Genomic DNA, 144,179 nt, shown 5'->3' with positions numbered 1-144,179 from the left:
AACTTATCAAAAAAGTGCTATTGGAGGATCAGGCCTCAAGGAATACAGCTCATTTCAGTACAATATAAGGATAACATGTAGGCTAACATATAATTGCTTAATAAAACACAGACAAACAGAGGAACACTGCTTTTGCCAAACAATGAATATAGGCTCCCATACAAAGGCTGGTAAAACTTTAAACAGTGATGTTTAAATGTACTAAATTATATTTAGATAACCATGTTTAAGTCTTCACTAATGTTATGTTGTAGTTTAGGTTGCTGTTTGTAATAAAACTGTAGATAGCATAGGAATAGCCTAGCACTGTAATCATAGCAAAGCTTACCTTGTCATTGCTGGTGTGATATGGATTTTACTGGCAACATTTGTAAAAGTCTCTTTACTTCTGAGGTTCAAGCAGCACAGGAGACCGATAGAAACGTTCTGTTGCTTTTACTTAGTGCTCTTATTCGCAAAATTATGCGTGTGCGGCGCTACCGGACCTGATTGCGACCACTTTAGTCAATGCTTACGGCCGCGGACTTCCACGTCTATATTTGACGCGCACCGCGTCCAAATCGCATTTCAAATACAAAGTTAAAGTAAAAATTAACATGTTGCATACAGCACGTGGAAACAGACATACGCTGCGTCTCAAACCGCCTACTTCCATACTATATAGTAGGCAAAGAGTACGAGAAGTAGTGATTTTCGCCCACTATATAGTATAGAAGTATGCTGTTTGGGACGCAGCCATAACTATTACACGCAGCTTTTTCATGTGTGGATGCTGGTCGCGCGCATTGGTCAAAAAAAAAAAAATAATAACACAGTCTAATTTTGAAATGCATTGTTGTAACGCGTTCGTTACTAAGACTGTAAAGAGTAAAATATTACCAAAATTTTATGCGTTATATTACTGCGTTACAGCAAAAACTAATATATTACTGTAATATATTATATTTTGTAATGCGTTACTCCCAACACTGCCTATACATACGGGTAAACACGGCTATTCAGTCTTTTCACGTTTAATGAATGATATTTACTTGTATAAAAACAGTATAAACACCTATAAATACGGGTAATCACTGCAATTATTATGCTTTTTATATGTTTAATAACGGATATTAGTCAAATTACTTTTAAATATGATTAAATACTGCGTAACTTTGAAAGTGCATAAAAGTCATTATTTGTTGGGTTTTATAATGTAATTGACTGACAAAACCTTGCATTGTAATTGGTATTTAATGTAATAAAACATGTTATATTTTAAATTTACTGTTGTTTAAATTCTAAAATGATTAAAGAAATAGCTTATACTTTTACATGATACCAGCTCTTACAAACAGAATACAGTACTTCCTGTTTTAACAGAACAGAACAAAAAACAGTACCTCTTACAACATAATTTACCACACTTTACACTGTATGCCAAATCTACCAATGTAGCTTTTACAGAATCATAATACATAAACATAAAAAAAAAAAAAAAATAGTTTACACTTGTGAAGACATTAAAATCAGCAATAAAAACAAAGGTTACATTTCATGTTAATTTCAAATTTTACAAAGTTGTCAATTAAATTACATAAATGTAACAATTGCTAAACCAATAAAGACCAAGTGTTTTTGCAGTCTCTTAGGGCAGTCAAGTTGCCCTTGAGCAAGGCACTTGTCCCTCAATACTCCATGGGTGCTGCAGGGACGGGTATGTGTTCACGACTTGCAGTGCATGTGTTTACTACTCAATGGATGGGTAAATTGCAGAGGTCACTATGTATGGGATTACCATAAATTTGTCATAACTTCACCATCACTTCATATTTCTATGCAACACTGACATGAATCTTTGTGCATGTGAATGCCAAGCTGACACAGGGAGACCAAGCAGTCCACACAGAAAGACCCCCTATCCCGGCCGAGGTTCAAGCCTTGGAATGTGGATCTTCTTGCTGTGAGGCAATCAACAAATCTGTTGACATTTTAAATAAGACATCTGCAAACAAAAAGTGTATTGATGTGTACTGTGTCAGTGTTAACTGTAAAACTTTACCATTCTGTTTGCTGCAATGAACAGAGTGGGTGTGTCTGCATTTACCTGATTAAACGCACTCCTTCCACCAATCAGAGTCACATTTTTAGGCAGATCTGTGGCACGGAGACAAACAATGCTAGTGCAAGGATTCAAGGTATAAATTTGTCACATACTCAGTTATATAGAGAATATATAACCAGTAGTGAAATGAAAGTCAAGTCAGCTCCATGGACAGAGTAAAAAATATATATGTCAAGTGTTGTTGCACCGTGACAGATCTTATTTATTACTCACATTCCTTGAGACGTTATTTTTAATTTAATAAAGAAATACATTAACATTTATTAGCCAATCTATCATAGGGTTCAACACTTACTGTAAGTTTTTGGTTGATGAAATGTCATGATTGATGAACACTACACATGACAATTGTTTAATGCAAATCCTTTGTTAAACCTAGGTGAATGAAGTTGTGTTTTTTTGTATTTAGTGTTTATTAATTGCATTGCAGTGGCAGCAAGTTTGTGGGTTCAATTCTCAGGAAATGTATAAATTGAACGCACTGCTGTGAATGAAAGCATCTGTCAAATGCATAAATATAAATGTAACATCTTTATTGTTATGTAGTACAATACAATTTTTATTTTATTTCTCCCAACGATCGAAAGAGAAACAAACCTTTAATTACAAAGATTATAAAACATTAAAGAGTATACAATACATGACAAACTAAAGAACATAGATATGAACAGCAATAGTAAAAGGTCAGTTACAGTATTAAAGAACCCATATGCAATCAAAACAATCTGTTTTAAAAAGAGTAGGTAAAAAGTAACAGTGTCAAGTGGTTGTAACATATCAGATGTTAAGATTGCATTCACAAGTGACACCTTAAACTAAAGCCCCGCTATTGCCCACAAAATATTTGAAGGCCACCCCAATCACAATTTCTACCAAATAAAATATCGTCGCTGTCCGATGAAACTCACGTATGTTCATTTTGCCGATTTTGAGATTTTTCGACAGATTGAATGTCCAGGTTCATTTCCATATACAGTATGCGTCACATACCTAAATAGCCAATGAAAACTTGTGAAATCATGTCATCTGATTTTCACGTACCCGTTTGGTGTCAAAGCTGTCAATCACGCCGCATATCTTCCGCCTGTGAAGCATCTCGCCGGTCTCGTAAAGTTTCATCGAAGCTCAGCACTGGATATAGCCGAATAAACATGACAAAGACTTTCCTTCGAGGTAAACGTTTCCCCCGGACGCCAGACTAAGGGCCAATCCCATTTCTCTGTCTTACCCCTTCCCCTTACCCCTACCCCTTAGTTTTGCACGTTCACGCATCTATGAGTCACTTAATTACGGTAGGACTGTGCAAACAAAGTATCTGTCTAGCATTGGTGTTATACGCTGGGGATTTCCCCACCACTTTGTGAAAGCATTTGGTTAAAATGTTCTGAAAAATAAAGCGATGCTTAAGACTGGTTTTGTGGTCCAGGGTCACATATGTTGCGTTGTATGCTGATGGTGTGTTTTCTTGTACATATGTAATGAAATTCATTGTAATCATTTATTAAACGCGCTGCTGTTTTCTACGTTGTGGTGCTTTGGCATTGTTCGGTTGAGCTGGTGTTGCAGGGACTTTGTCAGTGTATTGATTCATTGTCCCATCATAGCTTGCAAGAGACATTTAATACACTTATAATTAATATTAAATAAAGTAAGCGTATTTAACTAAGACGTAGGCTATTTAATAAACTGAGCGTATTCATCTGTCAATACGAAACGTGACTTGACCATTCTAATTAATGATCGGAAGAACACTTATCGATCACAGTTACTGTAAAATATGCACGCATGTCCATTTAAACTCAATTTTGGTAAAATGTGGATTATATCATGACACTGGCAAGAATATGGTTACATGTAAATATGCCGTACCAAGTATGACAACGCTACATTCAACTGCTTTTGATATACGGTGTTTTTTTCACTTCCTGAAAAGTAACCGTTTTGGACATCCGTGAGTTTCATCGGGCAGCGACGATATACAGATGTAAATGTGTTACAAAAATATCCAAACAATAAATATTTCTCAATTTTTGGTTGTCTTAGCATATTTTAATCTTTGTTTTGTCTTATATTTAATAATTGTAAATCATCTTCAGGCCCCTTGGAAATCTGTTGAGGCCCCCTATAAGCTCTGGCCCCTGGTTAAAAAACAGTGATTAAAAACATAAGTAAAACCTTTCAACATTTTCATTGGAAGCTTATAACTATAAGAGTTTTCAGAAGGTTCCCATTCCACCTTTAAATTGTCATAGCAAAAGTGTTACTTAAAAACTTAACCTAAAATAAAAACCCTAAGAAATCTAAGATATTTAATTATGTCAAAGCATCTCTTCTCAGATTTCTTTGGAGGTGCTTTGGCCTTGTGTCTGGTATGGATGGTGTAGGAACATTCAATTGTTTTGTGTTTGTCTTGTAATCCTCTGTTTTCCAGTGACATCATCATCATCATCATAGTCATTAATATCTTCATACATTAGAAGTTCAAAGCAACTGCTCGGCTCTTCTACAGATTGATTCATGCATTTGTCGCTCAGTGTTTAGTTGGAAGCTCTGTTCATGAGACCGGTACTGATTTTCCTGACATCATCTTCATCCAACAAACTCAGAACAGCATCTCTCAACTGTTCGAATAGCTTCCCGGCTTTGGAGCACTTCGCCAGCAGAGACTCTGGTGTGATGCCTCTCTTAAACACCCGGACAGCCTGATGAACTAGCGTTCCACGGTACAACCTAAATATCAGAGATGAAATGCTCTGTTATACGACAACATTTAGAAGTAGTATAAACTGGTTGATCGAATATACCTTATAACAAAACACCATACTGCCGTATGAAAGGTTTATCGTTTCGTAATGCATGTATACTGTGCAGTGTGGTATATGGTAGTATTTTATTGTCAGGCATTTACAATGCAAGTCAAGGCTTATCAGTATTTATAATGAAATGTTGCTGTACCGTGCACACTCTGGTTCAGGAAGTGGCAGATGCAGTAAGCGATTGAGACAGAGACTCCACCACAGACAGGACTGCCATTGGCTGTACAGATGAGCCACCTCATGACCCAAATCGATCTTTCCTTGACTATTTAGTTTCAACTCCGTCTCTAAACCCCCAAATCAAAAACATTTAGATATAAACAATACATGTAAAAAATAATACAGCGTCTGATCTTTTGAGAAGCTCTTCTGAAGCGGCTTTGTATTCAATCTTTAATTTGATGTACATGAACTAGTGTATTTAACTGTTGACAGGTCTAAATCTTTAGATAGCAAGATATTGATGTATTATGACATCAGTACCTATTTGTGTCCTGGCTGGGGTGTTTAGCCGTCCGTAGACCATCCCGAGTAGGAGACCCCAAAGATGCAGCAGGTTCGGCTGAGGCTTTGCATTTACCAGCCAGTAGCGCGTCACAAACACCTGGAACTGCAAGTCAAGAGGGATATCACTGACAGATGACACATCTAAAGTTTCCAGGAGGATCTGAAGACGCAAAGTGTGTGGTTCCTATAGAGACATTAGAAAAACGAATTAAGACTCGAATTCATAAATCCAAATGTAGATTTTTGTAAAGAAAAGATAACATCAAGCTTGTGTAAACACAATTAGTACCTCTGCTAATGTTTCCAGTCGAAGTCCTTCTTTTACTTTAGTCTCCATAGCTTCAACTTTTGAACTGGTTAAAGTTAATCCCTCTCTGTCATACTCTGTTACATAGCACTTGTCTGTAGCAGATGATGTTTTGGCAGCTGCCACAAGTTTGTCATCCGTTGGTTGTTCCCCCAACAACACTAAACCGTAAAGCACTTGTCGTATGGGGCAAGAAATTTCACTGCTGCTGGGTTGCTGAAAATCTTCAACCTGAGGGTTCATCATGAGCGTTTTTAGTAACAGTATGTTGATAATGAATGAGCCCATCTTTCCTTCATGCAGGTGCATCAGAATCCACGTAGGCAGGGCTTGCAGTGGACCTGTACAAGCTATCGGTGTCTTTGAGTTGAAGAATTGGGCCAGAGAACTTTTGGTGAGGTTGTACTGTTTGATGCCTTTAAACAGAGCTTCACGGAAAGTAACTTTCTCCTCATCGTCTGTAATTAGGTTGAGAACACCATCTATGGCTGCTTCTGGACCTTCAAACTCGGATAAACAGTGTAGCAAACCATCAATAGAGGCAAATTTTGGACCATGCACTGAGTATTCCTTCTTCCAGAGATGCTTGATGTTTTGCAATTTCCCATAATCATTGCCTAGAATGCATGCCATGACTGGGAGAAGATCCCTGTTCATGTGGTGGAAAGATGCACATAATCTTTCCACCGTAAAATGTTTGGTTAGGATGTATTTTTTCTTTGTGGCTCTGTTCACCTTGACGTTTGTCCACAAAAAATTTTCAGCAGGCAAGAGACCTGCCTTGAGGTTGAATATATAGAAATCACTGTCATCGGACAGAACTGAACAATTCCACTGGTTAGCCAAAGCAGCAATCTCCCCATCAGCCTCTTCAAAACACTGAACAAATGGCACCTTGAGTTTATGAAGGGTCTGGGCGAACACATATTTAGTAAGAAGTGGCAGGCACCTCCCCTTCTGTCCTATAGACAGCTTATTGGCCATTCTTATTTTACCCTCATATCGTGACTTGAGAGTCTCAAGTTTTTTGTCAGTGTAGTCACCACCACCATCAATTACAACGTATGGCTGAATATCACAGTCTTTTAGGTTGGTGAAAAACTGTGTGATCCGATCTTCAAAGGCATCATATTCTCCTCCATGTATCTGATCCAGTTCAGAGTTGAAGTAGAGGTTGAAGTACAAGTTACATCCATCGATTATTAGTTTACTTTCTCTAAAAGACCAATCCATTAAAATGTGTTGTTTCTTTTCAATGTAGGTCTTTAGTCCTTGGACTCCCATGCTGAATATGCTGTAAGTATTGTAGGTTGTAAATAATGTAAAATAATGTGAAAGTATTTGCTGTAACTTCAGTATTTACATTTTTAAAAGTACCTTGGGGTGTTTGTTAGCACAACTTAATTTTATGCATTGTCACAATGCAAGTTAAAGATTCTAATTTACTGATTTAGTAAAGCATTTTAAGTTTTGTGTACATCATAATGTCGACAATATTCAGCCTTGACTTATTCAAAGTTACAGCATTAGCCTCAAGTGGCCCTTTTTGCTTACCATACAAATATTAAAGTAAAAATATGTATCAATGCAACATTTAATGAAGAAAAATGTTCCTTCCACTGGAAAAAATTGTCCCAGACTGTGAACAACAACAGAATGTTATAACACATATGCTTACATTGATAAAGGGGTTGTGGAGTGATACACATAATCGTTGTGTGCATAATAAACAGTTGTCCAAAAGACGACCATTGACACTTTGCACAAGGAGGGCAAGACACAAAAGGTCATTGTAAAAGAGGCTGGCTGATCACAGAGCTCTGTGCCAAAGCACAGAGAGGCGAAGGGAAGGAAAAAAAGTGGTAGAAAAAAGTGTACAAGCAATAGGGATAACCACACCCTGGAGAGGATTGTGAAACAAAACCCATTAAAAAATGTGGGGGAGATTCACACAGAGTGGATTGCAGCTGGAGAACCACTATGCACAGACGTATGCAAGACATGGGTTTCAGCTGCCGCATTCCTTGTGTCAAAGTCACTCTTGAACAACATACAGCGTCAGAAGCATCTCGCTTCTGGACTGCTGCTGTGTGGTCCAAAGTAATGTTCTCTGATGAAAGTAAATTTTGCATTTCCTTTGGAAATCAGGATCCCAGAGTCTGTAGAAAGAGAGGAGGGGCACACAATCCACGCTGCTTGAGGTCCAGTTTAAAGTTTCCAAAGTCAGTGATGGTTTGGGGTGCCATGTCATCATCTGGTGTTGGTCCATTGTGTTTTCTGAGGTCCAAGGTCAATGCAGCCATATACCAGGACGTTTTAGAGCACTTTATGCTTTCTGCTGCTGACCAAGTTTATGGAGATGCAGATTTAATTTTCCAAAAGGACAAGGCACCTGCACACAGTGCCAAAGCTACCAGTACCTGCTTTAAGGACCATAGTATCCATGTTCTTAATTGGCCAGCAAACTCACCTAAGTATGGGGTATTGTGAAGAGGAAGATGCAATATGCCAGACCCAACAATGCAGAAGAGCTAAAGGCCACTATCAGAGCAACCTGGGATCTCATAACACCTGAGCAGTTTCACAGACTGATCGACTCCATGCCACGCCGCATTGCTGCAGTAATTCAGGCAAAAGGAGCTCAATACTCAAAAGTATTGAGTGCTGTACATGCTCATACTTTTCATGTCCATACTTTTCAGTTGGCCAAGATTTCTGAAAATTCTTTCTTTGTATTGGTCTCAAGTAATCTTCTAATTATCTATAAATTTGTGATTTTCCTTAGTTGTTATAATCATCAAAATTCAAAGGAATAAACATTTGAAATATAAAAGTCTGTGTGTAATGAATGAATATAATATACAAGTTTTACTTTTCTGAAAGGAATTAGTGAATATAATTAGATAATTATATGACCAGCACCTGTACTTTGTTTTATGTCATTAAAAGTCACTTGAGTTTGGATCCGCCGTCTCTGCCTTGCTTTGTCCACCTCTTACAATTGCCACCAACTATTAGTACATACTAACAATACAACCTGATCTTGTTGCACAATACTATACCAACTTGTTTTTAACACATCCTGATTTTCAGCTGCCTGCGATCTCGAGCTCGTCCAACTTCCATCGCGTGCAATAAAAACTCATGCTTGCGGAGTCAGTTATGATGAGATAAAAACAGAAGTTTGTTCTCATACTCGTTTGACACAGCCATGCTGAAATACTCTTGTTTGAGGATTTTGCTTTATTGCACCCTATATGATTCTGTGTATCACTGCATGTATTTACTTCATGAAAGGGTTGAAACAAGAATATTAAAGAAAAAGTAGGATTTCGATATAAGCCAAGAGGACATTAAGTTAACCCTAAACTCTGAAAATGGCTGGGTTATTTTTGACCCTCATGCTGGGTTAAAAATGACCCTATGCTGGGTCCACAGATCTTATGCATTCTATACACATAATGGTCACTAACGGAAGCTAGTTATTATTATTTATAAAGTTTTAAATATGGATATTTTCTTTAAAAGAATCACATTGATAACCATCAAAGGGCCTTTATTAACCCCCTGGGGGCGGTTTCCCGGACAGGGATTAGCTTAATCCAGGACTAGGCCTTAGTTTAATTAGGAAATATAACTAGTTTTTACAAACATGCCTTACTTAAAACATTACCTGTGTGCATTTTGAGGTAAAACAAAGGGCACTGATGTATTTTAAGATATGTAAGTGCAAGTTGTTTTCAGTTTGGAGAGCTCTTAAAAGTGTTTAAGTCTAGGACTAGGACTTCCCTGTCCGGGAAACCGCCCCCTGGAGCCATGTGGATTACTTTTTTGAAGTATGGATGAAAGAGCCAGCACATTCACTTAAATAACTTTAAATTGTGTTCATCCAAAAGATGATATTTTTATGCTTTGCTTCACCCAGTGCTTAAATGGATAGTTCACCAAAAAATGAAAATTAATTTACTCATGTTCATGTTGTTCCATGCCTCCAAGTTTCTTTGTTTTATTTAATAACACAAAAGAAGATATTTTGATAAAATTGTGGGTAAAGCACACAGTTGACGGTACAAGAAATATTTTGGAAGTCAGTGGGTACCATCGTCTGTGTGGTTATCATTTATCAAAAGATTTTCTTTTGTGTTCAACAGTAGAAAGAAACTTTAGAGCAAACATGAGGAGGAGTTGACAGAATTTTCATTTTTGGGTAAACTATCTCTTTTAAGACATTAAAGCCTAATGCAAAGGTCATGGGTTGGAATCCAATACCAATAAAAATGTGATAAAAAAATCTAAAAAAATAAAAACATCTCAAATTTACATAAATCTAAAAGTATCTTAAAATAATTAAAATCACAGCAACTTTTAAAGAATATTAAAATAACTTACCAAAATGTAAAAGAATAAAGTAAAGCCGAGGTGCCTGTGAGTGTCCTGTATTTGCATCGATATGTGATGTGATTCATCAAGTCGCTGGTATTTATTATAATAAACCGATAATGAAACCTGCATTCTTTTGTGCCCAATGCTTCAGCATAATCGAAACATAGACTTAAAATAACATACCTTTGAATTCTAAGATTTGTAATGATGAATGCAAATGTATTATTTTTAAATTAAATATGTTTCCTATATAGTTTGTTGTTGTAATTATTTCTAATTATTTTGTCTTTATATTATTATTTATATTTATTTATTATTATATTATATTGCCTTACATTGTAAGCATCCTTAAATCACAGCTAGTTTTAATAGTCAGAAATGTCTTCAGTGTCTTTTAGTTTCATATTAAAAACAAATATGACATATGGAGGTGGAAAAATAATGGTTTTTGTTCTATCACCATTTTACAAAATATTAAGATTCATAATGTATACAATAGTGTCCAAAAGTGTCCGAAGAGACATATTTGCACAATATTTGCATAATATGTCATCAGGTTTCCCCCTGATTAAACCATTGAAATTTGATTTTTTTTTTCGCACAAAATGGAGAAAACACAAAACTTGGATAGGATAGGCTAATTATTTGGCAAAAAAGTAAGCTACAGTGTATCACTGAATATTGCTTTAATTCTAAAATACAAAAAAAAAACAATACATCAAATAGCCTACATTTTATACATATCAAACCTTTTTTATATTTGTGCTGTAATTTGCTATCTAAACTGTGAACTCTTTAAACACATTGTGAAGTTTAAATGTTAAATTAACCAGTTGTAAACTAATTGTTCTTTCAGTTTTATTATCATAGAAAAGGCTCTGCCCTTTATTAACAACTTGTGGAAACAATGGATAAGACAAATGGTAGAATGTTTTCTTAAGGTATAACAAAGATGCTTGGCTATTTAAAGATCATGAGGCAGATCCGATGTGGTTTACTGAGAAAGAAGGACTGCGGTTACATGTTAGATAAGAATGCTATTATTATACATGAATTTAGTAAAGATGCACAACTGATAAAAACTGACATACATTATTTAATACGTGTGACAGTGATTGATTTATATAAATAAGATTGAAGTGAATAATATATTTTATAATACAATACAATTAACATCTTAAAGACTATAATTTCAAAAAGATATAAAAGGATTTAAAAGATTATAATTAAAAGATTTAGACGTATGAAAACATTTTGTAGTGTTAAAAAATGGCTAGGCCGAAAGGATTATTAGGAACCCCTGTTCAATTTCTCATTAATGCAATTATTTAATCAACCAATCACATGGCAGTTGCTTCAATGCATTTAGGGGTGTGGTCCTGGTCAAGACAATCTCCTGAACTCCAAACTGAATGTCAGAATGGGAAAGAAAGGTGATTTAAGCAATTTTGAGTGTGGCATGGTTGTTGCCGGTCTGAGTATTTCACAATCTGCTCAGTTACTGGGATTTTTACACACAACCATTTCTAGGGTTTACTAAAAATGGTGTGAAAAGGGAAAAACATCCAGTATGCGGCAGTCCTGTGTGCGAAAAATGTCTTGTTAATGCTAGAGGTCAGAGGAGAATGGACGACTGATTCAAGCTGATAGAAGAGCAACTTTGACTGAAATAACAACCGAGATATGCAGCAAAGCATTGTGAAGCCACAACACACACAACTTTGAGGCGGATGGGCTACAACAGCAGAAGACCCCACCGGGTACCACTCATCTTCACTACAAATAGGAAAAAGAGGCTACAATTTGCATGAGCTCACCAAAATTGGACGGTTGAAGACTGGAAAAATATTGCCTGGTCTGATGAGTCTCGATTTCTGTTGAGACATTCAGATAATAGAGTCAGAATTTGGCGTAAACAGAATGAGAACATGGATCCATCATGCCTTGTTACCACTGTGCAGGCTGCAGGTGGTGGTGTAATGGTGTGGGGGATGTTTTCTTGGCACACTTTAGGCCCGGTGCCAATTGGGCATTGTTTAAATGCCACGGCCTACCTGAGCATTGTTCCTAACCATGTCCATCCCTTTATGACCACCATGTACCCATCCTCTGATGGCTACTTCCAGCAGAATAATGCACCATGTCACAAATCTCGAATCATTTCAAATTGGTTTCTTGAACATGACATTGAGTTCACTGTACTAAAATGGCCCCCACAGTCACCAGATCTCAACCCAATAGAGCATCTTTGGGATGTGGTGGAACGGGAGCTTCGTGCCCTGAATGTGCATCCCACAAATCTCCATTAGCTGCAAGATGCTATCCTATCAATATGAGCCAACATTTCTAAAGAATGCTTTCAGCACCTTGTTGAATCATTAATTTAGGCAGTTCTGAAGGCGAAAGGGTGTCAAACAAAGTATAATTATGGTGTTCCTAATAATCCTTTAGGTGAGTGTATGTCAATAACTGTAAGGTTTTGAGTCAAAGGTTGCACAAAGTTGTTGATTCATCTTAAAACCCTCTTATTTTTTGTGAAAAAAATCCTAGTACTGTACTGTATGTGTATGTGTATGTGTTGGGTAAACATATGAGAACAATAAAAAACATTGGCATATGCAAAGACTGTCAGCTATGAACAATGAATGGAGATTTTGACTGAATTGAGTATTTTTACAATAAAAAAGTAAGATAACAAAGATTTAATTAAAATTTAAATACAATATTTGTAGGACAGAATAATAATTTTGTATGCTAGCTTTTACTTTTTTTTGTCCCGTTCAAATTATGTTTTAACCATTTACATCTGAATCCTCAAACAAATTTTTTATAGCAAATTCGATTGTAGCAATTCATTCCATGGTGAATATATTAAAGGTGCCCCAGCTAAAGAAAATGTTTGTGATTTACAGTTACATAAAAAATCATCATTTTCTACATTATGTAAAGAACATTTTGTTAAAATATAACCTTGATATCTTTTAAAGCATAAAGCCATGTCAAAGAATTCACTTTTGAAATCACTGTAGTAAAAGGTGTAACTGGGGTGGTACCTTTACAAAAAGTACACTTTTGTACCTAAAAGGTGCATATTGGTATCTCAAAGATACACTATAAAGGCACAAATCTAAATGCTCCATTGGTATTAGTGCAGATGGAAAATGCATATTTTTTTATAAAATCCATTCTTTTAAATTAAGTCAAAACACTGGAGGGTCACATCTGTTTGTCTTGTTTTTTTTCCAACATATTACTAGCTTCACTGGTCATATGATGTCATAAAGGATTGGAGCAATGCTTACTCTTCTGATCATGGCAATGTTTGGCCAAGGTAAGCATGTCATGTCACAGAATTTATATGAAGAGTTTGGTTCCAAAACCCGATAACATGTTTATTATTATGTTATCATGTTTTTATTGTGTTTTATTGTGCTACTTAGCTGTATTTTTTACCAACTGCAGTTTGATTGATATTAACTGGAATGCACACAAAAAAACAAGATTTTTGAAAAATAAACTCTTCATATATAGATTCAGAAATCTGACCCCCAATTTTATTTCAAATGAGAAAAGCACAGAATAAAAGTGTTTTTTTTTTGTACGGGGTCAAAATCCTAACAGCATTTCCAGAGAACGTTGCCTCCTTCTATCCATATGTTTTGAAAAAATCTCTCAACATTACAGCTCTCTATGACACAGAAGTTATTGTCTACTTCGAAGGCAGCTTTATATACAACGGTATACTGCTTCAAGGAGAGACCCAGAATTTAACTCTGCCTTTGGATGTTGAGGAATCTAAACTCAACAAATCTCTGAAGACTGTCAGAGTTGTCATCTCCAGAAATATTGTTGTAGTGTCAATAAGTGTGAAAGGAGATAATGTGCAGACTAATGTACTTTGGCCTTATACAAATCTTAAATGGTTTTATTCTATCCCCATTCTAGAGTGTAATGCTTTTTATGTTCTATCAAGATCCACAATATGTCAGCGAGAGATACAAATTCTTCAGGCTGCTTGTTATCACTGCGGTGGGTAACACAAATAATATCACAATTACATGGAAAACACTTCAAACCAAGACGGTTGAACTCCAACCCTGGGCCTTTCTCCAGCTTTAGCTCAAGGTTCAGAAATCGCAGAAATAAAGTGGCTGTGATACTGGCCCACCCGTGTATGCCATTGCAACATGGTGGTGAACCAACTTAGTCCTGACGATTGGTGGGGTAACAATTTTGTTGTGCCCTACATAAACAGCATGACATGGGTGCATGTGACTGAAAACCCTGTTTGGTATATAAGTACGCAAGCAGGCGGTACGCTGGATCAGGAGGCAAACAAATCACCACAATTTTTCCATTCTCTCTCAAGATTATCAGCCCAGGCATCATCATCATAGAAGTCATTCCATTAGTCAATTAAAGCAGGCGCAATGATATACGTAGCAGCCGAAAATGGTCCCCTTAACTTTCAATAGCACGATTCTCCTGCAGCCATGTTACAGCAATACAGTCCATTTGCTACAGATTAAATCCATTTTTATATTATTTGGCACATTTTTTTTGCAGTAGTTATGCACGCTGTAAAAAGAATCTGTAGAATTTACAGTATTACTGGGTATTACTGGCAACTAGCTGCCAGTAACTTTTTGTAGATTTTACATTTATGTTATTTACTGGCAACAGTTAAATGAACATTAAACATTAATAAGTCTTTATCTTTACAGAATAAAACTATAAAATAACAGCCTCATGCAAAGCATTCTGGGAAACAGAAATCCTCATCAACCCATTTCGGTTTTTTTTCTTCAGATTTTGGTTCCCAGAATGCTTTGCATTCAACAATTCAACAGTTGACAGGTGACATTGTGTTGATAGCTGATAAAGACCACAAGAACGATCTACATAAAGACAATGACCTTAATGACTGGACAGACATAAAATTAAAACTTTCAAGATGCATGGAGGGGAGTGGTTGTCAAATGTATTTATTTATTTTCTTTGCTGGAAGAAAGGCGGAGTTCAGATGAAAAAGCCGTTAAACACTATCTAAAAAAATTAGATATGCTTATTTAATATTATATTAAAATGTCTATTAACAAGAAAAACATGTCAGATGCACTCAGAGGGTTTTTTCTGAGCTTTTCGTATAGTCCTTAAAGAGAGTTGCTATACAGCATATAAACAGTAAATTGAATAGCCTCATACAGTAATATAACTCAAAAAATACTTTGCTGCCTTAAAATTTTTGTTAAATCAACTCAAATGTCAACAGAGATGATTTGTCACAACTTATAAAATATAGTTGAGAAAAGTCAACTTAATTTTATAAGTTACAACAACTCACCTGTAGTTACAACAACTCATCTCTAGTCAAGATAAATAATAGTAAGTTGAAATGACTTGTAAATCTGAGTTGATTCAACAAAAAATTTTAAGGCAGCAAAGTATTTTTTACAGTGCATTATGTACTTTTTATGGAAGTAACACAGTTAAACCATTGTGTTTGTGTTGTTGACTTTGCAAGAATACTTCTGAGAATGTGTTCATGTGTTTGTGTTTACATAGATTGAGTCTCATCAGTACTGCCTGAATGAAACAGACCAGCTAGTCACACCCAACAGTCTAAATGCCAGTACAGAGATGCTCGAATGGATGAGAAAGGAATATACATGTAGACACTGTGATTTCTGGATTGGACTGAGGCGCAGTTTGTTCACATTAGACTGGTACTGGCAGGCGGGAAATGAGAGCTTTCAAAATGTGAGTTACACCTCGTGGGCTAATGGACATCCATATGAGCCTTGAAAGCCTTGTGTGCTTCTGGACACCTTGATCCCAACAAGAATTTCTCCTGGAAGAGTGTGCCCTGTTGTCATAAAATGAAACCTGTCTGCTACAAAAAGCCCTTCTTGGAAACTTTGAAACCCTACACTCTAAAAAAACAAACGGTGCTATATAGAACCAAAACTGTTCATTTGAATCGTAACCATAGAAGAACCGTTTTTAGTGCCATATAGCACCAGTGAAGCACCGGTGAAGCACCTGTGTAGAACCATATAGGTGCCATAAAGCACCACTATAGCACCACATTTGGTTCTACATAGCACTATATGGTTACACAGGTGCTTCACTGGTGCTTCACTGGTGCTATATGGCACTAAAAATGGTTCTTCTATGATTACGAGCAAAGAACCACTTTTGGTGCTATATAGCACCGTTTGTTTTTAGAGTATGATTTTCCTAGATGTAAAATTTTGACCTATTTGTTCTTGAAGCTGTTGGAATTGTATTTCAAACTGAAACATTGAATACATTTATTCCAGATGAAACACATTTTAACACATATGGATCTTTGGATCCTTAATCAATTTATTTGCTATCTCAAATAGCTTTGCTTTCTAAGTGCAGCATGGCTTTAAATATTAACTTTTTTTAAATGAATACATGCATCCTGTAAGACATACTTTTAGAAAATGCTCTTTTCCATCAAACATATGGAAATTATGGGTCAGTCTTGACACAATGTGTAAAATATACCTGGTTACATATTTCTCTTACTTATGAAGAGTTTTCTAGTTTTGTAAAATTTAGTAAAATAGTAATAATAAAGAATAATCTCTCTGCTGTGCTATCACACATTACAATGATTAAAGAATTTGATCAAGAAAAAGTAAAAATATTATAGACAAGGTAAAAAAAGAATTATGAAAAAGACTTGTGGGTAATTTGTTACAAAGTAAACATAAAAGAATCAGAAATATTATATAGAATGTGCTTTATTGGTAATTTAACCAATACACAAAGAAATTGTTGCAAAATTGTTTTTAAAAGCAAGTGAGCAAATTTGATGAATGTACATTATTATTTATTGGTAATATCATTTAAAGGGATCATATCATGAAAATATGACTTTTTTCATGTTTAAGTGCTATCTTGGGTCCCCAGTGCTTCTACCAATCTAGAAAATGTGAAAATGATTAACCCAGTAACTTAGTTTTAGTAAACCATTCTCTGCAAGCAAGTCAAAAAATAGAGGTCATTAAAATTTAGCTCTGTAGTACAGCTGGTATATAATCAACTTTAAGTTTATTTATGAAGAGACACTATAAAACAATTAAACCTCAGGTGGTGTTGCTAACCCAAATTTGACTCTTAGGTGGAGCTGGTTACAGACATGAAACTCTTGGTGCTCCTAATCTCTTCATCACAAAGGCTTTTGCACCGTTAGCCTTAAGGCTCATATCACTGAGTTTCTGCTGAAATATATGATGTATATAAATTATGTGGTTCTAAGATTGTAATTTTATATGAAGTTTATTTAACTAAGTTCGGGAGGAGCATGGTCATGTGATCCAACCAATCAGTGCAAAGAGGTGCCTATAAAGGGCAGTCCCTCACCTCTGTCCCGTGACTGATTTTTTGCAGCATTTGGCCCCGCCCATATGTCGTCACGTCCGGTTTCGAGCGTTGTTGTGCGACGACATGCTTTCTCGGCCCGCCACTACTTACTCAGCAAGGATTCATTTCTTTCTACCTGAAAATTTGGGGATATTAACCGACACTTTCCACTTCACACCAGGACGCCGAATCCTACTCTCGCCCCTGCCAGCGAGACGTCCGCCATTTTTTCGCCTCGGTTCCTATCCGGCCCAATCGAGCCGAATCATTAAACAGGGACTGATAGAAGCCTCGAAACGATCACTATTGAACTATATCTTTCGCGCAGATTTAACGCTATGACTAAATGTCTCCTTTCAGACTACTAACCATTTCCCATTGAGCCTCTCGTACTCATCTAGCAAGCAAGGCCACCGGGCCCAAATTTCGCGCCCTCCAACTTCCACCGTACTCCGCCGAGTACCGGGTTTTTTCCTAATGCCTCTCACCACCGGTGGCAGGCGCTCGGCAGGTCCGGGCCGCGTCCTAGAGCGCCGGTTTCAATCAGTTCCCTCGCCCGCATAACAGTGACTCCCGCTTCCATTTCACCAAATATTTCTGTTATATTCGCCAGCGTCGCAATCCGTTTTCCTCATCTGTATTTTTGTCCATAGGGTGTTAACTTCAGGTGCTTCATAGCGTGAGGCTGCCTCCGCTAGCGGCTCAAGCACTGACGCTATTATCTCTCATTCCTCTGTTTTTAGTTCAACCTGTTCTAAATATCACCAAATATAACGGGAGATTGCCTCCGCAGACCACCGATCCTTATTCATTCAGTACCTCCCCATGCAATCGTTTTGAAACGCATGGATTATTAACACAGGGACCCAAAATAGTCATTGGTTTTTAATCGATATAATATATGCTTCCCTTTTTTATCGATATTTTCCTCCGCAACTCGGACTTCTCGATCTCAATGTAGACCCTGTTGATTTTTCTTTCCACGTTACTCTTAAAGTATTGTACTTACATCCTTCGTTTTGTATTGATTTAGCTACTGTACAGAAATAATTTGCTCTGCTTTTCCCTCTAGTTGCAAACCTAATAAGCAACCGCTCACGCTTTCATCACAACGGCAGACTTTTGCGCTATCACCACTGGCCCGAATCATACTTTTAAATCAAATCTGTCAGTCAGTTCTGTAGTTTTTCAAGTCGTGCGATCTCACATTTGCCATTATGTATGTTATCTAGAAGCAGCGTCTCCAGCTGCTGGTGATACGCTACCAGGCGGACCTAACTCGCTTATTACACACTATTTTAGAATATATTGCGTTTTCTCGTCACAGACCCCCAATACGAACTTACTTAAATGGTTTTTCCTGCTATTAAGACGATCATTTACTGCCGACACCGTGCCTCTATCGTGCCCGGCGTTAAAGTGTCGGCTCGTATGTCCTTCTACAGGACTGTGTTTTGTTCCCTAAGAAGTGCACTAACTAGCTCCATCCTTGCCGCCGACGTTAAAAGCTGTTCCTTGTTCGCGTCATACCCTGATGGATTTACAGCTTACCAGGGTTTTTCAGCACCCGCAGCAGCGCGCTCCGCATGTTTCCTTCACGTTAGGGGGTTATTTATTTCAAAATCTAACTCTATATTCGTCACCTGCCAGTCGATTCGTTCTTTTGTAGTCGATGGTGGAGCTATGACGCTGATTTTACCATTTAAATGATGTCTGACATTCAGAGGTGGAAAAAGTAATAAAATATTGTACTCAAGTAAAAGTAAAGTTACTTTAATAATATTTTACTTAAGTAAAAGTAAAGTTACTTGTCTAAAAATCTACTCAAGTAAAAGTAAAAAGTAACTCATTTTAACTTTACTCAGAGTAAAAGTTACTTTTTTTTACAGCAGGGAGAGGTGGAGATTTCTAGTATAGTTCAAAAACGACAAGGAAATATAAATCTCAAACTAGTTGTTTTTAATTGTAGGAACATCTTTACAATTAAAGTGCAATAACAAAAAGTTAATAAAATAAAAAGCTTTTTTAAAGTAAGAAACATTTATGGAAATGTTTAATGATTTTTATATGTGAGTTATGCACTTTTGAAGATGGTCAGCAGCTAGTAAATAAAATCACTATAGTAAGGTTGTAATTGATGTTGCTGGTAACACATTATTTTATTAAACTATATATAGTTTAAATGAGCATATAATGAGATGAGTGCCATGTCTATATACATTTGACACGTTTATTGTCTTCTAGCTGGGTACCTGATGTCAGACCTTTATTCTTCTCTCTCTCTCTCTCTCTCTCTCTCTCTCTCTCTCTCTTTCTCTCTCTCTCTCTCTCTCTCATGACCTGCGCATTCTTGAGGACGTTCTTAAGTTGTGTTTGACTTGACGCGAAGCTGCTAGACTGTGGAGGATAATGCGCATTGTATTAAAAACGCGTCGTGCAAATGAGCGATAAAAACCCGCTCAGCAAAAAGAGCATGAGTCCTACTTTTCATAGAAATGAAACACTCGCTTCGCGTCAGTGGTCGCTTAAATATGACCAGGGGTTTCTTTCATAAGATTTGAACTGAGGCGGGGCTGCATTAGCGCACGCCTGTCTCGTCCGTCTCCATGGTTCTTTTTGCGCGTTCCCCCGCCCATCAATCATCCGTTGCGCGTCTTTATCATCTTGCTTTTTAAATATTTTTTTACTCAGTAACGGATATGATTTAAAATGTAGCGAAGAACAATACTTTAAATAAAACATACTTAAGTAAAAGTAAAAGTACAGATTTTAAAAACTACTCAAAAAAGTAAAAGTACACAAAAAAACTACTCAATTACAGTAACGTGAGTAAATGTAATTCGTTACTTTCCACCTCTGCTGACATTAATCATTGCTTAATTCTGTCCCAGGATCCCTGCATACTCGAAATATATTATTCCAATCTGCCTCTGCAGATCCCGAGCTGTTTAAATCATATGCCGCACAAGGTAATCTCTTAATCTTCCTTTAAGCGTTTTTCCTATTTTTAACCAGCCCGTAAAATAAAAACCTGCAAGTATAGACCATGGGAAGTTGACGTTAGTCTAATACCCTGATTCGCAGCATTCATCTAACGCCCGCTGGCGTAATATAGGCTACCGCATTCAATTCCGCATCACGGTTTATTTAACTTGTGGGGAAATCAGTCGCAAGAAAGTTGGGTTTTCGGTTTTATTTAATGTAACTATGCAATTCCCATATTTGCTGAAAAATCTCAATCTAACCACCCGATGCTTTTCCAGCAGATCTCCCTCACAGTTCAAAAAGTTTAAAGATCCTGGCATTTTGGCATCGCTGAGTGCAAATCATGGACCCATCCACCTCCTTCGGGTTTCTGGGTTTTAAAGTGTATGTTGCAGGTTAACCACCACTGTCGATTAATGGGTACATAAATCACTCAAGATATGTGTATAATTTTTAAAATGTCTCAAAAATGGTCTTAAAGACCACTTTTTTTACGTTTTTGGTACTAACGGTTTTTTAACGCAATTCTGTGATGACGTCACGTTGGGGAGAAGTGAAGAAAGACTCAGCCAGAGCCATAGAGATAGATGAGACATTTATTGCTGTTTAATACTTACGTATATAATTTGGAAATCATATATACATCGTAGGAAATATATAATGTGTTATACTGCAAAGTTACCTTGCTAATTATTATTTATGATATATGTGGAGATAAATAAAACTTCGCAAATCTGCTGATTTGATCCATTCATGTCCTGACCACCAGGCTAGAGATTTTTAAACATCCTTAATCCACACTTACTAGTCTATCAAATAATATCTCAAATATATTGTTTTGTGAAATAAAAGGATGCTTTGTTATATTGTTTATGCGATTATAACGAATCACACGATCATTTTATACGCAGCAGCAGTCAGCAGCTGCAGCACACTCGGATCCGACCGCATACATACTGTAATAAACAGGCGTTCGGCGGCTTTTTACATCACGACAGGCTAAGCCATTTGAGGAGGAACCGCTCATTGATCACCGTATTTTTATAAATCCTGTACATGTTTGGACCTGCCGAACAGGTTGAGCACTTTTATATACTTTATTGAGCAGAGAGGCTGCCTGCACAGTTTGACCAGCGGGCTGCGGGAACCGGCCGCACATCACGCCGCCAGACGGTGTTGCTAATATAACTCGAAATGTATAACTATTATCAGATCGGCCCGGGAAAGTCCCGACTCTCTCGATTGCCATTCCGTTACTGGCTGTAAGAAAGTGAGTGCGTTTGGGTCGCTGGTCCCCGCGAACAGACGTGACGTGCTTCACTCACCTTCCAGGATTAGAGACATGCTGCCAAAACCGTTTGTGCTGAAGATCGCATAAAGTTACACCCATTTCAGGCAGGATCATGGACGCCCTCAAGCCAGCATGCACGAGTATGTTAATTGTTTGTTTACTTTCTACACGAAGATATGCTAACCTTATGCTATCTGGCTGTCTGCCTATCTCTCTATACTAGCCTATCCATCTGTCTGTCTGTCTATCTATCTGTCTATCTATCTTATCTATCTATCTATGTATCTATGTATGTATGTATGTATGTATGTATGTATGTATGTATGTATGTATGTATGTATTTATCTATTATCTGCGCTATCAGAACTGTACTTCACTCGTCTTTCTATAGTCATTCTCAATGCTCTCAAGGCGGCTTTGGTCAATTCTCTCCCCAGCGTGACGTCATACAGTGCGTTGTGAGGGAAAGGAGAATCATTGCAAATTGCTGTACTTTTTCATACTTTTTCGGGTTTTGTGATACCCAACAACATAAAATACAATGGATAACAGTTTAAATGTTTATTATCAACAAGCAAATTGCACAAATCCGTTGAAAAATTTTACCTGCAAAACGCCCTTTAAGCTATATTTCGGTCATATAGCGTTGTCGTATTTAATCTCCTTAGCCAGTTTTGTTTTAAATGTAAACTCCTCTCATCTAAAATTTTGTTCTGTCCTACATGCTGCTCTGGTAGCATTCTAAATAAAATTGAAAACGCTCAAATTTTCTAAATTTGTCAACGAAACACCGCGCCCCCTCGCTATGCTTTTACGATGGTCTTCGGAATCAAATTTAACTGCCACGCATGTGCCAGGGAGCAAAATCGTATTAATTTTTTTTTCCATCACCGGTAGTTAGCCTGCCGGCATCAGAACTGGATGCAAGTCCATCCCTAGTAAGTCATCATACAAAACCGTTTTTACAAAGTCACCAGGTAAAATCTTGATACCTCGATTTATATTCAGAGACATTTACCCTATCCTCCAAAGGTATTATTCAACGGTAAATCATTTAACCATGAACTCTTTTTTTTTTCTACACTGTAAAAATCAAATTGTTGGCCCAATTAATTATTTTTTACTAACTAAGAAAATTGGTTTAACATGTATATATATATATATATATTTTTTTTTTTTGCCCGTCCAACATTTCATTAATTGGATTTTTACAGTGTAAGGAAACCACACCTGGAACTAATTAATTTGCTCGTTTCCAACACCTGAGCATTCCCGCTGTTACCAATCACATTCGCGTGTTCACATGTCAATTCAATCGTGTTTTTTCTAATTGCTCAGCGCTTGCATATCAGCTCTTATTTCACGTAAATTTCTATCAGCATTTGCTGCTTGTCTAAACCTCATTATATTGTCATTAAATCACAATAGTTTTCTTTTTAAGCTCTGCTATTTGCATTACTGCACATTTCCCCCAATCAGAAACTATGCAAAGTTTCTTTCTTCTGTTTATTCGTCTTGCCCCTTCAAAGTGCTGGGTGAGCCCCATTTGACCGCAGGTGGGACCTACCCGTCTGGTGCTGTGAGCATTCCAGCTAAAGCTCCCGCAGACGCTGCGAGGGTCCTCCCTGTCAAACACTTAAATTCGATGCCCAGTTTTGCTCCAAAAAAATTCACGCCTTTTAATATATGCACTCTTGTTTCGACTGCATATGGGGTCTACCTCTCCGATGCCATGGGCATTTCAGGTCAGTTTCCGGATTTTTCTTTGTTGGGCATCTCATTTATTCAACAGTTAAGTCATTCAGGCTAATCAAGTGGCATTAATTTTTATAATCTAATCTTTGGCAAACCTTCATCAGCTATAAACAACTCTAAAACTCTCACCCGCCATCAAAACTATATTTAGAAATAAGCCCATTCGCCCAAACTCCATGCCGCCCATTACAATTGACTTAATGTCTAGGTACCTTTCCGCCTTTCGGCTCGGTCACCACTCTCTCTACCACTCCATCCATACTGCCCGCACGCTGGACGCAGTGTTCATTTTGTGTTTTTTGCTTTTTAAACTGTTCAGGATTTGCAGTCATCTAAAATTTCAGTCCAGTCATCTACCCTACAACTTCTGATTAAAAAGTTCTAAAACCTTGATACAATCTCGTTTTTCTTCAAACAAAGGAAGACTTTCAAATTTAAGAAGGGGCACTTTCTATTTTCAGTTTACCGAACCCCATCCAATTATATAATTCGCTACTAAATTACCTGCAGTACAGACGATCCTGGTCGAAACTTGTTTTGATCCTCTTTTTATCGACAACCGAATTTAATTGGCTACGAGATTTTGGTAAAATTTGTTTTAATCCAGTCTGATATCCAAGCAATTAAATTTTCATTCAGCTAATTCATTCAGCATCAGTGCCCCAACCACTCCCGCTCCAAACGGCCTCTCTAATCAACAAACTTAGGCCCTCAGTTGCCGGATGTCAGAATCATTCAAATTCTACATTAGATTCAACCACTTGCATATCAGAAAATCTTGTGTACGCCTAGTTTGTTTTGTTTGCTTCACCTGCACATTCATTAAAATGAATAAATAATTATATGTATATTTATCTGCGTGCGTTTATACTTGTGAGAATACACTGTATGTACAGTATTCGTATATATTTTTTCCCAGCATTTTTTTTCACACACAGTTGCACTCTACCGTGCACGTCGTTGTATGGGCTCCCCGTTTGTAGGCAGTGCGGGATTTTCTTCCACCAATTTAAGTTTCGCCCCTTCAAATCGCTGGTCGGGCCCCATCACTCATCACTCATAATTTTCTTACCTTTGTATTTTCATGTTGAATTTGCAACAGGACCTACCCATCCAATGCTGTGAGCATCTCCGCAAAAGCTCCCTTTGGATGCTGCGAGGGTCCTCCTGGTCGGACACCAAATTTTTTGCCTTTTTAACCCTATTCTAGAGCCTTCCAGTTTGACTGCAGGCGGGACCTACCCGTTCGATGCTGTGAGTATCTCCGTTAAAGCTCCCTTCGGATGCTGCGAGGGTTCTCCCGGTCGAACACCAACATTTTTGCTGTTTAAACCTTATATCAAGCATTTCCTTTTTACTACAGGCGGAACCTACCCATCCGATGCAGCGAGCATCTTCGCTCAAGCTCCCTTCGGATGCAGCGAGGGTCCTCCCGGTTGGACGCTTAATTTTGCTTATTTAAAAAATCTATCGTCAAGCATTCCCGTTTGACTGCTGGCAGGAACTTCCCGTCTGATGCCGTGAGCACCTCAGCCAAAGCCCCCGTCAGATGCTGCGAGGGTCTTCCCGGTCAAACGCCTAATTCGAATTTTGCTTGTCTCGCTTATTAGATTTCTCTCCGTCCTCACCAGCATTTCCCCTCTGCATGTGGAGACGTCTCGTTCGATGCTGCTAGCATCTCAACCAAAGCTCTCGTTGGACACTGCAGCGGCCTTCCAGTGAATTGGCCTTAACTCGATTAATTCCGCACCTTGTTCTAGTTCGCAAATGTGCTCCCCGTTTGACTGCTGGTGGGGCTTTCCCGTCCGATGCTGCGAGCATCTCAGACAATGCCCCCGTCGGATGCTGCGAGAGCCCTCCCAGTCAAACCACTAGTTTTCCCACCGCTTTCTATAGGTCTTTACGCTTACACTTTTTGGGGGGCTGTTTTTTCTGGCTGCTGTCTGTCATTTACGTGGCATTTTTGGGGAGTACTCTGGGTTCGGGCTAAAATTCCGAGCTCGGAGCCCTCTCCTCGGACAGCACGCCAAATATGCTTTCTCATTCCCTATCGATTACATGTTAATGCGAACTCGTGAAATGAAGTTTATTTAACTAAGTTCGGGAGGAGCATGGTCATGTGATCCAACCAATCAGTGCCAAGAGGTGCCTATAAAGGGCAGTCCCTCAGCTCTGTTCCGTGACAGATTTTTTGCAGCATCCCTCCTCCACCCCATCACCTCACTCTCATTTAGATTCATTGATAACAGTTAACGGGGGGGGGTACTCTGGGTTCGGGCAAAAATTCCGAGCTCGGAGCCCTCTCCTCGGACAGCACGCCAAATATGCTTTCTCATTCCCTATCGATTACATGTTAATGCGAACTCGTGAAATTCATGTTTGGTTTTATTTTAAAGGTCATGGTGCGATGAGTAAAAAGGTCTCATTTCTAGATCAGATGGATTAAGGTTTTAGAACTTTGGATAGAAGATGCATTTCTTGTAGAGGTGGGGTTTTGCCATGATATTTCTGGCTAGTTTGACCAGTTGCCAAGATACTCCTGGCTAGTTTGACCAGGTGCTCTCCAGTATCACTTGGCACAGGTCAAACTAGACCTTGGTAGTTTTCTCAAGCTGTGTATAAAAGGTGGCCTGGCAAAATGTTCTGGGAGCCATTCTGTACTCAGAAGCTCCCACACGTTGTGTGAATTCAAACCTTATGGAGGCATCCCGTAACCAGAATCTCCCACACTTTGTGTGTATTCAAAACATCATGGAAGAAACCTTTAACAAGAATCTTCCTACACCATTTTTGGGTGTATTATGATAGAAGTACTCTGTAGCCAGAGTGTCTATTGCCAGGTATGACTTTGTAACGTTTGCAACTGTTGATCATTTTAATTGGAATTGAATCATATTCTGTATTATATTATATTCTTTAAGCTGGAACCTGCCTGGTATAATAAATTGTTATAATTGATTCATTTTAATTCTTCAGAAATTATTATGACTAGTATATTACCGCAAGATTATCCTGTCAGGATATGTTCACACTGGGGTTTTGATGGTAGAATGGAGCATGGGGCACATTCATTAAAACTCTCAGATTTATGTCTATCACCTGCCTTAGCAAGTTGCATGAGAGCTAAACTAAAGTAACTATTTTTATGATCGGAGCAAGCATGGAGCGGCCAGACATAGAAATATTAGTTTTCCCGGCAACCTCTGACTAAGATCAGACTGACAATTTTGTGTCCGTGAGATATACGCAACGGCCGGCGTATACTCTGTGCGATATCGGGTCCCTAATGAACGAATAACTAAGACTATGGGAATTTATAAATAATCAATATCTAAATTATGATCAACAGATAATTGGAATAATACACTACATTATTACTATATTAAATTGGAGTCAGATTATAATTTAACCACAGAGGTCAAAGAAATAAATTAAATAAATGGAATTATTCTTCTAGAAGCGCTACGGAAGGAAAGAACACGTGATACCTTCACCACGCCATTGGACTTCGACGTTGGGCCAATTGGGTGACGTCTTACAGCTCCCCTTGTGAAGTCAGTACAGGATAATATTGCCCCTTATTACACGGCTCTCTGGAATGCTTGATTCTGATTGGTCAGTTGAGACATTTGCAGGTTGGTTCTTTTCAAATAATAACCGCTCCAAAGTAATAACGCATAGCCGGTACTACTTGTATGTTTTAAATCCCTCCGCGCCAACAAAGATTACTGTTTGGCGCCATCTTGTGACAAACACTGGACAACCACAATAGGGCTTGGGCGTCGTGACGTCATTACTTGTCGTGGCGGCCATGTTGGTTGCCTCCTTTACTGCTGCGCTCCATGCTGCGCTCTGTTTATAGACATACTTTCTCTCAATCGTGTGTCTTAATTTGATTAATTTGTCGTTATTTTTTCAACCATGGTAAACCGTTGCTGTATTAATAATAAAGTAACACATTAAAAGTAATTTACATTAAAAATGACAGATAAGAACAAGACTTCATTATGTTTTATTCAATATCGGAAACCAAACATTAACCTCAACCCCTCAGTAATGTGTATACATGACATATAAATGACATTTATATATACGACAGTGAAGTATAACATCTGAATATTAATTTATATAGCTTAAGTCAACATTGAACATAAGGGAAATGTCCCGGTTTACTCGCCCAAAATACGGGAACATTTCAACATTCATCTTTCTGTTGCTATCCCTCTGCTGACAGCAAAAACTGCTGCATTAACTAAGCTAGTTGTGAAGCTAGGTCATACGTGACTTTGCTTACAGATTGGCGTGAAATCGTGCTCTTACAACAACCACGCTGTTATCTTAAATGACTATTTTTTTCATATGGATCCCAACCGTTAATAGTTCCGATTTTGTCCACATACCGGTCCCTGCTTCCCTGTTTAACGTATCCCAGTAAATTACACATACTTTTCCGGATTTTAACATCTTTTTTCTTTCTTTTAATTCTCCCAACTCTGCCGCTTCTCCTCGTTCAACTTGCTGTATGATTACATTCGCGAGGCCACCAACATGGCCGCCACGTCCCAGAATGCAACGCGGCGCCCAAGCCCTATTAAGAATGGAAAAAGTTTGACATTCATTTTAACATGTACGGAAAAAACAAAACATTTAAACGGTGGATAGAAGAACGAACAACGACAAGACACAGAGAGCTTACTGAGACTGAACTTGACAAAATAGAGCATGACAGCTACGAAGCCAACACTCAAAAAAATACAGAATGGGCATTAAAACTTCTCAAAGACTGGCTTAAAGAGAAAAAAATGGAGACAGACAAGTATGAAGCAGAGGATCTTCGCTTCGCGTCGGGTCCTGATCACACTGTCGGGGCTTATTTCCCGATAACTACCGGCTGCCTCTACATTATCCCTTACTTAATCTGCACTATCCAAACACGACACTGACATTTAGTGCAGAGATCAGCTCATAGGCATTTTAAAGGACATACCCAAAAACGACACATTTTTGCTCACACATACAAAGTGACAGTTTTAACATGTTTTAATAAATTATCTATATGGTATTTTTGAGCAAATGTACTCTGTGGACACCAAAGATTTATTTGACATCTTAAAAAAGTCTTATATCCCCTTAAATAGTGGCATGTTTCAACAAGGGTTTAATGCATGCACTCTGGTTTCTTCCCGGAGTCCACAGACATGAAGGTTAAACAAATTGGAGAGGTCAAATGTCCTTTCCCATCTTGTGGGTAGATCAACTTTTGTATAGATCAACTTGTGTGTACAGTAGGTTAACCAGTTCTCGCTATAACTTTAGACTTTAGATGCTGAAATGGTGTTAAGAAAACAATAAATAAATAAACGAAACAAGAATTGTTACTGTAGTGGAAAGACACTTGTTTATATGATCAAAGTCATTGTGCTAAATGAGGCATGCACTGGAGTATTTTGTGTAACATAGATGTTATGCAAACCTGAGAAAGAATTTTGAAAGTCAAATCTGTCTGAAACTTAAATAAAAATTCCAGCAGTTGATTTTAGAGTGAAGAAGAGCATTGACAGGTAAGATATTTGACTTTGGCTGATGATTGTTGATGTTATTTCCTTTTATAGGTTGAGAAGTGTCTTGTTTTGCTTTCATTTAAAGTACAGAACAGTAATATTCACAGTTAAAATGCTAAAACAAGTTATTTCTGAAATCATTTTCTTAAATAAACATCAGTACTTAGCTTATACTAAAGATAAAGAAAATGACAGCAAGACCAAATACTTCCTAATAAAATAAAGTCTATTCTAAAGGGAGATGGGAGTATTGTAGCACCTTTTGTTTTGCACTGCTATATTATTTTATACAATACACTATATATAGTATATACTATTGACCTTTGTAAACCTTTAGATGATATTTGTTCATTAGCTTTTAATCCAGTCTGACCCTTTTGGTTTTCTTTTTCTTGAAGCTGATAAAATTGTATTACTATCACTGTAAAAAAATTCAGTAGAAATTTGCAGCTGGGTTGCCGGTAATTTGCCGTGGATTTGAATTTGTGTTATTTGCTGGCAAGATTTTGTTTAAAGTTGAATGGACATTAAACATTTGCAGGTCTTTGTCTTTACAGAATAAACTAGAAAAACGGCATCAAGCAGAACATTCTGGGAAACAAAATCTGAAGCAAAAAAATCATCAAAGTTTGATGATGATTTCTGGTTCCCAGAATGCTTTGCATGAGGCTGTTGTTGTATAGTTTTGTTCTGTGAAGATAAAGACTTGTTGATGTTTGAAATTTATTCAACTTTGAACAGACTCTTGCCAGTGTATAACATGAATTTGAATCTACGGTAATTTACCGGCAACCCAGCTGCAATAACATTGTAATTTCTACTGATTTTTTTTACAGTGATAGATTGATCATTTTTAATCAGAATTTTTTTATTTATTTAATAAATTCTATATATATATATATATATATATATATATATATATATATATATATATATATATATATATATTAATAATATAACATATACAGGCAATTTCCATATCTACTTTATCACCTTTATTGTCATTACAGTTACATTTTAATTAACAACTAACCCTGCTGTGTACTTTTTTCAAGTTAGTTGCTAGGAGTTGCATATAACTATCTATAAAATTGTGCTATGTTTTATTCACCATGGCAGTGATAATATGTAACCCCGGACTGTAAAACCAGTCATGAATTCAACAAGTAAATTTTTTGAATTTGAGATTTATACATAATCAAATCTATAATCTAAGTGTGCAAATAAATGTTATGCCTTTAATTTTGTCCGAACGAAGTCCTTAGCAACTGCATCCACTCGCAAAATTAAATATATAAATAAGATTATTATCCATATTTCTATATTATTATGGAAAAATTTATAATATTGACCCATGCAATGTTTTGTTCCCTATTGGGTTACACTTTATTTCGATAGTCCACTCCAGACATTCTACCAACCACAAATAACTTTGCAACTACATGTCAACTAACTTTCAATAATTTGCAACTATACATCAACTATATGTCATTAGAGTTTTAGTAGACTGTAAGGGTTAGGGTTAGGGAAAATGTTGGGGTTAGTGGAATAAGTTGACATGCACCTGCAAAGATACTTATAGACAGTTGAATGTCTGTTGAGATATCAACCCAATAATGTGTTAGTAGATATTAAGCAGACAGTTTACTAAATCTCTAAAGATTGGTAGTTGATAAGTAGTTGCAAAGTTACTTATAGTTAGTCAAATGTCTAAAGTGGACTATCGAAATAAAGTGTTACCGACAATTGCTACAAATATGCACTTGCGAATTAAGATTTTGTGGTCCAGAGTCATATATAAGGCAGGCCCGGTACTAGGCTTGGGGGACTGGGTGGGCAGCCATTTCTCGACAATAATGATTCATACACCAAAACGATGGATGTTTCCATCCAATTTTATTTTGCATCTGTCTTATAATATGTCTTTTTGTACGTTAAAATTTTAAATGTAGATGCACCGCAAATGCGATTAGATTCATAATGATTTATAATGTTAAAATTATTACACTTAATGTAGTTTTACACATTAAGTCACAGTTAATGAACTCAGGCAAGCAAGTGATATGAATGCAAAGCTGAACATATAGCTATATTTTATTAATGTGTAGACTGCATTTAATATATTATTTCACTGATAGATAAATAAAAGTCATCCCTATCGACCCCTAACCTACTCAATATATACCTTTATTCTAAATAAATACTTTTTAGGCACTTTATTTCCAAGTCAATTACCGTCATAGAGAATAGTAGTACTTTTCCTGTGAGTTAAATACTGCTGAAGAAACCCCTTACTTTGAGTAAGCTAACTAAACAATAGTGGGCGGGAGCTGTGAATACTAGTGTTTGCCAAAATAAGCTTTTTTGTTTAAGGACACTCCTGCTGCGTCCGAAAGTGAAATCGCCTACTACCATACCATATAGTATGCAAAAAGCACTACTTTGCCTACTATATATGGAAGTAGGCAGTTTCGGACGCAGCTTCCGTTTTTTACTGGTTGGCTGGACAGTTTTTTTGGGGGGGGATCTTGGGGGCCAATGCCCCCCAGCCCTCATATAAGGTCAGATTTAGTCAACTACACACCTAACTTAGAAATCAAAAGAAACAATTAAGAAATGTATTTTCATGCCTCCAAAACACTCTTTAGTCTTGTCATGTATTCAACAAAACAACAAAAACACGTAAAAACATAACTTTGCAGGAGATAGCTTCTGACAGTACAAGAAAAACAAAATCACAAATTGCTCAGCCCTGTAAATGATCTGTGTTACAATTAATATTAGGTACACTGAAAAAACGAACTTTTAGGTGTAGTAATATTTATAAGATTAACTCTACATAATTTCTACATAATAATATTAACATTTATTGAGAACTAGATTTTCCTAAGTAAAATGATGATAAATACACAATTAATTCATGTAAAAAATGAACGGTGTGGGAATAGTAAGTCTTATTAGATATTTTCTTGTATTATTAAACTGTTATATAGTCACTGCACATAGACCTAAAATAAATAAGTAAATTTTAATGAAAAACTTTAGCAGATTCAAGTAAAAAATCTTAGTTCATTTTAATTAAAAATATAAAATCCATTAAACTAAAAAATCTAAGTAAAATTTACTTACATTTATTTGCACATGTTGTAATGAATACCCACAATTCTTTGCGACTGAATATTTTTATTTTTTAAGCTTTATCACAGAATAAGAACTGATAAGAACTTTAACTACTTAAATATTTGTTAGCAAAATGTCATAAAGGTTTAAGCTCTTATATTATTGATGTTGTTTTGTTGTAAATAATAATTTTGTGAAGTCACCGTTCAGGTGATCAGTGTTTCTTTACATGAACCCTGTTCAGAACATTGTATTGTAATTCTCTCCACAGTGCTGATAATGCATGTCAGAAACACAGTTTGTGTACGTTTCTGTTCCGAATCAAGTTTATTCAATGACTGATTTGTTGTCAGTCATGAATTTTGTGTTATAATGCCATTTATAACACTAAAAATAACTAGGGCCATAGGAATATGTTAAAGAAAATAACAAACAGAAAATACGATTTATTTAATATTATTAGGACAGCAATGCTTCAATTTTCAAAAAAAAACTAATAGACTTTACCTAAACGATTAAAATAAATCTAACTTCTAAATAAAATAATTATGTAACATTTAATTAATTATTTAACATATGTTTTATCATGCAATTTTAAGTAAATTTTATTTGATTTTAGTAGGTAAGTTTTACTTATAAAAAAGCAGTAAATTTTACTTAAAAAAAGTTTGTGCAAATTGTTACGAGGATTTTTTTAAAGTAAATTTTACAAGTTTTTTTCAGTGTACAATTAATGTTAGTTTTTGTCACGCTGAACCTTACAACTGGTCAATTTGATATTATTATGAATATAACGCTCTCATAATTCATCCTATCAATAATTTTTTTTGTATAATATAGCATATAATATGTAAAAAGTGAAAAGTTGGATCAATTTTAATTGACTTTAATTGGCAACACCTTACATATTTTCAAAGTTACCAACTGATGTAATTTTTTAAGTTGATGCATCTTTTAACTTTTTACAGTGTACTCCAGTGGCTAGACCAGAAATTTTCAAATGAGTTGACGTCTGTGAGGCTGGACCTTAATGCCCCTTAAATTACATAATTTTACATATTGTGGTTAAACGGATTACTTTACGTTTTTTTGAGTCATGGGTCGAATAATTTTCGGATAAGCAAAAAAAAAGGAAATAAGTAAAATAAAATAAGAACAAATCAAGAAAGTATAAACATATGGAAATAGAAAAGAACAAAGTTACAAATAAAGTATAACACTAGTATTTAGGTACAGAAATAGAATAAAATAAATAATAACACTGTCTTCTTCATTCTATAAATTAAATATTATTAATTGGTGTAAATTTACAGAAGTGATCTTTTTGTCTTCTGTTGTTTAATTAATATAATGACACAAACATAAGCAGATTGATTATGGATACCGCCACTTTAAGACCAGATAAACATGGATCCTTGTAACGATTCACATCTGATTTATTTCTGAACTGTTTGATCATGGATTACCGCTATTTAATAGGAGGTTTTGCAGCCGATCTTTAGTAAAGCTTGTATATATTATATAGTGCACATTTTACACAGTAATGTTAGCTCAGTGTAATTTTTGATATGCTTTAGCTATGCAATATGAACTAAGATAATCTATTTGTTGTTTATTTAGCTTATTATATGAACTAAACTACTCTAAAATGACTTCCCTGTTGAAAAAAATCAATAAAACCATTATTACAATAAATCAAATTTTAATGGTTTTATTGGGAATTTTATTGGTTCTAATGGAATATGGCCCAAACACACTACAGTGTAGTGGTTTTAATGGTAAAAGCTAATGGTTCCTTTTGGTATTTTAATGGAAACTATTAAAAGTTTCTGTAATGGTTTTATTGTTTTTTGTCAGCATGGTTTGTTGTTATTGATTCTTTGCAGAGTTTACCGGAGGTTACATTTGTTCCACAAAAGCCGTTTGTTTATGTTGTTACTGCTGAAACCGTCTATAGATGTAGTGTGTGAGGTGAAGTTTTTAAAATAAAGCAGGAACAGAATAGATGGCGTGTCTTCAATGAAACGAGCTGTTCGCTAAGAAATATGGCATGTTAAGATGACTACTTTTCACCAGTAAAGAGAAAGTTAAATAACACACCTATAAAAATTTAATCATTAAAAGAATTCACACTGTAATAACTCATACTGAATAGAAATGTGATGTTTGATGACCATGGGACATTACTTCTGTTGCTACTGTAAATTTTACTTTTAGTCTTTGTCTTTTCTTTATACACAGCATCCAAATTTCAAGACGGAGATACAGTCATGTTTGCAATTCTTCTGATTGTGTCAATGTTTAGCCAAGGTAAGAAAAAAAAACATCCTCGGAGTTTTGGGATGCAGTATTGCTGTGTTTGGATTGATGTGTTATCCCATGATCAATTACATGTTTAATGCTCTTTTGAATTTCAAGGTCTCACAATAGTGAGCTACGGTAACAGTTTCATCACAGCAATTCCAGAAAGCATAGGTTACTTTTATCCAAACACTTCAAGCAGACTGAGAGTCACCGCCCTCCTTGATGGCACTTCTGTCGACGTCTTCTACAACGGCGACAAAACACCAACGAAGAAGATATCAAACATGCAGAAGGGCCAAACCTCAGTTGTTGCGCTTCAAAAATCTGCTGAAGTATATCAACTCAACTACTCCACTAAATCTATCCGAATTAACAGTAACAAATACATTGTAGTACATTCTGTCACTAACACAGATAGCACAGTTAATGAAAAAAGTTACCAGAGCAACGTTGTTCAACCTAATGAAAATCTCGACACACATTATTTGATCCCCTCTCTGAACTACACAAACCTTGTCACAACATTCGGCATATCTCAGTCAGCCTTTTGGTCTAAAAGATACGGCTCATTCAAACTGATCATCATCAATGCAGAGGACACAGAAAACAGTATCACGATAGTCAAGAACATATCAGGGAGCATTCAATTAGTAAAATTCACGATCCCATCATACCAGCTCATCCAATTGCAGGCCAATGCTTCACTGATGATGGTTAACTCGAGTCATAAAATAGCTGTGCTGCTGACTCACCCGTGTCTAGATAAACCAGACTGTACATGCAGCATGATAGTCAATCAGATTCTTCCTGTTAGATTTCAGGGTCAAAACTTTGTTGTGCCCTCAATTTCAGGTATAACCCAGAGACAGTTATTTATGACATCAAATAACAAGACAAGCTCACTATCTCAAAACAACGCTCAATTAACTCCTAGTTCATCAGGGTTCCTGTCACTTTCAGATCTGGAAAACCAGTATGTAACCGCGTCGAGTAACGTGTCCCTCAGACTGATCATTTCAGGAAATGTTATAGAATTGATCCCAGAAAACATGTTTGCCGCCTGCTACATGCTGCAGCTTTATTCAACCACCCGGAAAGCACTTGTGATAGCTAAAACTAACGAAATAGATGATGTGCGTGAAGGTCCAAACCCACTTCAAAACCCTGACTGGACTGCAATTCCGGGCTCAGTATACTCTTCAACTGAAGTGACTTTCTTAGCCAAAACAACCACTATCTGGCATCGAAGCTCAAAGATTGCTGTTTACATACTAGATGCTTTCTGGACAGGCCCAGCTATACCAATAAACGAAAACCCAGGTACAAAAACAAACAAGTATTTATTTGTTTTAGTAAGCAATACTTTTTTTAAACTATTCAAGCACATGATTGTGATAGGCAATCTTTTTTTTATTTGTGGACTCAGATTCATCTGGCTGTATGACTCCTGGAGAGTTTGAAGTCGGAGATCAACCTTTTAAATGGACCGAGTCCCTGGCTTATTGCACAAACTCTGGAAGAGAATTTGCCTGTCCTACAAAGGAAAGCCTCCAGATGGAGTTGTCCCAGCAGGTCACCACAACAAATGAGGAGGGTTGGATCGGTCTACGCCGTAGTCTAATGACTACAGAGTGGTACTGGCAAATGAACACAACGCCAACATATTATATAGATAACGTTGACTGGGCCAACTGGTATCCACAGAACAACATGATGGGATTTTGTGCTTCAATGTCACTGGATGGTAAAGATGATTTCAAATGGAAAAGTGCAAGCTGCTGTGAGAAAAAACTTCCTGTCTGCTACAAACGCCCAATAACATTTGCTCCTTTATCTAGGGACAATGGTGGAGACATGAGTTACAGTCAAGTGAAGATTTAATGCAGCAAAAATAAATCACAGTGTATTCTTAACAAAATACATTGGTAATGCATGTACTAAGATATGGGTTGTCTGTAAGCTTCAAGTAATGTCTGAATTAGCATTAAGACATAAAACATACAGTAGATTAGTAGTTTGAAATGTAAGCAAATTTTTGAGCTGTATTCAAAATTATTTCCAAATTGTACATTTCTAAAACAATTTGCCTAGTCAATGTCTAAGGCCTGGGCCGGGTTTCCCGATAACGATTGAACTATAAGAGCGCTTTCTACGAGCTACTTAACGAACATTCGTTGTTCATTTACGTGCGTTTCCCAAAGATGCACGTGAAACGATCGCTCGCAGCTGGGTTTTAAGTGCTACTTACGAGTCGCTATCCATTTGTCAAGTGCTGAAATGTCACCAATAGAATGACTCGAATTTGTAGCAGAAGCTTGTTTAGGCTAATGATCTTCAGCCGATGGGCAATAATATTTTTAATAATATATTTTCATTATTGTTCAATGACTTTTTAAATGTTTTAATAATTTATAAAATATTATTTTCCGTATTTAGTTAGGACTCGTCCCACTGCGAAATGCCTTCTGCGTTTCTATTATAGTTTAGATTATTATTATTATTTGTTGTTTATTATCTATGTTTATTTATTATTATGGATTATTGCATTGTGCCGTAAATATGTATTTGGTTTCTTTAAATAGATGCCATTTCCCTTCAAAACAATGTTTAGATGAATTATAGCAGCAATCGGTATGAACCATTTATCAATTTGCTATACCAACTTTTACCAAAATACAAAAAACTTTTACCAACTTGTACAATATACGTTTTCCTTCTTTATTAATTTATGTTTAGTCATTTAAATTTGATTTCTCATTTGATTTTTAAATATATTATATTATATATTTAATATAAAATAAACAAAGAAGAACCCAATAAATAAATAAACATTTAAAACATTACATTATCGTCATTGCAGGAGTGGAATTTGCTGGTTGTCCTGCAGGTGACCTTGTAACTCTGTTGTCTTACGATGCACTTATGAATGAACGATTACTTCAGACCACTCGTAGATCTACGATGATTTTCAAGTGCTACTTAAGTTACAAAAGCTTTTGGGAAACAGCCCGTAATTCTAAGATGATTCGTACGATCGTTTTTACGATCAACTTAGCCTTACGATGCTTTTGGGAAACCCGGCCCTGATCTGGGCTGAATCTGTATAAATGGTATAAAATGTTAACCCTTATGTGTTGTTGGGGATGTTTTCATCCACAAGAGTTTTTTTACTCTTAATTTGGCCACAACTTTCTCTCTGTTTTAGCAAATTGAATGATTTTTGGTGACAAATCTTACATATATTTTACCCTTTACTACCCTTTCGTGTTGTTAGTGGATGAAAACAACCATGATCAAAGTACCAAATCTTTACAAAAACTCCATGATTTTAACTCTTTAATTGCAAAGTTCATAAGTGATGTCAATGATTTTGGGAAAAACACACACAAAATAACAGTTTTTCAATATAAAAAGTGATTGTAAACTGGATTTTTGTTTAACTTTTTCACAGTCTTGAGCATGTCAAAGATTGGTAAAAACATTGGCTTTGAAGCATTTTTAGTTTTTGTGTAGCATCAGTTTTATTTTTTTCTCCCCCATTTATTGTTAGTGGCTGTTTTTGCACCATTGACTTCCATTATAACCACATTTTTTTGATTGCAGAGCTATGACACCTTTTTGAATGTTTGTGTTTTTTCCTTTTGCAAAGAGGTCAAATTTGTAATTTTTTACTGTTGACTGGTGCAGTTTAATACTTACAAATATTCTGAGCTACACCTTCACATATGTACTCTAGGGACACCAAAGATTTATTTGACATCTTAAAAAAGTCTTGTGAAATATCCAGTGTCCTGTTTCAACAAGGGTTTAATCCAGGTACTCTGGTTTCATCCCACAGTCCACAGACATGAAGGTTAGGCAAATTGGAGAGGTCAAATGCCCTTTCCCATCTTGTAGGTAGATCAACTTTTGTATAGATCAACTTGTGTGTATACAGTTCTCGCCATAACTTTAGACTTAGATGCTGAGATGGTGTTAAGAAAACAATAAATAAATAAATAAATAAATAAATAAATACATTGATAGTGGAAAAAAACTTGTTTCTATTATCAAAGTCACTGGGCCAAATGAGGCATGCAGTGGAGTATATTGTATAGCCAGGATGTTATGCAAACCCAAGAAAGAATTTTGAAAGTCAAATCTGTCTGAAACTTACCTGTAAATAAAAATTCCAGCACAAAGTTGATTTTAGAGAGAAGAAGAGCACTGATACCAGGTAAGATATTTGACTTCAGCTGAGTTGATTATCTTGTACAGGTAAAAGAGTTCCTTGCTTTTATTTATTTTACTGTGTAGATTAGAACAGAAATGAATATTTTAAGATAAAATGCTAAAACAAGTTATTTCTGAAACCATTCTTTCAATTTAAATGCATTAGTACTTAGAAAGACTTTAAGAAGATTTTGAAAGATTTTTAGACAAAATACTTCTTAATGAAATCATGGCTATCCTGAGATATAGGGGGATGGGGAGTGTTGTAAAACCTTTTGCTATATCATATATTATTTTATACACTATACTGTATGATATAGTATAATTTTATCTTTTGAAAGCCTACACTGTAAAAATTCTTAGCTGTCCTAATTTTCTTTGTTGAATCAACTCAGATTTACAAGTCATTTCAACTTACTATTATTTATCTTGACTAGAGATGAAATGTTATAACTACAGATTGGTTGTTATAAACTAATTTATAAAATATAGTTGAAAAAAGTCAACTTAATTTGATTAAGTTGTAGCAACTCATCTCTTGTCAAGATAAATATAGTAAGTTGACACGACTTATAAATCTGAGTTGATTCAACAAAAAAACAAAAGGCAGCAAAGATCTTTTACAGGGTATAGATAATATTTGCTCATTCACATTTACTCCAATCTGATCCATTTTTTTTGTCTTTTGGTTTTTCTATTTCTTGAAGCTGATAAAATTGTATTATCCGATTAATCATTTTTAATCATGATTTTTTTTATTTAATGGCACTATAAAATTTACGTCTGATTACAACCATACAATTATCCTTACAATTAACATTGCTTATATATAGGGGGAGAGCGGGCACACCCTAATGCATTTTGGTTATGGCTTGCTTAGTCATTCAAACTATTGATTTAGACTAATAATATTTTTACACAAACAACACCCCCATGCCCCATTTCTGTGAACACTGTCATACAATTACACAAAAAGTGATAGAAGTGCAAATGTTACTTACCCCATTCACTGAAAAAAAATTATTCATATAATTAACTCAATATTTTAATATTGACTGCGACAACTTAAAAAAAATTAGTAAATTGAATTACAGTTTTTTACAATCACTTTGCTACTATTTTCAGAACATTGATGTCATTTTTCACAACTCTAGACACAAAACTCAAACCAAAGATCAAAATGCACATTTTTCAAAACTCTTAACTCTTTTCTCAATTGCTTGGATACAATACACATAAAACTTGGATCATTTGTTCATTCAACCAAAATCACATGTTCAATATGACACAACTTAACATCAAAGTACTACTGTTTCAAAAGGCTATTCACACATCACATTTCAAATAAGTGTCTATTCATTTTCTTACAATGATCTAACTATCAATCAATACAACTGCCCAAAATGATAAGTAACTGTTGCATTATTCGTAATAGTTGTATGGAAACAGACAAAGAATCTTCCATGTTTACTGAAAATCATGAAAGTTTCAAGATAATGAGGTTCATTGAAACCAATAAGCATGGAGCATGAACCAATTATCACTGTACTGTATAGATGCAGGCCCTTGTAGTTGCTTGTCCAATTCTGCCAACTTGTTACTGATGATTGAGTGCAGATTGTGAAATGATGTGACCTATGTTGTGATTGTACTGTAGTGTTTTCATCAATACATTACAAACTTTGTTCAATGATTCCAATGTGTCTGTCGTATTCTCTCTACTACTGCAGAACTTTTACAGATATGTATTTGCTCTACATGTACCATAATGAAATCTGTATTGTTCTACAATATTTAATGATTGTACAAACAATGACTTAGTGAAACTATCAGTTGCTTGTGTGTGGGTGATCTATAGTTATGTTTCCATGGTATTTCACAGTAAATTTGTGTTTTGAAACAATGATTGTGCAAGTGCAAGATGTCTTTAAAGATGTGAATGCACAATGCAATGTTTTGAACACTAGACAGCCTGTGTTACAAGTGATTACCGTTTTGAGTTTTGTATCTAGAGTTGTGAAAAATGACATCAAGGTTCTGAAAATAGTAGCAAAGTGATTGTAAAAAACTGTAATACTTTTTTTCAGTGTTGGTGGGGTTAATTGTTACAGAAAGAAGGTTTGCTGTAACACTTGCTAGAACAGTCTATTAAAACATAAATAATTCAATAATATTCTGTCTGTGTGTTAGATGTGGATTTTGTTTGTACACTGAAAAAAATTATTCTTACAATTTACTAAAAAATTTTAAGGTAAGTGGTTGCAATACATTTATTTAAGCTAAACAAAAGTTTTTAATTTTATTTTACTAACTGTTTGGTTTAAATGTAGCTTAAATAAATCGATTGCAACCGCTTACCTTAAAAAACGAGTAAATTGAATGAATAATTTTTTTTAGTGTACATCTGTATATAACATAGATATAGTCAGATCTATTCATATTATCCCGCATCTATCCTTTTATTATAGATTGAAATGGATAGATATATTGACAATAATTGTCAGTTAATATCCTTTATATTGTGAATAGTTATATTGTACAGTTAAATATTAATTACAGCTTTGTAAAAAATTGTTTTTAAGTCAAGCTAACAGTTGCTAGTTGTGACATCTTTTAAAATGGTGCTATGTTTTAGACCACACGGCAGTGATTAAGATAATATATGACCCTGGAGCTCAAAAACCAGTCAATAGGGTCAGTTGTTTGAAATTGAGATTTATACATCATCTAAATAAGCTTTCTATTGGTGTATGGGTTGTAGGACAATATCTGGTTAAGAGACAAGTATTTCAAAAGGTAGAAAATATCTTCATGGAACATGATCTTTACATTATTTTTATACATCAAACCCTCTTTCTGTTACAATAATGTACACAATTCATTGTTGGCTATACCAAAAAAATACCCCAACTCTAACCCCAACTCCAGGTGAGAAAAGTTTTAAAAGCAGAAGAAAAACATGTAGAAACCAATACAAGTACATCCTAACCCAAATCTAATCCCAATCCCAAACAACATAGAAATTTGTTCCGAGTGACATCAATAAGACATTCGTGCGCAAGACACGAAAATGCTAAATTTCGTGCCATGGACACGAATAAATTAATCAAATTTTTCGTGCCTATAACGTAACTTTCCGTGAGATCATGTTGCAGACAACAGTGTTGTAGACAGGCAATTTCCATACATTTCACTGTATCTATTTTATCACCTTGCAAAGAATTTTTGTTTTGTATTTTTTATGTTTATAGTTTATCCTAATCATTTTTACTAGCAGCATATTTTATTTTAGTTTAAATTTGGTATTATGTGACAGTATTCTGTGTTTAACGCATTTTACACTGTAATATGTTGGATCAATTTAAAAAATGTTACACTGTTTCACTTAAACATAGTTCACTTAAACAATTAATTTTTTTTTTTTGATGTTACCACCTTTTTTAAGTTGATGAAACTTTTTTGACTTTTTACAGTATAGTCATAACAAATGCATGGGAAATTAACAGAAATTTTACCTATACCTGTATATGCATTCTGATGTAAGCTAGTGAAAGCATGGATACAAGATCTGTTGCCCAAATCATAATTACTTACTATAAGCCATTCGATATACAAAAGTGCCGCATGTGAAAAAACTCAGGGTGGGTTGGGTGGAGATAGATAGAAAAAGTTATAAAATGTACAGTAATACTTGATAAAGTGCGTTTTGTCTAAAAAGTTACATTTAACCTCCTAAGACCTGGTTTGCACCATAATACTTAATTCTGTGAAACTGGAACCTGTTGTACACAAACGTGGACACTGCTTCATGTTCAAAGAAAAATATTTGGTTATTATATTTATTGGTTATTCTTAACCTCAAATAGCTGGAAAAAATCTAAAATGCAAGCCAATCCAAAGCTCCGGTATTAGGAGGTTAATGTTACATGAACAACTCTTTTGATTGTATGATATTGTGTGAATTGTACGAATTTAGAGATAAGTTACATTTCAAATAACATCAGCAAGGTTGAGCTATAAAATTGCAGCCAGCACACTTCCCAGCAAGCAATTTTGGCTAAAAAAAACTAAATTTGGGCTGTCAGTGAAAGTCTTATAGACGTCTACCATAGCCCTAGCCTGGTTAAAACCAGACCATTCTCATTAGTAAGTTAACTGGCATGTATTCAATGAAATTAGCTGTTTGTGAACAAATACGACATGTTAAGATAATGACATTTTCACCAATCAAGACAAAATTAGGAGCAACTTTAATCAGCTTAAGAAATGTGATGTTTGATGACCATATAGGACACTACTGCTGTTGCTACTGTAAATGCAGTATAAGTGCCTATTTATTTTAGAGACTTTTCACCTTGTGGTTCTTAGTCTTTGTCTTTTCTTCACTAATACACAGCATCCAATTTGAGCTCAAGACAGAGATACAGTCATGTTTGCAATTCTTCTGATTGTGTCAATGTTTAGCCAAGGTAAGAAAATAAAACGTTACCATCCTCTGTGATTTTTTGGATGCTGGATTGATGGCTTTGTTATTGAGCAATTCGATTTTTTAATGCTCTTTTTCATTTAAAGGTCTTACAATAGTGAGCTACGGCAACAATTTCATCACAGCATTTCCAGAGAACATAGCATACTTTTACCCAAACACTTCAAGTAGTCTGAGAGTCACCGCCCTCCTTGATGGCACTTCTGTCGACATCTTCTACAACGGCGACAAAACACCAACGAAGACGATATCAAACATGCAGAAAGGCCAAACCGCAGTTGTGGTGTTTCCAAAATCTGCTGAAGTATATCAACTCGACTACTCCACTAAATCTATCCGAATCACCAGCAACAAATACATTGCAGTACATTCTCTCACTAATACAATTAGCACACTTAACGAAAAAAGTTACCAGACCAATGTTGTTCAACCTAATGAAAATCTCGACACGCATTATTTGATCCCATCACTGAACTACACAAACCTTGTCACAACATTCGGTTTATCCCAGTCAGCTTTCTGGTCTAAAAGATACGGCTTATTCAAACTGGTGATCATCAATGCTGAGGACACAGAAAACAGTATCACGATAGTCAAGAACATATTAGGCAGCATTCAATTAGTAAAGTTCACAATCCCATCATACCAACTCATCCAATTGCAGGCCGATGATTCAATGATGATGGTTAACTCGAGTCATAAAATAGCTGTGCTGCTGACTCACCCGTGTCTAGATAATACAGACTGTACATGCAGCATGATAGTCAATCAGATTCTTCCTGTTAGATTTCAGGGTCAGAACTTTGTGGTGCCCTCAATTCCAGATATAAACCAGAGACAGTTAGTTATGACATCAAATGACAAGACAAGCTCGCTATCTCAAAACAGTAATCAATTGACTCCTAGTTCATCAGGGTTCCTGTCACTTTCAGATCTGAACAACCAGTTTGTAACCGCGTCGAGTAGCGTTTCCCTCAAACTAATAATTTCAGGAAATTTCATTGAATTGATTCCAGAAAACATGTTTTCTGCCTGCTACCTGCTGCAGCATTATTCAACCTCCCGGAAAGCACTTGTGATAGCTAAAACTAACGAAAAAGCTCAGGTGCAAGCAGGTTCAAACCCAATTACAGGCACTGGCTGGACTTTGATTCCTAACTCAGTATACTCTTCAACTGAAGTGACTTTAACAGACCAAACAACCATTATCTGGCATCCAAGCTCAAAGATTGCCGTTTACATACTAGATGCTTTCTGGACAGGCCCAGCTATACCAATAAATGATAACCCAGGTAAAAAAAAACGAATAAATATTTATTTGTTTTAGTAAGCAATCATTACAGTTGCAGATTTTAACTATTCAGTTGTTATAAACCACATAATTGTGATTTTTATTTATGAATTTGTGCACTCAGATCCAAATGGCTGTACGACTCCTGGAGATTTTGTAGTTGGAAATCAACCTCTTAAATGGACTGAGTCCCTGGATTACTGCACAAACCATTACAATGAATTTGCCTGTCCTACAGATGAAGACCTCCAGATGGATTTAGCCAATAGCGTTGATACAACAGATGCGGAGGGTTGGATCGGTCTACGTCGTAGTCTAATGACTACAGCCTGGTACTGGCAGACGAGTACAACATCAGCATCATCACCACCTGTGAATTACGTCTACTGGGCCAATGGGCAACCACAGAACAACACGATGGGATTTTGTGCTTCATTGTCACTGGATGGTAAAGATGATTTCAAATGGAAAAGTGCAAGCTGCTGTGAGAAAAAGCTTCCTGTTTGCTACAAACGGCCAATAATATTTGTTCCTATATTTCCTCTAATGGAGACATAAATTACTATACAGTGTATATTTAAAGCACCACAAATATATCACAGTGTATTTTTAACAACCACCTGTTGTCTCTACTGGTACCAGTCATTGTAGTTTTTCGATGGGAGATCAAGAAAAGTACATTTGTAATGCATGTACTAAGACATGTAATGTCTGTGGGCTTCAAATTATGTTTAAATTAGCACCAAGACATAAAACATTAGTATGAGATGTAAGCAGGTTTTTGAAATGTACTCAAATCCATTTCGAAGTTGTAGAGTACCTTTTCAAAACAATTTGCCTAAAAGTAAATATCTAAGGCCTGATCTGGACTCATATTTATTCAAACTAAATAGCATTAATACTGTAAGTTGTGTAATATGATCACACCATAGCATAAGTGATCGTCCCACTGAAGGCTTTAATTATGTTAAAGCACAATTCTGTAAAGCTGCCTTAAAAGAGTAAGCTGTATACTGTAAAAAGCGATATGCAAATAAAATGATTTCATCTTATCATGTTGTACAGCCCAACTTTTCTCTTTAAAATACTTGTAGTTCAGGACAGGTTTCTTGTTACCAATTAGCATTTACAAGATAACATTCAAATCTTAAGGTTGTTCAGATTTAAACCGATTAAATAAGAAAAAAATCCTAATGTTGTATCGTAAATTACAGGGCATTAATAATGCTGTTGTACTGTTTACTTTGCTGGTTTACTATGGTAAGTTCAATTCATTTCAATTCAATTTTATTTATATAGCGCTTTTCACAAGTGTTAATTGTTGCAAAGGAGCTTTACATGAGAAGATGTAGAGGAGAACACAGAAAATCAATAGATAATATAAGAAGTAGATATAGCGGCTAAGGTTAAACCGTACAAGCGTGCTTTTTTATAATGTCACGTATACAGTAAAGTGCTAAGTTAAACCAAAGTTGGCTGACTCTACCTGGGATGAAAATATATAGATATATAGATATAGATATAGATACGGTAGGGATAGGAGGCGAGTAAGCAGAGTAAGCAGATTAAACTGGTTTAGCCGGTGGTCATTGGTCAGGCATCGGCTGGTCATCACGTTGAAGGACAGCCAGTATAGATCAGTGGTGCGATGACCTTCACAGCAACAGGAACTTGGTCTGTTTGTCTCATTGTCCTCTGGGCCGAGGCCGAGACAGGGAGACAAAAACAGAGTTATATTAGCGTAGGGGCTGTTCGCATGTAATGCAAAGTGTCATACATCATAGTGGTTTAAGTCAGCTCGGTTCCAGACAGGCTAACTATTGCGGCAATAGTATATTACCCATATGAGGTATGTGAGTGCTTTGCTTTAGACAAAATAACTACTGCGAGAAAAGTACATTTACTGGACATTTTATGTGAATGCTTTGTTAAAGAAGAATGTCTTAAGTTTAGATTTAAATTGATCGACTGTGTCTGACACTCGAACACTACTTGGCAAACCACTCCAGAGCCCAGGGGCCAAGCAGGAAAAGGATCCACCACCTCCAGACACTTTTGAAATTCTAGGGATAATTAAGTGACCAGAATTTTGTGAGCGCAGTTTACATGATGGATTGTATTCTGATAGTAGTTCTTTACAGTGGCGGTTCTACACGGAGGCCAAGGGTGGCCCGTGCCTCTGTAGACAAGTCCCTGGCCACCCCTGTGGCCACCCAGTGCTGACCAAATAAAAAAGTATACATTTATTTTGATTTTACACGCGAGCACCAAAAGCGGAACTAATCCGATGCATAACGTTCTAAACGGGCAAATTAGAGCGGCGCACCCAACCACTGTAGCTGGCTGCGGGTGCTGGGTGCTGCTCAGCGAGTGTCTCAATTTGTTCCCAATATTCCGATGTTGAGAATGTGGATGCAGGTTTGGGCACTGGTAAGGACTCTAGCTCACTTGACATTGGGACACTGTTCACTTGTTCTCCTGTGACGTGGCTGCTTAAGCGCGGTGATCATTCACAGCTGTTACTCATCAACAACCGGCAAAACCAACATCTCGCTAACTTTTTAAAGTTTACACATTGTAAAAAGCGCTGTAATTATGCTCTTACATATACATGCATAAATTGGAGGAATATAATTAAATGTGTCAAATAAAAATGTTTACAATTTAAAATAAATATTATTTAAAATGCTGATTAGATTGTGGTCCCTAACTGTCTAGCAATGTGTGTTTATATGTAAACTAAAACAAACGTTTGTCTTTATAAAAATTAGCATTTCATAAAGTGTATTGAGTAGGCTCGCATGATTTTCGGTTGGGGGGCTTTAGAAAAGAGCCAAGCTCCCCTTTTGCACCTGCACTCACTCTTGTATTAAATAAAGATTTATATGATTGTAAAGTAAGATAAAGTTTATGGGGCAGTTTCCCGGAAAGTGATTAGACTAGTCCTAGACTAAAATAAATGTAAGAGCTGTCCAAACTGAAAACAACTTGCAATGCCATATTTTAAAATACACCAGTGCCCTTTGTTTTGCTTCAAAATGCACACAAGTAATGTATTTAGTAAGGCATGTTTGTTAAAACTAGTTATATTTCCTAATTAAACTAAGGCCTAGTCCTCCCTGCTGAAAAAACCAGCAAGACCAGCATATGTTGTGTTTTGGTGCTGGTTTGCTAGTGAACACCAGCTAAACCAGCATCAAACCAGCATCAGCACCAGCTAAACCAGCAACAAACCAGCATTAGCACCAGCTAAACCAGCATTAGCACCAGCATCCCATGCTGGTCATACCAGCATATGTTGTGTTTTGGATCTGGTATGCTGTGACCACCAGCTAAACCAGCATAGACCAGCATAATTCCCATGCTGGTCCATGCTGGTTTGATGCTGGTTTTTTCAGCAGGGCTGTCTTAAACTAATTCCTGTAACCGCCCCTATAATCTTTAAATATAATTTCTTGACGTTTTTTATGTGCCCCTCTGGTAAAACACTGGCCCCTCCTTGGCCCCCCTAGTGAAATTTGTCTAGAACCGCCACTGGTTCTTTAATATACGAAGGCGCTAGGCCATTTAAGGCTTTGTAGGTGATTAGTAATATTTTAAATGGTATGCAATATTTAACTGGTAGCCAATGTAAAGATGCCAGAATTGGACTAATGTGGTCATACTTTTTAGATCGAGTAAGCACTCTTGCGGCGACGTTTTGAACCAACTGTAGCTTGTTTACCTGATTTGCGTGGCATCCCCCGAGTAACGAGTTACAATAGTCTATTCTAGAGGTCATAAAAGCATGGATAAGCTTTTCTGCATCTGATGCAGACAGCCTATGGCGTATTTTTGAGATATTTCTAAGATGGAAGAATGCTGTGCAGCAGACGTTGGAGATATGACTATCGAAAGATAGATTGCTGTCTCTAGATGTAAGTCATCTCTCTTACATTTATTAGTAGATTTTGTCTGATCAAACCAGGTAGTTATTAAAGTTGATAAAAATGACTGTTTTACATTAACAGAGTCCACACTGGAGAACAACTTCTCAGCATGCAAAAAGATTTCCAATGATCATCAATAGCCTACTGGTTGAAAAAACATACCAGCTGGAGCTGTCAGTCTGAGTGTCTAGACCCCAGGTTCTCGAAGTGGGGTTCGGTGACCCCTGATGATCCCGATCCATCCGCTTGTTAAGTCGTGACGTATAGGGAATACCGTTTCTGAGTCCAAGCCCTCATTCATTTCAAGTAAGAATACCATATCATAAGCTGTGATTAAAAAGTTTATTTCATCACATGTTCTTAAAATACATGTAGAAACATTAGCATTGTGTTGTTTATCTTGCAGTATTCAAGATCTGAAAATATTGCATATTTTTGTTTGTTTTCTGCAAATCGATGCAAATAAAAATTGTGCTGTAATTTACTTATGGGGGCCATCTAATGGTTGTGACATATCACAACAAATTGTCATTAATCACTCACATCTCTTCAAAAAACCCTCTCTTTACTCAGAGCCTTTGAATGGCGAGCATGGAGAAATCTTTCAATTTTACAAGCTAAGCCTAAACTGTCAAAATTGAGAAAAGGCTACTTGCTCTTAAACGGGAAATGCACAAATCAGACTGTTTCAGTCAGAAGATAAAAAAAAACATAGGGGAATGGTCATTTGTATGTTTTTGGTCAAAAAACCTACACCTCAGGGAACAAAATAAAATAATAATAATAAAAACACAGTTCATGACCCCTTTAATAGGTCACGTTCTTTCTGATCCCATTTTTAAACCCAAGTTAGTGTGTAATGTTGCTATAATCACATAAATAATACCTGTAAAATGATGAAGCTCAAAGTTCATAGCAAGGCGATATATTTTCTTCAACAGAATTCGCCTTTCAAAGCCTACAGCGAACGGCCGGTTTGCACTATACAGCCATGACATCAGTAAAACAGTTTAAACTCCGCCCACAGAAATACGTCAGTCGGCAGCTAAGCTAACGGCAAGCTAAGCTGCTATCGAATCACAACACACTAAACAAACTACACAATCAGAACTCCACACGTATTTCTGAAGGAGGGACTTCACAGAACCAGGAAGACATCAGCCTGTTTTGAGGACAGTGAAAACCGTGCTATACAGATAAGTCAATTGTTTGAAAAAATACCGCGTTTTTTACACATGAATCATGAACACATTAGAAACACAGAAAGAACGGGACCTTAAAGTGAGACCTGTCTGCTACAAGAAGACCTCCTACTACTTTGATTATTTGACCTTTAAAGCCCTAGATGACATTGTTTGTTAAATGGTATATGAGATGTATAGTAATATTTGAACCATAAACCAGATCACCTACTTGCTATCTCCAATATTTTCACTTTGTTAGTTAACCATGGCTTTAATTTAATAACTGCTACTTTTTTAGAAAATGCTATTTTTTTTATAAACATATGGAGCACAGGCAGATCCACCGAGGTGGCAATGGCCACCCTAAGCAAAAGCATTGCCATCCCATATGCCACCCCAGGGCCTATATACCTATAAATGAAAAAATCAAACAGGTTAAAACTTTTCTTTAAATCGAAAAGCAAGATAGGCCTACTTAAATAAATTAAAACACATTATTGTTAAGGCTAATATGTTTATTTATTTATGGCCTCAGATTCATCTGGCTCTATGAATCCTGGAGAGTTTGAAGTTAGAGATCAGCCTTGTAATTGGACGAGTCCCTGGCTTATTGCACAAACCTTGAAAGAGAATTTGCCTGTACTACAGAGAAAAACCACCAGATGGCGTTTGGAAAGTTTGAATCAGTCTGTACTCTAATGGCAACAAAGTGGTACTGGCAGAAGCAAATATCACATTAGCACCTGTGACTTCCGTTTACTGGGCCAACGGGCAACCACAGGACAAACTGAAGGGGATATAACAGGATTTCTTTCTACTTTCTACTTACATCTAACATCATCCTTTTTGTCAGAAGCGCACATAAACACACGTGAAGTTTGTTCATGCAGTCACCAGGCATAAAAGATGAGTGTACTGTAAATAAAAGGCATGTGGGTTTTACCTCTCTATTATCATACCATGGCTAGGTGGTGTCAACTCACTAAAAGTTTTATTTATATTGATGCAGGATTATGTAAAGCTGCTTTGAAGCATTACATACTATATAAAGTGCAAATAAATTTAATTTAATCTTAAAGAGGACAGAGAATGAAAAACCATTTTTACCTTGTCTTTGTTGAATAATGGTAGTCTACCCACATTCACAAACATGCAAAAAGTGCTAAACATGCTAAAAATCTCAGTCTCATTGAAATTCCTCTTTTAGAAATGTCAGACAGAAAACAGCCCAATCTGAAAAACTGATGCTTATGACATCACAGGCATCTAACTGCCCTTCCACTTTAAAATAATTGGCTACATTTTTTGAGTGGCAGCAAAGTCAGCCAATCAGTAATGAGATTACAAGTTAAACCAGTAGGGGGAGCCAAATAGGTGCGGAACCACTTGTTTAAAATCCCCCACCCTAATAGAGCTATCTGAGAGAGGTTTTTAGGAAGCTTCTAAGGCATTACAGACCCAAACAAAAAAAAAAATTGTCTACATGTCACATCACAGAACAAGGATAAATACTCCGTTCAATCATTCTATGTTTAACTCTGCCTAAGCTTTTCTAACACTATTCAAAAAAATATTTAAAATAAAAATTTAAATCATTATGATAGTTACGAACTCAAATGACTGTTTTACATTAAGAGTTTACAGTGGAGAATGACGTATTAACTTTACCTCAGCATGTAAAACTGTATTTAAAATTCTTAAAACAGACAAGCTGGTCACAACCCACAATCCGAAAGTTCCCAGACCAGGGATTCTCAAGTGGTGTCCGGTGACCCCTGGTGGTTCTCAAAACATAGCCAAGGGGTGGCAAAATTATTTGCTGTAAAATATTAAATATGGGAAACATATCATGATTATTATGTATCAAAGGATTACTATTCGTTCTATTTTTTAAGAGAATTAGACCAATAAACAATATAGACATTGTATAAAGCTACTGCAAGTTTTCACAAAAAAAATTCAAAATGGGAACAACCTGTAACAAAGTATACATAAGCAACCAGAAACATTATATAAAATGTACTCTATTGGCACTTTTTAAGCAGTTTGCGAAAGTGTAGATAGACAAAATATTTTTGGTATAAATTAAAAAGATCATAATTTTTAAAGACATGGGAGTCAATTTGGTAAATGTCTCATATGATAATTTATAATTAAAATTTTTAAAGCAGGAAGAAATTTGTTTACATTTTAAAGACCATTCTGTCACATGAAGAATTCAATAAAGCATCATGTGAAACGAAGAGTTATGTAAATCTTAAAACGCATTTTGAAAGTCAAATCTCTTAAGTTATGATTTGCAGCACAGATTGGCTTTTAGAGAGACAAAGAACATTGACCAAGACATCAGGTAAGATTTTTGGCTTTAGCCGAGATATTATCTTGAACAACTAAACTGTATGAAGAGAAGTGTCTTGTTGTTTCATTTAGAACAGAACTGGAAATAAATGTTAAGATATTAAAATGAGTAACTTCTGAAATCAATCTTTAAAAAAATGTAAGACAAAGGAATTGAAGATGGGGAGTGTTGCAACAAATATTATTTGCCCAGCTATACTAAATACTATTTTACAGCTATATGTTAAGTATTGATCATTACAATCCTAACTCATATTCGTTTGTAAATTTTGACCAATTCTGACCTAACACCTTACACCTACCAGTGTAATTGGGATTTTATTTTATCTGGCTTAATAGTGCTATAAAATTAACAATCTAATTACAATCCTACAGACTATCTTACTGCTAAATCCTAAAGAAAAAATGTTTTTGGCTTATTTGCAGTTAAGACTGCTAATTTACTTTGTAATATCATCATTTAATCCTATCTATTTAATTTTTCACATCATATAACAGTGCTGCACATACAGACGTGCAATTCCATATTCTTCTTTTTCATCTCACAATTTATTCTTGTCTTTAAAATTATTTATCTTTATACCCTTTGCTAGTTGCTTTTCTGCATTTTTTTTCTTTAATTTATAGTAAGTGACAGTGTTTCATTTAACTTAAAACATTTTAGTCATTACAAATGCATGGCAAAATGACATAAGAACAGAAATTTTCTATTTTGATGTAAGCAAATGAAAGCATGCAAGATATGTTCTGATGTTGGTGGAACACTGAAAAAATTATTAATTGAATATAATACATTTTTTTGGGGTAATTGGTTGCAATCAATTTATTTAAGCTACATTTAAACAAAAAAGATTAGTAAAGTAAAATAAAATATACAATTTTTGTTTAAATGTAGCTTAAATAAACTGATTGCAACCACTTACCTTAAAAAATGATTAAATTCAATGAATCCTTTTTTCAGTGAATGTACTTAATGTAAGCCAGTAGTACTCGATGGCAAGCTCACACACAAAAATGTGTGAGGAGTTGGGGAGGAATATAGGAACAGTTCAGAATATATACATTTCAAAATATAATCCCTGATAAAGTGCTTTCTGCTGAATATTTACATTTAAAGGGGACATATCATGAAAATCTGTCTTTCCATATTAAAGTCCTATAAAAACAAAAAACAAGTCTTTGAAATTTGGCTCCCCTTGTGATGTCAGAAGGCGATAATACCGCGCCTTAGTCTGTACTGTCCAACCACGGCACTGCCATTTAGTGCAGAGATTAACTCATTTGCATGTAAAAGGACACACCCAAAAACGGCACATTTACTTTCGTCAACCTCTAAGAAGGCAAATTTCAGGATGTTTTTGAGCACTGAATAACTAGATGACCAGTGTAACAATTGAAACTAGAAAAACAATGAGAAAAAAATGACCACTTCAGGAATTTACTTATCATGGTTAAAAACAGCTTTATGGACCTACACGCGCCTAGCGGTGACGAAATAACGTGATATTTGTCAGCTCTGTCAAGGGTTGCGTGCTAAACATGATATCATAGTTTGTAATGCAAATGTAGTCAGGGCTCTGACAAAATCACTTTGTTACTTTCGTCCCGTGTTACTTTTGCCACGGTTCTCCTCTCTTTTGAGCTAGAACTTCACATATAAACTCTGGAGACACCAAAGATTTATTTGACATCTTAAAAAAAGGTCTTGTGAAATGTCCCCTTAAATGTTATATGAGAAAAGCTTTATTTTTGTGATCTTGCATGAATTCTCTAGCCTGACGTTGTCATACTCAATTCTAGTCAGAATTTGAGTCTGATACCGCTCCATTGAGCTAAAATTATGAGGCATGTCTCAACCGAAAAATGCCTCTGCACTCAATTGGATAGACCTACGACCAATAAGCAATAAGCAACGGAGTGTGTGACGTATGTTGAAATGTCGTCTTTTGCAGCCTGACCGAACTGCTAGTTATTTTGCTACAATGACACTAATATCATTGTGATTATACTAAGTCTGTGTTAGCGAACGTACATCAACACCTACTATGTTTACAACATTTCATTTATATCACAACATTAAGTACTAAGTCATAGAGTAAGACTATCTCTTACCATTTGTACGTTAGGTGAACTTCATCCACGACGATAGCTACCCATTACGTTGGCTTGAAAAATATCGGAGCCTAGCATGTCACTCCACTTATTCAGCAGTCACGATTCCGAGCTTCCGAAAAGAAGCTGGCAACGACCGCTAATTATATCCATCTCGTCGACCGAGTTGCATCGCAATGACACTCATTTCAGTTGCTTCTTTAACTTTGTCCTCCATAAGTGCGACCAACTTTTGCAGAATCCCGTAGGAAGGACGGCAAAAACATAAACAGATTCAACACACGCGCTCTTTGGTGACGTGGTTGATACGTTACGGTTGATCATCTGTCCATCATCGTATAAAGCCCGCCCTCACAATTTGATTCGTCGACCAGCTTTGGGACTCGCATAGTAGCTCCTCAACGGAAAAACGCCAGACCGAACCTTCCGTTTTTTCAAAATGTGGTGGGCGGGGCTAAGATCGTCTGGCACCCAGGCTATGAATTCTCAGCAATTAAAGTAATAAGAAGTTCATTTTCAATTACCACCATAAAGTTAATCTGGCTGTGAAATTGCATTTATCACACTTATAAATCATAACGAAAGGATTTAAATATTATTGCATTTGTAATAGATTATAGATGTACACTAGTGCATGAGATGTTAATGTTTTCAAAAAGTTTTCAAATAAAGCACAAACTGAGCAGAAAGCATGTGTGCAATGAAATAAGCTGTTTGCCAGCAAGAAAAGGCATAACAAGTCCCTTTAAAGGTGCAGTGTGTAAATTTTAGTGGCATCTAGGGGTGAGGTTGTGAATTGCAATCAACGGCTCCGTCCACTGCTCACGTCTTGCTTTTGAAACGCATAGAGAAGCTACGGTAGCCGCCACCGGACAAACATGTCATCGTTGGAGACAAGTTAGTAAAAGGTTTGTCTGTTAAGGGCTTCTGTAGAAACATGGCTGCACAAAATGGCGGCTTCCATGTAAGGGGGCCCTCTGTGTATGTAGATAAAACGTCTCATTCTAAGGTAATAAACACATAACGGTTCAATATGAAAGGTCTTTATACACCCCTGATAATTTAGTTTTGTATATTATTTTGCATTTCTGTCAAGAGATCCTTCTTAATATTACACACTGCACCTTTAAAGCGATTGTTGAAAATTGTTTCTAAACCCATTATAAATCTTACAAATGTATTGAGGTAGGTAGATTACTTATGAATTGTAATCCGTTACTGATTACGAATTACATGACAAAATTAGTAATCTCTTAAAATTCACATCGTTGGTAACATTATTAGACTACTTTTGGATTACATTTAGATAACTTTTGACAAATCTTATTTGATTTCAAATATATTATAATATAAAATATCAACACTGTATTAACACTGTAATAACTTTAATGTGATGTTTAATAACTATGGCAGACTATCATCAATAGGTTTTCACTTGGTCAGTTTTCCTTGTGGTTCTTAGTCTTTATCTTTTTTTCACTGCATCCAATTTTAGCACAAGAGCAAGAGATACAGTCATGTTTACAATTCTTCTGATTGTGTCGATGTTTAGCCAAGGTAAGAATATAAAACTTTACTATCTCCTCAATGGGTTTTTTTTTTTTTTTTTGGAAGGAGCATTGCAGTGTTTGGATTGATGTTTGTGTGACTCTAAGATTGATAAAATTTGTAACACTTTTTTTCTTATATCCAAGGTCTTACAATAGTGAGCTATGGAAAAATGTTCATCACAGCATTTCCAGAGAACATAGCTTACTTCTACCCAAACACTTCCCGTACACTGAGAGTCACCGCCCTCCATGACGACACTTCTGTCGACATCTTCTACAACAGCAGCAGCACACCAACACAGACGATATCAATCATGCAGAAAGGCCAAACCGCAGTTGTAGTGTTTCCAAAATCTGCTGAAGTATATCAACTCAACTACTCCACTAAATCTATCCGAATTAACAGTAGCAAAATCATTGCAGTACATTCTCTCAGTAATACAAATTTTCTTAATCAAGAAAATTACCAGAGCAATGTTGTTCAACCCAATGAAAATCTTGACAGATATTATTTGATCCCTTCTCTGAACTACACAAACCTTCTTAAAGCATTTGGCATAACCCAGTCAGCTTTCTGGTCTGGACAAAACAGCTCGTTCAGACTGATCATCATCAATGCAGAGAACCGAGAAAACAATATCACGATAGTCAAGAACATACCAGCCACAATTCAATTAGTAGTTAACTTCACGATTCCACCATACCAACTTATCCAGTTGCAGGCCAATGCTTCACTGATGATGGTTAACTCGAGTCGTAAAATAGCTGTGCTGCTGACTCACCCGTGTCTAGATAAACCAGACTGTACATGCAGCATGATAGTCAATCAGATTCTTCCTGTGAGACTTCAGGGTCAGAACTTTGTTGTGCCATACATTCCAGATATAACCCAGACATGGCTACTTAACACATCAATTGACAAGACAAACTTGCTTAAAAAAAATAATTTTCCATTGACTCCTAGTTCATCAGGGTTCCTGTCGATCTCGAATCTAATTACCCAGTATGTAACCGCATCGAGTAACATGTTCCTCAGACAGATCAGTACAGGACTTTTCATGGAATTAATCCCAGAAAACATGTTTGCTGCCTGCTACCTTCTGCAACTTTATACAGGGAATAGCAGAGCATTTGTGATAGCTAATCGTAATAACAAAGATGATACACGCCTTGATACGAACCAGATTACAGGTACAAGCTGGATTGATATTCCTGACTCAGACTATGCTTCAGCTTTAGTAACTTTAACAGACACACCGCATGTTATTTGGCATCCAAGCTCAAAGATTGCCGTCTATATTTTGGAAAAAACTAGCAACATTGTTTATGGAGGCTCAGCTATACCAATAAATGAAAAACCAGGTAAAAGAAAAACTTTCATTAGTAAGCAATCATTTAAATCAATAGATTGTTATAAAGCACATCATTGTGACGGACGGTTAATATTTTCCATTTATTTGTGCATTCAGATCCAAATGGCTGTATAGCTCCTGGAGAGTTTGTATTTGGAGATCAACCTCTTAAATGGACTGAATCTCTGGATTACTGCACAACCAGTCAAAGTGAATTTGCTTGTCCTATAAATGAAGACCTCCAGATAGAGTTTGCCAGGCAGGTTAACACAACCAATGTGGACGGTTGGATCGGTCTACGTCGTAGTCTAATGACTACAGCCTGGTACTGGCAGAATAAAACATCATCATTATCATCAACATCAACATCACCACCTGTAGATTACGTTTACTGGGCCAAAGGAAAACCAACAACAAATGGCTTTTGTGCTTCACTATCACTGAATGGTACAGATGATTTCAAATGGAAAAGTGCACGCTGCTGTGAGAAAAAGCTTCCTGTCTGCTACAAACAACCAAACATTTTTAATCCCATAGTTCCCGTCTTGAGTGCAATAAACATTTCTTAGGTTTTTATGTATATTTATAGGACAACAGATATCTCAGTGTGTTTTAAAAAAACGTCTGTTGTCTAACCGGTAACAATAATTGTAGTTTCTGGTGGGAAATGCTAAAATGTCTTTCGCAATAATGCCTATAATCAATAATTATACAAATATTACTAACACATTAACTGAGATAAATACATTAATGCATATGCACAAAGACATTTCTGCTAGCTTCAAATAATGTTTAAATTAGCAACGTAACAGGGTTTATTAGTAGATTTCTTGTCAGAAGCTGTACCTATTTCCAAAACAATTTGCCTTATACTCATTTTTGTAAGGACTGATTCTTGCTGAATCTATGTGGGCAGTTTCCTAGACAGTGCAAAGAATAAAATGAATGTTTGAGCTGCTTTAATTTAAAAACACATTGCCCTGACTAATTTTAACATATATTGGTGACATTGGTTTGTCTCAAGATGCACACTATTTGTAAAAACATCTTAAATGACCTAATATAAATAAGGCCTAGTCCTGCGTTAACCTAAATCCTGTCTGTGAAAGCACCCCTAAATTAATAATATTTTTTTTGAATAACCTAAAAGCTTTAATCTTTATTTTGTAGAATGCTGTCAGATTTTTCTAGCCTATTCGAGACTTCATTAACTTCTTTTCATGTGCTCAGAAACAATTTGAGATTAAAATTATTTCGTGACCAAGCATAAAGGATAAGCATATTAACACTAAAATTTATGTACTGTAGATTTTTATTACTCTTATTATACCAGCTAAATGGTGTCACCTCACAGAAGAAATTAATTATATAAAGCCATTATTTTGTAAAGCTTATAAATTGTGAAAGTACTATGCAAATAAAATGATTTAATCCTATGTTTTGTTTTCCAACACTATGTATAAATGATCTTTGAAGGAGACATTTCTCAAGACTTACGAGTATGTATGTAACATTTTAGCTTAAAATACCCTATAGATAATTTATATTAAACAGTTCTTTCTGGTTCTCGAATCTGGTTGGCTAAGAGCGATTTTCTACTGATAACGGCACAGTAACTGCTTCACCTTTCGTATCATTCCGCCACCTACTGGTCATTTTAGTGAATGGAGGTCCTTTAAACAGGCTCATCTCTGACTGGAAAAACTGCACGAACACACGGATACACACAGACGCGCTGTTTTTAAACACTCTCCGTGTGTCTCATTAGTTCACTAGCTCGTGAATCAGTCTGTACTCCCAATCGGAAGTAATTATCCCGTCAAATATCAGCGCTCTTGGATGTAACTTTAAACTTAATTGGAGTAATGTCATGTCACATCGTGTGGACGATTAACACTTGGAAAAAGGAATTAAAACAATAATTTTCTCTTAAGCGATCTCTCTCATCAGAAAGTGAAAACACAGTGGAACTGCAGGTAAGCACTGCAGCTTTTAAATTGGACAATAGATAATTTACTTTATCGTGATTTGACTATAAAACACGTTAATGGATATCGCCACTGATATATTTATAAACAGCATGCAAAAAACATCTCTCTGACCCTTATATAGTACTGACAAGAACAAAGTCTAATAATAAGCGAGTGCTCGTATCGCGTTAAGAATAGATGGGAAAGCAATAGTAACGTTGTTTAAATATTAACCTTTACCTTGTGCCAAAACAATAACAACACAAAAGACACTAAATATGAACAAGAAACCAATTAAAAGTTTCATGACACCAAATACTGCTGATTTGATCTAATTTTTGACCATTAAACACACACAGGGCCAATATCAGAGCCAGGGAATCCCTGTCAAAGATGTATCCCAGGTAGGGCGGTGGTCAGGGGGGCGAGTGGACACTGACGTCTGCTCATGGCTCTTGTTCTCTCACGTACCGAATCTTTCTAAGCAAATGTTCAAACAGGCGCTATCTTTACTAATCGACTGCAGATTTGAATATTATACATATACATTCTCGACTTAATTAATCTTAAAACTACACTTTGTGACCAAGAAATTGTAATATTTAAAAACGCAGATTCCGTCCATTGAGTTATTATGAGATTCAAAACAGCCGAAAGTGTTACCTGTCATTCTGGCCTTCAAATCCGTGGCGGAAGAAAGTAGTTCCCAAACAAACAGGCTTTTAAAATAACTCTGTTGTTGTTTTCTAGTTTTCGTTTTTCAAACGTGTGCCGTCGAACTGTTGTATAAAAGCAATATCGCTCTCGGAGTCGTGTGAAATATCTCTATATCATCATGGTTGTGATTGCCTCCGGCACTCGGCCTACGGCCTCGTGCCTTTGGCCTAATCACAGCCGTGATATGATATAGAGCTATTTCACACTCCAACTGGAGCAATATTGCTTAAATAGCATGTTAAAATTCCACTTTGTAGGTGTAAGCAAAAATTTGATGTTTTTGGATGTGTCCTTTTAAATGCAAATGAGCTGATCTCTGCATTAAATGGCAGCGCCGTGGTAGGATAGTGCAGATTAAGGTGCGGTATAGATCTAGTCTTTTGAACTTGTTTTTCTAACTTTGTATCATAAACCACAGGGCACTAGAAATGCTGTCTCTTGTACAAGGGACTGAGAAAGCAGATCATTAGAAAACTGATAAGTTCACAGAGGAGAATTTCTTAAGCTTAGCATGCAAAGAGAGATTTTTGTTAATTAAATATTAAGAATAAAATGATGAATTTTAGTGCCATTAGTGAGCTGTTGATCAGTTTTCGTCACAACTTTGCACAAGATTCCTGGACCATGCTTCTGCTTTCCATAAAACATTGAAGTCACAGTAAACAAAAGCACTGGATTCTGGAAAGATGCAAATGTGCATTTTCCCCATCTTGTGTTAAACAATACAATTTCACATGCTTCACTGTGTGAAAACTTTCGCCACCAGATCGACTGCAGTGCTTTGGATCATCTTACAGAGAGAAAGTATAAAGACACTGTTGTTCAGCATGCAAGAAATCTTGAAACATCATGCAATACCCGCACTGAATTACACTGAGATAATTAGCATATGCTGCCTTCAAGTGATGTCAGAAATATTGTAATTTGGAGCACATGAACCAACAAACAAAGTTGTATTTACAGTACAAGCGGTAAACTCAGGATTATGCACGAGTTGACGAAATATGGATTTCCAACATGACTTGTACCAAAAGTTTAACATGCTGCATTTTAATGATTTTTAAAGGACAAGTTCGGTATTTTACACTTAAAGCCCTGTTTTCAGATTGTTTATGATGAAATAGAACGGTTTTGACTGAAATTTGGACATATGATGCTGGCCCGAGAATTTTCAGGTGTTTGTTGTATCACCTCCCACCTCTACAATGACTGTATAGGTGCACTGGAACAATCCTTCCTAAAATGCATTAAACTTTCGTTTACAAAGACGTGAAACTCATCGAGTGGTCAGGGGTGTTCACTGATATGCTCACACAAAAATCACTGCAAAATACGCATTCCAACAGGTTTTATTGTAGTTTTTGTCCAACTCCATTGACTTGCATTAGATGTGCTGTGAGGTACGGTATTACTCCGCGCCGGGAACGTTGTTTGTATTCTTGCAATTGGCAAAGGTGGATTATCGCCACCAACTGGACTGGAGTGTTTATTATTCAAGCTCTCAACGGAAGAAAAGGGTGTGAGGCGTTTGGAAAAGTAGGTCCACAAGTTTACAACGAATGCCAAAACACCTGTTGGAAAGCATCTTTTGCAGCGATTTCAGTGAACACCCCTGACTACTCGGTAAGTTTCACGTCTTTGTAAACGAAAGTTTAATACATTTTAGGAAGGATTGTTTATGCATCCATTGTAGAGGTGGGAGATGATACAACAAACACCCGAAGATTCTCGGGTGAAGTATTTTGTTAAGCCAAGACCTTTTGCTAGTTTTATGCAAATCTTGTTATTCTTTTGCAAAAATAAAAAACTTTGAAAGTCAAATCTGTCTAAACTTACATACGAATTCCAGCACAAAGCTTTAAGAGAGAAGAGGAGAGACATTTTTGAGAGAAGAAGAGAATTGAGAAGAAGAGAAGATACATCGGGTAAAATACTTTACTGATGTTATTATATTGTACCACTGAACTGTATAGAGAAGCGTCTTGTTTTTTATTTAATTTTAACGTATAGAATAGAACAGTAATGAATATTCACAGTTAAAATGCTAAAATCAGTTAATTCTGAAATCATTCTGTGAAATGAAATGCATCAGCACTTGTCAAATAAAAAATGATAATAAAAATATTTTAAAGACATTTCTTTTAAATAATTTAAAATCTTGCCATTTTCCTTTAAAGAAGAAAAGCCAACAGAATCGAATACTTTTTAATGAAACGGCTATCCTAATGTAAGAGAGGCTTGGAGTGTTGTAACATCATTTGTGACCCTGCCTGTGAAAACTCAATCGTCTCTTTTTTAGATTTACTGTTTTCTACATACTGTAAAACCATCCCTACATAATGCGAACATTCTGTGAAAATATAACCTTGATATCTTTATGGCTAGCTCCTTCCCTTTTTAACCAAACATTGGGTTAAAAATAACCCAGCATTTACATTTGTTTGTTAAATTTAGACCATTCTTACTCAGTGTTTTGTTTTTTATTTATTTTAGCTTTCCCATTTGGTTTTAATTGTTTTTGTCTTGGAGCTGCTATATTATATAATTATGCTTTTACACACACCCTAAATGCTGGGTTATTTTCGTTCTTCTGTGACAGTATTCTGTGTTTTCTTTAACTCAAAACATGTTAGTCACTACAAAAGCATGGCAAAATGACAAAAAGATATATATTGTAGCATGCATGCACTGTAAAAAATAAACATGAGTTGATTCAACAACAACAAAAAAATTACAGTGTGGGGGAAAATATGCACAGAAAAGTTGTGTACCTTTCAAAATATAGTAAACAATTAAGTGTCTGAATAGCAGAGGCGAAAACTACTTGAGTATTTTAAGTGAATTTTCCAAGCATCTGTGCATCAGAGTGTTTACTAAAAATATTCACTACATTCTAAAGCATGTTGGCCGATTCGGACAGGATTAAAAACACACAGAGGTCCCCCTGTAAAACTAATCCCGTCCGAATAGGGCTATAGAATCATACTGTGTATTCCTTTTATATTGCATATTAAAATTCATTTAATACCTAATTACATACAAATTGTGTACTTTTACTTTTCTTGAAAAAAATACTATGTTTAATGTACTTAAATATTAAATATAAACCAAAAACTTGAAATTATGATAATATGCTTTAGAATGTATGTTTTTGAAAAAAAAACACTGATAAAATACGAATACTTAAAAATGTACTTTTATGTAAGTAAAAATAGGTTAAGTAGTGTCTGCCTCTGCTGAATAGTTACATTTAATGTAACATTAGAGAGGTTTTGATTATGTAATCTTTGCGTGAATTTCTTAACCAAAACAAGTGCCAAGTTGTTTTACAGACAAATACTACTGTGACATTTTGTCTGTTTATCCTTTACTTATACACAGCATTCAGATTGAGCTCAAAACCGGGATACAGTCATGTTTGCAATTCTTCTCACTCTGTCATTGTTTAGTCAAGGTAAGAGAATATTTTTACTACTCTGTGTGTGTTTTTTTGTTTTTTGGATGGAGCATTGCTGTGTTTGGGTTGATGCCTGTGTGATCAATGACATTTTTAACACTCTTTTTAATTTGAAGGTCTTACGATAGTGAGCTATGGAAAAAGTTTCATCACAGCATTTCCAGAGAATGTAGGTTTCTTTTATCCAAACACTTTCAGTACACTAAGAGTCACCGCCCTCTATGACAACACTTCTGTCAACATCTTCTACAACGGCAGCAGCACACCAACACAGACCCTATCATTCATGCAGAAAGGCCAAACTGTAAAGGTTGCGTTTAATAAATCTGCTGAAGTTTATCAACTCAACTACTCCACTAAATCTATCCGAATCATCAGTAACAAATACATCGCAGTACATTCTCTCAGTAGTACAGCTTTTACAAGTTATATAAAATCTGGTCAGACCAATGTTGTTCAACCCAATGAAAATCTCGGATTGAATTACCTGATCCCTTCATTGAACTACACAACCTTTCTTACAACATTTGGCATTTCCCAGCCAGCCTCCTGGTCCACAAGATACGGCTCGTTCAGACTGATCATCATCAATGCTGAGGACACAAAAAACAATATCACGATAGTCAAGAACATATCAGACAAAATTCAATTAGTAAACTTCACGATCCCATCATATCAACTCATCCAGTTGCAGGCCGATGATTCAATGATGATGGTTAACTCGAGTTGCAAAATAGCTGTGCTGCTGACTCACCCGTGTCTTGATAAAACAAACTGTAAATGCAGCATGATAGTCAATCAGATTCTTCCTGTGAGATTTCAGGGTCAGAACTTTTTTGTGCCCTCAATTCCATATATAACCAAACGACAGTTATTTATGACATCAAATAACAAGACAAGCTCACTATCTCAAAACAATAGTCAATTAACTCCTTCATCAGGGTATCTGTCTCTTCCGGATCTGAACACTAGGTATGTCACTGCTTCGAGTAACGTGTCTCTCAGACTGATCATTCCAGGACTTTTCATTGAATTGATCCCAGAAAACATGTTTGCCGCCTGCTACCTGCTGCACTTCTATTCAGGCAACCAGGTGGTGGTTGTGATAGCTAAAACTGACAGCAGACATCAAGTGCAAACAGATACAGGCCCGCTAAACCCTAACTGGTATGTGATTTCTTACACACAATATTCTAAAGCTCAAATACCTTCACTAAGCTCACCGATCATTATCTGGCATCCGAGCTCAAAGATTGCTGTTTATATAGTGGAACAAAGTGGTGACTTAATTTTTGGAGGCCCAGCTATACCAATAAATGAACAACCAGGTAAAAAATATTTTTTGCATTTGTGATGCAGATGCAATTAATTGTTCTAAAACACATCATTGTGACGGTTAATATGTTTTTATTTATTTGTGCACTCAGATTCATCTGGCTGTAAGCTTCCTGGAGAGTTAGTAGTTGGAGATAAACCTCTTAAATGGACTGAGTCTCTGGCTTACTGCACAGACAGTAAAAGTGAATTTGCCTGTCCTACAAATGAAGACCTCCAGATAGAGTTCGCCAAGCAGGTTAACACAAATAATGTGGAGGGTTGGATCGGTCTGCGTCGTAGTCTAATGACTACAGCCTGGTACTGGCAGACAAGTACAACATTAGGATCATCATCATCATCTGTGAATTACGTTTACTGGGCCAATGGACAACCACAGGGCAAAGGAATGGGATTTTGTGCTTCAGTGTCACTGAATCAAACAGATGATTTTAAATGGAAAAGTGCAAGATGCTGTGAGAAAAAGCTTCCTGTCTGCTACAAACAACCAAAAAACTTTGGTCCTTTATCTTTGCTACCTACAATATACCCTCTATAGGATCTTGTGTGTATTTATAATATAATACCTGGATTATCTCAGTGTATTTTTAATAACCACCTGTTGCATGCACTGATTACATTCATTGTAGTTTCTGGTGTGAAACTACTTATAGCTTACTTATAATCAATTATTATGAAATCATTCAAGATAGATTTGTAATGCGTGTTCAAAGACGTTTCTGATAGCTACAAATGTTTGAGTTAGTATCAAGACATTTTTAGCAGTTCGAAATGATCTTGTTAGTAATAAGTGAAATATCTTATTAGTAGTATGAAATGAAACCAGATTTCTAAACTGTACCCGCATCTTTCAATTTTTTCCAAAATGTTGTCTAAATTTGTATAGTCAGATGCAAGAATTTAAAAGCTTTACTCTTTACCCATTCAGGATGCTGTAATATTATTCTGCCTTTTGTGACTTTATTAACTTCATGTGCTCAGAAACTATGGGAAGTTTGTTCATGTGGAAACCAGGCATAAAAGTTGAGCATATAAATACTGAAAGTAGGGTAGGTTTTACTTCACTCTTTTCATAGCTGGGGTGTCACCTCACTGGGGCTTGTTTTACATTGATGATTCTGTAAAGCAAAAACAATACATACTGTAAGAAACACTATGCAAATCAACATGATTTAATTTGTTGTCCTGTCTTACTTTTTCCAACACTGTGGAAAAAATGATCTTTAAAATGGTTACACATTATCACCATCAATCAGACCTGTTAAAAAAAATACAACACTGTAAAAAAATTCAGTAGAAATTGCAGCTGGGTTGCCGGTAACTTACCGTAGATTTAAATTTATGTTTTTTCCGGCAACATTTCGTTCAAAGTTAAATGAACATTAAACATTTACAAGTCTTTGTCTTAACAGAGTAAAACTTAAAAAACAGCATCAAGCAAAACATTCTGGGAAACATAATCTGAAGCAAAAAACTGAAAACGGTTGATGATGATTTCTGGTTCCCAGAATGCTTTGCATGAGGCTGTTATTGTATACTTTTATTCTGTAAAGATAAAGACTTTAACTTTGAACAAACTCTTGACAGTAAATAACATAAATTTAAATCTACGGTAAATTACCGGCAACCCAGCTGCAATACCATTGCAATTTCTACTGAATTTTTTTACAGTGAAGTTTTTTTCTAACTTTGGATTGTAAACTACATTAAACTACATTATTAACTATTAAAGGGATAGTTCACCCAAAAATGAAAATGTCATTATTGACTCAATGACTCTTATCATATCATAAACCCTTTAAATGCATCTGCAGGTAGTTATTTTGACAAGACACATGATGCATGCAGGATCTCTCAAAGCGCAGAACACATATTTTGAAAAAAGAAACCACACACATGATGGGCTACATACATGTTGTGACGACCTTCGCATCGAGCGCCCTAGAAAAATGAAGTCACCGGCCCCCACTGTTCAGATCGAAAGTTCACAAAACTCACAGTGGGCAAGACTTTTATAGTAAGATAAAATGAATGTTTACCAATATTTATAGTAATTTGTGGTAACAGCACGCTCATTTCATCTAGTACAGTCTTTTATGTGATGGTATTTTGTGAAACATTAAACTAAAATGGTTCAACAAACCCTATATTTTTAGTAGTGCTGGGCAAAGATTAATCGCGATTAATCGCATACAAAATAAAAGTGATTTTTGGCATAATATATGTGCGTGTGCTGTGTCTAATTATTATGTATATTTAACCACACACACATTCATATATTCATTTCAGAATTGTTTTTCTTATATATACATTTTTTTTAATTTATATTTAATATAGAATATATAAAAATATAAATAAATATATATAAACATGTAAATGTTTCTTAAATACATACATGAATGTGTGTGTATTTATTTATACATAATAATTACACAGAGCACATGCTCATATATTATGCCAAAAATCACTTTTATTTTGTATGTGATTAATCGCGATTAATCTTTGCCCAGCACTAATTTTTAGTTGAAACCATATTTTTGCAACCGTTTTTAATTGATGCTGTTAAAATGGCTTAATTCATTTGGCCTTAGGTGTCTCATCTCACTTTTATATATTTTAGTGTTGCACACCATTATGTAAACTATAGACAAACAAAGTCCATATTACATTTATTTGAGTAGCAGTCTGTCCCGTATTTTGGCACCTCACATGCAAAACCCATTCTGAAACAGAGACCAGTGAAATGTATGAGGAAAAGGCTGTAGGAATATTTGAATACACTTGTCAATAGTAGTCACAGAAGTGAGTTTAATTACAGTGTGCATGTGTTTTCTTTAGTACTGTAGGCCTATTTCTGTCGAATCATGTCATTTTTCAAATATTTTACAGAATTGTATCTTTCGCATATTTGAATGTCAGAGTTATTTTGTGTATTTGGTATAATATAATGTTTAAGTGTGGGTTATGGTTCAAAAAACAAATTTTCCACATACCATACATTATTGTTGCTCCTCTATGCCCTGCCTCCCTAAAACGCATGGATTTTGTACAAAGCTCATTGTTCTGAAAAGCGCTGTCATTGTGCCTCTGATTGGCCAGCTAACCAGTACTTCTGGAGGATCAGCTCGCAATGTAATACTGAAAGGCAGTAGCGGAGTGGCAATCGGAAGAGTCTGAACTTTGCCCGGTGGGCTGGTAGTGTTTTGAGGGCGCGAGAGCCGATCTGATAATAGTTATACAATGCGAGTTATTTTAGGACCATTTGGTGGCCTGATGTGCGGCTGCTTCCTGCTGGTCAAACTGTGCGGCCTCTCTGCTCAACACAGTAAATAAAAGTGCTCAACCCGTTCGGCAGGTCCAACCATCTATAGGATTTTCAAAAATATAGGGGGATCATTGAGCGGCCCCCTCCCCAAATGCCAGCCTGTAGGCCTTTGATGTAAAAAGCTGCCGAACACCTCTTTTTCCTCGTCACGTTTTGGAAGTCTAACGTCCATGTGAGTAAGTAAAATGATGGAAAGGCAAAAAAGAAAACTGAAAGGTGGCACTGAGAAGGTCAGATTCAAAAGGGAAAAAATGATGGAGGAGGATGCAGTGAAATTCTCTAAAATAACAGACATGTTCCAGGCATCAGCGAGCAAAGACACTACAGGTGAAATAAACTGAAGCACATATCGTCAAAGCTATAGGCATGGATGGGAATTAGCACCAGCTACCAGCCAGCCAGCAGCTTGTGAAATTTGAAAGTAGCTGTGGTGAATATGAGACAAATAAATAGTTTACTATTGAGAGACTCTTGAATTTGTCCTTCAGTGGTCGGCAGACTTCCCTTGGCTGCTGCTTGTATGTTAAGTGTATACGGATTATGACGTTAACACTAGCAGAAGCTAACAAGCAAAGACCCCTTTTTTTAAATGGACCCTTTTCAACAGGGTGATGATGACCTGTTTTAATGGTCATCATCAGCATAAAACCTGAAAAGATATTTTTTATATTTTCATTTTTAAAAAATAGCCTATGTATTTACATTTATAGGACTTCTTAATTCTACACAAAATCTGATATCCGCCATGTTAATCTGTCATCTTTTCTCCCTTTTCCCCAAAATGTGATAAACGCTACTTCTCCTTCTCCACAGAATGCAATAAATGAGCTCAATAAATCACAGCGCACCATTCCACGCATTGTAAACAATAAGGGCGTCTCTTTTCCTCATCTACTGTGTACTTAATGATCAACAAACAAACAAAAACAAAATAATACTTTTGATGGCATTGATAAACCTGTGGTGGTTTTCTGTGGCGTTGAAAAAATGCAAGCCATCAAAATCGAATAATTAACTGAGAGGGACTCTGGGAAAGGAAAAATGCCGGCTGTTGCTTGTTCTCCCGACAGCATCAAGCTTCTGTCATGCTAACACATCGACCCCAGGAGATCTTATGAAAAACTTTTTATTATTTTACTCAAAGTCAACGTAAATCGAGCAGGACCAAAACATTTTACACGTTCAACGTCCCAAGGATGACAGCAGCCATTTTTGTTTTTAATAGGACAAAGTAAGTGTTTTGATTAATGCCATTAATGTTTTTTTGTAATCAGTGTATACCACTAGTCAACTAAATGAATATAACATGGCAAAGATGAATGCACATTTATAAATTGATTCAATAAATTTATATCATTTTGAAAACTTGTCATGGAATTATTGCATTTTGTGGATTTTTTTATATATAATTAACCCACTTGGGTCAAACCAACCCAGCAGTACATTAATAATTAGTTTACCAATTAGTTTGCAGTTGCAATTGTGGCAAAATGGTTAAAATTAACAATTCATTTAGGAATTTGGTGAATGATTATTAATTGATAGGAATTTAATAGTGGTAAAAGTGTAAAAACAAAACAAAAAATAAGTCTAGTGATGAAGCATTTTGTGAAGCCAAGACCTTTTGCTAGTCTTATGCAAATCTTGTTATTCTTATGCAAAAATAAAACACTTTGAAAGTCAAATCTGTCTAAACTGAGATAAGAATTCCAGCACAAAGCTTTAAGAGAGAAGAGGAGAGAAATTTTTGAGAGAAGAAGAGAATTGAGAAGAAGAGAAGATACATTGGGTAAGATACTTTGCTGATGGTATAATATTGTACAACTGAACTGTATAAAGAAGTGTCTTGTTTTATATTTAATTTAATGTATAGAATAGAACAGTAATGAATATTCACAGTTAAAATCAGTTATTTCTGAAATCATTCTGTGAAATGAAATGCATCAGCACTTCAGCAGTCAAATAAGAAATAATAATACAAATATTTAAAAGACATTTCTTTAAAATAATTTGAAATATTTCCATTTTCTTTTAAAGAAGAAAAGCCAACAGAATCAAAAACTTTTTAATGAAACATCATTTGTGACCCATAAACTTTTTTTTAGATTTACTGTTTTCTACATACTGAAAAACTATCCCTACATAATGCGAACATTTTGTGAAAATATAACATTGATATCTTTATGGCTAGGTCCTTCCCTTTTTAACCAAACATTGGGTTAAAAATAACCCAGCATTTACATTTGTTTGTTAAATTCAGACCATTCTCACCCAGTTTTTTTTTCATTTGGTTTTTATTCATTTTTTTGTCTTGGAGCTGCTATATTATATAATTATGCTTTTACACACACCCTAAATGCTGGGTTATTTTCAACCCAGCATTGGGTCAAAAAGGTACAAAAGCAGCTGTTTTGTTAAATTAATCTAAAAAAAACCAGCCAAAAAACATATCTATAAAAAATGTATCTTTCAAAATATTTATCATTCTTCTGTGACAGTATTCTGTGTTTTCTTTAACTCAAAACATGTTAGTCACTACAAAAGCATGTCAAAATGACAAAAAGATATATATTGTAGGGTGCATGCAGCCCTGTAAAAATAATTTGCTGCCTTAAATTTTTTGTTGAGGTCATTTCAACTTACTATTATATATCTGGACTAGAGATGATTTGCTATAACTTATAAAATTAAACTTTTAGAAGTTGTAGCAACTCATCTTTTTTCAAGATAAATAATAATATGACATGAGTTGATTCAACAATTTTTTTTACCGTGTGGGGGAAAATATGCACAGAAAAAGTTGTGTACCTTTCAAAAGTGTCTGAATAGTAGAGGCGGACACTACTCAAGTATTTTAAGTAAATTTTCCAAGCATCTGTGCTTTATCAGAGTGTTTACTAAAAAATGTTCACTACATTCTAAAGCATAGAATCATACTGTGTATACCTTTTATATTGCATATTAAAATTCATTTAATTACATACAAATTGTGCACTTTTATTTTTCTTGAAAAAAAAATACTAGATGTTTAATGTGCTTAAATATTAAATATAAACCAAAAACTTGAAATTATGAAATGTGGTGGAGTAAAAATTATGATAATATGCTTTAGAATGTATGTTTTCGGGGAAAAAAAAACACTGATAAAATACGAATACTTAAAAATGTACTTTTATGTAAGTAAAAATAGGTTAAGTAGTGTCTGCCTCTGCTGAATAGTCACATTTAATGTAACATTAGAGAGGTTTTGATTATGTTATCTTTGCGTGAATTTCTTAACAAAAACAAGTGCCAAGTTGTTTTACAGACAAATACTAGAGTGTCATTTTGTCTGTTTATCCTTTACTTATACACAGCATTCAGATTGAGCTCAAAACCGGGATACAGTCATGTTTGCAATTCTTCTGACTGTATCATTGTTTAGTCAAGGTAAGAGAATATTTTTACTACTCTGTGTGTGTTTTTTGTTTTGTTTTTTGGATGGAGCATTGCTGTGTTTGGGGTGATGCCTTTGTGATCATCAATGACATTTTTAACACTCTTTTTAATTTGAAGGTCTTACGATAGTGAGCTATGGAAAAAGTTTCACCACAGCATTTCCAGAGCATGTAGGTTACTTTTATCCAAACACTTTAAATAGACTGAAAGTCACCGCCCTCTATGACGACACTTCTGTCAACATCTTCTACAACGGCAGCAGCACACCAACACAGACGCTATCATTTATGCAGAAAGGCCAATCTGTAAAGGTTGAGTTTAATAAATCTGCTGAAGTATATCAACTCGACTACTCCACTAAAACTATCCGAATCATCAGTAACAAATACATCGCAGTACATTCTGTCAGTAGTACAGCTTTTCCAATTAATTCAATCTCTGCCCAGACCAATGTTGTTCAACCCAATGAAAACCTCGGATTGAATTACCTGATCCCTTCACTGAACTACACAACCTTTCTCACAACATTTGGGATATCCAAGTCAACCTCCTGGTCCACAAGATACAACTCATTCAGATTGATCATCATCAATGCTGAGGACACAGAAAACAATATCACGTTAGTCAAGAACATATCAGCCAAAATTCAATTAGTAAACTTCACGATCCCATCATATCAACTCATCCAGTTGCAGGCTGATGATTCAATGAAGATGGTTAACTCGAGTTGTAAAATAGCTGTGCTGCTGACTCACCCGTGTCTAGATAAACCAGACTGTAAATGCAGCATGATAGTCAATCAGATTCTTCCTGTGAGATTTCAGGGTCAGAACTTTTTTGTGCCATACATTCCATATATAACCCAGAGACAGTTAGTTATGACATCAAATAACAAGACAAGCTCACTATCTCAAAACAACGCTCAATTAACTCCTTCATCAGGGTATCTGTCACTCCCGGATATGAACAATCAGTATGTAACTGCATCGAGGAACGTGTCCCTCAGACTGATCAGTCCAGGACTTTTCATTGAATTGATCCCAGAAAACATGTATGCTGCCTGCTACCTTCTGCAGTTCTATTCAGCCAACCAGTTGGTGGTTGTGATAGCTAAAACTGACAGCAGAGAATGGGTTCGCACAGGTACAGGCCCACTTAACCCTGACTGGTATATGATTTCGAACACACAATATTCTATAGGTGAAATACCTTCACCAAGCTCACAGATCATTATCTGGCATCCATGGTCAAAGATTGCCGTTTATGTAGTTGAAAAAAGTGGTGACTTAACTTTTGGAGGCCCAGCTATAACAATAAACCAACAACCAGGTAAAAAAATGTGTTTTAATTAGTAAGCAATCATTTGTGATGCAGATGCAATTATTTGTTGTAAAACACATCATTGTGACAGTTAATATGTTTTTATTTATTTGTGCACTCAGATTCAACTGGCTGTAAGCTTCCTGGAGAGTTTTTAGTTGGAGAAAAACCTCTTAAATGGACTGAGTCTCTGGCTTACTGCACAGACAGTCAAAGTGAATTTGCTTGTCCTACAAATGAAGGCCTCCAGATAGAGTTTGCCAGGCAGGTTAACACAAATAATGTTGAGGGTTGGATCGGTCTGCGTCGTAGTCTAATGACTACAGCCTGGTACTGGCAGACAAGTACAACATTAGGATCATCATCATCATCTGTGAATTACGTTTACTGGGCCAATGGACAACCACAGGGCAAAGGAATGGGATTTTGTGCTTCACTGTCCCTGAATCAAACAGATGATTTTAAATGGAAAAGTGCAAGCTGCTGTGAGAAAAAGCTTCCTGTCTGCTACAAACAACCAAAATACTTGGCTCATTTATCTATGTTACCTACAGTATACTTGTACTCTCCATAGTCTGTTTCAGCAGTAACAACATAAACAATGGCTTTCGTGGAACACACATAACTTCCGGTAAACTCAGCTAAGAATAAATAAGTCCTTTTAGAGTAGTTTATTTACAACAAGTAGATTATCTAAGTTCTTATTTCATAGCTAAAGCGTATAAAACCGACACTGATCTAACGTTGCTGTGTAAAATGTGTACTGTATACAATGTTGGGGGAATGGTCTACTCATTTTCAATATTAAAATATGTTATAACCTTAACTAAGAATTGTTGATACATCCCTCTATCATCTGTGTGTGTGCACGTAAGCGCTGGAGCGCGCTGCGACGCTTCGATAGCATTTAGCTTAGCCCCATTCATTCAATGGTACCATTTAGAGATAAAGTTAGAAGTGACCAAACACATCAACGTTTTTCCTATTTAAGACGAGTAGTTATACGAGCAAGTTTGGTGGTACAAAATAAAACGTAGTGCTTTTCTAAGCGGATTTAAAAGAGGAACTATATTTTATGGCGTAATAGCACTTTTGGGAGTACTCCGACTCGCCTGAAAAGTCCGCTCCCCTTCTCCCTCTCATAATGGGAGAGGGAGGGTGTTACTGCGCCAAGTCGAAGTACTCCCAAAAGTGCTGTTGCGCCATGGGGTGTGGCTCCTCTTTTGAGTCCGCTTGGAGGAGCGCTGCGTTTTGTTTTGTTCCACCGGGCTTGCTCATATAACTACTCGTCTTAAATAGGGGAAGCCTTGATGTGTTTGGTCGCTTCTGGCTTTGTCTCTGGATGGTATCATTGAATGAATGGGGCTAAGCTAAATGCTATCGAAGTGTCGCGGCGTGCTCCGGCGCTTGCGTGCGCGCACGCAGATGGTGGAGGGATGTGTCAACGGTTCTTGGTTGGGGTAGTGACATGTTTTGATATTGAAAATGAGTAGTCTTTATTCCTTTAACTACAAACCCAATGCCAAACTTCCCTTTACATAGCGGTGATCCATGATCAGCGTCTCCCCCGAGGAAACCAAAACATTTGTTATTTTTGACGAGGTATTTCTTCCAGAGTTTATTTTAGCCACTAGTCAGACCATTAAAAAAACAGAAACCGGCAGTAGTTGTGACCAAACGCATAACCGCGACAACGCACGTGCGTCCGATGAAACCGTCTATATAGGGTATGCACGTGATGTCACCTTCGGCAAAAGTGACTGTGGTTACGCCCACTGAGTGGCAAAAGGCAGAGCGGCAGAATTTGAGTACAGTGTGAAATCAGCGAAAACACATGGGCGTAACCGTATTCATTTTCACCGAAGGATCTTGTGTGTATTTATAATATAAGCCACTGACATTTCAGTGTATTTTTAATAACCACCTGTTCAGTGTAGTTTCTGGTGGGAAACTTTATAATCAATTATTATTAAATTATTCAAAATAGATTTGTAATGCATGCTCAAAGAAGCTTCTGTTAGATACAAGTAATGTTTGAATTAGCATCAAGACATTTTTAGCAGTTTGAAATGATGTTGTTAGTAATAAGTGAAAGATCTTATTAGTAGTGTAAAATGAAAGCAGATTTCTAAACTGTATCTTTCAATTTTTTCCAAAAAGTTGTCTGAATTTGTATAATCAGATGCAAGAACTTAAAAGCTTTACTCTATACCCATTCAGGCAGGGGCGTATCTAGAATTTTATTTTTGGGGGGGTCCCATCTTAAAATGAGGGGGCAACATATTACTTAACACCTATAAATAAAACAGCTTAACACCTGTACACATTTTAAAAAGCATATTTACTTCACCGTTTCAGCAGAACATGAAGTAGACTCAGATGATATGGATGGCACATTTTCTTCTTCTCGCTCATCTTTTCGTGCTTTTTTGAAAAAGTGTAATATTGTACTTTGCGCGCCAGCTGCCATTGTCACCAAATATTAATGAACTCTCATGCAAAGATGACAGCATAAGTTACGCACAACAACACATGACATGAGCTAATCCAATTAAGTTTGAAAACAGCTGTCAATCAGACTAAGAAATCAACATTTTCTTATTTTATTTATTTTATTTTAAGCAATTGGAAATCTGAGGGGGCGGACATGTAAATGAAGGGGCCAAGGCCCACCCAGGTCCCCTCGTGGCTACGCCCCTGCATTCAGGATGCTGTTATATTAATCTGCCTATTTGGGACTTTATTAACTTCTTTTCATGTGCTCAGAAACTATGGGAAGTTTGTTCATGTAGAAACCAGGCATAAAAGTTGAGCATATAAATACTGAAAGTAGGGTAGAGTTTTACTTCACTCTTTTCATAGCTAGGGGTGTCGCCTTACTGGGGCTTTACATTGAGGTATGATTCAATATACTGTAAAAAACACTATGCAAATAAAAATTATTTAATCTTGTTGTCCTGCCTAACTTTTTTCAACACTGTGCAAAAATTATCTTCAAAATGGTTACACATTATCAACATCAATCAGATCACAGCCCAGTCTCCTGAAAATGCATATAAATAGCAGTGTAAAACTCGTGCAATACATACGCCAAATTCCACTTTGGCGTGCATATGATACGCAAGTCCTTCCCATTCACTTAAACGGGGCATCTTTTTTTGTCGTTTTATTTATTGGTTTCTCAATTTTTTTGCTATTTTTTACCATTTTCGCTTGGGTTTAGGGTTAGAACAACTTTTTGTTATTTAAAAATGACATCCTAACCCAAACCCCAACTCTAACCCCAACTCCAAGCGACCATGGCTTAAATATGGACAAAACATAGAGAAACCTGTATATTAAATAACCTTATTAAGCAAATGTGAAATCTAACCCTAAACCCAAGCGAAAATGGTTTAAAAAAACAGAAAAAAATTGAGAAACCAATAAATAAAACGACGAAAAAAGATGCCCCGTTTAAGTGAATTGGAAGGACTTACGTATCATATGCACGCCAAAGTGGAATTTGGCGTATGTATTGCACAAGTTTTACACTTCGTGCTATTTATACGCAACCTCAGGAGACTGGGTAGCCAGATCTGTTAAAAAAGAAAGTTCAGCGACGACATCCCAAGGATGACAGCAGCAATGACAGTGTTCTTAATATGACAAAAAGTAAGTGTTTTGATTAATGCCACTAAATGAATATAACATGTCAAAGATTAATGCACAATTATAAATTTATTTAATAGATTTATATCATTTTGAAAACTTGTCATGGAATTATTGCATTTTGCGGATTTTTTTTATATATAATTAATCGTTTTTTAAATCTTTGTTGATTCATTTTTTAATTATGGATTTGATTTTTTATGTTATTATAAATTAAAGATAATACGTGAATATTTTTACCAGAAAATAGTGGTTTTCATCTTGTCACACATTTTTTAAAGAAATTAGTCAAAATGAATTTATTGCGTTTTGGAACCAAACTCTTCATACATTTATTTTTTTGTAATTCAATGTTTATTAATTTTAAGGAAAACATACATAACATTTTGCAATATTATAATGAAAATGTATTAGACCATTATTACCTCTATTCCCTTATCCATCCCGTTGCACTCAGGACTTGGACGGATAAACATGATGCAGGATAGAAATTTGACATATACTTCTCTCTTCTGAATGCCAACATGCATTTGTGTAGTGGCATCTAGTGGTGAGATTGCAGGGTATTAACTCCGAAAGCATAGAAAAAAAACTAATACATGACGTGGCGTTGTCAATGTAGCAATTTCACTGGAACTAAATACATCAATCTAACCATAGATGTGACCAGTAGCGGTGGCTGTCTTAATATATTGGTGCTCTTTCAATAAAAAAGCTGCAAGGCAATGAGACATAAAAAAATCCAATGTATAAGTAATATTTAGCCCAGCAAAAGAGTTCATTTCACTGGTTGGGGTTGACTGAAATAATCCAGATTTCTTGGTTAAATTGTAAAACCCACTAGGGTCAAACCAACCCATCAGTATGCTTTTACACATTTACGATCAGTTTACCAATTAGTTTGCAGTTGCAATTGACCTTTCGCTAAGCCACGCCCCAAAAACCGCCACAGGCAAATCGTGGTTAGGAACCGTAACTAGCCGTAGGAGGTCTGTTAAGCTTTTTTCCCTTCCCGAAACCTAAAACCCAAAGGGAGAAATGACAGACGTGGATCAAGCATGTTTAAGGCCTCATTCACAACTAAATGTCGACAGGATTAACAAAAACACCAGCTAGCTAACTCAGCACATCATTGCTTGGAAATAATGACGGTTCTTTGTTCACAGTGCATATATTTGAATGTAAAATAAGATGATTAAAGGCAAGACGGATGCTGACTGACATATTTAAAAAATATTTTTGCATTTTGTTAATAGATGGCCTACTCCAAAGTACCCCAATCCGATCGCGGCACTTAGTTCTTTAAGTGGGAGAATGTTATCATTGCAAAGTGGTCAGGCTAATGTCATGTGTTTACTCCACAAGACTTATGCTTAAGATGTTTGATTTATAATCATTAAATTATTTTCACATATTTCACTTACCCTGCTGTGCATGAACAAAGCTGTTCCTCAATTTGTGTGTTTCCCATTTGAATGTTCAACGTATGAGGCGGCTGCTGTTTGCACTGAGACATAACCTAAAGACTTTAGCTTCAATTTTGATTAAATTATTTTCTAATCTGTTGCATATTATGTTGTGTATATATCACTCGAATACATGCTGTAGTCCCTTTTGTTTTGCTCTCTCAGATATTTTACCTGTTCTTCACCAAAAATGACTAATTATCTCCTTGGGAACGTCTGACACCGGTGCATACATACCGTAATAGCAGGTGAGAAAGAGGGCAGGACTAAGTGAAGGGTCAACTGAGGCAAAATGGTTAAAATTCAAAACAAAACTTAAAAGTCATGTATTGAGTCTGGTGAATGTACAGCATGATTATTAATTGGAAGGAATTTAATTAAAAAATTAAAAATTATTCTGTCTGATGAAGCATTTAGTGAAGCATTTTGAGAAGCCAAGAACTCTTGCTAGTCTTAAACAAATCTAGTTTTTTTATGCAAACAATAAAACATTTTGAAAGTCAAATTTGTCTAAACTAAGATAAGAATTCCAGAGTAGATTTTAGAGAGAAGAGGAGAATAGAGAAGAGCAGAGACATCGGGTAAGATACTTTACTGTTGTTATTATATTGTACAACTGACCTGTATAGAGAAGCGTCTTGTTTTTTATTTATTTTAATGTCTAGAATAGAACAGTAATGAATATTCACGGTTAAATGATAAAAACAGTTATTTCTGAAATCATTAACTTAAATGAAATGCATCAGCACTTGTCAAATAACAAATGAATTTCACATTTGTAACCCTGCCTGTAAAAACTCAGCTAAAGTCTACATAAATCATCCCTACATAATGTGAATATTCTGTAAAAAAATATAACCTTGATATCTTTATGGCTGGGTCTTTACATTTTTAACCAAATGTTGGATTAAAAATAACCCAGCATTGACATTTGTTAAATTTAAACCATTCTCCCCCAGTGTTTTTTTTAGCTTTTCCGTTTGGTTTTAATTTTTGTCTTGAAGCTGCTATATTATATAATTATGCTTTTAAACAAACACTGAAAAGTGCTGAGTTATTTTCAAACCAGCGTTGGGTCAAAAAGGGGGAGAAACCCAGCTGTTTGGTTAAATTAATCTAAAAAAAAATGCATATTATGAGTTATAACAACCCTACAACCTTTAACTACTGTATAAAAAAAATCTTTATCTTTCAAAATCTTTATTATTCTTTATCTGTGACTGTATTCTGTGTTTTCTTTAACTCAAAACATTTTAGTCATTACAAATTACTTTGTTGCAAAATGACATATTTATAGACCAAGATTTGACCTAGGTAGGTTAATTAATATTTATTGATGAAAATGTTAAGAGCTATGTCAGCTGAGTTTACATTTGACAGACAAATTATTTCTTTCAAGATTTAAAATATATCCTCCTATGACCTGGCATGACCTATGACATTTTTTGTTGTTTGCACCATAATACTTAATTCTGTGTAACTGGAACCTGTTATACACAAACGTGGACAATTACACTGCTTCATGTTCAAAGAAAAATATTTGGTTTTTATATTTATTGGTTCTTCCTAACCCCAAATAGCTGGAAGAAATCTAAAATGCAAGCCAAACCTTAGGAGGTTAAGAGTGAGTACTAAATTGGACGACATTTCATTGATACATACTAAGGCCCAGATTTACTAAATGGGGCAAATTAGCACAAGAGCGCACTTCCAAAAAAGCGCCAAATGGGAGTGGTAATATCTGCGGGTTATTTACTAAAAATGTGCAAATTAAATAACACAGGCGTAACAGCTGATTTCCATAATGACCAACAATCTACTAAGACTAGCTCCTGCGAGTGACTGAATGCCTGATGAGCTTGAGTTCATCCACCGACATCTTAGCTGAAAATTCTGGGTGAATTCTCAGCTCACAAAGCCATAGTACACTGAAAAGAACCGGAAGAACCGACAAAGAGCTTGTGAAACACCTGCTATTGTGTGACTTCTCCTAGTGACTGCAAATAAAAAAATAACATGGCTTGGCAAACATAACATGGCTTTGAATAATATGCTCCTCAGACATACCTTTTGTACCACTCTCTGATGTCTCTCTTATCAGCAACAATTGTAGCTATTTCAAGCTGATAATAATGCTAATAAAGCTAATAATATCACACATGCAAACATTAGTAAATCGCATTGCGTACATCGTTTAAATAATATCCTACTAAATTTTGCCTCTTAAAACTCTATAAACTCCTAGAAATGCATGCAATAAGGTCAGTCTCAAAAATAACTAGACCACACATTTTCAGCGCTAATTATCCACTGCGGGTCTTTAGTAGGCCTAAATCCTGCCAGTCGTTATTTGATGTCAAAATGATGGTTTGAGCTGGCGCAAGCTGTAAGGAAATCTGCCCCCTAGACTGTCTTCTTCTAAATCTCTTCTTCCGTCTCTAACCTCGGGGTGCAGCCAGCTACAGACGCCATCAGCGCCATCTAGTACCGTCGGGGAGTTTGAAAAGAAACAAATGAGTCTTGGCCCAAGATCAGATTTTTTTGCATGAGTGCTTGGATGTGCTGCGTGAGTGCTTGTGAAATAGGCAAAACCGTAGTGTGAACTTAATAATTATAGGTGCATAACTGCATATGACTCAATTTATTTAAGTTCACAGTGCTCGGATGTATGTGTTTTAAAACTAATGCAAGTGGTTTACTTGGATGGTTTGAGTTGAGTTGACTTTTAGGTTTTACAGTGTATTAACAAATATTGCATATTTCCTTTAATAAAAACGCTTGTAATTGTACACATGTCATATGCTGTTCTTGTTGCATTTGCACAGATGTCCTCAACACGTCACGCTGGCGTGACTCTAAACATTGAATAATCCAGTTTGTGTAATCTAAGGGTGTTTTTACACCTGCCTTGTTTAGTTCGGTTGAATCGTACCGTTTGGGCAGGTGAGAATGCAGCAATCGAACTCTGGTGCGCACCAAAAGCGGACCAAACAAGCAAGTGGTCTCGGTACACTTTCAAACGAACTCTAGAGCGGTTTGTTTGTGGTGAGAACACGATCCGAGATCCAACCAACCTAACTGCAAAAGTACTGCGCATTTGGACTAAACCAGCTGCCGTAGTCAGCTACGCAGTGCATTATCGGATGAGGAAGTGTTTGTTGACAGTTTCTATTAGCAATATTAGCACAATGACAGATGGCGGAAATACCTGGATTTGCGAGGAGGTGCGGGCAGAGCCTCAGAAATGTGATGTCTTCGCCGTTTGTGGTGCATTAAAACGTTGTTTTCAAGCCGCATCTGCGATTCATTCTGAAAATGAAGGGTTTGTCTAGTGCTGTATGCAAACTATGTATAACAACCACGGAGACATAATTACAGCGCACAGCCATCTGTCCATAGTGTCTGCTGTATTATCCATCTTTTTGTTTACTTCCGGGGTTCCGTTGGAATTTCGCGCACATTGATTCTGTCCGATCGAGAAGCAGTTTAGGAAATACGTTCAAATACATGTGGCAAATGAGTGATGTTGATCTTATCACATGACATAATTTTGGTCCGTTTCAACTGGTTCGGATCAGATCAATCAGTGTGGTGTGAAAAGGAACCAAAACTGCAAAAAAAGTTACAATGTATAATTTTTTGCTGTTGGTGCGAACCAAATAAACCGAACTACAGATGTGAAAACACCCTATGAGGACAAAAATCGTGCAATGTATTCCGGGCTTTATAAGATCATTACCTTATCACACTGTGCGACATGTATCGTTTAAACTCGGGTACGAGAGGCATGTAGACTGTACGATGATGACAAGGGAGGCTTCGGCGGCTGCATCACACGTTGCGCAACGTCACCAGCATGCGCTCGTGGTAAACAAATACCGGCGCGCAGGTCGTAGCAGCAAACACACTGTGCGGTGATCATGCCGAATTTCTGACACTGCCAGAAAACTATCGTAGGCTATCTTTGGACGCAAGACCGGGAAAACGTCCGTCTTTTAACCTCTCTCACTGTATGACGTAGGACCACCGATGGAGAGCCACGATCACAGAAATCGCAACGATAGTTTCACGATGGCAATCTTTCGTCTGAGACGGCCAATTATCGTGCAGTGTATCCCGGCCTTTAGTCAGTGTAGTGGAATAAAAAGCATTACGTAGTCAATTTCACAGCAACTGCATCAGCACTGAATACCTGAGGTAATTGTATTACCTCAGCAATGAGCTTCTCCACAATGTCATCTGTCTTTTCAAATGCGCGCGCACTTGAAGTTCAAATAGAAATCGTTGGCTGTTAATGGTTTATTGTTTATCAGTTGTAAAAAAATTGCTTAAGAAAATAATCCCGACGATACCCTTCAGTGTATCTTTATGGTTATAGTTGTGGTGTGAACTCCGCTATTCTCGTTAATATTTAATATTTCTAAAACAATATTTTTATAGTTATCGTTATAATGTGAACAGCTCTTTGTCTTTCCTTAACTTGTACAGAGCATTCAGATTGAGCTCAAAACCGAGATACAGTCATGTTTGGAATTCTTCTGACTGTATCCTTGTTTAGTCAAGGTAAGAGAACATTTTTACTACTCTAAACTACTTTTAACTACTTTTTTTTTAACGAAGCATTGCTGTGTTTGGATTGATGCCTGTGATGATCAATGGCATTTTTAACACTCTTTTCAATTTGAAGGTCTTACAATAGTAGGCTATGGAAAAAGTTTCATCACAGCATTTCCAGAAAATTTAAGTCAATTTTATCCAAACACTTCAAGAAGTCTGAGAGTCACCGCCCTCCATGACGGCACTTTTGTCGACATCTTCTACAACGGCAGCAGCACACCAACACAGACGATACCAAACCTGATGAAAGGCCAAACTGTAACTGTGGTGTTTCCAAAATCTGCTGAAGTATATCAACTTGACAACTCAACACAATCTATCCGAATTAATAGTAGCAAAATCATTGTAGTACATTCTGTGAGTACTGCAAATTTTACGATTAATACAATCTCGGCCCAGACCAATATTGTTCAACCTGATGAAAATCTCGGGATGAATTACCTGATCCCTTCACTGAACTACACAACCTTTCTCACAACGTTTGGCATATCCCAGTCAACAACATACAACTCATTCAGACTGATCATCATCAATGCTGAGGACACAGAAAACAATATCACGATAGTCAAGAACATATCAGACAAAATTCAATTAGTAAACTTCACGATCCCATCATATCAACTCATCCAGTTGCAGGCTGATGCTTCACTGATGATGGTTAACTCGAGTTGTAAAATAGCTGTGCTGCTGACTCACCCGTGTCTACATAAAACAAACTGTACATGCAGCATGATAGTCAATCAGATTCTTCCTGTGAGACTTCAGGGTCAGAACTTTGTTGTGCCCTTTGTTCAAGGTATAACCCAGAGACAGTTATTTATGACATCAAATGATGAGGCAAGCTCACTATCTCAAAACAATAATCAATTGACTCCTAGTTCATCAGGGTATCTGTCACTCTCGGATATGAACAATCAGTATGTAACCGCATCAAGTAACGTGTCTCTCAGACTGATAAGTCCAGGACTTTTCATTGAATTGATCCCAGAAAACCAGTTTGCTGCGTGCTACATGCTGCCGTTCTATTCAAACAGCAAGTTGGCAGTTGTGATAGCTAAAACTGACAGCACAGCTCAAGTGGGCTTAGGTACACACACGATTGTAACCTCTGCCTGGTCTGTGATTTCTAACACACAATACTCTAAAGCTGAAATAACTTCATCAGACCCATTGGCCCTTATCTGGACTACAAGCTCAAAGATTGCTGTTTATATAGTGGAACAAAGTGGTGAGACAATTTTTGGAGGCCCAGCTATACCAATAAATGAACAACCAGGTAAAAAAAAACATTTTGTTTGAATTAGTAAGCAATCATTTGTGATACAGATGCAATTAATTGTTGTAAAACACGTAATTGTGACGGTTAATATTTTTAATTTATTTATGCATTCAGGTTCTGGCTGTATGCTTCCTGGAGAGTTTGTAGTTGGAGATCAACCTCTTAAATGGACTGAGTCTCTGGATTACTGCACAAACCCTGAGAGAGGATTTGCCTGTTTTATAAATGAAAACCTCCAGATAGAGTTTGCCAGGCAGGTTAACACAACAAATGTGGAGGGTTGGATCGGTCTGCGCCAGAGTCTAATGACTACAGCCTGGTACTGGCAGACGAATACAACATCAGCATCATCATCTGTGAATTACGTTTACTGGGCCAATGGGCAACCACGGGCGAACAAGATAGAAATTTGTGCTTCATTGTCACTGAATGGTACAGATGATTTTAAATGGAAAAGTGCACGCTGCTGTAAGAAAAAGCTTCCTGTCTGCTACAAACAACCAAAAAACTTTGGTCCTTTGATTATGATTGCTACAAGATACATTTCTTAGGATTTTGTGTATATTAATATTATAATAGCAGAAATATCTCAGTGTATTTTTAATAACCACCTGTTAAATGTAGTTTCTGATGGGAGATAGAAAAATATTTAAAGTAGTTCGCTTATAATCAATTATTGTTAAATTATTCCTAAAGCAACAGTATGTAGGATTGTGGCCAAAACGGGTATTGCAATCACAAAACTTGTGGCTAAAACTGGTACTGCAATCACACAGCTGGTGGTCAATACACAACATGACAACATAAACATCAGTTGAGGGCTGCAACTGCACTTTTTAAATGACTGTTGTCAGTGATATAAATATTTGAAATGAAAATGATTTCTTAATGTCTAGTGACATATCAAGGCCATTTTATGATTAATTGGTATAAATTTCTTACATACTATTCCTTTAAACATTAATCAGGAGAAATAGATTTGTAATGCGTGTTCAAAGACGTTTCTGTTTCTTCCAAAAAGTTGTCTGACAAACAAGTCTGAATTTGTATAACCAGATACAAGAACTTAAAAGCTTTACTCTTTACCCATTCAGGATACTTTATTAACTTCTTTTCATGTGCTCAGAAACTATGGGAAGTTTGTTCATGTAGAAAAGTGGAGCATAAAAATACTAAAAGTAGTGTAGATTTTACTTCAATTTTATCATATAGGGGTGTTACCTTACTTGGAGCTTATGATTCTGTAAAGCTAAAACAATACATACTGTAAAAGTATGCAAATAAAAATTATTTAATCTTCTTGTCCTGCATAACCTTTTCCAATATGCATAAATAGTTTTAAAAATGCTACTAATTCAGAGCAGGCTACACATTATCAACATCATTTAGCATTTAAAGAGGGAATTTCACAAGACTTTTTAAAGATGTAAAATAAATCGTTGGTGTCCCCAGAGTACATATGTGAAGTTTTATCTCAAAATACTATATAGATAATTTATGTAAAAATTGCCACTTTGTAGGTGTGAGCAAAAATGCAAATGAGTTGATCTTTGCACTAAAATGCACTGCTGTGGTTGGATAGTGCAGATTAAGGGGCGGTATTATCCCCTTCTGAGATCACAAGGAGAGCTCCATTTCAAAGACCTATTTTTTCACATGCTTGCAGAGAATGGTTTACCAAAACTAAGTTACTGGGTGGATCTTTTTCACATTTTCAAGATTGATAGAAGCACATAAAAAGTCAGATAACATTCAAGATTAAGTTCTATAAGCTTATCCAGTTTTAAACCTTTTAAAAATAAGAAAACAATTCTAACTTTGTATTACTGTAAACTACATTATTAACTATTAACAGTGTTAATAATGTCATTGTTTTGCAAAGGTAACTTCTCTTTATACAGTAAGTTGATACACCACAGTACCTGTCAGATCTTCTGCACCTGCCGTCTCAGTCTAGAGCTCTTAGATCTGTGGCCGGTTGCATAAAACTTTCAGACTAGTCTTAAAAGTTAGTCATGATTTTTTTTCTTCAAGACTGATCATAACTGTCTTAAGAATGTTACATAGAAAGGTAGATTGGTTTAATTTAAATCCAAATAATAAGACTAATTAGCCCTAACTAATTGCTAGTTAGTCAGAATAATTCTTAAGACGCAGTCTTAATGTCACGGCTATGTTTATGCAACCGGCCCCTGGAGATTCTGATTTATTGTTTGTCCCTAGAACTAGACTTAAAAACAGGGGTGACAGCGCCTTTGCGGTCATTTGTCCGAAGTTATGGAACAGTCTCCTGGCCCAAATAAAAGCTACCCAAACTCTTAGAAAACTTATTAGAAAACTTACCTTTTCTCATTGGCTTTTAATGTCATTTGAATTTCTTACTGTTATTTTATTTCATATTTTAAATTATTTTATCTAATTTTGTTTCTTGTCTTTGTAAAGCACTTTGGTCAATATTAAATTGTTTTTAAATGTGCTATACAAATAAACTTGCATTGTATTGTATTTGTCTGACCTACACTATAAGAAGGATGTTATTTTACACATCTTTTTGTGTTATGCTTTCAACACATTACACTCTAAAAATCTTCTGCTTCTTATGCAAAAAAAAATAAAACATTTTGAAACTCTAAATTGAGATGAGAATTGCAACACAGAGTTGATTTTAGAGAGAAGAGGAGCATTGAGAAGAAGACTCGAGCAGAGACATCGGGTAAGATACTTTGCAGATGTTATTGCATTGAACGTCCATTTTACCTAGCGTCCGTTGTTCTGCGTCCATTTTTGACCCACTGCTGGTTTAAAAACAAACTCTTTTTAATAGATTAAAACATGATTTTCTCTTTATCGTCTATAAAACTTTATCTTTTAAATGTTTTATCTTTCTTAATCTGTGACAGTATTCTGTATTTTGTAAATATGTAAACTATGGATTAAAAGTGTGTTTAAAGAAAAACAAAGTCCCTTAGTTTCCGTACCATACCAAAGTTACCTTATTTGGAACCGTATTTGGAAGATCAACTCGCATTGCAAAACTGACAGGAGTTAATATTGTCTTTACTATCTTATCAATACAAGCTTAAATACATTTCTGGTCTAAAAAATGCAGATGACCAAGTCAATCAATCAACTTTGCCAGCGCAGCTTGAACAGGACGTAACTGTAAGGTAAGGATTACTAAAACATTAAAACCATGTCTGCATTCATGATTGTAGAAATAAAAAAAAAACTTGCGTTTGAATCATAAATCATTTAGTCAATAAACTCTTTAAATATGAAATCATAGACTACTTACAGGCTGTGAGTCAGAAGCGGCAGAATAATGATAATGACCGTTGTGTCTGCAATTTGCTGTAATTATGCAGCTGGTTGCCAGTAACTTGCTGTAGAAGATAAAGACTGAAAGTGTTTCATGTTCATTTAACTTTGAACAAACTGTTGACAGTAAATAAATTAAATGTAAAATCTACAGTAAGTTACTGTCAGCTAGTTGCCAGTAATATCCAGTTATACTGTAATTTCTGCAGACATTTTTACAGTGTGAGTTTGCTGTAATTTAGATTGGAAGCAATAACTCGCGTCATCATTTACGTTGGGATTTGTACCTTTTGCACATTGTTAACATGCACTAATGCACACTTATACACCAAAGGAAAATTTAAAAATGTTAATCAGATAATTGGTGCCCTTTCAATAAAAAAGCTGCAAGGCAATGAGACAGAAAATAATCCAATGTACATCAGTAATGTTTAGCCTAGCAAAAAAGTTTCACTGGTTGGGTCGGCTGAAATAACCCAGATTTTTGGGTTAAATTGTAAATCCCACTCGGGTCAAACCAACCCAGTATATTATACACAATAATGAGCAGTTTACAAATTACTTTGCAATTGCAATTAACCTTTCGCTAAGCCACGCCAGAAAACTGCCACAGGCCAATAGTGGTTTTGCAACCATAACTAGGGCAATGAGGTCTGTCAAGCTTTTTAGTGAGGGAAACATGCCAAATTGTGCATATGGATTGTGTAAATCTGATACCTGGTGTCCTAAAAGTTTAGACGGGGTGGTGGTATTTTTTCCCTTACCGAAACCTAAAACCCAAAGAGAAAAATGACAGACGTGGATCAAGCATTGTTTAAGGCCTCCACAACTAAATGTCGACAGGATTAACAAAAACACCAGCTAGCTAACTCAGCACATCATTGCTTGGAAATAATGACGGTTCTTTGTTCACAGTGCATATATTTGAATGTAAAATAAGACGATTAAAGGCAAACGGAGGCTGACTGACATATTTAAAAATGTTTTTTTAGCATTTTGTTAATGGACAGCTTACCTCAGAGTACCCCAATCCAATCGCGGCTCTCCCGCCGGGTAATTCTTTAAGTGGGAGAATGGTATCATTGCAAAGTGGTGTCATGTGTTTATTCCACAAGTCTTATGTTTAGAGTTTTTCACAAATTTCACTTACCCTGCTGTGCACGAACAAAGCTGTTCCTCAATTTGTGCGTTTCCCATTTGAATGTTCAACGTATCGGCTGCTGTTTGCACTGCGACCTAACCTATAGACTTTAGCTTAAATCTTGATTAAATTATTTTCTAATCTGTTGCATATGTATATCACTCGAATACATACTGCAGTCCCTTTTGTTTTGCTCTCTTAGTTATTTTACATGTTTGCCAAAAATTACTAATAATCTCATTGGGAACGTCTGACACCGGTGCATAATACTGTAATAGCAGGCACAAAAGAGGGCGAGACTAAGTGAAATTGAGGCAAAATGGTTAAAAATCTAAACAAACTTTAAAAATCATGCTTTGAATCTGGTGAATGTACAGCATGATTATGTATTGCTAGGAATAAAGAAAAATACGAAAAAAATACGAAAACAATTATTCTGTCTGATGAAGCATTTAGTGAAGCATTTTGTGAAGCCAAGAACTTTTGCTAGTCTTAAACAAATCTAGTTCTTTTTATGCAAACAATAAAACATTTTGAAAGTCAAATCTGTCTAAACTAAGATATTTCCAGCAGAAACTTGATTTTAGAGAGAAGAGGAGAAAAGAGAAGAGCAGAGACATCGGGTAAGATACTTTACTGATGTTATTATATTGTACAACAGACCTGCATAGAGAAGCATCTTGTTTTTTATTTTTTTTACTGTCTACAATAGAACAGTAATGAATTCTCAGTTAAATGATGAAATCATTTTATGAAATTAAATGCATCAGCATTTGTCAAATAAGAAATAAGAAAAGTTTGAGACTTGTCAAGATTTTAAATTATTTTTTAAGAAGAAAATCAGCAGAATCAAATACTTTTCAATGAAATGAATCATGGCTATATAATTAGGAAAGACTGGAAGTGTTGTAACACCTTTTGTTTTAACACATTTGTGACCCTGGCTGTAAAAACTCAACTAAAGTCTACATAAATCATTTCCATTTAGTTTTATTTTTTTCTTGAAGCTGCTATATCTTACAATAATCCTTTTAAACATAATTATTATGCTGGGGTATTTTTCAAACCAGCATTGGGTCAAAAGGGAACAAACCCAGCTGTTTGGTTAAATAAATCTAAAAATGTTTATATTAACCCAATAATAAGTTAAAACAGCCCCACAATAATTATCTACTATATAAAAAAAAACGAGAGGTGGAAAGTAACAAATTACATTTACTCACGTTACTGAAAATGAGTAGTTTTTTGTGTACTTTCACTTTTTCGAGTAGTTTTTAAAATATGTACTTTTACTTTTAATTATATGTTTTGTTTGAAGTATTGTACTTCGCTACATTTTAAATCAGATCCGTTAATGAGTATTTTTTTTAAATAAAGACGCGCAACGGATGATTGATGGGCAGAGGAACGTGCAAAAAGAACCATGGAGACGGACGAGACAGGCGCGCGCCAATCCAGACCCGCCTCAGTTCAAATCTTATGAAAGAAACCCCTGGTCATATTTAAGTGACCACTTTCCACTGACGCGAAGCAAGTGTTTCATTCCTATGAAAGGTAGGATTCATGCTCTCGAGTACGAAATTGCAGACCGGGTTTTACCGCTCATTTGCACAACGCGTTTTTAATACAATGCGCATTATCTTCCGCAGTTTAGCAGCTTCGCGTCCTCGTGAATGCGCAGGTCATTAGACATGAGAGAGAGAGAGAGAGAGAGAGAGAGAGAGAGAGAGAGAGAGAGAGAGAGAGAGAGAGAGAGAGAGAGAGAGAATAAAGGTCTGACATCAGGTACCCAGGTCAGAGAAGCTAGAAGACAAGAAACGTGTCAAAAGTATGACATGGCACTCATCTCATTATATGCTCATTTAAACTATATATATAGTTTAATAAAATAATGTATGTTACCAGCAATACATCAATTACAACCTTACTATAGTGATTGTATTTACAAGCTGCGGACCACCTTCCGAAGTGCATAACTCACATGTAAAATCATTAAATAATTCCATAAATGTTTCTTAGTTTAAAAAAGCTTTTTATTTTATTAACTTTTTGTTATTGCACTTTAATTGTAAAGATGTTCCTTCAATTAAAAATAACTAGTTTGAGATTTATATTCCCTTGTCGTTTTTTAGCTATACTAAAATCCTCCACCTCTCCCCGCTGTAAAAAAAAAGTAACTTTTACTCTGAGTAAAGTTAAAATGATTTACTTTTTACTTTTACTTGAGTAGATTTTTAGACCAGTAACTTTACTTTTACTTAAGTAAAATATTATTAAAGTAACTTTACTTTTACTTGAGTACAATATTTTAGTACTTTTTCCACCTCTGAAAAAAACATTATCTTTCAAAATCGTTGTTTTTTATCTGTGACAGTATTCTGTGTTTTTTTAACTCAAAACATTTTAGTCATTATAAATTACTTTATTTTGCAAAATGACATATTTAGAGACCAGTGTTTAAGATTTGACCTTGGTAGGTTTGATTGATATTTTTTGATTAAAATGTTATGTCACACTAAATGTTCACACGCACAAACAAATAATTTCTTTTTTAAGATTTAAAGTCCTCCTAAGATCTGTAGTGTCCACATATGTGGACATCACATTTTTGTTGTGTGCACCATAATACTTAATTCTGTGTAATATTCCAAAAAAGCGCAGATGGGAGTGGTATCTACGTTTTATTTACTAAAATTGTGCAAATTAAATGACAAATGCACAACGGCTGATTTCCATAATAACCAACAATCTACTAAGGCCTAGTCCACACGGACATGGGTATTTTTATAACCGTCAGTTTTTTCACGCGGTTCAGCCGTTCGTCCACACGAAACCGCAGTATCAGGGCACTGAAACCGAGCATATTTGAAAACCCCGGCCAGGGTGAGCTTTTTAAGAAACCCCGGTTACAGTGGTGTCGTGTAGAGAGTCAAACCGGGGGTTTTGCCTTGCGACGTCAGAGTGTGCGCCGTTATCCACTGTGTTTGACGTCAAGATTGTGCGCCGCTGACTGCTTTGTTGATGATTCTGTGCAATGGCGGACGTATCTTGCTAATTATAACTGTGCTAACAGGGCTTCTAACATGTATACAGATAGATGCTCAGTTATCTCACTATATTGCGGAACACGATTTGGATTATATCCCCGCCTGCTGGTGTGGCATGCTCTTGACAGCGCTTGATAGCATGCTTTTGCCTTATCGTGTGGATGAATATTTAATTTAAACCGAGCACGTGTGGACGGGATTTTTTTTTAGGGAAAACTCCGGTTATAAATATACCCGTGTCCGTGTGGACTTGGCCTAAGAGCAGTGCAAATTAGTTCTGTGTCACAAATAAGCAGAGCTGCTCCTGCTTTTTTGACCCAACGCTGGTTTTAAAATAACCCATCATAATAATTATGTGTAAAAGCATAATTATATAATATAGCAGCTTCAAGAAAAAATGAAAACTAAATTGAAAAGCTAAAATAAATAAAAAACAAAAAACTGGATGAGAATGGTCTAAAGTTAACAAATGTCAATGCTGGGTTATTTTTAATCCAACATTTGGTTAAAAAGGGAAAGACCCAGCCATAAAGATATCAAGGTTATATTTTTTACAGAATATTCACATTATGTAAGGATGATTTATGTAAACTATAGCCTCTTTCACACAGTAATTCCAGTAAATTACCATGAATTTACTAGAAAGAATTTACCAGTAAATACAAAAATGTGTTGTTCACACACGCAGTGACGTTCCGTCTTTTTTCCAGTAAGACATCATTCACACATCAGTATCAAAATACCGGTAAATTCGGTGAGAAAACGGAAGTTACCTCTGGCACGCAGCGAGCTCTGTGTTGCATTTGAAAACAACCACGGTCCGTATTTTGTTGTCTTCACGTTTGTGGTAAACTCTGACAGTCGCGAAGTATTTTGTGACCAAACAACATTGCATTAGGGGACGTCAAACCGAAAAATGCGTCTTAAACAACAGTACTGTTTGCATATTAGGCTTCACAGAGGGTGTGCTGAGGACGTCGAAAATTCATAGATGGTAAGCTGTTTTAAACAACTTTGGTAAAGAAATGTGGACGTAAACTTCAGGTGTGCTCGACTTTCAAGCAGCGTGTGTGTGGACACGCTGACACCTCTGTAAACAGTGCGGGGCGCGTAATCTGTATTAAAACTTTATGATTGGCCCGAAGCTGTCAGTCGTCCGTTCTAAATACCGGTAATGTATATTTTTGTGTTCACACATAGCGCTTACCGGTAAATTACTGGTAATCTTACAACCTCTCTTTCTGGTAAATTGGCAGCACTGATTTACCGGAAAGGTTCTGTTTACACATGACCTGCTAACTGCAATTTACCAGTAAATTATCAGCAAAGACTGTATGTGTGAAAGGGACTTATAATATGCTTTTTATGAAGGAGGCAGCCTCTAAAGGCCATGAAGCGAACTACGGTCTAGCCTACGGAGGGAGTTGTGTCACTTGCTGTTACCGCCCACTACGCTTGTCAGCGGGATACAACAGCTAAGACCTATCAATCTTCAAAAACAAATATGAAGCCAAGCCAGATATTTTTATTTATTTTAACTTAAAAAAATATACAAAAGCAAAACGCACAATATTGCAGCAATAATATTAATTCACATCACTAAAACATCATTTACAATAGTCAAACAGTCACACGGACATTTAATTTGCAAAATATACACTTTTATTTAACTACAGCTTTGAATGTTTATTTTAAAATAACCAGACATCATGACAGACATTGAATTTTGGGAGGCTTGGGAAGCTTGGGCTGCAGAAGGGACCAAGGCATGTCCGAATCCAATGTTAGGTTTACTTCTTGACTCCTTCCTGACTACTACCTCCATCGTCCTGTCCCACAATTCTATGCGTGTATGCATAGCGGATATAAACAGCAGATGTCCTCAACACGCGATGTTGGCGTAATTCTAAAAAGTGAATAATTTAGTAGTTTGTGTATTCTCATATCTTACCTTTTAGCGTAGTCAATGTATTATAATAAAAAGCATTACAATTTCACAGCAAGTGCATAAGCGCTGGATACCTGAGGTAATTTTATGTTATGGACCTCAGCAGCTTCTCCCTTTTAAAATGTGCGTGCACTTGAAGTTCAAATAAATTTGACCATATCGTTCATTGTATCTTCATGGTGATAGTTGTGATGTGAACTTCGCTATTCTCGTTTAAGATGTCTAAACAATATTTTTTATAGCTGATGTTATAAAGTGAATGGCCATTTGTCTTTTCTTTACTTATATACAGCTTTCAATTTGAGCTCAAAACCGGGATACAGTCATGTTTGCAATTCTTCTGACTGTATCATTGTTTAGCCAAGGTAAGAGAACATTTTTACCCTCTGTGGGTTTTTTTGGATGGAGCATTGCTGTGTTTGGATTGATGCCTGTGTGATCACCCTTTTTAATTTGAAGGTCTTACGATGGTGAGCTATGGAAAAAGTTTCATCACAGCATTTCCAGAGCATTTAGGTTTCTTTTATCCAAACACTTCAAATACACTGAGAGTCACCGCCCTCCATGACAACACTTCTGTCGACATCTTCTACAACGGCAGCAGCACACCAACACAGACGATTTCAATCATGCTGAAAGGCCAAACTGTAAAGGTTGATTTGAATAAATCTGCTGAAGTAACTACTCAACTACTCAACTACTCTACTAAATCTATTCGAATCACCAGTAACAAATACATTGTAGTACATTATTACAGTAGTACAGATTTTACGAGTAATATAAAATCTGGACAGACCAATGTTGTTCAACCCAATGAAAATCTTGGAATGAATTACCTGATCCCTTCACTGAACTACACAAACTTTCTGACAACATTTGGCATATCCCAGTCAACCTCCTGGTCCCCAAAATACAACTCATTCAGACTGATCATCATCAATGCTGAGGACACAGAAAACAATATCACTATAAAAAGGGACCTATCAGGCGAAATTAAATGAGTGAACTTCACGATCCCATCATATCAACTCATCCAGTTGCAGGCCGATGATTCACTGATGATGGTTAACTCGAGTGATAAAATAGCCGTGCTGCTGACTCACCCGTGTCTAGATAAACCAGGCTGTACATGCAGCATGATAGTCAATCAGATTCTTCCTGTGAAATTTCAGGGTCAGAACTTTGTTGTGCCCCACATTCAAGATATAAACAAGAGACAGTTATTTATGACATCAAATAACAAAACAAGCTCACTATCTCAAAACAATAATCAATTGACTCCTAGTTCTTCAGGGTATCTGTCACTCTCGGATTTGAACAGCCAGTATGTAACTGCATCGAGTAACGTGTCCCTCAAACTGATCAGTCCAGGACTTTTCATTGAATTGATTCCAGAAAACATGTTTGCCGCCTGCTACCTGCTGCACTTCTATTCAGTCAACCAGTTAGTGATTGTGATAGCTAAAACTGACAGCAGAGGTCAAGTGCAAACAGATACAGGCCCACTTAACCCTGGCTGGTCTGTGATTTCTAACACGCAATATTCTATAGGTGAAATAAGTTTAGCAGTCTCATTGACCATTATCTGGCATCCAAGCTCAAAGATTGCTGTTTATATAGTGGAAAAAAGTGGTGACTTAATTTTTGGAGGCCCAGCTATACCAATAAACGAACAACCAGGTAAATAAATAGTAAGCAATCATCTGTGATGCAGATGCAATAAATTGTTGTAAAACACATCATCATGAAGGTTAATTTTTTTATTTGTGCACTCAGATCCAAATGGCTGTATGACTCCTGTAGAGTTTGTTGTTGGAGATCATCCTCTTAAATGGACTGAGTCTCTGGCTTACTGCACAACCAATCAAAGTGAATTTGCCTGTCCTACACATGAAAGCCTCCAGATAGAGTTCGCCAAGCAGGTTAACACAACAAATGTTGAGGGTTGGATCGGTCTGCGCCATAGTCTAATGACTACAGCCTGGTACTGGCAGACAAATACAACATCAGCATCATCATCTGTGAATTATGTTTACTGGGCCAATGGGAAACCACAGGACAACAAGATCGAACTTTGTGCTTCACTGTCACTGAATCGTACAGGTGATTTTAAATGGAAAAGTGCTAAGTGCTGTGAGAAAAAGCTTCCTGTCTGCTACAAACAACCAAAAAACTTTGCTCCTTTATCTTTGTTATCTACAGAATACTCTCTATAGGAACTTATGTGTATTTTTAATAATACCTGAAATATCTTAGTGTATTTTTAATGACCACTTGTTGTGTGCACTGGTAACATTTATTGTAGTTTATAGTGGGAGATACAAAACTATTTATGTAGTCCAATTATAATCAATTATTATTAAATTATTCAAAATAGATTTGTAAGGCGTGTTCAAAGACGTTTCAATGACAATTTTTTGTAGTTTGAAATGATCTTGTTAGTAATAAGTGAAAGATCTTATTAGTAGTATGAAATGAAATCAGTTTTTTAAACTGTACCTGAATCTTTGATTTTTTTTCTTGAAAAGCTTTCATCTTTCCATTCAGGATGCTTTAATATTAATCAGCCTATTTGTGACTTTATTAACTCCTTTATATGTGCTCAGAAACTATGGACGTTTTTTAATGTAGAAACCAGGCATTAAAGTTGACCATATAAATACTGAAAGTAGGGTAGGTTTTACTTTACTTTTATCATAGCTGGGGTGTTACCTTACTGGGGCTTTATTTATGTTGAGGTATGATTCTGTAAAGCAAAAACAATACATAGTGTAGAAAACTCTATGCAAATAAACATTAATTTGATTTAATTTTGTTGTCCTGCCTTACTTTTGCATAACACTATGCATAAATTATCTTTATTTTTATAATGCTACTAATTCAGATCAGGTTACACCAGAGGTGGAGCACTCGAGTCAAATGACTTCACTCGACTCTGACTCGAGTCACAATTTTCAGGATTTGCTTGATTAAAGTATGAAAATGACTTGACTTTGACTTGAGAACAAGTTACTTGAGACTTGACTTGACTTGAACGTAAACAAATAGCAATAAAATTACTAAAAAAAAAATTTATTGTGACGTCAGCACCACTAATCAGCGTCTGTGCCTTTAATGCTGCACAATTCAAACCACCGTCAAACATGGCAGACAGTACAGTTGAGCTCCACAAATAGTCTCAATTGGCTATAAAGACTTTGAACTGGACCGTGCCAATAAAAAAGATTTGCAGGATGCAAAATATGCAACGCAAGAATATCCGACAGGACAACCACAACGTCAAGAACCACAAGGAGAGTTAAGAAAGTCATCTCTTTATAGACAGTTTCACTAAGATCTACAACGATTACTAATGTAATAAATTAATCTTTCCTGTTTATCATAATTTGGCCTTTTAATATTATGTTTTTTATTAGAAATGTTACGTCTCATAAATAGATGTATTTGGGAATTTGGCTATAAATTTTTATGTTGGGCATCTTAAAATTAGCGTACCGATATTACATGTAGGCTGTATTACATGTGCACATTTCAAGTGTTTATGTGGACTGCGTGTGAAAAATAAAAAGCATTGCATGCGATTTGATTTGCGGATTGACACGCAAATTTAAATAGGGAAAGTTTATCATTTGCATGTATTTCAAAGGCTTGCAAATGTTAACATTCAAGTGATTTTAATCAATTTAACCACAAAAAGGCGCTAAAGTGAGCAGCTTTCTGTAACTACGTGCAGACGCACGTGCGGTTGAATGTGTCTGGTCCAGCTCCAATCAGACGTGATCATCAGTACACCATTTAAAGATCAGAACTCTTGATGTGTAGACTATAGAGTTGCGCTACTGTCTATCATACTGTAGTCCAATAAAATTGAACATGTGTGCTTTTGGACATTGATTTCGAAAGGAATTTCTTGTGGAAGAGTGTGCACTGTTGTCTTAAAACGAGACCCGTCTACTTTTATGGTAAGTTAATATCAATGTTTAGCAATAATTTATAGTAAGTTGTGGTATTAGCAAGCTCATTTTACTCTTAAACAGTCTTTGATGTGGTGGTATTTTATAAAACTTGCAGCTAACATCTCACTTTTATATCTTACTATGGACGTTTAAAAGAAAAAGTCCATATTAAATCTATTTGAGATGTAATTTGTCCCGTATTTTTGCACCTTACATGCAAAACCCATTCTGAAACAGAAACCAGTGAAATGTATGAGGAAAAGTATGTTAGAATATTTGAATAAACTTTAAGTAACAGAGTTGAGTTTAATCACAGTGCACGGTTTTCTTCTTTAGGAGGCCTATTTCTGTCAAATCATGTCATTTTGTCAAATATTGTATACAGAATTGTATATTTCGCATATTTGCATGTCAGACATTCACCAATGTTTCAGGCCAAGTCGCTTTGCTAAAGGCTTTTTTGTTTTGATAAGGGGTGGGTGGGTGTAAATGTCATGTGTGTGTTTAGACATTTGCGCTGTTCATGTGAAAAGATTAAATCATTAAAATCACATTTACAGCGCAAGTTTAACATTGGGTCAGAAAGGGACAAACCCAACATGTTGGGTTGTAACTTAACCTATACTGGATTGTTTCAACCCAGAATGCTGGTTTGTTTCATACACATTGTTGGATCAATTATTAACAATTTATGAGTTAATTTAACCCAATGGCTAGGTTTGTCCCCTTTTGACCCAATGCTGGGATAAAAATAACCTAGCATTGGATTTCTTTGATATTGTTTTTATTGGTATTGCTCTATTTATTAATTTTTTTATTCAAATCCTGGGGTCGCTCAATGTAGCGGCAAATGTGTTCTCATGAGCAGCGTGCTCCGGCGAATGGGGGCTCCTCCCCCAGTTGGTTCAGCTGATTTGGAGATGTTTCGGCAGAGCTCAGATCAATCTGTTCGCCTCTCCAGAGAGGAACCACTATTGCCTGTTTAAATTCAGTAACCGAGGGAACACTGTGTGGATGCACTGGTTCTTGTATAGCGGAAGAGCACTTAGTCTGCAGCACTTCGACCTCTGGCGCAGTAACATCATTACTCCTGACTACTCCCCCTCTCGCTCAAACTTCCGTCAATATTAATGTGCACGTTAAAGTGCTGCAAACTAAGTACTCTTTCGCAATACAATATAGTTCTCATTTTTTATCCGCTTAAAAAAACACCATGTTTTATTTTGTGCCACTACACTTACTCGTGTAACTATTCATGTAACAGTATTTAAATAGGGAAAACATGGAAATGTTTAGGGCTGCAACTAACGATTATTTTAATAATCAATTAATATGTCGATTATTTTTACAATTAATCGATGAATCGGATAAAAAAACAAAAAACAAGAAAAGCATTCATTTCCAACACCTTATTCAAAACAGAACAAAAATCTTTAGAAATTACACAATCATGTTGCTCATTGAACATACCTGAGCTGTTACAATAATAATAAAATAAAATAAAAATGGACAAACACAAAAAAAACACATGTATGATTTACATCTGCCGAATATATAGACTTTTTATGATGCATTTCCCATCAAGAAGCCTCACTTGATGGGATCAAAAAGATAGTAAATGAGTACACTCTTAGAAATAAAGGTACAAAAGTCGTCACTGGACAGTACTCTTTCAAAAAGGTACACCTTTGTACCCAAAAAGTGCATATTAGTACTTCAAAAGTACATATTGGCAGTTCAAAGATACATATTTGTACCTAAATGGTACATATTAGGACTTTTTATAAAGGGTACTGCCCCAGTGACAGCTTTGTAGCTTTATATTTGACTTCATGTGTTTTCTCTGATCAGATAGCTAACTCATTTGTTAAAACTGTTCTATTTACATTTGGCCACATACATGCGTCTTGTCACGGAACGGAAAATGCTTTCTCTACTCCCGCGCAAAATGCAAATACACCATTTATTACTTCGCTTTAAAAAAATGTAAGACGATGTTTATGCAACAAAAGGCGGCACTTACTGAATGTTGGGCCGGGCACGCGCGTCTACTTGCTTGGCAGTCGGCATGAGCTGGAGCGCGCAGGAAAGAGCAGCAGGAGAGTGATGGCACGATGATTTTACGTACAGGTCCATGACGGGGAAAAGCGTTCATACAACTCCCTCTCAAAGTTTTATTTCATTGTTTAATATCAGTGGAGTTTGTCATTGGAGTTTTTTATTCGTTCTAGAAACTTTTTTACCCGCTGTCGTCGCTCCATAAAGCATACGCGTGTCGTCTTTGTTTGTTTACCTCTTTGCCGGCTAACTTCCAGGTGACGCGCTTACGTTTGGGATGAGTAAAACACTGACATGTGGTTTTCCTCTACCTTTGCTGTTTTTTTCCCATCTTTTTCCCGCCGCCCTGTCTATGAGCCGCCGAACTCTGCAAGCAACAGTGCGCGAGAGAGACCGACGCTGCCTCCCAAACCGCATACTTCCATACTATATAGTAGGCGAAAAGCACTACTTCTCATACTCTTTGCCTACTTTATATTATAGAAATAGGCTGTTTGGGACGCAGCACGAGTGTGTTCACTCCGCTCCGCGCTTAACTGAAGTGTTTTTTTTTCCTTTTTTTAAATTAAACGTCTCTGCGTCACGCGACACAACGAATCGATAATGAAATTCGTTGCCAACACTTTTAGTAATCGATTTTTATCTATTTAATCGATTCGTTGTTGCAGCCCTAGAAATGTTTGGTGGCTTCTAAATTCTTCCCTGTTTGGATCCCAAGGAATGAATGGGGCTAGGCTAAATAATAACACATTCACAATGCGCTGTACAAAGATTAAGTGCATTCATTGAAAATAGATCGGTATGTATTCATTTGTTGAGGTAAGAACATAGTAAAATATTAAAAAACTGTGTTTTCCTTTAAAAAAATCTTTCCGCATGATAAAACATTTATTTAAACTTTGTGTACCCATGACCTTATACAAGTCTTATACAAAGCTTGTTCTTCTTATGCAAAAAATAAAACATTTTGAAAGTCAAATCATTCTATAATGAGATAAGAAATCCAGCACAGAGTTGATTTTATTACTGAGAAGAAGAGAATTGAGAAGAAGAGCAGAGGCATCGGGTAAGATACTTTGCTAATGTTATAATATTGTACAGTACAACTGAACTGTATAGAAAAGCACATTTTTTATGTAATTTGTAATAGAACAGTAATGAATATTCACAGTTAAAATGCTAAATGAGTCATTTTTGAAATCATTTTCTTAAATCAAAAATTAGAAAAGAAAAACAGAAAAAAAGAAAAATGTTGTTTCCCAGTAAAAGACAAACAATAGCTATAACCATATGCACAATATGTGCAAATAATTGCACTGTAAAAAAATTCCGTAGAAATTACAATGTTATTGCAGCTGAGTTGCCGGAAATTTACCGTAGATTTACGTTTATGTTATTTACTAGCAAGATTTTGTTCAAAGTTAAATAAATTTCAAACATCAACAAGTCTTTATCTTCACAGAATAAAACTATACAATAACAGCCTCATGCAAAGCATTCTGGGAACCAGAAATCATCATCAACCTTTTTCTGTTTTTTGCTTCAGATTTTGTTTCCCAGAATGTTTTGCTTGATGCTGTTTTTTTTAGTTTTACTCTGTAAAGACAAAGACTTGTAAATGTTTAATGTTCATTTAACTTTGAACAAACTCTTGCCAGTAAATAACATACATGTAAATCTACGGTAAATTACCGTCAACCCAGCTGCAATTTCTACGGAATTTTTTGTGGAATAGTATACAAATTCTTTCCTATATTATACTGTACATTCATCAAATACTTATGCTTCAGATCCACTTAATCCAGTTCTTTGTTTTTGGGTGTGGAGTGGAGCAAATGTTGTAGGATATGCAAGAAGTACTTGAGTAATTTTTCTGGAAAACTAGTACTTTTAGAGTAAATTTAAGGATGAGTACTTTTACTCGTACTCAAGTACATTTCTAGTGAAAAAACTGTACTTTTACTTAGCTACATTCGGCGGCGTTACTGCGCTACTGTCAAATAATTAATGAATATAGTTTTATAATGTGATGCATGTTAAAATGACATCTCAGCATACAGGAATTTAAGCTTCAACCTGAAACAACCCGTAACTTAGCTGTAAGTGTCACAGTAATGTCTATTTAAACACAATAATGGTCATTTCACACACTGTCCGAGTGTTTTTGTCATATGCAGTCTTGTGCAAGCGATTACAATTCTGTAAACCTTACAAACAACACACATTCACACCTGCACATTTCCATATCATTTCCCCACAAAACTAAACAAACTAAACAGCATAATGTAACGCCGTCTTGTATGTATACACAAATCCGAACACCTCACTAACATGTAGAAAGTACATTCAAATAAAAACGGGATTGTATTTTATTTAAATCCTTCCTAGGGAATGTTTACACTTATAAAAATAAAAGAATAAAGTATGTTTTAAAAACACATATTACAGATATTATAATAAATGTAGAGTTGATTTGGACAAACAGATAAGTTCCATATGAAATTATAAAAATGATCATTTTTATCAAGCTCCTGTTTATGATCAGTACTAAATTGCACTTTAATGGCAATGAAAATAACCTATTCATATAAAAAAATAACAAACAGAAACACCTGAAAATATCCCAGCATTTCCTAAAGCGTGTTGACCTACCCTATGACATTTGTTTATCAAATTTTGACCAAATCTCACCCAGTGTTTATTTTTTATTTTAGCTTTTCCATTTGGTTTTAACTTTGATCTTGAAGCTAATATAAACATGCTTTTACATACACTTTGAAAATGCAGTGTTATTCTCAACCCACCATTGGGTCAAAAAGGGACAAGGAACATGTTTATACTGACCCAATAATGGGTTAAAACAGCACCATATAGGTTAAATTACAACTTAATGGTTTGTGTTTGTCCATTTTTGACCCAATTCGAGGTTAAAACAAAATTTTTCAATGTATAAATTTACATAGAATTTATAGAATACATCGTAATAGTGGTGTAGTATAGATTTTTGTAGTGAGTATACTGTGATTTTCCCCTCACCCTTTATGCTCACTCGTCCTCATAAGCACCAATACACTCACAAATGCATACAGTATGCATCCACATGTAATTGAGAGCATTCTAAAAGACTGGTTATGTGTTTACATCATGTCAGTTTATTATAAGGAAGAAAAGACTTTAACAGCCAATGGCATTTACGCTTAGCCTGGCTCCACCCTCCTACGTGCTTAATTTTCATTTCGCTTCAGTACAACGTCTGGGACTGCTGTGTAGAGTTTCGTTTTCTACGGCAAAAATCTGCAGGTCCAATCAGCGAACAGAGGGGGGTGGCTAAGAACGATGACGTTGAGGTCGTGTGCCAGACTGAGTTACATACATCACAACCAAACGTTAGCGATTGGTTATGGCAGATTCTGAGTGACTCTGGGCAGATCCAATAGTTTTAAACTTCAACAGAGGACCCTCCTTAACGGAAGGTACGCTTTGCAATGGAGCGTGGCCAGAATCTGTACAAATGAAATGAATGTACGAGAGTCTGGTTGGACCACGCTAATTTACGCTGGGTAGACTGGATTGATTTTTAGACTCTAACTAGGATCTAACTCGGGGCACAAATTTACTCAGACATATTTAAACTTTTTACAATCTTCACACAAAAGTGTTCCACTCTTTCAACAGATATTTATCTGACAACTATTGATAGATAACATTAATTTAGTGGGGTAAATATTTTAATTAATAAGATGAACATGAATCAACTCTCGTTTGCATAGTTGTTTTATATAAAAACTTATTTTCTTGCATATAAAAGAAAAAATATTTTAGGCTTTTCTTTTAATAATTATTACAAACCATCTTATAATAGACACCAAAAGCAAAGTAGAGAAAGATTATCATTAATTTGCTGGTCTGATATGATAATGAATTACCTCGCAAGTTTGAGATCACATTAAAGGACAAGTTCGGTATTTTACACTTAAAGCCCTGTTTTCAGGGATTGTTTTTGATGAAATAGAACCGTTTTGACTGAAATTTGGACATATGATGCTGGCCCGAGAACCTCTACAATGGCTGCATAGGTGCACTGGAACAATCCTTCCTAAAATGTATTAAACTTTCGTTTACAAAGACGTGAAACTCACCGAGTAGTCAGGGGTGTTCACTGATATGCTCACACAAAAATCGCTGCAAAAGATGCATTCCAACAGGTTTTATCATAGTTTCTGTCCAACTCCATTGACTTGAATTAGATGTGCTGTGAGGTACGGTATACCTCCGCGCCGGGAATGTTGTTTGTATTCTTGCAATTGGCAAAGGCGAATTATCGCCACCAACTGGGCTGGAGTGTCTATTATTCAAGTTCTCAACGGAAGAATATACGGTGTGAGGCGTTTGGAAAAATAGGTCCACAAGTTTACAACGAATGGTAAAACACCTGTTGGAAAGAATCTTTTGCAGCGATTTTTGTGTGAGCATATCAGTGAACACCCCTGACCACTCGAGGAGTTTCACGTCTTTGTAAACGAAAGTTTAATGCATTTTAGGAAGGGTTCCTGTGCACCTATACAGCCATTGTAGAGGTGGGAGATGATAGAACAAACACCCGAAAATTCTCGGGATAGCATCATATGTCCAAATTTCAGTCAAAACTGTTCTATTTCATCTTAAACAATCTGAAAACAGGGCTTTAAGTGTAAAATACTGAACTTGTCCTTTAAAATGTTGTACGTAGATATAAAAATGAACACTTTTCAAGCGCGAAGTTATACACTGAAGCACAAGCAAACATGCTGAAAGAGGAACTATAGGCAGCTAAAGTTAATTGGTTATTTAAAAAAACATTATGACATCAACATGGGCTTATTTTAGTGCATTTGGATCCTCACCTTCAGATGAAACTATAGACTAGACCAGGGGTCTCCAACCTTTTTATGAGCAAGGGCTACCACAATGGATAAAACAATCTGGAGGGCTACTTTTTGATATAACTTTTTTGTTATACTTGTTTATTTGATTTTATTTGACTTGTTTATATGTTTTAGTATTGTTAAAAATTTTAACATACGTAAACCAAGCCAAGCTAATATCACATTGGTGACCCCTGGACTAGACAGATGATTTAAATGTTGTTTAGTCACATGTGTGTCGTTAACTCTCCGGATTTTATGTTCCAGCACTGCTCCACTCATTCACTTCTCCACATGGACTGTTTGTTTACAGTGTCGTGCACTACACACTGTGCACTCAGCATGGACTTGACGCTACGTAGTCGCAGACCGATTGGTGATGTCAAAGTACCGCGAGAGTGATTCAATGCAGAATTTTTGGTATGATTTCTTGAATCACTCTTGCGGTACTTTGATGTCATTCGCTTGTGGGTTTTTGTAGCGCCACATAAATACACCAGTATCCTCCCAGTCACTTTCGCGCTGCATTAATTAAATAGTATCTTTGTTAATTTGATTTCATACCCCGATCGGATTGCGCAGTGCCGCATGTAATATATCAAATATGTCAATTTATAAATTAAAGTTCTGAACTTCTGTCACAAAACGATGTTGTTACGTGTCCTCATGCTTTTTTAAGTGGGTATGCATATCACGTATGGAAAATACTACCACTGTACGGGGCGTCGCTAGACCCCTTTTACTGGGGCACGTGCCCCAGTGTAAATCTTTTGTGACCCTGTGTAAATCTCAAGTTTACATTTTAGCAGTTAACTATTATATTCCTTTACAAAGACAATCGCGGCAAAGGGGATCTATATGCAATGTAGTTACCCAATTCACGTTTGAAAAAGCGACGCAGCAGTCGCACTGACGCGCGCACGACCCAATTCATGTCCGCGTCTGTGCACCCATTCATGTCCGTGCGCGACTGTTTTGCCGTGCGCAGCCGCATACAAAGTACATGCGATTGAGTTGGTTTATGAAAACATGACGAGACTAAAGTAAGTTTATAAATAATAATGAAAATCTTATTAGAGAAGAAGAAAAAATTTTGTCTTTCCCAGTACTTGTTGCAATGTTGGAATAGTGGGTTAAGCAGAGGAAATTGTATCTTGCACACCGCAGGCTTTCAAGAAAAAGTAAAAAAAAAAAATGGGGGGCCCATGCCCCAGTAGAGCTTTATGTCTAGCAACGCCCCTGCCACTGTATAGTATTTCCAAATCTACTTTCTCGCTTTGATATGGATTTTCTCTTTATCTACAAAAATCTCTTAAATTCTTTATCTTTTGTAATCAACGTAGCCTATTGTGTTTTCTTTAACAAAACATTTTAGTCATTACAAAAGCATAAGTAAATTAAAAAAAATAAACGAATACGTTTTGGTGTAAATTGTTGCCACATGGATTGACATTACTTTATGGTAATGAGCTATAGATGGGTTGCAAGTTTACAAACATTACAGGGTGCGCGCACATCCAGGAGGCAGAAAGCCCGCTTGTTGAGCTGATCCGCTACTGCAACAACCTTAATTATTGAAGTGTTCTTTATTGTTTGTATATAAATAAAACTTGATTTCAGTTGGATCTGTTTTTCTGTCTTTATTTTTGCAGTATTACTGTGATACATGTATGAATTATAATGTTAGCCTAGTATCGTAATAGTCGCATCTACTGGTATGTTAACATCAGGCATCCAACACTGACTCTGTTGGTACTATTTTCCACGCAACAACTCCTTGGCATTTTGACTTACAGACACCGCTACTAGCATACAACCCAATGCAGTTCCCTTTCAAGGGATACTTGACGCTGTGTCATGTAATGACATTATGGGGAACGCTATGCAGCGTGACGCATGTGAATATTCTTTCCAACTAGTGCTGCGTCCGAAACAGCCTACTACTTACTATATAGTACGCAAAAAGCAGTAGGCGAGGCGAGTAGTATGTCCGAATACATAGTATTCGAAAAACAGTATGCGAAAAGTAACCGGATGACCTACTACTTCCGGTTAGATTTTGCAGCGTGCATACGATGGACGCTTTACTATCCCATGATGCCCCGGGAGAGGAGTTATCCAACAAAGAAGACGAGGCATGCGGTTGTTTTCACACTGAAATGACATGACGTGATGACGACGTATGTCACGTGATGTTGCAACATGGCGGATGTAGTACGTCCGAATCTCATTCATACTACCAGGATTCATACTATACAGTACCTACTGTTTTAACGCCAGTGCTTTAAGTGGCCCAGAAGAGGTGCCGGTACTATTTTTTTTTTTTTTTGCTGACTCCTATATTGAAGGGGTTTTATATTCAGCAGTCAACAGAAGACCTTGTAAAAAATAATAAATCCTTTTATAAGTTTGTGGATTTGCTTGAGCTAGAAATAGCTACTGAACATAAATAAAATGTGCAAAAGGATTTTGAAAAAATACCATTAGAAATAGCTATTGTAGAAAGAGCTTTTGAACATAAATAAAATGTGCAAAAGGTAGATATGTGAGTAAAATTTTCAGCATGGTTAAATGCTAAAAATAGTTGTTCAGATAGAAAGAGCTTGAAAAAAACTTTAAAATGACATGAAGACCATGTCTATGGGTTCAAGAATAACAAAATAATGGCCATTTGAAACTCGAAAGTCATTTATTTTGTCCCATTGTCAATTTACTTGTAGTTTAGCAATTAAACTAAATGTATATTACAATTTCAAGAATGTTTTCTGCACATCGCCCTTAGGAAATCCGAAGAGGGGAACCAAACTGACAGCCGCGACAGCGGAGATTATCACGTACCTACAAACAGGTATTGGATAAAGTTTGCGTCTGACCTGCAGCTATCATTCTGGCTTGGTGGGATGTCAGCCAGCATGTCCTCTGATTCTGACCTTGTTCTTTTACTACTCAGAGTCTAAAACAAGGAGGACATATTAAGTGTTCATTGTATTTTCATTTTAACCGAGCAGCTATGGTTGCGCGTTTCACACACAAACACACACCTCTCCAGAGCACGTTGACACTGACTGACCGACGCATGCGCTTTTAACTTGTAAACACAAGGGTGTATGGGTAATGTAGTCTCTGCTCTCGGTGGGATGAATTAGGAAGCGTACATTAAGGGCGCTCTGAAAAGCCGCAGCGCAGCCAAAGGATTAAATTAAACCTCTGATTTTTAAACAGATGTGCAAATGAGCGTTCCGGTACGCTTAAAGCACGTTCTGGGCGCACGGAGAGGTGGTGGTACGCTCAAGAGCTATTTTTGGAAGTGGCGGTACTGAGTACCGGGGCGTTCCGGCCCACTTAAAGCACTGTTTAACACTAAGCAGGGACGTGCACAGGAATTTTTAGGGGCAGTTGCTCTGTCCTAAAAAAGGGCACCCCCCTGAAAAAAAACTTACGGCCTATATGAAGGACTGAGAATAACAGGGTCTTTATTAAAATCAGCAAACATGTTTGCCTAATGCCTACAAAAAAAATAGTAGCCTAGGCTGCTTGTCTGCAAGCTATGATAGCTAGCTGCTATCTGTCTGATTATTTAGGCTAACGTGGCAAACTCAGCCTGGATTTATGAAAATTTTAACAGAGGTGAAAAGAGTAGCCAAAAACTTTACTTAAGTAAAAGTACAAGTGAGTAAAGAAATAATTACTCAAGTAGAAGTAAAAAGTATGCAATGAAAATAATACTCAAGTAGCGAGTTACTAGTTACTCATGAAAAAATAAATCTAGATATACACACATGCACGCGCACACACACCCACAATACAGTGCCCTCCACAAGTATCAGAACAGTAAAGACAACCTTTTTCTTTTTGCTGTGGAGACCTGATATTGGTAAGATAAATATCAGTGTGTCAGAAGTTTAGAATGTCACATTTTATTAATCTTTGAGTTTCAACACATACATGCTTTAAAAACAAAGAACAACAGCATTAAAGGCGGAGTCCACGATGTTTGAAAAACGCGTTGGAAAAGGAGACGGGCCGACTACCAAAACACACTTATAGCCAATCAAATCAAATCAAATGCCGGTTTGCGTATGTGTGGGGCGGGTCTATCAACAGAAGGTCCAGATTCTATTGGGGTAGGGGCGTGTTTGTTTAGGTGATTTCAAATATCAACATTGGCTTTCAAACATCATGGACTCCGCCTTTAAATGCTAATTTATGTGTGTTGTACCCAAATGCACATACGTGAATCAAACTGATCCTACACATTTTATGCTTTTCATGTGTAAACAATCAGGACACAGCTCAGTGCCCATTAAAAAAAATAATGTGACAGATTCTGTACTTTTGTATTGTAAGGACCCACCCACTGGTCCAACGACGGATTCCAATGCCGTGGGAGAAAGGATTTCGTGTTCTGAATCTCTTCCTTTAAGAATTAAAACATTCATTCAAATTTAGTCTTTTGCTCTTATTTGACTTGTTTTCCAATCTGACTCCAAATTGTATAATAAAACTTAATACATTATTAATATTGTTTTAGATTATTGATTATAAATTCCCATAGTCTTAGTTATTCGTTCATTAGGGACCCGATATCGCACAGGATATACGTCGGCCATTGCGTATATCTCACGGACACAAAATTGCCAGTTCTGAATTTAGTCAGAGGTTGCCGGGTAAACTAATATTTTTATGTCTGGCCGCCCCATGCTTGCTCCGATCATAAAAATAGTTACTTAGTCACGATCATGCAACTTGCTAAACCAGGTGATAAACATAAATCTGAGAGTCCTGGTAAATGTGCTACCTGCTCCATTTAACATCAAAACACTAGTGTGATTATCCTGACATACTTATTTTGCGGTAATATCAGACTCCTTCTAATCTACTGGAAATAACAATTTCTGAAAGAATTAAAATAAATCAATACAATTTCTGAAGAATTTAGAATGAATCAATAATAACAATTTATTTTGCCAAGCAGGTTACACTTAAATCAATCATTTAGTTTCCAAATTCATCACACAAAAATGTCAACATTCACATCTAAAATAAAAGTAGCAAAGTAAAATAAAATCACAAAGTCAAATCATACCTGGCAAGTAAAAACGACACACAGCAGTGCGGGAAGTCTGAATACAGAAGCTTCCTTGAGTCCTTTTCCAATGTTCCTTATATACACCAGTAAAAATGGAAGTTATTGTCAATATGGTATTTTCATTTAGTTTCTCGTGTAGTTTCTCGTGTAGTTTCTCGTGTAGTTTCTCGTGGCCCTAAAGGTCACCAAATGGGATCGTCAGCCATCTGTACTTAAGATTACCTAGAAAAGACACGCCTCTTAGAGGAACAAAAAATATGTTTTAAAGTTAAATCTCCAATATACTCTTATCTTAGACTTAAAGAAATTAGACCTCTTTTTACCCATCGCACCATGACCTTTAAAAAGATATCAAACATGCTATAACAATATTTCCATCATCACAACATATGATATACTCAATCTTACATGTGTTTAGTATATTTTCAGCCACAAGACCTTTAAGAAAGAGGGGAGAGGGGGAGATTTACAGTTCAGTTCCTGGGTATCAGTGACCCCTGTGGAGAGAGACAACACCATCTCTCGGGAACAGACATAGAATGTGGTTTTATTGTTTTATTGTCCAGCTCCAAAAACACACTCTTGTCCATCTGCCCTACATAACTCCACCCCTGGACACGCAGGGACAATTTTAAAATGATCCCTAAGGGGACATCCTTGGATGTTGTGAAGTCCTTATGCATTATTTGTTACTGTAAAAGTCTTTGAAACGCAGGCACCTGTAAAGGTCCAAGTGTTAACACATTGTTGATGGATTCCTTCAACGATCGAATCATATACCTGAAATAACAACACTGGAGTATTGTAAACATGAGAATAAAACCACTGCCAATCACGCATCCACGGAACACCCAGTCCCACCAGGTGTATACATACTGTGCAGACCGTGTAGATGAACTTGACAGTAGCTTTGCCGTTCCTTTGGCCAGGTTTGTTTCCACCTGAGCCTGATTGAGATGATACTCAGTCTGTAGAATAGTCCGTTGGACTAACTCCATTGTTTCAGTCAAAGTGTGTGTGCTGTGTTCGTAGAAGGTGTCCTCCCACCAGGGAGAAACATCTATGTCAAGTGGAATCCTCCCCAGGATATTTATCTGACCCATTGAAAAGTCCTCAGTTACCTCAAGACAAAAGGTATGGTTTGACGGACAGGTCAGACCTCCATAGGTGAAAGAATTCATCTCACTGATGACACACCACTGTGATTGCGAAACCTGTACAGCATATGCATGACCATGTAATGACTGAACATTAATAAGCTTAGTATCATTAGGAGAGAATGGTTGTAAAGTGTTACAAGTACAAATGACATAACTTGAAGTTTCATGACAACAGGTGCGAGTGGTAAATAAGGTCTCATTTCTTTTCAAAGTCATATAACCCGTTAAATGATCCCATTTAATGATCTGATTTTTTACTACCATGCCTATAGAACGTATAGTTGTGGAATTTTGAAAAATTTGATCTGGGTGTATTAAAGGAAAACTGACAAAAAACCCAATACATCCGGCACATTCATTTCCATTATACAACATCAAAGTTGATAACAATTCTGAATATTTAATGTCCTTCATTTTTTCAGATGCAAACCACCTATGTAAATCCAAAATCTCAATAAGATCATTTAAAGCATGTCTAGGTGTTTTAAGAAGACGCAAGTCTAGAATCTCTTGTCTAGCAACAGTAAATAAATCTTGAGCATATGATCTGCAGGCTAAGTCACGTTCGATGGTACGGGTCTGATTGAATAATGTGTGGCTGATCAATAGAAGCGCCTGCGCTTCAGATCTAACCGCTTTGATAATGTTTTCATTACTATTGCTGAGGTGCTGAAAACCAGTGGCCACCTGGTTTGCCAACCATGTTGAAAATTGTGATTGTCCAGTTATTTTGTAAGTGTTGGCAATTGAATTAACTGAGCCGAAGAGACCTGCTAAATTTCCAAGTAGATCTCGTTTAGAGCGTACAGGTGGAATTCGGACAGCTAATCTGCCTTTATAATCAGAGATTAAATCATCGATTCGTGACTGTAGCCATGCATATGTTTTATCACCAGTACTACAATGATTCACATAAGCAGATAAAATATTTGAAATATTATATGTTACATGAGTCATGACTAGATTAACATCATGCAACAAAGTCTTATTGATATTTCCCTTAATAAAACCACCAGGAGGGATTGGATATAATTTTGGACATTGTTTGGGTTTACTATACCCACAAGTGGTTAGATTAAAACAATGCTTTAAAGTCCATGTACAATTTTGTGGGCTAGTATAACTATTTACATCAGACTCACATTTGCCCACACAATAGGTTCCTTCTTTTCGGCTAGTCCAAATAAAAGTTTTTGGGTCAGTATCATCCGATACATATGAAGTAAGGTTGAACTTGTAATCTGCAAAACTCATATGTGTGCTGTTGAGTGTTTCAGTATGTGTACATCTGTATACTGCAGGTTCTAAATCCTTTATAGAATAACAAATTTTTGGATCTGTACCATTGTTAGATTTTTCATACAGGGTGCGCATACTCCCAATTGTTGCTCCTGGTTCAATTTTAAGTTGATACCAGGCTGTTATATTGTGTGAATATAGACTTGCGGGGGTGTCACCTGAAATGTTCACTATGGGAGGATAGTTGGAACCTACTTTACAGCAAATTTTTGTTGCGCAATTTGGTTCCGGCATTATACCGGGAGGCCATGTAACTATTTCTCTAGGCGAGATTGTTATGTATGATGTGGATGGCCCCTTTGCATATTTCCATACCCATCTCCCACATTTCAGGGTGTGTGTGAGTATTACCCTTTGGCCCAAGCTGATACATGTAGGTCCCGACACCTTCCTTGCGTCCGGTTTCCATGGAATTGCGGTAACCATCCTGAAACAGAGACAATGAGATATAGTCAATCATTTGGACATGACACATTTAATTATTCGTCAATCCTTTGAACAATTTGCATTGGGACATGTGATACCATCTTAATTTTCCTCTGATGGACACGGCCACAGCGCTATTACAAGTCGCTTTAATTTCATAAGGCCCGTGCCACTTAGGAGAAAATGCATTTTGTTTTACAAAGACTCGTATCATCACCATGTCTCCTTCTGCAAACTTTGTTTCAAATGTTGGATTGAACTGTGCATCATTATTCAGGTCTGACTGTTGTTGTCTCAGCACCGCCTGTGCTTGCAATACTTTCAGTCTTTCCTGCAGTTGTTTTAGCACAGTCTGCTGTGTTGCAACCATAAAATGGCCCAGATCTGCTGGAGAAATTTCTGAATCAATAGGCAACTTCATCACTCTTACAGTCATAAGTTCATATGGGCTAATACATGTAGCTTTAGATGTTGTTGCTCGCAAAATAGTTAAAACTGTGGGCAGAGAATCAATCCATTTGTTTTGGTGTTGAACTATCTGTTTAGTGATAGCTTCTTTGATTGAGCGATTGGCGCGCTCGACCATACCAGAACTTTGTGGCCTGTATGGAATGTGAAACTTCTGTTTGATATTCAACATTTTGTTCATGTCTTTCATTATTTGACCAGTGAAATGTGTACCCTGATCAGATTCAATTTGAATTGGTGCTCCCCAGAGTGGGATGATTTGGTTCGCTAACAACCGTGCCACTGTAGTTGCAGTGTTATTTCTTGTAGGTATAGCGTCTACCCATTTTGAAAATTTATCAATGATAACCAGGCAATAACGGTATCCTCCCTTGGCAGTTGGCAGCGGACCAATGAAATCCAACTGCAACGACTCCCAGGGACCTTTTGGTGGTTCTGGCCTACGCAAGTTGGTACGGCCTGGCTTGCCCTGGTTTACTGTAGCACACACAATACATGTACTACACCATCTGTCAATGTCAGCTGTCATCCCTTGCCACCAAAATTGCCTTCTTATCAACTGCAATGTTTTTTCAGAAGATACATGTGAATAATCATGATACAATTTGATTATTGGTTTTTGTAAAGCTTCAGGAACCACATATTTGCCATCTCTCAACACCATGCCTTCATTGACCGTGATCAGCTGATCTTGCTTTAGAGGTGACATTAGTTCTCCCTCAGAAACCCACAAGCTTTGCTGATATTGTTTAAGGTCAATTGGTGTAGTTTGAATTGCACTTATTTCTACATATGGTTTTTCATCCCAAATGTCACCCTTGATAGCTGCTAATTTAGCCAGCTGATCTACAATGTTGTTATTTTGTTCATGCACGTTCGGGTTTTTGTTTATGTGCGCACGTACTTTAACGACCGAAAGGGGAGATTCACGTGTCGTTACAGCGTTCCATATTGCACTTATCGTATTGAAATGTTTAACAGGGGTTCCTGCAGACGTGAGAAATTTTCGCATTTGCCACTGTGTCATAAAGTCATGGACGACGCCGAAGGCATATCGGCTATCGGTTTGAATACACACAGGCTCAGAATGCGCTTTAATGGCTTCAAGCAATGCGACGAGCTCGGCCTCTTGAGCAGACATGTTTGATGGTAATTTTAGTAACACCTGTCGTTGCGCATTTGACTCGGGGAAACTAGGTGTCCATATCGCACATCCAGTATAGAAATGATCATTTTGTTTAAACCTGGATCCATCAATGTATACTTGTGTTTGACCTGGGATCTCATGATCATAAACAGGACTGGGTACCTCTTTCTCAGGCAAACATGTGTGCGGATGGCCATCTATGTCCCTGAGTATGTGTGGCAAAATGCGTGTGTTGTCTGTTGTGATGTCACGTGATTGAATATCAGCTAACCATCTGGCTAATCTTTGAGATGACACCCCTTTTATTCTGCCTTGCAACAACATTTGTACTGGCGTATGCACTGTATGTATTATTATGGATTGAAAACCAACGATGGGTTCAGTTGTGTTTATCATCCAGTGAACAGCCAGTACATGTTGTGTGCATGGATCAAACCCCTGTTCAACCGGAGATTTTTTCCTGCTGTAATATGCAATTGGACGCAATTTTCCCCCATGTTCTTGTGCTACCACTCCACTTAAGGTGTCTTCGTACGCATCGACTTGAAGGTGAAACGGTTTTTCCGGGTTGGGTAAGCCTAGAGCGGGTGCAGAACACAGACGCTGTTTTAAATTGGTGAATGCCTGTTCATGCTCCTCTGTCCATTCAAGGACATCCGACGGTTTGGTTTTACCTTTCAAGAGAGAATACAATGGTGCGGCAGTTTTGGCGAAATCTGGTATGAAATCTCTGAGATAGTTTGCAGTTCCTGACACTTTTTGGAGCGCATTTAAAGTGTGTGGACGAGGCAGTTCAGCGATGCATTTCCTTCTATCTTCCGTCAATGCCCGGTGACTTTGCATAAGCGTGTACCCTAAATAGTGTACTTCTTTTTGAGCAATTTGTGCTTTATCCTTGTTTAATTTAAAGCCTGCTTCGCCTAGCATTTGCAGAACTTTATCTACCACATTTAAGTGATTTTCAAGTGACCCTTCTGTAGCGATGAGAATGTCATCAACATAGTGCACTACTTGGCCATTCCCTAGTAAGGGTTCAAGCACGTCTGCGACTGCTCTATGAAATATGGCAGGGCTGTTATGCATTCCTTGCGGCATCCTAAGCCAGGAATATTGTATTTGGTTTACTGTAAAGGCCAATTTCCATTGGTCTTCTCGCTTGACTTTGATAGACCAAAACCCATTTTTGATATGAAGTACAGTAAACCATGTGGCATTAGTGGAAATTTGTGTCAATATAGTGGATGGGTTTGCCACTATTGCTGTAGCTTTGGGTATTACTCGATTAAGGCGTTGATAATCAATGCATAACCGCCATTTACCATTAGGTTTAGGCACTGGTAAACACGGAGAGTTAGTAGTTGAACTGCATCGTCGAACTATTTGCCTCATTTCAAGTTGTTTTACTATCTCATGAACAGCTGCTTCTGCTTCTGGCTTTATGCGATATTGTTTTTGCGGTGGAGGTGGTTCACCTTCAATGCCAATTTCAAAATCAATTAAGCCACAATCATGTTCATGAGTAGCCCACACGTCTTTGTGTTTGTCAATCAACAACTGAACAGGATCTGTATTAGAGATGGACATTATTTTTGCCTTGTTTACTGGCAAACATTGTTTTGTTGCTTTGTTCGTTTGCAACTCAATCTGTTTTTCAAAGCAATGAATTACAAATCCATGTTTTTTCATAATGTCCATCCCCATCACAGTCCCTTCACTATTGTTTGGCAAATACCAAAACGATTCTTTCAAAACTGCCACGCCTAGGTCGATTAACACTGGCTGTGTTTTGGTTGCTGTCATCAGGGTGTCGCCTATGCCTTTAATTTGAATGGTTTCAGTAGTCAATGGAAAAGGAATATTTGTGCAGGAGCATGCTGCGCCGGTATCAATAAGGATATTAGCTAGCTGGCCTCCTATGCTAGCTCTTATTTTAATCCGGTTTCCGCTTGTGATAATGCTACCTACAGCTGCGGAGGCCACGCACCCCTATTGTTCATCCATATATTTTTCTAGCAAATTTTGTATCTCTGCCCGCAAGCCCTTTTTTAGATCATTCGCGGTTGAAGTTTTCTTTTCATCTTGCCTGCCGTTATTTGTCAGAGATTTTTGTTCATCGATTAATTGTTTCAATTGTTCAAGCGTCCGCTTATCAGATTGAGACAGTGTTGTCTGATTATCATTAGCTAATTTTAGTCTAAAACAGTTTTGCACAGTGTGGTTGTTCTTTTTACAAAAATGACAACGAGGTTGAGACTTATACTCGGATTTCATATTACCATTGCCTTCTGCTGTCCATTGTGTCGTTGCAACAGGATGAGGTTTGTTTTGTTTTAGCCTGCTTTCTATTTTAGATGCCCAATCTACCAGTGCTCTATAAGTATTTTCAGGTGGTTCTGCCCCGTGCATTAATGCTCGTGCAATGTGAGTGCCTGCATTATTCTTTATGATCTGTAGTAAGACTTCCTGATCCCTTTCTGCATTTTCCACTCCTGAGTGCTCTTTAAAAGCCACCCATAAACGTTCTGCATAAACTTCAAATGGCTCTCTAGCTAAGTGCTTTAGTTCCAATATTTTGTTCCATTCTGCATGCGTTGGTCCTCTTAAGTCCATCAACGCTACTTTCAATCTTTCATATACATCTGTTTCTCTTTCACCCTCCCCTTTAATTACAATGTCTCCAGATCTGAGGTTTTCGGGCATCTTTGATTTAAGTTCATTTGGGATGGTGAGGAGTGCTATCTGCCACACATCCCTCAGCTCTAAATTGTACACTGACGCCTGTAGCAGTAAATTATCCCAATAAGGTTGAAATGGCCCTCTTCTTGGCATTACCCCTACAACCTCTTTATGTCTTGAGCATTCCTCACAAGTTAATGGGCGACTAATTGTAGTTACCTCATCCTCTGCATTGGACAATGTTTTCAGCACGGCAACATTTACTGATTTCTTAACAATCGTGCCTGTTTTATTTCTCGTTCGTATTGGACTGCGGCCTCGTTGTTCGTTAGCTCGGTTTGATACCGGTTCCGGAGAGCGTTCTCGTCTTATCGGAGCTGGCTCTTGAGCCGCTACGTTATTCTGCATATTTTCTATAAGCGCGTTATCCTCATCGTCGCTATCATCTTCTGTAGTACCAACAGAACTAATCACGGCTTTTTTAACAGCCGCAACATGAAAACCCGCACCGTCGCAGCAATCTTCGAGCGCTTTGGTGTATTCTTTGTCCAATTTTAGTTTATTTTCAAGTTTTTTAATCTGTGCTTCTAACGCACCGCCCTGTCTTACCCAGGTTTGTTTTTCAAACAAAGACGCATCGATTTGAGTACGAAGCTTCTTCAATTCATCCGACCGGGCTTTCTCTAATTCTCGGATACCCGCAATCATTTGATGCGTTTCGGTTATTGTTGCGAGATCGTTCCGACGAAGTAGATAAACAATTGCCACGGGAATTTTTCTGAATTTACGCTTATTCTCTAATTTACGTCCTTTTGTGGAATACCATGACAAAATCTGCTCATTTGTCCATGTTATTTCCATTCCTTCAGAGTGTAAACTCATGAGAAGAGGTTTAATTCGTATCGCAAGTGAATCCATTATTTCCTTATCTACACTGCTACTATCATCACCCTGAAAAGCCATGTTGTTGTTGTTCTAAAACTTATGCCCCACCGGATTTCTACGGTCTCCGGTCTATCAATGGGAATAACCGTCCCGTTCTACAAATGTGTCTATATGGTGCACTTATGCTTTCCCTCAACACTTCTAAAAGGCAAAGAAAAATCAACTTACCAACACAGCTGAAGACAGAGAAGTAGCTCAAACCTCATACTCAGCGATGAATGGAATACTTTGTTTTGGATGAGATGTCGCGCTGGTATGACTTCACTCACTCGCGCCGGGACACTCGTTCTGGTGTACACGTCACGCGTTCTGGTGTACACGTCACTTTTTCCAGCGTATGACGTATCACGTCGGGATCACCAAGCTGTAAGGACCCACCCACTGGTCCAACGACGGATTCCAATGCCGTGGGAGAAAGGATTTCGTGTTCTGAATCTCTTCCTTTAAGAATTAAAACATTCATTCAAATTTAGTCTTTTGCTCTTATTTGACTCTGTGAAGTTTTCCAATCTGACTCCAAATTGTATAATAAAACTTAATACATTATTAATATTGTTTTAGATTATTGATTATAAATTCCCATAGTCTTAGTTATTCGTTCATTAGGGACCCGATATCGCACAGGATATACGTCGGCCGTTGCGTATATCTCACGGACACAAAATTGCCAGTTCTGAATTTAGTCAGAGGTTGCCGGGTAAACTAATATTTTTATGTCTGGCCGCCCCATGCTTGCTCCGATCATAAAAATAGTTACTTAGTCACGATCATGCAACTTGCTAAACCAGGTGATAAACATAAATCTGAGAGTCCTGGTAAATGTGCTACCTGCTCCATTTAACATCAAAACACTAGTGTGATTATCCTGACATACTTATTTTGTGGTAATACCAGATTCATTCTAATCTACTGGAAATAACAGTTTCCGAAAATGTAAACTGAATCAATACAATTTCTGAAGAATTAAAATAAATCAATAATAACAATTTATTTTACCAGGCAGTTTACACTTAAATAAATCATTTAGTTTCCAAATTCATCACACAAAAATGTCAACATTCACATCTAAAATAAAAGTAGCAAAGTAAAATAAAATCACAAAGTCAAATCATACCTGGCAAGTAAAAACGACACACAGCAGTGCGGGAAGTCTGAATACAGAAGCTTCCTTGAGTCCTTTTCCAATGTTCCTTATATACACCAGTAAAAATGGAAGTTATTGTCAATATGGTATTTTCATTTAGTTTCTCGTGTAGTTTCTCGTGTAGTTTCTCGTGGCCCTAAAGGTCACCAAATGGGATCGTCAGCCATCTGTACTTAAGATTACCTAGAAAAGACACGCCTCTTAGAGGAACAAAAAATATGTTTTAAAGTTAAATCTCCAATATACTCTTATCTTAGACTTAAAGAAATTAGACCTCTTTTTACCCATCGCACCATGACCTTTAAAAAGATATCAAATATGCTATAACAATATTTCCATCATCACAACATATGATATACTCAATCTTACATGTGTTTAGTATATTTTCAGCCACAAGACCTTTAAGAAAGAGGAGAGAGGGGGAGATTTACAGTTCAGTTCCTGGGTATCAGTGACCCCTGTGGAGAGAGACAACACCATCTCTCGGGAACAGACATAGAATGTGGTTTTATTGTTTTATTGTCCAGCTCCAAAAACACACTCTTGTCCATCTGCCCTACAGTATAATGTTCATGTAACCCTTTCTGACGAGGTAGTAGAAATAATGCACATAGGTTTGATAGTCTAAAGTAATCGTAGTTGGACCAGAATCAGAAGATGCTCAATTGTTAAGAGCCTGAGAATTGAATGTCAATTATGAAAGAAATACCACACCAGAATGACAGTTTAGACAACCTGTATTAAATTCACAGGTGGAACATACATACAATAAAAAAACACATTTTATGAAAAATAACAAACTAAAATAATAAAGTGCGCACATAAACAAAACAAAACCGTCTCTTTTCAGTTTCTTTGAGCTCAGTTCGTTCTCGGTTCGACTTGCCTTGGTTAACCAGAATTCAATCAGAATTCACCGTTGGGGCCCTTTTTTCAGTTTGAGTTAGTGTTTGTCCTACCACAACGAAGATGAAGAGGATGATCCGGGTAGTTTGTCCAAAGCAACTTGATTCGTTCTCAAACACGGTTGGCTCGCCACCCAGCCACGCGGACTGGGAATCAATGAATCTCTGGATGGACGTCTGGATCTGTATTACCCCATGCAAAGGATCTCTGCACGATGTTTCCAACTCTTTACCAAAACCTGACCTATAAATAAGGCCAAATCATTTCTTTCAATTACCATTCAGTGAATAAATGGAATATTACAGGCTACTACAAAATAAAATAATATTTCAGTACACCTTTAACGCAATATAAAAATCTGTCTCTTGTTGTACAACAGCTCTTATGTTTCTTCTCAGGTATCAAAACTATATGAATTTCTCTTAGTATCAAAAGTACATTTTTCATAAATTGCATCCTTCATAAGACACATTTCAAATTCAAGTTTTTATGAAACCTTACAGCAGTAACATTGACAGTATGAAAAATAAAACTGCATGAATTACATATAAATATTAATCAAATTGTATCACTTTACATTAGAAGCACTAAAGCATTAGCGTGCTTATTTGTCCCCCTCTGCACCGGTAACAGTGGAAAGACTGCACTAAAAATATTACCTCTTTAAGCTTCAGTGACCACAATTAAATCAATAATTTTTAACATCATTATTTAACAAACTAACTATTTAGCAACAGTATGAAGTTAACATTTGCTTTTATAACCCACAACCGAAATAACTTAATGGTTTTAAGACATTACCCAGTATTTTGCTTGCCTATTGTGGCTAATTACCTTATTTACATAGGAACACAGTAGTTTACACCTTTAGCTTTACAAAATGAGCACCTTTGCATTGATTCACCCATTAACACAGATTAGCATAGATGCTAGCGAACTCATAAACTCAGCAGACTAGGATAAATACAAAAATAGGCAGCAAAAGTCTGGTCTGTTAACATGAATATTAGCAAACTCAAATGCCTAGATAAACAACTCACCATTTTAACGGAATTCACTGCCTTTAGCTCCGTGACAACAGTGGATTCAGGCACAGCTTTTGTTTACACTCTATATTACAATAAAGTATAATCATTATAATACATAATGATAACAGATCTTGTTTAATTCACTTCGTATTGTTTTGAACATCTTACCAAGCAGATAACGCAACCTCATATGCTCAAGTGCAAGCGCCAAAAGAACGTGCAGTGACGCAAAACTAGAGGCGTAACCGTAACGGAGCCTATCTGGCAACTGATTGGTCAGCTCAGTGCCTCATAGAATTCACCCATTGGCTCACTCACAAGTCCATCAAAGATACAAAATGAAAGTTAACCCTTTCGTGACTGGGTTATACAGCTAAATATGATTTCTTATTATTAAACCTGGCTACACTCTCCCCCTTTGAACTCATGTGCGTCCCTGTACATGGCAATGGTTAAACTGTTTGTATCTCAGGGTACAGGACAGAAGGATGAGAGTTTTCACCCTCACTTAAAATGTCAGCCACAGCTGTGGTTAACCCCTGAAAGAATGATTTAACTACAGTGACAAAGGGGTTTCCAAGTTCAGCATAGTCAAGTCTCTTTGACGGCTGACGGTTCCGCTCTGATCTCCTGACTGTTGTATCCTTTATTTCATCTTCTGGCTCTTCACTTTCATTGCAACTCATCTCCTTTTCACTCTCTAACATGTCAGAGAACGCTGGAAGCTGCTCAACTTGGATGTCCTCATCAGGTAAGTTTTGATCCACCACAGGGTTTTTACTAGCAGGTAAGTTACTTTCGGTCATAACGCTTTCATCAACTTGTTCGTCAAGCATGACTCTTTTGGTAAGTAGGTCCTCAGTGTCGTAGTGGTGACAGTTAGGATCATTCAGTATAAGGGGACTGTCTGAGGCACCATTGGACATATCAGGTGGCTTGTTAATTTCAGGAGTGCAATCAACATTTTGAGCATTTACTGGACTCTCAACAGGACAATTGCTTGAAGGTTCAGTATGCGGTTTATCCTGCACAATAGACATAGTTGGATCAGGCTGCACTAGACGGTCGTGGAGTGGGGGAAACTGAGCATTTGAGGGTTCTCTAAAATAGTAAACTGGAATGATTTCATCTTCCTCCTCTGAGAAGTGATTCTCATCCACAATAGGATTTGCACGGGTTGCTGGCCTGCGTCTTGTGGGCTGCTGATTAGGCGCCTTGTTGACCTCGGTAGGTAAGTAACCACATGGAAGGAGTAAGTCCCTATGCAGTGTTCTCAAAGGACCATCCTGATTTTCAGGTTTGACTGTATAGAAGGGGAGGGTACCTGCTCTCCTCACCACTACATGGACAATTGACTCCCACTTGTCTGAAATCTTATGTTTTCCTCGAATGCGAACGTTTCTGACCAATATTCTGTCTCCAGCTTCCAAGTCCGAAGCGCTCACATGCCTGTCATACCTCACTTTGTTCTTCTGTGCCGTCTTTGCAGCATTTTCAATTGCGATCTTGTAGCTGTCTTCAAGTCGTGACTTAAGGTTTTGCACATACTCTGCGTGTGATGTTTGCTGACCCCCTTGCACTGGCAATCCAAACGCTAAATCCACCGGCAGACGAGGCTGACGTCCGAACATCAGTTCATATGGTGTGAATCCTGTCACCTCATTCCTGGTGCAATTATAGGCGTGGACCAGGGGTTTTACAAAATCACGCCAATGAGATTTCTCTGGGCTTTCAAGAGTACCTAGCATGTCTAGTAAGGTGCGATTAAATCGCTCAACGGGGTTGCCCCTAGGGTGGTATGGTGTTGTTGTTACTTTGTGTATGCCGGCCACTTGACAAAGCTCTTTTATTGTGCGGGACTCGAAATCCCGTCCCTGATCACTGTGCAACTTTTCTGGCATTCCATAGTGCACCATAAAGTTCTCCCACAGACACTTTGCCACTGTGCGGGCCTTTTGGTTAGGTGTTGGTATGGCAACCGCAAACTTAGTAAAATGATCTGTGATCACCAGTATGTCTTTGGTCCCACTTTTGTCAGGTTCAAGGGAGAGGAAGTCCATACAGAGGAGCTCAAGGGGTCTGGTGGTTTTAATGTTGACCAAAGGCGCAGCCCTCTCAGGTAGCGCCTTCCTCCTTATGCACCTGCCACATGTTTTGACTTTTCTCTCAACATCCAAAGCCATTTTTGGCCAAAAGAATCTGGTCCTTACAAGATCCAGTGTACGGTCAACGCCCATATGACCCATATGATTGTGTAGGCTGGTCAAAACTGGGTCACGCAGTTCAGTTGGGAGCACTAACTGATAAAAGGTCTGAGAGCCTACTTGGCGCCTCCGGTACAAGATGTTATTACGGAGTTCAAGGCGATTTAACTCCCTCAACAACAGTGGAAGCTCAGTGAGTTCATGTCGCAAAGTTGGGGGTGGTATTTCTCCCTGCTCGATCTGGGAAATGACATGCTTTATACTTTGATCAGCTCTTTGTTTACTCGCGAGCTCTGCCTCAGTTAGGTGGGGGATAACTGGCAACCCACCAATGTGATCTTCTTGCCCATAACTGTCAGGCACAGCACTAGCTGAAATGGCAAGAGTCTCAACTAAAGCAATGGCATCTGAAGAATCTTGGCCATCATAACTGACACTGTAAATGAGTTGTCTCTCACAGATTGCTTGCACAACAGCTTGATCTACTGCATCTATATTTTCTGGATCAGAGAGGTGACCCTGAGTAAACTGTCTTATGCGCTCTCTCTCTTTTTGAGATTTAAGATCATCAGCCAGCTCCCCATGAGGTCTGCGGGACAGTCCATCTGCATCGCCATTTTGCTTTCCTGGACGATAAAGAAGTTTGAATGAGAAAGTGGACAGTGCTGCCAGCCACCTATAGCTTGTCGCATCAAGTTTTGCTGAGGTCAGTAGGTATGTAAGCGGATTGCTGTCAGTTACAACAGTGAAGTGGTTGCCGTAAAGATAATCACTGAACTTTTCTGTGACCGACCACTTGAGTGCTAAAAATTCCAACTTGTGTGCTGGATATCGACTCTCACTCCTTGACAACCCTCTGCTTGCATAGCCTATGACTCGACACTGACCCTCCCGTTCCTGATACAAAACAGCACCGAGTCCAGTGGTGCTTGCATCGGTGTGGAGTACATAGGGCTTCTGGGGATCAGCAAAACCTAACACAGGGGCGGAGGTAAGGCTCTCAATCACCAGGTCAAATGCCTGCTGGCAAGCAGGTGTCCAGCGACTTCCAAAGACCTCTTTTGGGTTGCGGTACTGACCCGCTTTCTCATCTGACTTTAATTTCCTATGAGAAGGTGGGTAACCAGAGGTTAGATTGTGGAGGGGCTTAACGATGTTAGAGTAGCCCTTAACAAACCTCCTGTAGTACCCAGAAAACCCAAGAAAAGATCTCAGCTCTCGCAGGTTTTTTGGGACCGGCCAAGTCTTAAGAGCAGCAATCTTCTCCGGATCAGTCTCGACTCCATTCCTGGAAACTACATGCCCAAGATAACGGACTGACGTCTGGAAGAAGACACACTTTTCAGGTGATAATTTCAACCCAAACTCTCTAAGGCGTGTGAGCACCTTCATCAGCCTTGCTTTATGCTCTTCTAGAGTTTTTGAAAACATAATCAAGTCGTCAATAAAGACTAGAACATCTTTTAAATGCATGTCCCCCATGCACTTTTCCATTAATCTTTGGAAAGTGCTGTTCATAAAATGACCGGGGAACTGTTGTTACTTGTGAACCAGTATCCAGTAGGCAGCTGACTTCTTTACCTTTTATGTTAACTTTTGCAGTACTCTTGGTACCAACCAACCCCTTAGGGAGTTTAAAAGGGTGGTTCTTACTTGAATGTTTCAGATTAGTACATACTTCAGCCTTGTCTTTACCGTTTACATCTGATGGACATTGTTGACTCTCTTCAGTCCCTGTTTGTCCCCCAACAGGAACTGCTAGTTGTTTAAAGGCAAGCTGAGACTGTTTTGTGCATCCCACTTGTGCTGCTTCTCCTCTAACTGTTTTTTCTTTTCAGCTACTAAAGCAGAATTTGCCCTGTCCGTGCAAACTGGGGCAATGTGCCCATCCTCCCCACAGTTAAAGCAGTACCAAGGCCTGGGTCTGTTAGTCTGCTTTTTCTTGGCCTGTTTCATCATGTCTGTGTTAGCACGGTCTGGTTTTTGTACTTTGCCTGGACTTTTCCCAGCTGCACCCATGTTATCAGTCCCCTTTGTCTTTTTCTGTGCCATCAAATAGGTTAATTGGCTTTGTAAACTGGCTACTTGCCTCCCAAGATCCTCAATAACACTGAGACTGACCTCTGATTTCTCTCTTGACTCTGAACAGGCCCACGCACTTTGGAGCTGAAGCTGGCCACGGTGCCTGGTGGTGCCAATGTGTTTTTTCATACGACTAGCTTTTGCTAACTGTCTATCTTCTTCTGTCCTTAGTAACAGCAAGAGGTCAGCAAATGAAGGGGGGTTGCTTTTCTTCTGCTCAAGTTGCAGGCAAGAAAGTAAAGAATTGTCCCAGCATCCTCTACAGAACTGTTTGAGTAGGAGTTTATCTACATCGGCCGGTGCAGCCCCACCCCTTCTGACAGCTAGGTTCAATGCTAATTGCAATCGATGAAGATAAGTGGAGGGTTTCTCACCCGGGTCTTAAAGGGTGTTCATAAACTGGGCAAAGAGTTCTTCCCCATCCTCAACAGTACCAAAGGCTGAGTCCAAGAGCTGCAGGTAAGCGATGGGAGGAGACCCAGGCCGTAGCCCTTTAACCACATCTGCTGCAGGCGAAAGTAGACATTCGAGAATTTTTCTTGAGATCTGAAGATGGGACATGCTAGGATCACTTAACAGAAGTTCAATGTGTGAGCGCCAAGTGTCGTAATCAGCTTCGTTACTGGGTCTAGGAATCTTTCCAGAAAAGGAACGAAGCCTTACTGGAGATTGCAAGTGTGGGCTAACACCTTCACTCCTTACAATATGCTCAACCACCACCTTTTGTATCTCTGCTGGGTTTATGTCACTCACTGAAAGGGACGGAGCTTTCCCTCCATTAGTGAACAGGACTGAATCAGTGGCATCTAAGCAATTTCCTGCCCGTGGGGGATTCAAAAGTGAGACTAGGGGCTGTTGATCTTTAGGGGTAGGGGTTTGAAGGCTCACAACTGGGGTCTCAACATGTGAAGGGGAAACTTCTAAATCTACGGGTTTCATAGCTTCAATATCTTCACCAATCTGAGACATCATCTCTTTCAACACCTCCCCATAGTCTTTGCCACTTAGCCTGGCTAAGCCCCTTAACTCAGTTAGATAAGTTTTTGTAGCATTAGTGCCAATATGCGTAGTGTAAACACTGCTTAATGCCTTTACAACATATTTAGTACATGGATCCCCCTTTACCAGGGCTGGACTGAGACAAAAATTCGGCCCTGGCATTTTGGCCCAAACCGGCCCACACTACATATATTTACAAATACCACCCATCTTTGCACGCCTTTAAGCAATAGCAACTCCAATTCCATAAAAGCACTAAGCCCAATTAATAGCAGGTAGAAAAGAGTGAGAGTTGACACAACAAACACTTCTAGAACGTGTTATTTATTAATGCAGTAAAACTGTATAATCCACATGAATCCTTAAACAAGCTTCATCCTTCAAACATTTGTAAACATTTTTGTTAGGTCCTAAAAACACTATTCACTACACACCGTAGCCTATAATAAATAATGAACACAACAAAAATATTCCTATCTGATTAACTGTCATATTATATGTTGATTACAGTTTTTCTGAATTGCTAAAACACTAAACCCCAATCTCTGAACCAAATTCATAGCGGCCTAAACACATTCGTCATGCACTCTTTTGGCTAAAGTCTAAACAAACTTCTGAGTAAAACACACATTTTACACTGCAATGAACTTGTTTTATAAATGCTAAACACAGGCAGGCTGCTAAAGATGAACACAACTACAACTCAGTTGTCATCAAGCAAACACAACAACTCAAAATTGTACACGCTTTTTTCTAATGGTATTCTTTACCAATTGTGTGGATTGTAAACAGTCTGAGAGGCAGATGAAGAGTACCCTATGATGAAGAACAGGACACCAGAGATGGTGCAATTGGCAAAATTTGCCATTGAATTGCTGACTTTTAACAAAATACAAGTCCTGCTTACAGTAATATTAAAAACTGATTATTACTTGCAGTACTTACAGGAAAGTATTCACTACTACATTCACTGAACTAAACTTGTGTGATTACAGTAATAGAGCTTTTTTACATTATCTGTCAATTGTGTTGTTATATACAATAAACATATATTTTGTCTGTAAGCAGATGTCCTGGATGTTTGATTTTGCTTGAAGAGAAATGACACGTTTTGAAACAGACAATCAACGAAAAATCTACTAATCAGATACACTATCGTAGTCACTAACACAGTCTCACCCCATGTCGTCAATATTTGACGACACTTGACCATTCGTCAATATGTCACGCGGAGTGTATACCTTTCGCGTCATTTTTTGACGAACTGGGGACTTCAATACTATTACGTCCGTTGCATTCTCTTCTCCTATTTTCTTACCATTTTCGCGTCGGTTTAGGGTTAGATTACGCGAAATTAAACAGTGTACGCAAAATTAAACAGTGTACGCGAAATTAAACAGTTGTCACCTGGCGTTGGGGTTAGAGTTAGGTTTGGGTAGGGATGTCATTATGTAAATCTAACCCTAAACCGACGCGAAAATGGCAAGAAAACAGGAGAAGAGAATAGTATTGAAGTCCCCAGCTCGTCAAAAAACGACGCGAAAGGTACACCCTCCGCGCCACACACCGACGAATGGTCAAGTGTCGTCAAATATTGACTGGGTTGTAGTCACAGAGCAAAGAGTGCAATTATTTTGTTGCAGCTTTATTACCATAATTGTGTGTTTTTGACTTGGTTTTATCAAGGGGTATCTATCTAAACTTGTGTTTTGAAAGCAGTTCTGCTTACCGCAACTCACTTCTCCCTCGTCTCTCTCTCCCTCTCCTCACTGACATTTTGCGTGCTGGTGCTGACAGTGCCACGCGCCACCATCATCACCAGCGACACGAGTTGAAGAAAACAGTTGTGTTATTTTCCAGCGTCTGCCTGAAGAGTCTGTTTCTTTTTGTCACGCAGTTTTTCTGCACCTCCCTTGAGATTTTTTCTCCATCTCTCTCTCTCTATTTTGACACGTGAACTGACCGACGTTGCACGCTCGCTTGCACAGAGACCAAAGCGGTGATTGGGCCAGCTTATGTCATTAAAAAAAATAACCAATTGGCTGCTGCTTAAATGTGAGTGGGCCGGTCTATTTAGGGTAAAAAAAGGACGATGACTGGGCTGGTCCGTCATTGGGCCAGCTTGATGTCGTTTAAAAAAATAACCAATGGGCTGCTGCTTAAATGTCAGTGGGCCGGTCTGTCTAGGGAAAAAAAGACGCTAACTGGGCTGCTCAGACAAAAATAGTATGAGATGGATCGGCCCAAAAAGTACGTCGGCCCACCGGGAAACTGCCCGGTCTGCCAGATGGCCAGTCCGCCCCTGCCCTTTACTGTGTGTGTGTATGGCAAAAGTGGCTCTAAGTCCACTAAAGCTGAACCGCTTGAAAACTCAACGATCAGGTTTTGGTAAAAATCTGATTTACAATCATCAACGAGAACAACTTCTTCGATGGAACCATACTCCCTAAGGAAGTCAACGACCTGATCATCCTTATCTGCTACCTGGGTTACCCCACTAACGATCACTGCATTTGGAATTTTAACACCTGACTTCTGTATGAAATCCATTTAGTGTATTCTTTCAATATTGATATTCAATGTCTCTGGCTCCTGGCTGGCTCGCCAAGAATGTAACCCTTTCTTACGAGGTAGTAGAAATAATGCACATAGGTTTGATAGTCTAAAGTAATCGTAGTTGGACCAGAATCAGAAGATGCTAAATTGTTAAGAGCCTGAGAATTGAATGTCAATTATGAAAGAAATACCACACCAGAATGACAGTTTAGACAACCTGTATTAAATTCACAGGTGGAACATACATACAATAAAAAAACACATTTTATGAAAAATAACAAACTAAAATAATAAAGTGCGCACATAAACAAAACAAAACCCTCTCTTTTCAGTTTCTTTGAGCTCAGTTCGTTCTTGGTTCGACTTGCCTTGGTTGACCAGAATTCAATTTCACCGTTGGGGCCCTTTTTTTCAGTTTGAGTTAGTGTTTGTCCTACCACAACGAAGATGAAGAGGATGATCCGGGTAGTTTGTCCAAAGCAACTTGATTCGTTCTCAAACACGGTTGGCTCGCCACCCAGCCACGCGGACTGGGAATCAATGAATCTCTGGATGGACGTCTGGATCTGTATTACCCCATGCAAAGGATCTCCGCACAATGTTTCCAACTCTTTACCAAAACCTGACCTATAAATAAGGCCAAATCATTTCTTTCAATTACCATTCAGTGAATAAATGGAATATTACAGGCTACTACAAAATAAAATAATATTTCAGTACACCTTTAACGCAATATAAAAATCTTTCTCTTGTTGTACAACAGCTCTTATGTTTCTTCTCAGGTATCAAAACTATATGAATTTCTCTTAGTATCAAAAGTACATTTTTCATAAATTGCATCCTTCATAAGACACATTTCAAATTCAAGTTTTTATGAAACCTTACAGCAGTAACATTGACAGTATGAAAAATAAAACTGCATGAATTACATATAAATATTAATCAAATTGTATCACTTTACATTAGAAGCACTAAAGCATTAGCGTGCTTATTTGTCCCCCTCTGCACCGGTAACAGTGGAAAGACTGCACTAAAAATATTACCTCTTTAAGCTTCAGTGACCACAATTAAATCAATAATTTTTAACATCATTATTTAACAAACTAACTATTTAGCAACAGTATGAAGTTAACATTTGCTTTTATAACCCACAACCGAAATAACTTAATGGTTTTAAGACATTACCCAGTATTTTGCTTGCCTATTGTGGCTAATTACCTTATTTACATAGGCACACAGTAGTTTACACCTTTAGCTTTACAAAATGAGCACCTTTGCATTGATTCACCCATTAACACAGATTAGCATAGATGCTAGCGAACTCATAAACTCAGCAGACTAGGATAAATACAAAAATAGGCAGCAAAAGTCTGGTCTGTTAACATGAATATTAGCAAACTCAAATGCCTAGATAAACAACTCAACATTTTAACGGAATTCACTGCCTTTAGCTCCGTGACAACAGTGGATTCAGGCACAGCTTTTGTTTACACTCTATATTACAATAAAGTATAATCATTATAATACATAATGATAACAGATCTTGTTTAATTCACTTCATATTGTTTTGAACATCTTACCAAGCAGATAACGCAACCTCATATGCTCAAGTGCAAGCGCCAAAAGAACGTGCAGTGACGCAAAACTAGAGGCGTAACCGTAACGGAGCCTATCTGCAGTGTTGGGGTAGTTACTCAAAAAATGTAATTAGTTACTAGTTACTAGTTACTTCTTAAAATTGTAATGAGATTACTTTACTAGTTACTGCATTTGAAAAATAACTTCACTACTTATTACTTTACTTTCCTTTTTCTTAATTTACCACATAGATACATGCACATGGTTTAGGCGGGGTCGGCTGAGGATGAGTGACTACTTTAAATGACCGGCCAGGGCTCTAGACTAACTTGTTGCACTGGTGCGCCTAACATTTTTTCTTAGGTGCACCAGCACAAAAGTTAGGTGCACCCTAATTTTTGACCCCATCGGATTTATAGTTCGCCCAAAAATTAAAATTCTGTATAATTTATTTGTAAATCAGGTTTGTTACACTCTCATGTTGTTACAAACCTGTATAAATGTCCTTGTTCTGGTGAACACGAATGAAAACACCCTGAGGAATGTTTGCAACCAAACCACCCACGAGCCCCATTCACTTCCATAGTATTATTTTTTCCTACTATAGAAGTGAATGGGGCTCATGCTTGGTTTGGTTATTAACATTTCTCAAAATATGTTGCTTCTTGTTTATCAGAACAAAGATATTTATACAGGTTTGTAACAAAATTTATAATTTATTTTTGGGTGAAGTGTCCCTTTAACACCGCAAGTTTAGCGCCCATGGTGGTTTCATACAGAATATAAACATGTAGGCTATTTTATAATTTTCATGTTGTCATTCCATTTTCCTTATACGAGTCATGCACAGTCCTGTTTGATAACCCGCATCCGCGCGATTAAAATAACAGTTGACCCATTATCCGACATCAGCATCAATTTATTTCATACCCGTTTTACATAAAGACTGCGACCGGCCGCACCGCAAATCGTGATGCAAGTAGAAACCTTTAAAGATCTTCATGCAGAACATTGACAGAAATAAGCACAGGACCATGCTTGTTCAAATATATTATCATTTAATGTGAAACTTTGTGAGGGTCGGCTGATTGACAGCTGAGCGGTCAGCAGTGTTTGAACACTCATAAGCGCTGCGCTTATATTTATTATTACCTTATAAATTGATGATATGATTGCAGTGATTCCAAAGGGATGTCCAAAAAAACTCAAGTAGAATGTTAAATGTTTAAAGTTTAATGTCTCTTTCTCGCTGCCCTGTGTAAACCCACGCGGGTGATGGCATGAAACGCGTGAGGAGCTTGCATTTTGCATTACCTTAAATTACCTTAAATTATGGTCATACAAATAAAAGTAAAACAACATTCAAAACTGTAATGTGTAAATTTATTTATGTAAAGTTACACTCGCAATAATAACAAAACATTGTGCTTTTTTAAATAGGTAAAAGTGTTTTGTGCTGCATCGGTTTGGGAGCGCGTCACACAATAAATAAACTCATATAGGCTACTTTTGAATTCGTTTTGTTAATTTGCTAATTATTTAAGGGAAACACATTTCATATAGGCTTATTTATTTTATTATTTTTTCACCAAAGAAAGACGTAATCATCACGTTCTATTCATTTTAATGCTTTTTGCGCATAAACTAAACCCTTGGGGGAATTATTTATAAATGAAGGAATTAACTTATTTCTCTATTTAAGACAGTCTGGGTTCAGACCTCTCGATCCCTGACCGGTAAGTTAAGCAAGATCTTTCGCCACAAGTGTTGTATTGCCATGCTGGGCTTACAAATGCTCAGACAGGTTGCTCATCGCGTTGTCAGCAGTTGAAAGACACTTGTCGTGTGGGCATAGTGTGCATTTCACACGAATATTTTTGTCCTTTCGAGCAATACGCTGAAAGTAATGTGAATATCGCCCCAGTGGCTGAAACCCTCCGTCTTCATTTCCCGCTCCCCTTTGCACCAGCAGCTCCGTCAAATCAATCTCTATGGCAACGGCACACGTACAGGGACACGCATGCACGCACCACTTAAATAGACAGAACTTTACACCCAGGCAAACACTGCTTGGGTAACGCAGGAAAGCGCGTTCCTATAGTCTAGTAAAGTAGTGTAGTTACCAATATTATTAGTGTAATGCGTTACTTTACTTCGTTACCCAAAAAAGTAATGTAGTTACTGTAATCCGTTACTTTGTAACTCGTTACCCCCAACACTGCCTATCTGGCAACTGATTGGTCAGCTCAGTGCCTCATAGAATTCACCCATTGGCTCACTCACAAGTCCATCAAAGATACAAAATGAAAGTTAACCCTTTCGTGACTGGGTTATACAGCTAAATATGATTTCTTATTATTAAGCCTGGCTACACTCATCTTTTAATGTTTAGACATTTCTTGACTCCACAGCAAACAGAGCAATATGAAGGGCACTTATACAGTAGGCCTGTGTGTAAAACTGCAACATACACAAACAGTACAGAAAAAAAGAATACAAACACAGAATAGACAAGCATTACAAATTAACTCTAGTCTCAATGTTGATGTAGCTTATAGCTGAAATATCAGACAAGTAAACTGACAAAGAGTTTTGCATTCATTATGTATAAAGTTAGAATCTCCTAAGATGGTCTGAGGACATTGACAGTTTACACTTACACAAACTGATTTTAGACAAAACTCATGTTTTCTTATGTTGACATGTCACGTGTGTTTTGTGAGAATCACTTACATCATACAGTACAGTATACAGCGAATCAGACGTCAATCATCGATGGATTTTCTTCAGTCTGTGCTACAATGCTTCTGGAGGCTGCGCGCGTTTACTGTGTTTGACGACGAACAGGTCGCGGGTATGTAATGGCGGGTACATGTGTGAAGTTTTGCTTTTAGTTAAAAGACTGGTAAATTCATATCCACGTCACCCAAAACTGTTTATATTCTGTGTGTTTCTACATAGGCTACGAGTGAAACAGCATCAAACGATTCCGTTTTAGCAGCGATCTGAACAATTCATTCAGACTGATTCGTGAACCAATTCAAAACTTTTGCCCATTTGCTTTGTAAAGAATCGATTCAAAAGACTCATTTATTTGCAACACTTTGTAAGGAATCGACTCAAACAAGTCATCAATTTGCGAATGCCTCAGAAACACGAGACAGCAATTTAAAAATAAAATATAAATTTCGTAATTAATTAAAATACAGTAACAAAGGAACGCTGCACAATGTAAACTAAGTAAAAGTAACAAAATTTCCACCTCGGAAGGGCAACTTGAGTCGAGAAGGGCATATGGGCAGTTGCCCGGGCAACCTGAGCAACCCCCCTGTGCACGTCCCTGACGCTAAGTAAGTAGGTACTTCATCTAATTCAGTACCTACTATACAGTATGCGGTTTCGGACGCAGCCTAGTGCTGGATCCCAGGCCGCCTACTTCCATACTGTATAGTACGTAAAAAGCGCTACTTTGCGTGCTGTGTGGTGTGGAAGTAGGCGGTTTGGGATCCAGCATAGGTCTATATATAGACGCCGGCGGATGACGTCATGTGACGTCGCAAAGCGAGGCTATAAATAGGCGGAGATAATGTAGGTCAAACAGCTTCTGCTATTTCAGCGAACGCTTGTGTGAATGTGTCTAAATCTATATCTAGTGAGATTAGATTAGATTAGTTCAAAAAACTAGGGAAACATGGATAAGAGAAAGGGATTTAGAAGTGTGTTACCCCCTGTCCTAGATTATTATTGACAGGGATAGCACGAGCTTTGTGTGTGTGTGTGTGTGTGTGTGTGTGTTTGGTGCGGACTACACGCACGCTTTCCCCGAGGGGGAGGCGTGCGGGCATTGTGAGAAAATATCATTAAAATGCTCCGCTCTCGATGGTTTTGTTTCATCAAACAAACCCCCCTATCCTCATGGTAAACGGGTACCCGGTAGTCGGCTTCACCCATTTTAACCGCGAGTGCTGCTAATTATTCTAGTTTTGAGGATCTAGATGTAATTAATGTTTATACAGAAAACACAAATGAGCTTACTGATTTATACCCTTTCTCCATGTTACGAAAAACTATGTTGTGACCCAAACGGCTGTAACAATCTAATATTGACTTGACTGGCCAGCACTTAAAGTGAAGGCTGCCAGTGAACTTGACAAAAGAGGTTAAACTTTCTTCTCTGATTTACACTGATAAGTTATTAAACGGAAGACCACGCAGACTCCTCTCATTTATTGTTAAACACATCAGCGAGATTCTTAACCTTTTTGTTTTTTTTTAAATAATACAGATACGGCAAATGCCTGTATTGAAGTATCTCGCAGTTTATTTGTTGCGAGAGACAGCAACAATATAAATGGATAAACAAGTTTATGGTCGCGGGTCGCGCTGGAGCATGCTTTTGCAATATTGGCATTCTTTACGCATATCAAGCAGATTTATTGTATGAAATTAAGGGTTAACCTGAATCCTGTAATATCAGATGAGCTCAGGAGAGCGGCGGAGCTTTCTCTCCGTGCTACTAAAGAAACTGTTTTTTTCCTCGTCGCAGTTTTCCCCGAGAATCTGCTTCTAAACAGTATATACACAACATACAGATAACAAAAAACAGAGTGTTGTCTCTCGTGCCCCCCCCTCTCCCTCAGAGAGCTTGGGGGACGAACCAGCAACCAGAGATGCATATAAGGCTGATCTGAGAGCAGTCATTGTCTCAAATCATAAGGCTGCGTTAAAGGGGACCTGTCGTTCACAAGTGGCCTCTTAGGGCACTTCTCATAGAGCACAGATAAAACCTGTGCCCGATGTGCCCTCACATACAAAATAGTTTGTTAACCCCTTATGTTCCGTCTTCTTTAAAGAAGACCTAATTTTTGTTTCCATTATAAAAGACATATAAAACAGAACAATAGGGCTTTTTTAGTAGCTCAGCTGTGCCCTGCCGGTCCTCCGCTTCAGGGCAGTGAGCATTCTGGAGTCAATCTCCTTTTTAGTGCATTTTTTTTCCATGAGTGGAGAAAATTAAAAAATGTCTGCTAGAGGTTATAGAGAAAGGCTACATATTTCAGTTTGTTTCCCATCCTCCCAGGTTCGGAGGGGTTTTACCCACCGAGGTGGGCCCCGGAAAAAGACCATATTATTAAAGGAATAGGTCATTGCTTTATAGCCATTATTGTATTGTACCAAAGAAGGATGGAGGGCTGAGGCCTATTTAGATCGATCTCTGAAGAGATAAAAATTCTAAAACTGACAATTCCTTTTATTGTGGCGTTAATCAGGTCTGATGACTGGTTCGACATGATACATTTAAAGGACCCCTATGTCCATATATCTATCCTCCTGCAGCATCGGGAATTTCCCAGGTTTGCTTTCGGACAATACCAATGTCGAGTTCTGCCGTTCAGAGTAGTTCTTTCACAGCGCATACTGCATGGATTTAACCCTTGCTCCTCTGAGACTTCAAGGGATCCAAATACTTAATTACATAGACTATTGGCTTGTGTTAGTCCAGTCTCGAGACATGGCAGTTCGGCATCGAGATGTCGTCCTTGCCCATATGAAGCGCCTAGGGCTACGGAACAACCCCAAAAAGGGCATTTTAATCCCCTAACAGAAAATATAATTTCTTTGGGTAACTTGGGACTCAGTGAGTATGTAGGCACGCATGTCCCCTACACACACAGAGTCGATCCTGGCATTAGTGTCTAGGATCAGATAAGGCTAACTTTACATCGTAAAGCACTTTCTAGAGTGTTAGGTCGGCTGGCGGCAGCATCCAGTATTGGGGAGACCTAAGGTCGCGCTCTCTACACAGACTGGCGCATCAGGTTCTCCTTTGGTCTCACGGAAAACATTTTGTGTCACTCAGACATCCCCAGAGTCCAGAATGTGAGAGCAGACACCCTGTCGAGGCAGGGGCTGAGGTTGTAGAGCCCATACTATTTGAGAGATTATGGTTTAAAATGGAGATTACTCCAGATTTAAGATCCAAACTGCCCAGTGGCTTCAGTTCTGGAATTTTTACAAAATCGGTTTTCATCCGGTTTATATCCATTTACTACCAGAGTTTATGCTGCGGCTATCTCTGTTTTTATGCTCCTATTACTAAGGGCTCTATCTGTAGTGTTTCGAAAGCCCTTCTCATGGCCTCCTTCAAACACATTTGACTCATGTACAGATAAATTTCTGTCACTGAAGTTAGCCTTTTTATAAGCCATCATGGTTCAACGGGTGCCCGCGAGTCGGCTTCACCCGTTTTAACCGTGAGTGCTGTGAATTTCTCTAATTCTGAGGATCTAGATGTAATTAATGTTGATACAGAGAACACAAATGAGCTCCAGACGAAAATAAGGCTATTTTAAATGGAGACTATTCACTACTCGGTTAGTGACAAACATTTATTTCCAAACTGCTCAGTGGCTTCAGTTCTGGAATTTTTACAAAATCGGTTTTCATCCGGTTTATATCCATTTACTACCAGAGTATAGGCTGCGGCTATCTCTGTTTTTATGCTCCTATTACTAAGGGCTCTATCTGTAGTTGTTTCGAAAGCCCTTCTCATGGCCTCTTTCGAACACATTTGACGCATGTACAGATACATTTCTGTCACTGAAGTTAGCCTTTTTGTTATCCATCATTTCTCTGAGGAGAGTGAGTGACTTCTTATTCATGCCTGGAGTTCGCTTCAAACGAATTAAGGCTATTTTAAATTATTTACTACTTGGTGTAGTGACAAATATTTAGTTCCAAACTGCCCAGTGGCTTCAGTCTGGAATTTTTACAATACCGGTCTTTTATCCGGTTTATACCCAGAGTATATGCTGAGGCTATCTCTGGTTCACACTCATATCCCTGAGTGCTCTAGGGGTAGTAGTAGTTTCAAAAGGGCACCTTATGGCCTCTTTCGAACCCATTGACTCATGTACAGATTAATATCTGTCACTGAGGTTAGCCTTTTTATTAGCCGTCACTTCTTTGAGGAGAGTGAGTGTCTTACAAGCTTATCAGCTTATTATTCATGCTTGGAGTTCGTTCCAGATGAATTAAGGCTATTTTAAACTATTCACTACTTGGTGTAGTGACAAATATTTAGTTCCAAACTGCCCAGTGGCTTCAGTTCTGGAATTTTTACAATACCATTTTTTTATCCGGTTTATACCCAGAGTATATGCTGAGGCTATCTCTGGTTTCACACTCATATCCCTGAGGGCTCTATGGGTAGTAGCATCACTTCTCTGAGGAGAGTGAGTGACTAACAAGCTTATCAGGTGCTTCTTCATGCCTGGAGTTTCGCTCCAGGTGGCATTTAAGGCTGTTTTAAATGGAGATTATTCACTACTCTGTATAGTGACAAACATTTACTTCCAAACTGCCTATTGGCTTCAGTTCTGGAATTTTTACAATACAATACAATTTATATCCATTTACTATCGGAGTATATGCTGCGGCTATCTCTGCCTTCACGCTTTGTTGCGTGGTACATTTAGGATGAGGCCTCCGGCTCAAATCAGAGTTCCAGTATGGGACCTGGCAGTAGTTCTGAAAGGGTTCTTTATGACACCTTTCGAACCCATTGACTTGTGTACAGGTAAGTTTCTGTCACTGGAGTTAGCCTTTTTATTAGCCATCACTTCTCCGAGGAGAGTGGGCAACTTCCAAGCTTGTCAGCTTCTTCTCTACCCTGGAGTTTGCTTCAGGACATATTAAGGCTATTTGCACTCAAGACCGGGTTATGTTCCCAAGGTTTCTAGCAATGTGGCTAGAACATTAGTCTTTCAGGCTTTTCATCCTCCTCCTCAAGAGTCGGCGGATCAACAGAGGCTACATCTTCTATGCCCTGAGGTGTTTTTAGAGGTTTACATTAATAGATCTTCCACCTTAGAAGATCAGACCAATCTTTGGTCTGTGTTTGGTTCTCCAAGAGAGAACATTCTTCCTCTAAACAAACAATCAAAAATTGATTGTGGAGGCTATTTTTATAGCGTATGAGGTGCACATTATGTTTTCACCTCTGCGAAAATTAGGGCACACTCGACTAGGAGTATGGCGTCTTATCTGGCCCCGTTGTCAGGGACCTCCATGCTTTGTGGTGTGGCGGGATAATCTCCCCCACACATTTTTATGAGGTATTATGTTTTTAGACCTCCCTTTTCCACCGGGATCTCAGGTCTTTATGTCTTAAGTTGTGCGTAGACATCTTCACACTTACAGACAGTCACAATTAATTATGGCGTAGTGGGTATCTCGTTCCCCATAATGTCATTACATGACACAGCGTCAAGTATCCCTTGAAAGGGAACGTCAGGTTACGACTGTAACCATGGTTCCCTGAGATAGGGAATGAGACGCTGTGTCCCTTTGCCATAACTCCTTGTGCCTGTAGCGTTTGCTTCCTTTTGGCGGAGGCTGTTTGACCTACATTTTCTCCGGCTGTTTGTGGCTTTGCGTTGCGACGTCGCATGGCGTCATCCGCCGGCGTCTGTATGTAGACCTAGTTGGAGGGGGTGTTCGCATGCGTCGCGCTGCATGGCGTTCCCCGTGGTGTCATTGCATGACACAGCGTCTCGTTCCCTATCTCAGGGAACCATGGTTACAGTCGTAACCTGACGTTCTCTTCTTTCTGCCTCTCAGTTGCGCGCGCAACCTGTTAATGAAGCGGTTCGTCTACAACCAATCGCAAGGTGGAAATGTTCGGCGGCAACCAATCGGAAGGCAGAAACCTCTGCTTGAGAGGATTCCAGAGAATGCATTCGAGCAACAAAGCGTTTTTTGAAGCTCTCGCTGGGGGCGTAAACGTCCTTTGGGTGAATAAATCTATATGCACGCTTAATCTTCATGCCTACTAGAACACTTGGGCCAAATACAGGAAAATGTTATGTAAGTAGTCAAGTGGTCAAGTGCAAAGACAGCAAGTCTGGTTATTTGTTAGTTTCCCCATGTGCTAAAAACCCTTTTGGAAGAGATAAGATCCGGAAAACAATCCTCTTTTTGGTTCTAAAACAAGGTCAAGGTTCTTGTTGGACATACTTGCGCATTGCTCTTCCTCACTCATTCTCTTTAGTTTCTGTTTCTTTCTGTCTAACTTCTCAGCGAAAGCATCCACTGTACCAATGGAGCGAACACGAGCATTTGGCTTGCGCAACAATAAATGTGATGTCAAGACGTCATCGCAGCCGCTGTGATTGCGTGTTGTTGAAAGAACTGATGAGACTGTATCATTCCTCCTTGAAAATATTATTAATTACCTGAATGGTTAAAATGCTGAATTGAGATCGTTTGGGGTTCGAATTGAGATCACGATCTTTTAACGATTATTTGTGCATCTCTAATTTAATGGTACATGACAGGAGTTTTCATTTGGTGATCGTTGTGTTAATTCACAACAAATACAAGTTGTTTTACAGACTAATGCTCATGTGTCATTTGGTCAGTTTATTGTGGTTCTTTGTCTTTTCTTCACTATAGTCTACATAACATCCAGTTTGAGCTCAAAACTGAGATACAGTCATGTTTGCAATTCTTCTGACTGTATCAATGTTTAGTCAAGGTAAGAGAACATTTTGTGTAAGAGAACCATCTGTGGATTTTTTTTGGATTGCTGTGTTTGGATTGATGCCTGTGTGATCCCATGACCAATGTCTTTATAACTCTTTTTAATTTATAGGTTTTACGATGGTGAGCTATGGAAAAAGTTTCATCACAGCATTTCCAGAGGATTTAGGTTACTTTTATTCAAACACTTCAAGTAGACTGAAAGTCACCGCCCTCTATGACGGCACTTCTGTCGACATCTTCTACAACGGCAGCAGCACACCAACAGAGACGATATCAAACATATTGAAAGGCCAAACTGTAACTGTGGTGTTTTCAAAATCTGCTGAAGTATATCAACTCGACTACTCCACACAATCTATTCGAATCACCAGTAACAAATACATTGTAGTACATTCTTTCAGTAGTACAAATTTTACTATTACTGCAATCTCTGCCCAGACCAATATTGTTCAACCTGATGAAAATCTTGGAATGAATTACCTGATCCCTTCACTGAACTACACAACCTTTCTTACAACGTTTGGCATATCCCAGTCAACCTCCTGGTCCCCAAAATACAACTCATTTAGATTGATCATCATCAATGCTAAAGACACAGAAAACAATATCACGATAGTCAAGAACATATCAGCCCAAATTCAATTAGTAAACTTCACGATCCCATCATACCAACTCATCCAGTTGCAGGCAGATGATTCAATGATGATGGTTAACTCGAGTCATAAAATAGCGGTGCTGCTGACTCACCCGTGTCTAGATAGAACAAACTATACTTGCAGCATGATAATCAATCAGATTCTTCCTGTGAGATTTCAGGGTCAGAACTTTGTTGTGCCCTTTGTTCGAGGTATAACCCAAAGACAATTATTTATGACATCAAACGACAAGGCAGACTTACTATCGCAATACAATACTTCATTAACTCCTAGTTCATCAGGGTATCTGTCTCTTCCGGATCTGAACACTAGGTATGTCACTGCTTCAAGTAACGTGTCTCTCAAACTGATCATTCCAGGACTTTTCATTGAATTGATCCCAGAAAACCAGTTTGCTGCGTGCTACATGATGCCGTTCTATTCTAACTACCAGTGGGCGGTTGTGATAACTAAAACTGACAGCAGAGATCAGGTACGCATAGGGACAGCTCCGTTTATAAATCCTGTTTGGCTTGAGATTTCTAACACACAATACTCTAAAACTGAAATATTTTTATCACGCCAATTGATCGTTATCTGGCATCCAAGCTCAAAGATTGCTGTTTATGTAGTGGAAACAATTGGCAACACAGTTTTTGGAGGCCCAGCTATACCAATAAATGAACAACCAGGTAAAAATAGGTAAAAATAGGTAAAAATGTTATGCAGATGCACAAATATTTGTAAAACACATCATTGTGACAATAAATATTTTTTTATTTGTGCACTCAGATCCAAATGGCTGTATGACTCCTGGAGAGTTTGTAGTTGGAGATCAACCTCTTAAATGGACTGAGTCTCTGGCTTACTGCACAAACACTCAAAGTCAATTTGCCTGTCCTATAAATGAAGACGTCCAGATAGAGTTCATCAAGCAAGTCAACACAAAAAATGTGGAGGGTTGGATCGGTCTGCGTCGTAGTCTAATGACTACAGCCTGGTACTGGCAGACAAATACAACATCAGCATCATCATCTGTGAATTACATTTACTGGGCCAATGGGCAACCACAGGACAACACGACCGAACTTTGTGCTTCACTGTCACTGAATCATACAGATGATTTTAAATGGAAAAGTGCTAAGTGCTGTGAGAAAAAGCTTCCTGTCTGCTACAAACAACCACAAATCTTGCTTCCTTTAACTATGTCTTCTACAGTTTACATTCCTTAGGATGTTGTGTATATTTATAATATAATACCTGAAATATCTCAGTGTATTTTTAAAAAGTTCCTGTTCTCCTAATGGTAAAAATCATTGTAGTTTCTGGTGGAAGATACAAAAAAATGTATGTAGTTCACTTATTATCCATTATTGTTAAATTATTCTTACTACATTAATCAGGAGAAATAAATTGTAATGGATGTTCAATGACATTTCTATTAGCCTTAAAATATATATATATAAAATAATGAAGTCACAATATTATTACTAATAGTCTACGTTTTATCTCACTATTATTAAAACATTGCCTGTAGTGATATTGCCTCACTGGGGGCTTCAGTTATATTAAGATTTGATTCTGTAAAGCTGCTTTGAAACATACTGAAAAAAAAATGATTTAACATTTTGCTCTGGTATTTTCCAGCATAAATAATCTTTTAAATGCTGCTAAGTCAGAGCAGGCAAACTCATCATCAATACAGTAATGCAAACATTTAAGAGACAACATTTAAGATCGAGTTTTTGAGCTTGTTAAGTATCAGAACAAATAAATAACTACAATAAATTATTAAATAATAAGATAACTTTATATCATAATGTAAGGGATTTTAGGTTTCCGAATGAGAACAAAACTGCAGTCGTTCCTGGGTTTCGGACACAATATGTAGGAGAGCGTTGCTAGGATGAATATATTGTTATGCATTATCCTGGTTTTCTTCTTATCTCACGGGCAGGCAATTTCACATTTCATTACACAATTTCAAATCTCCTACTGTCTCACTTAAACAAGATGTTCCTCAGGGCTCTGTACTTGGTCCACTATTATTCTTCCTATATTCAGCCACTGGGTAACATCATTCATCGAAATGGCTTTAGATATCACTGTTATGCAGATGATATTCAGTTATATACTGCCTGTCAACCAGACTCTGAACATGTAAAATCTTCACTCTCTTCTTGTGTTAATGAATTAAAACTGGTGGCTACACTCAAACTTTCTTTTGGGTAAAACTGATATTCTGATAACTGGTCCTCCATCTCTAACAAAAAACAGCTCTGTGAACTTTAGTATTGACCTGGATGCTACTATGATTTTTCCCTCTGCTTATGTGAGAAATTTAGGTATCATACTTGACCCCTCACTGTTCTTTGACGCTCATATTCGAAGCCTCTCCAAAACAAGTTTTTTTTTCATTTGCAATGTATTGCCAAGCTGCGCCGTTTCATCTGTAGAGATGATGCCGAAACATTAGTGCATGCTCTTATCATGTCCCGTCTCAACAACTGCAATTCACTATTTTCTGGTCTTAGCTTTAAATCAAAGTATTAGCTTTAAATCAAAACTAAACAACAGATTTGTAAATGATATGGTTAAACAACAGTACTGGCTTAAAGTTACAATTGAAATGGTTACACTATAAACGCATGAAATTGTAAATAATACATGTACAATTAACTGTTTCCAATGTATGTGAGATATTACCTGATAGTATAGAGAACAGACAAAGAAAGCAAGAAAGACAAAAGAAAGCTAAGAAGAAAGAGAGTCGAAAGTCAAGAAGAAGAAAAGCTCATAAAAACCTTGACTGTTATCCTCTATCTGTTGACCATGTGACTAAACCTAACATGATACATTCAAATTGACCAATCAGAAGACCATCTTTAACCTTCACTATACTTCACAACGACTCTGCCAATAGTCAATGAGCATGAACGCAAATGATACATGATAGAATGCAAATGGTACAAGATGGAAATGGAGGTTGTTTCAGAGTACAGTTTTAATACTACAATACACTACAGGGCATTGTAACCTGTTTTTCAAGATGGAACAAGATAAGGCAGGCACTATGTTCAATGTAAGGTTTCCAAAGGGAAGCGTGTGATTTAAATGAGACCTGTCTGCTACAAAAAGGCTTCCTAAAATTCAAATAATCCAGTGGCTTTTAACACAAAGGACACAATATAACACACTAGTATCAACTTCATCCAATATAACTGAAAGACTATAAATAAAAAAATCTACAAACAATCCCTAAACAAAGTGAAGAAGTTTATTGTACTATACACTATAGGATCGAGATGAGCATGGACATAAGTCTCTATATATGGGCTGTGTCTAAATCAGCTCCCTTGTTCAGTAGTCTGGGCACTGATCAGGAAGTCGACCATCTTAATGGCTGTCTCAATCATAAATATCCTTCTAGTGCACTGGAACGTTGTTTGTTCAAAGCAAAACCCTGTGTGCATCGATGCTCACTATGCTCCCTTACCGGAAATCACGTGACCTTTTCTTAAACTCTCCAACCGAAAATCCTGCAAACAAACTCAATGAACTTCATGAAATGCAAAAGAACTTTTATCAAAACAATTGTTTGTTTTAAATATAAACACATATCTACTAGAAAGTAGTGGCCAAAATCTACTCAATATTTAAATAATAATATTTAAAATTATTTTATAATTAAAATTATATTATAAACATTTAAAATGTAATTGTATGCATAGATATGTAAGAGAATAATAACATTGTTTTTGTCAATGTACTGTTTAAAAATTAAGTCAGAGAGATTTTGGTTTTGCCGATTGTTGATGAGTAACAGCTGTGAATGTTCACAACGCGCTAAAGCAGCCACGTCACAGGATAATAAGTGAATAGTGTCCCAATGTCAAGTGAGCTAAAGTCCTTAAAGGTATTGCGGAGGATTTTCTTTTTCCCGGTGGATCATCAAGACTATTGGTCCTCCTAGTTGTCAATCAGAAGTGTTTTTTAAAAAAGTGAAGAAGGCGGTTCTTTTCCAAAATTCGAGAAAATCCTCCGCTATACCTTTAGCAGTGCCCAAACCTCGGGAGCTAGCTAATTTTGGTTCCCTTTCAGTCGGTCACTATGACGTTGTATTTGGAACGAGCTTAGCTGGACCTACATCAAGAAGCTACTAAAACCCCAATGAACTTGTCATGCAGGTATTTGCATCTGCTGGCGATGCCCCCACGGGGTATAACACAAGCAGCAGGTGCAATCCCAAATCAGCTTTTTTGCTTCGAAAGCCGGCAGATCAACTGCTATTGAGAAGCTCTCACTCTGCTCTGAAGTACGCCGCTTGCTTGAAGTTGTT

At 37.1% G+C, this 144,179-nt stretch overlaps 7 protein-coding genes and 1 long non-coding RNA gene across 9 annotated transcripts; 4 read left to right on the top strand and 4 right to left on the bottom strand.

Moving 5' to 3' along the window:
• Positions 1-4,434: 4,434 nt before the first annotated feature.
• LOC129448522 (single-strand DNA endonuclease ASTE1-like) lies at positions 4,435-10,246 on the bottom strand. The gene is made up of 5 exons (XM_055210962.2): positions 10,124-10,246; positions 5,717-7,028; positions 5,404-5,611; positions 5,060-5,207; positions 4,435-4,834 (listed from the first exon to the last, which is right to left on the bottom strand). Exons 1-5 carry the CDS (start codon positions 10,198-10,200, stop codon positions 4,642-4,644), a joined length of 1,938 nt encoding a protein of 645 aa, XP_055066937.2. The 5' UTR covers positions 10,201-10,246; the 3' UTR covers positions 4,435-4,641.
• Positions 10,247-38,698: 28,452 nt separating this feature from the next.
• LOC129449024 (uncharacterized) lies at positions 38,699-45,989 on the top strand. Its single transcript, XM_055211773.2, has 4 exons — positions 38,699-38,747; positions 43,140-43,212; positions 43,316-44,521; positions 44,645-45,989. The coding sequence occupies exons 2-4, from the start codon at positions 43,173-43,175 to the stop codon at positions 45,076-45,078; spliced, it is 1,680 nt and encodes a 559-aa protein (XP_055067748.2). The 5' UTR covers positions 38,699-38,747; positions 43,140-43,172; the 3' UTR covers positions 45,079-45,989.
• A 9,585-nt stretch (positions 45,990-55,574) lies between these two features.
• LOC141349200 (uncharacterized) lies at positions 55,575-58,457 on the top strand. The gene is made up of 3 exons (XM_073872703.1): positions 55,575-55,660; positions 55,798-57,015; positions 57,123-58,457. Exons 1-3 carry the CDS (start codon positions 55,621-55,623, stop codon positions 57,572-57,574), a joined length of 1,710 nt encoding a protein of 569 aa, XP_073728804.1. The 5' UTR covers positions 55,575-55,620; the 3' UTR covers positions 57,575-58,457.
• A 19,778-nt stretch (positions 58,458-78,235) lies between these two features.
• On the top strand, positions 78,236-84,760 carry LOC129448980 (uncharacterized). Its single transcript, XM_055211716.2, has 4 exons — positions 78,236-78,265; positions 82,173-82,247; positions 82,372-83,577; positions 83,695-84,760. The coding sequence occupies exons 2-4, from the start codon at positions 82,208-82,210 to the stop codon at positions 84,129-84,131; spliced, it is 1,683 nt and encodes a 560-aa protein (XP_055067691.2). The 5' UTR covers positions 78,236-78,265; positions 82,173-82,207; the 3' UTR covers positions 84,132-84,760.
• Positions 84,761-100,079: 15,319 nt separating this feature from the next.
• LOC141367366 (uncharacterized) lies at positions 100,080-141,392 on the top strand. The gene is made up of 4 exons (XM_073872702.1): positions 100,080-100,114; positions 139,116-139,197; positions 139,315-140,532; positions 140,633-141,392. The coding sequence occupies exons 2-4, from the start codon at positions 139,158-139,160 to the stop codon at positions 141,070-141,072; spliced, it is 1,698 nt and encodes a 565-aa protein (XP_073728803.1). The 5' UTR covers positions 100,080-100,114; positions 139,116-139,157; the 3' UTR covers positions 141,073-141,392.
• Positions 109,226-117,890, bottom strand: LOC141367290 (uncharacterized). Its single transcript, XM_073872396.1, has 2 exons — positions 117,331-117,890; positions 109,226-111,927 (listed from the first exon to the last, which is right to left on the bottom strand). Exons 1-2 carry the CDS (start codon positions 117,366-117,368, stop codon positions 109,731-109,733), a joined length of 2,235 nt encoding a protein of 744 aa, XP_073728497.1. The 5' UTR covers positions 117,369-117,890; the 3' UTR covers positions 109,226-109,730.
• On the bottom strand, positions 118,957-125,645 carry LOC129432477 (retrovirus-related Pol polyprotein from transposon 412). Of its 2 annotated transcripts, XM_055190892.2 has the most exons (3): positions 120,409-125,645; positions 120,253-120,322; positions 118,957-119,455 (listed from the first exon to the last, which is right to left on the bottom strand). In XM_055190892.2, exon 1 carries the CDS (start codon positions 123,960-123,962, stop codon positions 120,693-120,695), a length of 3,270 nt encoding a protein of 1,089 aa, XP_055046867.2. In that variant the 5' UTR covers positions 123,963-125,645; the 3' UTR covers positions 118,957-119,455; positions 120,253-120,322; positions 120,409-120,692. The 2 variants fall into 2 exon arrangements, with proteins under 2 accessions (XP_055046867.2, XP_055046866.2); XM_055190891.2 differs by having other exon boundaries at positions 120,253-125,645.
• On the bottom strand, positions 128,283-129,757 carry LOC141367289 (uncharacterized). The gene is made up of 2 exons (XR_012371610.1): positions 129,662-129,757; positions 128,283-129,575 (listed from the first exon to the last, which is right to left on the bottom strand). It is a non-coding gene; the product is annotated as an uncharacterized lncRNA (long non-coding RNA).
• Positions 141,393-144,179: the final 2,787 nt, after the last annotated feature.

This window comes from Misgurnus anguillicaudatus, chromosome 10, assembly GCF_027580225.2.
Source record: "Misgurnus anguillicaudatus chromosome 10, ASM2758022v2, whole genome shotgun sequence".
Classification (NCBI taxonomy): domain Eukaryota; kingdom Metazoa; phylum Chordata; class Actinopteri; order Cypriniformes; family Cobitidae; genus Misgurnus; species Misgurnus anguillicaudatus.
The sequence above is the reverse complement of the archived record's forward strand: the minus strand, read 5'-3'. Positions and strand labels throughout refer to the sequence as shown.

Bases quoted from the DNA above. Each gene is read 5' to 3' on its own strand.
- LOC129449024 (XM_055211773.2), top strand. From the start codon at position 43,173: ATGTTTGCAATTCTTCTGATTGTGTCAATGTTTAGCCAAG. The intron at 43,213-43,315 runs GTAAGAAAATAA...TTTCATTTAAAG, and splicing joins TGTGTCAATGTTTAGCCAAG to GTCTTACAATAGTGAGCTAC. The intron at 44,522-44,644 runs GTAAAAAAAAAC...TTGTGCACTCAG, and splicing joins ACCAATAAATGATAACCCAG to ATCCAAATGGCTGTACGACT.
- LOC141367290 (XM_073872396.1), bottom strand. From the start codon at position 117,368: ATGAGGTTTGAGCTACTTCTCTGTCTTCAGCTGTGTTG. The intron at 111,928-117,330 runs GTAAGTTGATTT...TCTCTGTTTCAG, and splicing joins CTCTGTCTTCAGCTGTGTTG to GATGGTTACCGCAATTCCAT.
- LOC129448980 (XM_055211716.2), top strand. From the start codon at position 82,208: ATGTTTGGAATTCTTCTGACTGTATCCTTGTTTAGTCAAG. The intron at 82,248-82,371 runs GTAAGAGAACAT...TTCAATTTGAAG, and splicing joins TGTATCCTTGTTTAGTCAAG to GTCTTACAATAGTAGGCTAT. The intron at 83,578-83,694 runs GTAAAAAAAAAC...TTATGCATTCAG, and splicing joins ACCAATAAATGAACAACCAG to GTTCTGGCTGTATGCTTCCT.
- LOC129432477 (XM_055190891.2), bottom strand. From the start codon at position 123,962: ATGAACAGCACTTTCCAAAGATTAATGGAAAAGTGCATGGGGGACATG.
- LOC141367366 (XM_073872702.1), top strand. From the start codon at position 139,158: ATGTTTGCAATTCTTCTGACTGTATCAATGTTTAGTCAAG. The intron at 139,198-139,314 runs GTAAGAGAACAT...TTTAATTTATAG, and splicing joins TGTATCAATGTTTAGTCAAG to GTTTTACGATGGTGAGCTAT. The intron at 140,533-140,632 runs GTAAAAATAGGT...TTGTGCACTCAG, and splicing joins ACCAATAAATGAACAACCAG to ATCCAAATGGCTGTATGACT.
- LOC129448522 (XM_055210962.2), bottom strand. From the start codon at position 10,200: ATGAATCACATCACATATCGATGCAAATACAGGACACTCACAGGCACC. The intron at 5,208-5,403 runs GTACTGATGTCA...TTGGGGGTTTAG, and splicing joins CCCAGCCAGGACACAAATAG to AGACGGAGTTGAAACTAAAT. The intron at 4,835-5,059 runs GTACAGCAACAT...TCTGATATTTAG, and splicing joins CCTGAACCAGAGTGTGCACG to GTTGTACCGTGGAACGCTAG.
- LOC141349200 (XM_073872703.1), top strand. From the start codon at position 55,621: ATGTTTACAATTCTTCTGATTGTGTCGATGTTTAGCCAAG. The intron at 55,661-55,797 runs GTAAGAATATAA...CTTATATCCAAG, and splicing joins TGTGTCGATGTTTAGCCAAG to GTCTTACAATAGTGAGCTAT. The intron at 57,016-57,122 runs GTAAAAGAAAAA...TTGTGCATTCAG, and splicing joins ACCAATAAATGAAAAACCAG to ATCCAAATGGCTGTATAGCT.